Source organism: Sturnus vulgaris, chromosome 1, assembly GCF_052056855.1.
Source record: "Sturnus vulgaris isolate bStuVul1 chromosome 1, bStuVul1.hap1, whole genome shotgun sequence".
Classification (NCBI taxonomy): Eukaryota; Metazoa; Chordata; class Aves; order Passeriformes; family Sturnidae; genus Sturnus; species Sturnus vulgaris.
In genome coordinates, this window is record NC_142243.1 from 4,230,964 (window position 1) to 4,353,237 (window position 122,274).

General features: G+C 42.4%; 1 protein-coding gene and 1 long non-coding RNA gene across 4 annotated transcripts; one reads left to right on the forward strand and one right to left on the reverse strand.

Moving 5' to 3' along the window:
• Positions 1–36,891: 36,891 nt before the first annotated feature.
• On the reverse strand, positions 36,892–41,631 carry LOC148225055 (uncharacterized). The gene is made up of 2 exons (XR_015798974.1): positions 38,298–41,631; positions 36,892–37,646 (listed from the first exon to the last, which is right to left on the reverse strand). It is a non-coding gene; the product is annotated as an uncharacterized LOC148225055 (long non-coding RNA).
• A 978-nt stretch (positions 41,632–42,609) lies between these two features.
• Positions 42,610–118,645, forward strand: CTDSPL (CTD small phosphatase like). Of its 3 annotated transcripts, XM_014873666.2 has the most exons (9): positions 42,610–42,777; positions 87,891–88,045; positions 94,587–94,619; positions 98,187–98,240; positions 101,391–101,492; positions 106,483–106,539; positions 112,940–113,032; positions 114,678–114,863; positions 116,736–118,645. In XM_014873666.2, the coding sequence occupies exons 1-9, from the start codon at positions 42,702–42,704 to the stop codon at positions 116,859–116,861; spliced, it is 882 nt and encodes a 293-aa protein (XP_014729152.1). In that variant the 5' UTR covers positions 42,610–42,701; the 3' UTR covers positions 116,862–118,645. The 3 variants fall into 3 exon arrangements, with proteins under 3 accessions (XP_014729152.1, XP_014729153.1, XP_014729154.1); XM_014873667.2 differs by lacking the exon at positions 98,187–98,240; XM_014873668.2 differs by lacking the exons at positions 94,587–94,619; positions 98,187–98,240.
• The last annotated feature ends 3,629 nt before the right edge of the window (positions 118,646–122,274 follow it).

Here is a 122,274-nt window from a genome sequence, read left to right on the forward strand (position 1 = left end):
CAAAGCACAACACAAACGGGTTTCCAGCAGCACGTAGGGGCTGAGGGGCAAAGAGGAACCAAATCAGATTTTGGGAGCTTTGTTTGGTTGTGACTAAAGGTGTTTTCTAAGTGATGGCTGAGCTGTGAATTGGAAGTGTTGCCTGCATTATTTCCTGCCCACCACAGCTATTGTTTATAGCCTGAAGAGTACTTGGCTCACCTCAGTTTTGTTTGGGAGATAAATGTTGGTTAGGACATCATCCAAGTCAACCCAACACTTACATTTAATAAGATCATTCTGTGGCTGTCAAATGCTTGTTGAAGAGCCCTGCAATGTTTTGTAAGTATGATTCATAAAAACATAGAACCATGGAATGGTTTGGGCTGGAAGGGACCTTAGAGACCATCCAGTTCCACCCCCTACCATGGACAGGGACGCCTTCCACTGCCCCAGGCTGCTCCAAGCCCCATCCAGCCTGGCCTTGGACACTGCCAGGGATGGGGCTTCAACAACATCCCTCAGCAATGTGTTCCTGTGCCTCACCACCCTCACAGGGAAGAATTTCTTTCTCACATCCAATTTAAATCTACCCCCTTTCAACTTAAGGCCATTAATGAATCTCCCCATCTTACAGACAGGAGACAGTGAAAGGCAGGAGCTGCCCAAGCCCAGAGCTGGGATCAGAGCTGCAATCACAGCCCAGCACCCAGGTGCCTTTCCTGGTGATTTGTGTCAAAAACAAGGGGACAAGAAGGGTTTTAGCAAAATCTTTTGTTTTCCTGGGGAAACAGCAGGCTGCCCAGGTTACCACCAAGCCTTTTATTTTTTATTACTCCTCAGCTCAGCCAGGCTGGATGAATTGTCCTCCAGTGTAAGCACCAGTGCTGCCCGTGCTGCTGTGCTGTTGGGCAGCTGTGATTACAGCACAGCAGTTACCCAGGAGGAACCCAGTGAAGAACTCTCAGTTTCCTCTCCCATAAACAAGTTCTGCCCAGGTTTTGGCTTACACACATCCAGAGGGCCATCACTAAGTGCTCCTGCACAGCTCCCAAGCTGGGCTTGCATTGTGGATGTAAAATCCCAGCTGGGTTTGGATGGACACGTTTGCACCCTTACCTGTTGAAGGAGGGGATGGTGAATAGGGTGGTTGCCTGGACAATGTCAGGTGGTTCTCACACAGACAAACCCCTTCCCTCTCACAAATGGCCCATCACAGGAAATTGGATTGACCTCCACTTTATTTATCGTCACCATCTCTTGCTCTGCTTTGTCAGAGACTGATGACTGCTCCCAGTGTTTGCCATCCACCCAGACCTCAAGGAATACTATAAGGCTCTTTGGAGAGATGCAATCACAGAGCTGTGGGCAGTTGGCCAGATTAATTCCTGATTACAGTGTAGAATATATGGGCAGTGATTTCTCAAATCCTACGATCAGCTGTTTTAGGCAGCCATAAAATATAATACTGCTCATATAATGACTAAAATCCATCTACAACAGCAGGAGGATTTAGTCCCTTCTCCTAGGGTTGGCTCTCCATTCCTCTGACCTTCTTCACAGACCTTTGGGTTGAAATCCCCCTCCTTCTACCCAGGGGACCCAGATGCAGCATTCAGGATGAGACTTCCAAGCTCTCCATAAACATGATGGAAGCACTCTCCTGATTTTGAAAGCCAGGGTAAACCCAGGTTTTTTGGCACATTTTTCTGCTGTCTCTTGCTGACTTTGTCACACTTTGTGGGCTTGTTTAGATGAGCAATTAATTGATAGAGGCAGAACTGCCAGGGAAAATTCAAGTGAGAAATGCCTTTCATAGAACATCAAGCTGGATTTGGTATTCAAAGTCATGGGAGAAGTGCTGTCACAGGACATGTTTGCATGGTAAGCCAAAGGAAGAAAAAGTGATAAAGATGAACACTGAAATGAACTGGTTTACACTGGCCAGCTCTGGTGGTGGGAGATTCTCACCAGGACCTGAAATATCAGTGCCACCTCTGCAACCTGCTCTGTGCTGCTGAACTCCTCAAAGTCCTGAAGGAGTTAAATCCCTAAAATCTCCCTTGGTGACCTGTCCCAGGGGTGACCAGTAATGAGACCTCATGGGCAGCGTCCTCCTTGCCAAAGCAGAATCATTAATTCAGTTCTTTACCTGGTTGCTTGTCCAAAATCACTCTGGGGTAATGAAACTATGCCAGTCCCTTCCTCTGGTATGTGACAGCCAAAAGCCACACACCAGGTCACATCACCACCCCTCCTTGCACAGCTGGGGTGTCCTGTCCTGGTGACCTGTGCAGGAGCTGTTACTGCTCTGACCAGCCCATGGCTCTCTCACAGCTCTCCCCCAAGCCATGGCCACTCAAAGCCCCTCTCAGCATGCTGGCACTGCTGTGTGTCCCCACTGCAGCCGTGGTGGCACCCTGCCCACTCACAGGCACCGTGCCCGTGTCCCCAGCCCTTGCTGCCAGCCTGCTCACCAGGGCAGGGGTCCCTTTGTGGCCCCTCCAGCAGGTCTGCATTCCATGCCAGTGGCAGGAGAGGCTTTCTGAGGCCTCTCCTTCCCTCTCTGCCCCTGTCTCAGCATGCAGGATGCTCGCACAAAGGAGGAAGCATATGTGTGGAAGGAGGGAAGCAGCATGGCACCACTTTTTGACACCTCCCTCGCCCGACACCTTTCCTACCTCTCCTATCCTTTTATTCCTGTGTGTGGTGGAGAGCAAAACCTCCCTGCAAGCCTGGCTTATTTTTAGAAGGCTGCACAGCCAGAGACACCCTTTCACTGGCCAAAGTAAGAGGACACCAAATGGTCCTGACCTTTCTGTCCAAGGCCCCATGTGGGGCTCGTGCATTGAGCAGAACACAGGGTGGAAGCAGGGAAGGAAGGAAGGAATTTGTGTGTGTTTGCTTGGCCGACTGCCCTCGCCTGGGGCCTGAGTTTATATAAAGAAGATGAGGACACTGCACAGGGATGAAGGTTTGTTGGCCATCACAGGGTTTGGAAGCTCTACTGACAAGGTCATGGGCTTGAAAACGCTTTCAAAAACCTCCCCAACAGATCTCTTGTAAATGCTTCTCCTCATCTCTCCAGGTGCCAACCAGAACATGCACAGGGACTCTACCTGGAGCCTGTGATTTTTTTCCCAGTGTTCTTACAACACCCCAGTGATGCAGCAGGAGCTTGATGCAGGTCCTCATGCATCTATGCCACTATCTGAAAAATCAAAAAGCAAAATAGCAAAGGGTTGATCCCTGCTTGCAGATGGGAGTCCTGAGAGGCAGAGAAAAGGAGATTTGCTCTGCCTTGTGTAGACCCTCAGATGTCTTTCCCTTTATTTAACTCCAGTCTCATCAGGCTTGGTGCTGTGACCCTTTCCCTGGGGAGCCTGTTCAGTGCCCCACCACCCTGTGGGGGGAGAACCTTTCCCTGATATCCAACCTAAAGCTCACTCCATCCAGCTTCAGGCCATTCCCCCGGGTCCTGGTACTGGTCAGAGGAGAGATCAGTGCCTGCCCCTCCTCTTCTCCTCATGAGGAAGCTGCAGGCTGTGGTGAGGTCAGATCTGGTCTCTGCTTTTGCAATGGGTTTTGGAAATAAACCACCTGCCATCCTCTGTCCCTTGGACTCACAGCTGTGCAGTGGCACTGGTTCAGTTCAAATGATGCTTCCTGCACGTGGAGCAGGGTCCTGCAGTGCTTGCTTCTACACAAACATTAAAAAAGGGGAACTGTGGCTCAAACAAACTTGCAGGATGGTTTTAAGACAGGAGTGAGCACACAAGTGCAGATGGGCAGGGTAATGAGATGCTTGCTGAGCCTTTTTCCCTGGCTTTGTAACCTCTTCACCCATCAAAGCCCAGCAGTGAACGCACAGACCAGGGGCACAGCAAAGGGCTGAGATGTGTTCTGCAGCTTGGATAATTGATAAATACAGCACTCCCTCAGCCCCAGCCCTGGCCTGGATGTGACAGCCACGCCAAGCAGGCTTTAAACGTGCCTGGAGCTGCTGCAGACAATGGGGAGGCCAGATTCCAGGGAGGGCAGCAGGAGAAGAGGAGGAGTTGCTGCTTCATGACCCATCAGCTCTCCAGAGCATAAGGACGCCTTTGTTTGCTTCTCCTTCAGCCTCCTGTTACCCGGAGTGGGAGAGGCAGGAGACAGCAGAAACCTGGGATTTTCAAACATTTTCTGAGTCAGATGCAGTGGGAGAGGGGGAGGAAAGCATTCCCACACCCAGCCAGGCTGAAGCAAACAGGCACTGCTGGCTTGGCCCAGAGCAGACACCTTGCCTGAAAAACACCAGTGCTTGTGCAAACCCCAAGGGTTTTGGGGGTCTGCTTGGTTATTTCCCCCAAAATCCAATGGGCAGCACCTCGCCTGGAGGCAGCATCACCCATGGCCTCGTGTTAGTGGAATATTATGATGGGGGCTGGATGTTTTCCTCCTGGCAGCCAGGGATGTGCAAAACACTTGGCTTCCACTTGCCCAGGCACAGCCTTCCCCAGCCTGACCTCAGGGTGTCTCCTCATTGTGCTATTCCTTCCCCAGATGGAAATGTTTTCCAGCCCCAGGATCTGCTCTGAGAGAGAGACTCCCCAATAAGTTTACTCAGAGGTTTGTCAACTTGGGGATTTTCCAACCCCAAATTGTTTCAGAGACAAGTTTTAAATTACAGCATCTGCCCCTCCCTCCTTTTCCTCCTGTGCAAATATTGACAGGACTGGAATTACCTGAAGGTAATTCTTCATCCAAACATCAGGAGGAAGAAGGCAGAAATGCCATTCATTATCTCCAATTGATTTTATTTATCAGGTATAAAGAAGCAACTGGAAGCCAAACAGACATGTGGGTAAATATGTTCAAAAGGGCTGCTATCATTTAATGGGTGAAATGATAAGGAGCTTTAGCATGAGGTGATGCTGGCACAGAACTCCAGGGTTCTTTTCCCAGGTCAGGAGGAAAAGCTGAGGACAACTGCACTGGCTTTGGCTCAACCCAGTCAAATATTGCAATGATTGTTTTTAACTTGCAGTCAGCTTGAAGGCAGCAGAAGCAGCTCCAAACCTGAAGGAAAGGATCACATGCCTGAAATCCTGCCTGATTTTTTTCCAACTATATCATCTAGTCTAATAAAAGACAATAACTCCTCCTCCCAACCTTGCCTTGCTCTGAGCCTGAAAACACCAGAGCTCCAACAATTCTCCTGTAACAAAGGGAATGAGTCATTCATCAAAGCATGCATTTGGAGAAAAAAAAATTCTGCATATTCATTTATTCTGGAATTTAGCTAAAAAGATTTGGTTTACCTGTTGAAAATTATTTTTTTTTTAAATTACAATCAACAACCCCTCATAAAGCCTAATCAATGGCTCTTGAAATTCAAAGTCTGGGTGCAAATGGCTAAAAGATATTTTTGGGCACGAATAACAGAATTTTTCAGGCATAAGCAGAATAGTGGGAACAAAGGACTTGCCAAAGGCTTGCAGCTAGAGCAAGATCTGGGGAAATAATTTCAACAGACAGATGGATGGAAGGACACCCAAATGTCAGGAAATGGCACCCAAAACCTGAAAACATCCAGATTTCACACTGGGCAATGAGGAAGCTGCAGCCATTTCATATCACACATAGGGGTTGTCTGCATACAAAAAATAAAAGCCACATGGCTTTGAGACGTTTTCTGGAGTGACAGAGACGTGGTGACCACAAGGTGGGCACATTGTCAGCTGCAGAGTTTTAACAGCACTCCAAAACCCCTTTTAAAAATGGCCTCTAATCTGCAAGGCAAGCAGAATCTCTGGCTTCAATGGCATTTCCCTGGATCTTCAGAAAGCTTGGGTTTTTTGGTTTTTTAAGTGGGATCCCAGATGCTCCCAGGGCCAGCACAGCCTGGAGTGAAGCAGTGCAGAACATCCCTCCCCCAAGCTGAGCCTGCTGCTGTCTGAACAAGGTGTCTTTGCCCCAGCACCTGAAGAATTGTGGGGTTTTGGTAGCTTCAGTGAATCTTAATTGCACCCATCCAAAAGTAGTGACCTCAGCCCTGCTAACCATAAAACACTGCTTGCTGCTTGGGCTTAATGGTGTGTGGCCTGCCAAGGAATCTTTTTTCTCTCCCTTTCAGAGACAATCCGTGGGAATTTATTGGCTTTTTAAAGCTGTCTGATCTTTCACTGAAGGAAACTAATGGAATATCAATGACACCAGGTATTTGTCACAAGTATCATTTATGGAGGAAATATGGGCCTGGCTCAGGAGGGCTCTCCTGCACATGGTTTACCAATTCCACACACAGGTCCAGGCAGCAGCTGGGATCAAACCCAGGCTTCTGTGTGGCTGCAGGCTTATCAGCCACTACCAAACACAGAAAAGCAGAGAGCATTCCTAATTCAGTTGACTAATTCAATTTAAAACCCCGATGAGGACAAGGCAGCTTGAATTTTCATGGGAGCTTTAATTTAGGATGACACCTTTGGAAGCTGGAAGGAAGAGCCTTCATTGGTTTTAAGCACCTTTCCAAAATAACAGGTAAAAAATACTTTAAAAAATATGAAAACTTTTTTTTTCCTATTTTTTTATTGGCATCTCCATTTTTTTTGGCTCTGACTTTTCACTGAGCTACACCCTATTTGGGGAAAGGTCTGCTCTTTTTTCATCTCTTTTGCTGACAGGTTAAGACTTACCTGGAAGGAAATAATGCCTCAGAAGTGTTGTGATAGATGTGAGGCTTCAGTTTTTAACAGAAAAAAAGAGCTTTATACAAAGGCTGCATCCTTATGGGGTCATCTAACCCTTGTGAAGGACTCGAGCCTCCTGTGCTGAGGTTTCACCCCACAGGGCAGCATCAGAGCCATGATCACGTCCCCAAATCTGAGATTTGCAAACATCCCACCCTTAAACTCTGGTTTTTTTGGGACACAAACCTTCTTTCAAGTTTTCTCACCAGCCTTAAATCCAGCATGGGTTCTCAAGAGCCTGCTAAGGACTGTGCCCAGGGATGAGTTCTTTTTCTGCAACATGGTGGAAAAACTGCTCTTAATATAGAAATATGCCAGAAAGGAGCAAGCAACATGGCTCATTCCTCAATTTTTTTTGGAATGGGGTTTGAATAACAGAGGGGATGGTTGCAAAGAGAAAAAAAGGCCACTTTTGTGCTCAAAGACTGGAGAAATGTTTAAGCACCCGAAGCTTCGTGTTAAATTAGTGCAAAACATGGTGATTTGCTGCAGGGTTTGAATTTCAGCTACTGCAAACCTCTCTCAGGGGAGAAGTGAAAGGGAAAGGGTCTGAAAACAGTGAATAAATTAAGCCCAGGATCCTTTAACCCCAGGAGTGTGTCAGGAGAAGCCTCCAAAGGACAGAAGAGGGAATTTCCTGCAGAGCTTTGACAGCACAATTAGCAGCCTTGATCCAGCAGGGAATGAGAGCAGAGGCAAGGGGGTGTGAAAAACGAGATTCACTTTTTTACTAAAATTTAAAAGGTTTGATAAAAGACAATAAGAGACAAATAATAAAGCAAAAGGTTATAATGGCCAGGTGCTTGGCATTCAGCTAAGAGCACACCTGCTGTTTTGGAGATATTCTTTAAATTTATCAGTCCATTGCATATTTATAGACTTATCATACATTTTTAAACTTTTCTACAAACTATTTTTCATATTTTAAGAGCTGTTTTACATGGCTACTTTTTGAGTCTGCCTTTTTAGAGCATGCATGTTTTTTGGCTGTGGTTTTAATTTATTTTTCTTATCAGTGTTAATTTGGGCTATGGTCTTTAATTTTATGGATGGTCAGTGCTGGTAACTGGTGTATTAGTAGTAGGTGTGTTTACTGGGTGTTATTTAATTAAGCAGGTAGTTTACTTATTATAAAGACACTTTATTAGCTTATGTTACTCTTAAAGAAAACTATATCTTAAAAAAACATTTTAACACTACATATATAGTGTCTACCTTAATATTTACAAAAAGCCAATACTATAATATGTATTTATAACAGTTGGATTGTTTGTGGGCTCATGTGCCTCTGAGCTGCAGAAGTTTCTGTTGCCTATATTCTCTTAGACCTCGCTTAAACCCTGGCGCTCTGTTGAACAAATCCCACCCCTGGGCTCGCATCCTGTCCAGCATCCCACAAGGAATTGTTCCTGCCTTGCTCCATGAGCTCCAGGGGCTTTGTCCTTCTTCAGGGGAAACGGGTCAGGGATGGCTGAACCCTCGAGCCCTTCAGTGCCTCTGTTCCATCAAAGGTGCTCGGAAATGAGCCAGAGATCAGGGTGAAAAGAGGGCTCAGGATGTCATTTTCGAAAAGCGCGGTGGCCGCATTCCGTGGGTTCCATGGAGTGGTGTTTGTGGAGGGATCCCTGAATCCGAGCCCAGCACTGCTGCAGGTTTCACATCTCAGCTGTCTCTGGGTCTGCCTGCAGAACGTGCTGGCAGCTCCTGGAATGCAGAGCAAGAGAGAGGGAGGAAGAGAGAGAGCAAGAGGGAGACGTGCTGTACACCAGAACGTCACATGAACGTGTTTAGTATTTTTCCAGAGGAAAATATCATCCAAGAGGCATAATTATATCTTAGGTTCCTTTTTTTTTTTTTTTTTTTCCTGCAACGGGGCTCTTGGAGCTGTTGTTTTGTTTCATTCTTCTCCTTTTTCTATTTTCGAATTACAGCGTTTGCAGAAACAGGAGGAGGATGACAGTTAACACAAGAGAGAAGCCATGGGTGCCTGAGAGGGAGAGAGATGCTGCTGTTCCTTGTTCCTTCCCATCCCTGGAAGTGTCCAAGGCCAGGCTGGATGGGTCTGAGCAATCTGGTCTACTGGAAGGTGTCCCTGCCCATGGCAGGGGGGTTGCAATGACATGATCTTTTAGGTTCCTTCAAAGCTAAATTGTCCTAGGATTCTGTGACTCAAAAGCAGCTAAATTTAGGCCTTGTTCTGCAAGCTGACTCCTCCATGGTAACTCACAAAGGGATTCTTTCTAGATGATCTCTCAAAGGACAAGACCTTGGGAAGAGAGAACCTTTTGAGTTCTCACCATCCTAACACATCCAGAGCTCCAATTTCCCTGGGAACATCCCGAAGAACGTGATGGAAGCATCTCTGACAAGCTGGATATTTTGTACATCTCTGTCCTGTGAGGTGAGATGCTCACCCACAGTCACCATTGTTGATGCTCTTCTCTCTTCCCAGCCATCACTTGGAATCATTTTGTGCTGCTCCACTGGCTCAGGGCCACAGCTGGATGCCAGGGGAGCTGGGAACACAGCACGTTTTCACACACAGAAGTACCCAAAGGCATTCAAGATAGCAAACTCACTCCTTCTAGGCTGTCACCACAGTAACAGGGGGCTTCCCAAAAATAATCAACAATACGATTCTGAGCCGCTCACTCATCATCTTGGAATTAACAGCTACTCAACATTTTGGCAGAGAAATTAAACACCCGGCAGGAATTGGTAGTGGGTGTTTCAGAGGGGAGTTTTACATCAGGCACCTTGTCCTTGGTCACCTGTGGGGACCTGTGGCAGTGGAGGAGAGATCCTTTCTTGACACCAGGATTCTTTCTGTCCTAAAGCATCAGTACCTGTGACAGCAGAGAACCATGAGAGCTCTTAAGGGTTAAGTAATTGAGGTATAAAAACCAGTTTTTACTCTTTGAGATCCCAGCTCTAGCCATTGCTTCCTGTGGCACAGACACCTTCCAGGGAGGAATTTCTCACTGTTTACTCTCTAGGCATGGAGAGGGTGAGGTTTCCAGTGATGCTTTTATTGCTCAGCTAACAGTGTTAACCTCTTCAGTGAGGATGTGCACCCATCTAGCAATTGTCATTGACTGAAATTAGCTTTGCACTTCAGGATTTGTCAAGTTGCAATTGTACTAACTGCTTTACTGGCTGCAAAGTGACAGTTCTGACACAGCTAATGCCATGATCCTTTGGCCTCAAAGCAGTGTGAGCAGTCCCCTTGGTCCCTTTCCTCTCCTCAGGATTTTCATCTCCCGAGATGTATGTCACTATCATTTTTTACTTTTTGTTTTATCAGGATACGTCCTTTTTACATGTTCTAAGAATTTCAAGCTGTGTATGGATCATATTTTCAAAATCTCTTCCATATTTCCAAGGCTCAGAAGCCCTTTTTTATGTCTACACTTATTTACTCCACCAAGCATCAGAGCTGGGAGTGGGGAACACAGGACTGTGTATCTCAGGTCTCACAATAAAATCAGGTGAAACAGGGTGCAAATAATTTGCAGGGCTGCAGGAAGGACAAGGGACAAAGGTGTTGTCATGCTGTTCTGCAGAAGAGAAAGAGCCTAGTGAGGGCAGTGGTTTGGGTGCCAGCTGGTCCAGAAAATATTTAGTAGAATTATATCTCCTGGTCCTTCCTGCACAGGCACTTTGTACTGTCACACAGGATGGTGTTTAGTGTTTGGAGAAGCCACCAGAAAAAAAAATGCCACTGACCTTAGCTCAGAAGGTGTTTAGTGCTACTCCTAAATCCATGGCACTGTAAATTGCTGGAAGATCCCAGCCCAGATGCCCAGCAAAGAGATCCTATTTCCTTGAGTGATGGCAGCATTCTCCAAGTGGCACCTCTGGGATGTGACACTGCTGAAGCTCACCTAGCTGGTGAGCATTTGGGATGAATTAAACCCCCACTGCCCTCCTGTTTTCCCTACAGATGTCCCATTAGAATCCAAGCAACAGCCACAGTCAAGAACGCCAAGACAATTATGCACTAGAGTTTAAACAAACCATTAATTACCAAGATGCTCTGGCAGATGATGGCTCCAACAATGCTTATTACAAGAACCTTCATCAAGTTATCTGCTCTTTCATGTGAGCAGAGGTAACCATCTCCACTGAGATGGGAAAAATAATTAAAAACCATACAACAAGATGTTTTATTAATGACATGCACATCTCCATCGCTCTCAGAAAATTGGGCAATCTGTTCCTATGCCACAGCTCTCCATCAAGGGTTTATATTTACCATCACTTTAATAATGGCTGGCTAAAGTGCTATCGAGTTCCCTTGGGTTGGCTTAAAGGAGGAGAGGACAAAGGGAGGATTTCTTTATTTATGATTTATTTATGAGTGGCACCCATTGAGGTGCAGATCTAAGGCACAGAGTGGAATAGAAAAAAAGCCTTGCAAAGAGAGTCCCTGGTTAACTCATTGGATTTAAAGAAGTGGTTCAGCAATGCAATAACAAAACACAAAGTGCTTGTAAAAACTATCTTTAGGAAAAATACTTCCTCAAACTAGAAAGAACTACCTTGGTTTCCCTTTACAGATCTAGATCTGATCTCAGCTGTTCTGGTGTCAAATGTGTTCAGCGGGAGCAGGAGCAGTTCCATCAGGGGATTTGCAAGGTTTGGTGAACCTGAGTTCAGTGATGGGCCAGCAGAGCACAGCCCTGGGCCATGAAACTCCTTTTCATTGCCCTTCACAGAGCCCATGAGGTTGGCATGCCTGAAAATTGAAGCCCTCTCTCGATGTCTGACCAAAGCCCCGACAGGACAAGCTTTTCCAGCCTGCTCTGCCAGCTCAGCCTGGTGCTGCCTGAGGACTGCACCAGGAGCATCCGCTCCTCCCGCCCTGGGGCTGGCACCAAGGACATGACTCACATGGTTTCCCTCTTCCCACTGAGCTCTCATTTACTTAATCACCACAGATTAAAGCGTGTCTAATTAAGGACAGGCGTTAGATCTGATGAGGACCCGGCTCTTTCCCTGTTCACACACTATGGGGCTGGGCAAGCCCAGTGTCCCTCACCCATTTTCAGGCTTCCAAACGGAAATGTTTTGTTCCTTTCCCAATGGAAGTTCAAAGTGTACATTTCACCTGAAAGAGGAGGGTGTAGAAGAACCTATAAAAATACTTTAGATCCCAAAAATCTTTCAGAGGAAACTTTTTTCTCTGTCACAGTTATTTACATGCATGGGCTGGGTTCCAGCAAGGATGCAGAAGCTTAGACTGGGCTGAAAAAACAATAAAATATTGTTATGAGGGCTACAGAAGGAAGCTCACTGGCCACAGGCTCAGTGCCCAGCAGGACCACAGCTCTGCACGGAGACAAGACAGGACCAGGACCTTCTCTGCAAGGGCTGCTTTGCTCTGCTAACCTGCTCCTCAGTGCAGGCACAGCCTCGAGGGTTGTGGCACTGAAATCAGTCCTGCCTCATCCACATATTACTGGGTAGCCTTGAGGGAGTCACTCAGCCTCACTCAGGTGCATACTGCACAGCTAGGGAGGCATGGATACTCCTTTTTACTCCATGGACACTCCATCCATTGGCTTTGTCAGGTCTCTGTGGTGGCATCCATTGGCTACAAGGTGTGGACACATTCCTGACATTGGAATAAATAATTATAGCAGTATTTGGCTTTTCTAAGATACTTAGCACAAGCAGATCTTAAAGTGCCTTCTGAAAGGTGTACAATTTCATTATTCCTGGTTGGTAAATGGGGCCTTAGCCCAGACAGGAGTTTCTACAGACTGCCACCACTCCTTTCATTCATGTTGTCTTTGAAATTCAGTCAGCAGCTGAGTTGCCTCACAGGATCACCCACCAGTGGTTCCTGACTCTCATTCATCAGGGCACACTCGCAGACGTGTTCCTGACCTCCAGCAGAGCCATGTGCTGCTTAGGTTACAAACAGCCTTCAGAAGGCATCTGCTGGGCTGCTTCACTGCACAGGCTCAAGTTTCACTTCCCAAAATGACGAAACACTTGTTTAGCACTTTTTAAGTTGGATGGAGCCATGAGGTTATTCAACTCTGCCGAGGTTTCACCATGAGAAAAGACCACACAGTTGAGCACTAGGGCTTTTCTTTGATATTTAAATAATTCCAACAGAAGGAGCACTTTCCTGACGCTGAGATGAACCAGGGCATGGCCAGGAGTGTGCAGCACAGGGAGCACCACAGCTGCCCATCCCAACATTGTCACCTGGCCAGCGCTGCGCTGAGGACCTGCAAAGGGTCTCACGTTGTGACAGGTCACAACATGAGGTGCCAAGGGCTTCCCACGGGTCTCACAGCTCCCTCCCGGCACAGGTGGGGTTTGTAGGAGGCAGAACAACCAGCAGTGTCATCTGTCTAGCTAGAGAAGAGATGGCTGCAAGGTCAGGTTGGGAAGAGGGTGCTGTGAGCACTGTCTGTGCTGCCAATGTGACGATGCCAAAGGAGGGAGGAACGGTCTGCCAGCCAGGGACAACACGAGCCCAAGGCCAAAAGAAGGGATATCTGCCCAAGAAAAGCAGGAACTCGGTCCCCCAGCAGATCCTGCAGGCTCACAGGCCCCAACAGCTGGTGATGTGGGTGATGCACACACCTGGTGCCAGCAGTGTCCTGAGCCGTGCATGCACAGAGGTCACTATGGGTGCAGTGGGGACATTTGGGCTCACCACGGGTGCAGTGGGGACACTGGGACCTCCCCAGAGCCCATCATCCCACCCTTGCCATGGAGAGGCCCTGGATCTGTGGGTGCCTCAATGGGATGACAGGAGCTGCCAAACCTGCATCCAGTCGGAGCAGAGAAGGGAACAGCAGGGAGTACACGTCTGCATGTGACCTGAGTGACACGAGGCTGCAGGCACAAATTACACACTTTACAAGTGACATTTGCTGTCATGGGGGGAGGTTACAACGAAGCTGTTTAAAATTCAACTAAACTCTGCCTGGAAACAGGGCAGTACGTGGTCGTTTTTTCTTTTCCACCCTCCAGGGTAACACTGTGATGTTTCCAGCAAGGAAGTCCCTCTCCTGCTCACAGATTTGGCAGTGGGTTTTGCCCCAGTGGTGGGATTCATGTTGCATAAGAATGTCTGGCTGCTCTGCAAGCTGCAGGCCAGAATCCCTGTCAGTAAGTACCACAGGAATGGATTTACCCCATCAGAGGTCTGAGTCAGACCAGGTAGACCCCCACAGCTGAGGAGATGCTCAGTAGCATCCTACAGCTCCACTGTGCAGATGGAGAAACTGAGGCACAGCAACTCCATGTTCCACCAGGAGAAGTTATGGTAGGATCAAAACCTCTGCAGAGCAATCCTGTCCTTTTTCTTCCTCTAGAAATGATGAAAAAGAACTGAAGGTTGTTTCCGAACTCACAGCTCCAATCCATTTTCCAGATAACTCAAGACATGAAAGTAAAATGAATTATTGCTCCCCTTCTCTCCATGTTCTCAGCTAATCCTAACAGCATTCCGATGACTCTATCCATTAGATATTCTCCCTCCATTTTTCTGGTCCTTCTGACTCTCTTTGGACCCCACTTCCATATACTGTCAAACTCTCCCATCCACGAGTTGCTTGCACGTAGCTTTGCTTTGATTTGTCATAGATGGCTGTACCATGATGATGCTATTAAGGCAGTTATCTCATAATAAGGAATTACTTAATAATTTGCTCCATTTGTCCTCATTGACGGAAACAATGTGCTCAACCATATCTTATCTCAGTTCTCAAGGATTTTAAGCAATCTGTCAAAGCCTTGAGCAGCTCCAGCTCTTCATTTTATCAATGGGAAGATCAGAATATGTAACTCACTGCAGTGCTGAAGGATCCTTCAATCTGCAGAAGAGAAGCAGAACATAAACTGAGCCGGGCAGATTCAGATGAGACAATTACCAGTCACAGAGAATATCAATCAAAGGAATTGGTGGACTGTCTATGTCCTGAAGATGCAATTCTTCTGATTAATGCCCGTATCCACAGGGAAAAGCCAACACTAACTCTGTCTTGATGTGCACATTTAGACTCTGGAGAGTTCTAGTCAATGTGCCCAGGAGAACCAAGGGGCTATTCTTATATCTCTAGAGGACGCTTTTAAAACTAGGCAGGTGAATCGTGCCCTTGGAGTGCACATTTCATACCACCTATGGTCAAAGGAGCTGGGAGAGGCCATGTTAGATATAACTATATTATAAATGTCTAATTAGCAGAGATGAACTCCACTTTTGATGCTCAGCTCCATTTCCAAACTGAGTGCCCAGGGCTCTGTGGATGTATTGTGTATCTGCACACTTACCTGCCAGCTGACATGATAAATGAACTATGGAGACCTTCATCTCTCTGGAATTTGATATCATCCAGACTTGGGCCTCCTTTAAGTCCTTTGCCATGTCTGCCACTGCAGATTCCAGAGGAATCTGTGGCATGTGCTGGCTGGGACAGGCTGGAGCATCTCACAAATTAAAAGATGCCAGTCCCCAGAGAGCTGAGTCCCTCCTAATGCAGCCAACAGCACTGTTCTTCTGGCCAAAGGAATCACTCCCTGGGGTCCATGGACAGGATGGACAGGCACCCACTGCTCACTGGACACCATCCTGCAGACACTGGAATTCAGCTGTGTCTCCATCTCTGAACTCTGCCCTTCACACCATGCAGGGAGCTCAGCTCTGCTGACAGCACATCTCTTTCTCACACCCCTGGAAGGTCTTGGGGCTATCTCACCCAGCTTTCAGCAGCTGCTCCAGGAGGGAGGGAGCCTGTAGGCCTGCATCACTTCCTGCCAGATTTGTGTGGATGCCTCAGATTCTCACAGCATCCCAAAAAAACCCCTACATCTCCATTTAGACAAGTGAACTGTGCCCTGTGTGTTTTCCAGGAACACACCCATTACTCAAGAATGCATTGCTGGATACATTGCACAAATACGGGGGTGAATTTTTGTGGTGTGTGCACACAAATGTTCAGACTTTTGTTTCTGGCCATAAAATTTCCAAATGATCCTTACCTATCATCCAGGATGTTTGCTTTGCTCAGTTCATTAGTGCAGGCAAGACACTTTTCCTGTGCTTTATCACAGGATCTCAAAGGGTAAACGATTTATATGAATACCAATGTTTATTCTATCAACGGGAACACTCTGTGAAGTCAAAATACAGTCAAACAAGATGCACTAGGACAGAAAACCACAAGCTGCGTTTCATACATGGCCATAAACAAGCTCGGCTTATCAGAAAAACAGGTCCAAATGTGTCAGGAGCCAGAGAAAGCTCTTGATTACACAGCGCTGAGCCCGTGGCCAATGTGGCTGTTGGCCTCTTTTCAGAGGAGCGAGTTATAATCCATGTTGGCATGTGTGAAATAAGGAATTGGCGGCACTCATTAAGAAAGAAAAGAAACGGAAAACCGTGAAAAGGAAAGTAGCTTTACCAGCATTTCCAGTGGTGAATCATTGGCATTCAGGGCTGTGGCCTGGTTAGGGCAAGAAGGCTTCTAATTTGGGTGCCCAACACTGACAAATCCTGCTAGGGAAAGATGCTAACCCTCTTCCCCTGGAAGCAGAGAGGGAGGAGGGTTAGAACTCTGCTGTTGCTGCAAGGGATTCTTCTTCTCCACTCTGCCCCTCCAAGCTCCTCACTCCAGCACTCTGTTCCCAGCCCCACAGGTTGTTTTCAGCCCTGTCTACAAAGCCTGCTCTAAAGATGTCTAACCCTTCCTTTCCCCAAGAGAGAGGGAAAATCCTGGTTTCTTGAAAACCAATGTCAATATTCTCATAGACTGCAGGGAAAAATCAAGAGGGCTTTAATGTTTTCACCATCTTTCTGAGTCCGAGCTCTACTGATGCAGACTGGAAGCAACTTCTGGTCCCTCTCACCAATAGTGTTTTCCCTATAAAAATAGGAGTTTCCAACAGAACAAGTTTTCCCTAATTGTTGCTGGCAGGCGTTTCACCATCAGCCTCTCCGTGGGCAAACCTGCTACTGATCCCTCCACTAAAACCACAGCAAACAAGGTCTGGGGAACAAAACTCAAGATGACAGGGAGAGCTTAAATAAAAAGGAAGGAAGACAAAACCTGCAGCAGGCACATAATCAAGTGAACCAAAGGGCTTGTCCAAGCTACCAACAGCTGGGTGACAAATCTGCCTGTCTGGGAAGTAAGAGCAGAGAAAGTGGCTCAGCAAACCATGAAACCATGAAAGTCAGCACCCTACAATGAGTCACTGGGGCCAGGACTTGAATTTTGGGTGTCTGGGAGTGAAGAGAACAGCCCAGTGCTGCCTGGAGCACTGAGTTCTCCAGGGAGATGCCTGTCTCCCAGCTGGCCCAGCACTAGAGGGTAACAGTGAGTCAGGCTGCTGTTGTTAGGATAGGTTGTGATGATGGTGATGGAGAGGTTGGAGCTGGTGATTCCAGGGAGGTCACAGCAGGCAGGAGCAAACAAAGGGGCTGGTTGCACTCTCCTCATTGTCCTTGTTATGGGGCACCTGTGGGGCTGGGCTGCCCCAAGGACAGAACTGTGGGGTGCTGGGAGGGGGTCTCTGTGCACTGGTGGGAGGAGAAATGAGGTGATATCAGAAATGGGTTGCTGAGCATTGAGGGAGCCCAGGGCCATGGGGTGGGAGGTCAGGGAAGGGGTTGAGGAGCCTGGTGGAAGGTGCTCTCTGCCCTCACAGAATGACTTTAAGCCAGGAGCCAACTCACTGCTCTGTTTCTGCACTCAGAGCAGGAGATGCACCCACTGGACTCCATGTTTTACTCTCAAAGCCCTGGTTGCTCATCTTTAACAGCTAAAATGCTTTTGAACACATAGTACACCCAAAGCCCAGCATGAGGTGTAGACACACAGCTTGCTGCTGCTTCAGTTCAGGACCTCATCTTCTGAACATGGACAAGTAGAGCCCTGGCAGCCACCTGAGCTGCCTGAGGTGGCAGGAGCCAGACCTGTACGTGTGTCTGTTGGCATCAAGCCTGGGACCTCATGTGTATGCAGAGCATGGAGTGGAGCAGCTCTTCTTACACAGTGTCTGTATTCCCAGAGGGGCTGTGCCCAGTCACACATCACTTAGTAAAGTTGTAATGAATTATTTTTTCCTCTAAAGCTTCAATATTTTTTGAATCTTTAATCAAAATTGTAAAGTCAGAGATCAGGTTCTCTAGCAATTGAAGTTAGGTATCTAGTGGTTAGACAAAATCAGCAGTCAGGACTCCTGGGTCCCATTCTCCCATTGACTCTTTGAGTGACCTTGAAGAAGTCAATTAATTTCTGTGTCATTTTCCAGACAGGTAAAAATGAGGAAATAATTCTTCCCCAGTTCACTGGGGGATTTTGAGTGTTAATTGTTTGCAGGGCGCTTTTCTCTCCCCAGATGAGAAGTGAAGTCTGCAGGGAGGCTGAAGGTAAGCCATGAACACTTCAGGAGCACAGTGCAGTGCTCAGAGGGCACATCTGTCTTTGCTGCAAGGAGGGGGTATCACTTGACCCTACATCCCATGCCCTATGGATATAGTTTCCAGCACTTTACCTGGGGTACAGCTCTTCCCACCAGCTGCCCCAAGGCTGCCCAAGCAGCTCTGGAGGCTGATGTCTTCTTGCAGTCGTGTTATGGAGGCAGAGGCAGTGAGAAGGAACCAGCTGTCTCCATCCAGAGCCTCTCACACGTGTCCATCTCTCATCCCCCCAGGCTCCCAGCCTTGGCACGTTTGCTGATCCTCACCAATAACATGCTGGTACCTCACCAACAGGGATGCATCACCAGCTGGCAGGCTCTCAGCAACCAACCACAGCTATGAATTCCCATCTGGGCTATCAGCTACTTTGTAGAACCTACCAAAAATCCCTTGGGGACTTGGCTTTGTTCTAAAATGGAATATTTTCACATCTAGAATGAGGTGATCTTTTTCCTGGGGTGCTCTGTTGAGGCCAGCAGAGCTGTGTCAGGCCACACCAGCCTGCCCTGGGCTGGGAATGACTCCTGTAGGGAAGGATCTCTGAGTTCATAAACGTGCAAGTTTATTTTTGCCTTGAAGGGAGCCTTGTCACTGCCCTGTCTGCAGAGCTGATCACTGCACAGGTTTCCCCAGGCAGGAGAGAGGATGAGGAGCTGCCACCTGGGAACCCCATCCAAATTAACCTACTTACCAGGCTGCTCTGCTGGCTGCTCCAGGACAGGGCTGTTTGTTTGCTTTAGGCCATCTCTGTGCAAGCAGTAACCAGAGATGAGCAAAATTTGGAAAAATTTCCACTCCCATGGGAAATTTCAGCCTTTCAGAGGTGGTTTGCATCCCAAATCAGGCCAGTTCAGCAAAATGAAATTCTGGTTCAACTCACTTGGAGCAGTCAAGATTCTCCCTGGTGAAAAAGTACAATCTGGAGAAAGAAGGAAGGGGAGAAATGGGGGAGATTTACTTACAGGAAACTTCCCTTTGTGAAAAATTGTATTTTTTTCACTTGTTCCAGTCCCAAACTGCTCCAGAACTAATGCCAGGAATTCCCTCATCTATTTATAATGTTTTGCTGTCTGGGTCTTATTGTACCTGGCATTTGCTGTGACATATGACTGCGTTGCAAATAATAGCAGGAACATTTACCTTGTGGAAGCATCGTGGAGGGAAGGCATCCAAGGGCCCTTTGTCAGCCTGCTGTCAAAAACCTGCAGGGATCACCCCCGGGCCCCCAGCCCTGCCAGCAAGGGTCCAAAGCCCTGTGGGTTTTAGAGCACGGCAGCTGCAACAGCGTGGGCGTGTTTTGGGCGGGATAAATGCTTTTTCTGGTGAAAGAGAGCAGCAACACTGTGAATTTCTGTCAGTTTTGCCAAGTGAATTCATTTAGAGTTAAAAACATAAGTTGTTTGAGATGGATTTCACTATGAAATGTGTCTTTGTTCAGAGATTTCCTTTCACTCTGTTTTTCTTCTTAATGTGAAAAATCCTTGAAGAGTGAACTGTTTTCTCTGGGATGGAGTGAAACTTTTTATTAGATCAGGAACAATATAGACGTGTGCAATTATCTTTCAGCATCACCATCAAACCAAAACATCTCTTACTCACCTCGTTGTAATTGAAAGCATCGTGGGACACCCTGTGAAAACTGAAGCTGCTCGCAATTGGCTTGAGTCCAAACAAATAACTCTTAACTGAAACTCTTGTTTTTACAAAAGGAGCCATGAAAACATTACCATAGTGAAGATCTGTCAGAGCTTACTTTGGGGGACAACTGCCAAGTGGCAGTTCTGTATCTAATCTCATCAACACTGCTGTAATTACAAGCAAAATCAGGTCCGTGGATTGCTGTTTTCTTGGTATTAAGTTAATGTCAGCGTGAGACAGACCAGATCTGGGATGGAGTTTGGCTGATTGTGCATAAATGTCTAAATTTGAGTTCCCTTCACAGCCACAGAAGTCTGGTTATGACAGCCCGTGGTGTTTAGGGAACAGCTCACTAAAGTAGGTGTCTAAAACAGTTTGGCTAAGCCCCACCTTGAAAGAACTTATGTCCCTGCTGCAAAATCAGCCCAGCTCTGATGGAGACAGAGGGTGTAGATGTGCAGGAAGGAAGACAGGTGCCTAAATACAGGCATTTCAAGCTCTTTGGGATGCCCTGAACTATCTCACCTCACTTCTGGTTGCCTGTAGAAGGACATGGGTCTCACACAGCTCCCATGTCCTACCTGCCAGCCTCATGTCCCTGCTAACATGGGGCAGCCAAAGCAGCACTTGGTCACTGATTCATTCCCCTGAATTTACATGAGGTGAAAATCATTCCCAAAGTCCCCAGGTCAGCAGGACCTGGAAATTCACCATTTGGAAGCACTCCTGGTGGGGCTCTATTTCCAAAGATGGATCGTGTAGCAGCAGCCTGCAGCGAGACAGCCTTGCCCAGAATTTCGGGAGGTTGCCCAGCTGAGCGAGTCAGTCTCTCGTTGTTTTACACAGGACAGGTGGCGAGAGGAGGAATTGCTGTGGACACTGCATGAGGCTTTCTTGGAAAAGCCTGCATTAACTTCCAACCTTTTATCACCTCCTGCAGAAGCACTTCCACGATTTTCCTGCTGACAAGTCACACCTCTTGCTTTGTGGGGGGCAGCGCCATGCCAAACTGCCCCCAAACTTTGCAGAGGCAGAGCTTGCTTGCATCACACCAGGAAGCAGGAGATTTACACCAGTGGGATTGCACAATCACCCCAGATAAGGGGAATGTAACATGTCAGCAGTGTCCATGTCTTTATCTCTGTAGGAAAGACATACAGGAACACTCAGATCTCTGTGGCATTGATAGAAAAAATATCCTTCCCCTGCATTTCGTCTGAACATGAGCAATGAAGAGTGAGCAGCACTGTTGACCAACAGCCCCAGTGCTGCTTATCTGCTGCTAAACCAGAGCTGGCACTGCTTTAAATCACACATTTCCCTTTCCCTGACATTTATAATCAATGGAGATAGTTTATGTTTATGCAGCTTCTTTCATCCTAAGGATCCCTCAGTGTGTTATGAGGCATGATCCAGATGCTGCCCTCCTGTTCTGCAAGTACATTCGCTCATGAGGACATCCCAGAATCACGGAATGGTTTGAGTAGTAAGGGACCTTAAAGATGATCTCATTCCACTCCCCTGCCTTGTGTAGGGACACCTTCATTATCCCAGGCTGCTCTGAGCCCCATCCAACCTGGCCTTGGACACTTCCAGGGACATCCACAGCTTCTCTGGGCACCCTATGCCAGGGCCTCCCCATCTTCACAGGGAAGAATTTCTTCCTAATACCTCATCTAAACTTGACCCCTACCCATTCAGGCTTATTCCCTCTTGTCCTAACACTACATGCCCTGGTCAAAAGTCCCTCTTACAGGGTGCCTTTAGGGACTGTGGAAGTCCACCTGGGCTTTCTGCCCTGGTGGCTTCTCTGTTCATGCATGTACTGGTCAGTGGTGGTGTCCCAAGCAATGATGGAAAGAAGCACATTTATCCCATTTATATTCCTCTGTTAAAAATACATCCTAGAGGATGGTTGGAAAGACAGGTGTGCCCCAGGGCAAGAAACCTGTGAAAGCAAGACTTCTGCAAAGGGCCAGTATGTGCAGACTTTTACAGACTGAGTTCACATAATATCTTTGAAAGAGGGCAAATTCATCTCCAAAGGTGGCTTAATGAAGGGAAAAGAGACTGAACACAGGCTTGTTTTAAAATCTGAGATCCAGTAAAAAATAGACTCTGAACCTGAGGCTCTCTAATCAAATGTGAATGCCTGAGCTGTAGATGTCTGTCTCTGAGCTTATTGGCTAGACCCCATTAGAGTCCAAGAAAACAACCAGGGGTTTTTAGGGCATAACCCAAAAGAGCAAGTGTTACAAATGTCTACTTTAGGATGAGGTACCTTGCTGGACTGTAAAGGGAGTCCAGGATGACTATTCAGAAGTAAATGTCCGTGTTGGAAACGTCTGAAGTTAGTAGAGATGAATGTCACCATGCAGCAGCACCTGCAGAGCCCAAAACTAAACAAGGGATCCAACCAGACAGCAGGAGTCCTTCTTTCATCTTGGCCAACACCTTTGTGTTCTCTGTCCTACACCTTTCTGAGAAATGGAGAAGAGGTGGCAAACAGCACTGGGCTCTTTGTTGCTTTGGATGCAGGTGAAAAGGCAGTGAAACAGGCCGTGCCAGAAAATCCTCTAAAAGTAGCCAAAAGTTTGCTTAGTTTAATTACCAAGGCGGAGGGGAGGTATAGAAATCAGCAAGGGCAGATCCAGGGATTCACACCCAAAAATAACCTTGATATTTAGTCCACTGAAATAAACAGAGTAGGCTGGAGATGTGATGAGAAACAATAATCTTTGAAACACAACCCATTTTAATGTTTCTTTGGAGATCATAATGAGAGAACTGTGAAATTACAGGATGAGATTAAAGTTTCCTATTTAGCAAATTAAAGAGAGGTTTTGAGGCTTTCCAAGAGCTTCACCCAGCTTCAAAACAGAGTGGACCAAAACTAAGCATCACCAGACTAACCACAGCTCTGGTCAGAAGAACAGATCTGAGAATATTCTCTCTGAGCACCTGAGTCACAGTTGACGGCAGTATTTCCACGGACTTCCCTGGGTTTTGGGCACACGTGGAGCTTTTCCCCCTTAGACAGACGATCTTAGACCCCTGCCTAAAGCTGCAAATAGAGGCAGTGTTTGCCTGTCTGCATTCCAGAGCTGATGCACATTCCAGCCCCTGCGCAGGACTTTGCCTCACCTGCCATGCACAAGGTCACCTCACCTTTGATCCTGTGCCTTGGTGTCAGGCTACCCGAGGAGGGCTGGGCAGTGACTCAGAAGCTCACAGCCCGCTCTGCTTCTCCCTTTAACCGGATTTTTTGCTCCGGTGGAGCTGTTCCCAGCCTGGCTGAAGCTCACATGCCCGATCTTGAAGTGAGTGAGAGCACAATTATCCAGCAGGTGTAAAGGCAGCTCAGGCCAGCACAGCAGGGCTCGGGCGTGCGTCAGGCACGGTGAGGCGGCAAATAAAATCATCGCTGGCGTTGCCACGGGGATAACAACACAGGAGAAGAGCATCAGGTAACAACAAACTGTCACATGTCACCTTCACCTGCTCCACCTCAGCAGGGGGAAGGGATAGTGAGCTGGGAACACTGGGGACTTTTGGGACAAGTTGGATGAGTCCCATTTGTGTTGCCAAACACCAGCAGTGACTGGTTCTCCTGAGCTCATGAGACGTGTAGCAGAAACTTAAGATGGGAAAAAGCCACAAGATAAGCGAGCAGTGGAATGACAGATTGAGGGGAGGGCTTGAGATGATGCCTGGAGGAGCTGGAAGAGAGGCTACACAAAGTTAAGGCAAATAAAATGGATATTTATTGAGAGGCCTTCAAAGGCCACACCCTGGCAGTACCAGTGCCACAGCTGTGGCCCAGCCTGGATGGCTCCAAGATGGAAGCAAAAGACAGCTTGGTCATGAGAGCTCACATTTTTATAGGTTTTAGTCCATTTGCATGCAGGAGTCAACTGTCCAATTAATAGTTTCAAATAATGAAATTTCATCCTCCTTGCCTGCTTCCTTGCTTGCTTGCCCACCCTCCTCTTTTCACGTTGTTTATGCTTAGGGCCTGAAGTTTGAAGAGATTGTCCTTGAGTCCCCAGCTGGAATAGGAACTGTTTTGTCTTCACCACCCAAATACAATAGAAAAGCACACCCAAGCAGAACAGAAAAACTTAAAACTTAAGGCATCAGAGAAGTAGCACATAGACCAGGTTTGTCAACTGCTGCCCAGCTGCCCAGTGCCCCTTGTGGGAAGGTGTCTGGCCATCTGGTTTAGAATCACAAATTGGTTTGGGCTAGAAGGGACCTTAAAGACCATCATCCAACATCCTGCTATGGGCAGGGACAACTTCCATTAGGCCAGATTGCTCAAAGCCCAGTTCAACCTGGCCTGAAACACTTCCTGGGATGGGGAATTCACAATTTCTCTGTGCCAGTACCTCACCACCCTCACAGTGAAGAATTTCTTCCTAACACCTTACTTAAATCTCTCCTGTTCTGATTTAAAACAGGTATGGGTCAACACACAACATGACAGTCCATGACAGTGATTTTAGGAGGAATCTTGCCTGGAGTCTTGCCTAGTTTTGCTTCACTCCACATCACTGGCCTCTCACAATCACAACTCACAAAGTCCCACTGATCACTGCCCCACATCCCACCACATCACACAGCTCAATCCAAAGCCCTTTAGGACCTGGCTCTGAAGATACCACAAGTACCCCCAATACACTTGCTGCTGAAATTCTCCCTGAATTTCAGCCATCATTTATGTACACTAATTAGTACTGTTTGGAACCCTTGAGAAAAGCATGGATAAATACTAAGAAACTACTTAATGCCCCAAAGCCTAAAACATCTTGGCTTTAGCTAGTTTATGCTGTATCATAGTATCCAACTTTCAGCAAAGGGCACAAAAATAGCTTCCAATGGTATTACCACTTTGTTCTAATGGGCTAAATTCAGCCCTGAGGAGCTGTAGAAATTAACAGGGTTTGGCCCAACATGTAGTTAATGAGGATGATCTATTTCAAACCCATAAGGTACCACATTCTGCCACTACAGATTGGCTGGGAATAACTCACCTCTTTAGAGACACTGTATTCACTTGCAGCCCTGGCTATGTTTGCTCTAAATAGAGGCAGCAAAAATAGACATCAAAAACAAAAACATTTCTTTCAGACTCCAAATGCCTCTGGCTCTGATTTTGATCTTGCATGCAGTAGAAGCTCAAGTGAGTGGAGAGGTTTATTTCTCATTTGTGTCAGTAAAAAATGAAATGGGCCCACTATGTTTAACACTGTTTTAGGATGCAGAACATTTAAGACAGTATCTAACAACTTAGAAATTGTTAATCTTGGCTCAAAAAGGCGAACCTGCATTTCTTCCAACATCTTCCTATGGATAATCTCTTTGCATCTTTGATTTCTGGACCCACTTAGTTTCTAACTTCCCCTGCCTATACAGCCAGATTCACCTTGGCAGAAGACCCTTCTCAGGAGGTTCAGAATCAAACTCATCCAGCATCAGATTTTCTGGTTCTGCACAGCCCTGTCCTCATCTCTACAGAGCTTGTTCATCTAGCCAGACCAATATGTGTTTACCTGTTAGAAGAGGTGCATAAGCATGTTTTCTTGGAGACTGCACTGCTGCTCCCTCCTTCTGCATCTCAGTCTGAGCCCCCAGCTTGAACTTGACCTTTAAGCTTTTGCTGCTGTTTGTTTGTTTTGAAACAGGGAACAACCACAGAGGCTCAAAATAGACCATCAATTTCTGTATCCCAGCTCTCCATCATGCTTTGTATTTTCCACAAACACTCTAAAAAAAAAGAAGAATGCTCTAGAATGTACTAAACTTCAACTCAAGTGGTGTCAGGCCTTCCAAACAATTTTGTCATTTTTAATGTGGATGATTTGTGTTAGAAATCTCCCACCTTCCCTCTCCCTCTTACATCCTATCCCAACTGTTCTTGGCTGAAGAGGGAACAAGAAGGATCTCCCCTGAATGTCTATTTTGGCTTCGTCTTGGAGTGGACTAAATTCAACCAGGGGTCATTTTATGGTCCAGAAGCCAACAGGCACAGTTCAGCTGTGACAGAGTCTTCCAGCCTCTAGTAAAGGGTGACTCTGTCCAGACTGCCTATGGGGAAAGATCCCTCAATCATGTGAACTTCCAAACACCAGCTGGAGACTGTTTGGCACAGCTCTTGGTGGCCTGGGCCAAAAGTTGTGGTGGGGATAATTCTAACAATAGAAAGCAAATTCTAGGGGCTCAAAACTATTTCACTATTGTAGATTTATACATTAAAACCTTCCCACCAGTATATAATGGAAAACCATACTGGATCTCTTTTTTTTCTGGGATTACTTACTTTTATCTTATGAGTTGTTCTCCTTTCCCCAGAAAGAAAGAGAAGTGTTTACTGCTGATGAAGGCTGTGCTGAAGAGGAGCACGTCCACCTCTTTCCTCTGGGATCAGCTTCTGATTTCATTCTTACAGCTTGTAAACTCCCCAAACTTGCTGACTTTCAGCAAGACAGACAAGGGTGGGACTTGGGACTGTGAGTGAGGGCTCACGTAGACACAGCTTTGGAGATGAGGACTTTCCAAGCAGGAGAAAGAGCTCAGTGCCCACCTCCCTTCCAGCCCAAAGGCTCTACCTGGTTCTTCCCTGATACAGAGAGCACCTCCCAACACCACTCCACATTCCAGCAAAGATGAATGGGATGATAACCAAACACAGTCCATTAATTACTTGGATCACAGAAAAGAAAGAGCTGATTTGAGATTCTCGTCTACTCAGTAATTTGTTAACTTCTGATAAAACTGAGCTTTGTCTTCTTATCTCTCTTTGCCAAACACAGAGGCCAAGGCCAGCAAGTGAACCTCATCTTTCACACTACCCTCCTGATTCAATCAGTCACATATTGTAGTTGATCATTACATTTTTTAGATAACTACTTGTCCTCTACTCTAGGATGTAAAAAATGTTTGGTGCACTAACAAGCTAATGGGAAGGAGGAGGAAATGCAAAGCTCTACTGATATCACATCTTTGTTATCAATTTATTTAGTGTAAAACTGGCAGTAATTTCACAATTTATTTGGTCCCTAACCAGATGGAATAGCTTATCTCTCTGGAAAGAAAACAGTCTTTATCCTCAATATACATCCATTACACCTCATTCCCCAGGGACCATTCTAATACAAAAGTTTCTCAATAAACAGATGTCACCATCTTATCTTTTATCATTATGATTTCTGAATCCTCTAAGCTGGTCTTTCTTCAGGGAGTTGTGACACCACATACTACATCTCCCAACTCAGATTTAAGGCCTAGCCTTTATTCGTGGATGTTCTGTGTTTCTTGGGCACTTTCTCTCAAATACAAACATCATCAGGTCCATTTTTCTGGCTAATGCATCTACTCACATCTGTCAGGCCTCTCATTCGGAGGATATTGGGACTTGGAAAAAAGGTGACATCTCTAGCCTACACACTTTGAAGTTTAATTTGTCACCACATCTAAGGGAAAATGGAAATCTGGAAAATTTTGAAAATCAACTTTAGAAACTTCACCATCAATTCTGAAAAACCCAGCTTTGCCCTAATGGTGGAAAGACCTGACTTCATTTGGTGGCAGTTAAAATTTTGCTCTCATTTCGAACAGCATAATTTTGCAGCAGGTTTATTTATTCCCTGCAAACATTTCCTTTGGCTGAGGGTAGATTTACACGTGTGCAACAGATCATGACCTTTCTCCCACCTACCCCACAGCTTTGGCACCACGTGTGTTTATGGCATGGTGCACACAGCAAGCAATCACCCTGCAAGACAGGAAGGCAACTGCAGAGAGTGAGTTGTTGCCAACAGCAAAGAACTGGTTGGTTAAAAGGGTGGTTAATGTTCTGACATACTGAGTGGTTAACAACACGTCAAGTGGCTGCAGAGAGAATGCTCATATTTACTCAGAGGTCAATTATTCACTCATAAATTTATTGGCTTAATTTCCTTGTAGTCTATTTCCTCTATTACATATTCATAATCATCTTCTCATAAGTTCTCCTCCTACAGCTACTAATTATTCTCTATGTTCACCACACACCCTTTTGTGCCATATAGATGGGGAATATTAATTTCTGTAGAGCAGAGATCTTTTTCTTAATTAAAGCAATGTTCTTTAGAAATAAATGCAACAACCATCAATTACATTCAACAAATAAGGAAAAGTCATTACACAAAAATGCCAATCAAGATGCTGAGCTGAAATTCAAATGACATCAATCACACTTCTGTTGTTCCAAAACGCTGATTTAATCAATGCAAAGTCCACAGGGCTTCAGTGAGGGAACCATTCTCAGACATTACTTTTTATTCCTCTGGAAGATGCAGTTACCAGCTCTGTACCTGGAGCAATCAAACATCATCTCAGCTGCTCTGGGAAAAGGTGTGCAAAAGGTCTGCTTAATGCTCTGGGTGTCTGAGAAATCAACATAGGACACATCTCAGACTCTGCCTGTTGTCTTCACTCCTCCATGTAAACAAGAGCAGGTAAAAATAACTGAAGTATTTGAAATATTTCACTGAAAATAAGGGCTCACGTTCTCTGGGGACTCAGAACTATTTACTTCTCTGGGAGACAACAGGGTGTCACTCCTTTTTTAATGAGGATCTTCCAAGATGTTTGAGCCTTTTAAGGTCTGCAAGAGAGTGTTTCTGCACCAACACTTCTCTCTTGTGTTTAACCAACGTAGTCAAGAGGGAAGAATATGATCACCAGGAAACTAGAACTAGATTAAGAAAAGTAGTCTGGTGGATCTTAAAAAAATTAAGGGAATAGGGTGAGAAACCTGCAGCTCTGGTTATCATGGAGTATTTATTGAATACAGATACATGTTACATAGGATGGGGCAGTTTCACATGGTCATTCATACTGCAGTTACACAGAACAACTAAAAAAACCCACAACACGGGTCTTGCCAATTGTGTTTGGCCCCCAGCTAGAGAAACTTCTGCAGTAGAGGAGCCTCTTGGTCCAGAGGCTGGATTGTGTCCTGGAGCTATCTCATAGATCTGTTTTCCAGAACTGCAGCCAGACTCACACAACTTCCATTAAAGTAATTGATTGCTCTGTGAGCTTAATACTTCAATATCCCGGGATCTATAGATTACAGCACAACGCGCTGCGCTGTAATATATGGCAAATTGCACTGAACTCAGCTGGCACTGGCTAAGCAAAGACCAAAGGGAAGATGGATATCAGAGTCCAGGAAGAGGCACGAGGGATGTGTTAGAAGCCAGTAGCCAGCTGTGCAGAGTTTAACCTGTCTATGATATTTCTGTGAGGGCTGCAAGCAGAAAATCCCATCCCATTATCTCCAGAGAGCGAAAAGGGATCGTGAAGAGAGAAGGGTGAATTATTAAAGGATAGGCCAAGTATGACTGAGAGCTTATTAAAAAGGGAGGAGGATGGGCAAGCAGAGAAACAGCTTGCTAGGCTGGTTCTATTAAAATCTAAGGCCAGATCCTCTGTGTAAATTAGCATAGCTCCATTGACTCGGGTCGACTGGTTGACTTCTCTGGCTTTATGGCAGTTTACCAGCTGACATTTTAGCCCATTAACTTGAAGCATTGCATGTTTTCATGGGAGCTTGGTCTTTGTTCTGTCCCCCACTCTTTTTTTTTTCTGCCAGAACTGACAAAATTCTTCAGCTGAAACATCTGAGGAACGACATCTCATCAAAGATGGACGTTTCCATGGAAATATCTGTTTTGGATGAAATTTTTTGAGTCTTTCACAGATAAAATATAAATAACTGGTTGGACAAGTTTTCAATAAATCAAAATAGAAACTTTGCTGGAGAAACTGAAATGTTGTTTGGGTTGCATTTTTCCTCTGTTTTCTCAAATAAAGAACATACAATGCCTGGGAAAAAGACATGGCCAAAATGAAAATTTGCTGAAAAACTTCCAAAAGGAGACAAAACCCTGTATTGGGTTATTCCCCTACAGATGCCTATGTTTATACCCCTGAGGGCAGAAAGAGATGATGAAGAGCTGACAGCAGTGAATGCAAGGCAGAGGAGGGAGAGGGAGAGATAAGCGCTCCTGGTTTTTCTCTGGATGAGAGCCTTTTCTTTTTTCTCCCTCTTTTCCCTGCTCCTTCCCTTCCCACTCCTTGCAGCTAGTGCATCAAAATGTAATCTGGTGGAAAAAAAAAACAAAACCCAGAGCAAGCTCTGCCTCCCCTGCACTAGAAGTCGCTGATAGAGAGATCCTCTGACATGGATCCTGAGGGTTTTTTCTTCCTCATTTTGAACCCTGATTCACCCACACAAAGGGACCAACATTTAATCATGTGGGGAAATACATTCCAGGGGTGAAACTGCCGGGGCTGTTTCCCAAAATATGATCCTAAGGAAGAAGAACTGGTTATGGAAGATTATGCCCCGAAAACCATTTTAAAAATGAGTATGTAAAATAAAATAAAGAGCTCTGTTCAAACACATAGCAGAGTCTGACCACAATGGAAGTTGGTAACTACATCCCTGAGAGTCTCGTGAGGAGTTTCATTCCAAGAATATTAGAGGAGTAGGAATGCATTGAGGGTCCTGGACACATCATTACACATCCACATCTGCTGGCAGTCCCATATCCCAAAACAGCACTGGGGAACCATTCCTGGGTGTCTAACCTGATAGGAGCAGTGACGGCTAGGCTGTGATTTTATAATTCATAATAATTTATAATGCCAGGAGATTATTGGAGATACAAGACTCAGTTGAATATTTCCATGGCTTTACCTTACATCAACTTCCCAGAATGCTCTCCATTAATAAAATCATAGAGTTATACAACCATGAAATGGTTTGGATGGGAAGGGATCTTAAAGACCATCCAGCTCCAACCTCCTGCCATGGGCAGGGACACCTTCCACAAGACCTGGCCTCAAATACTCCCTGGGATGGGGAGTCCACAACTTCTCTGGGCAATCTGTGCCAGGGCCTCACCATCCTCACAGGGAAGAATTTCTTCCTAATATTTAATTTAAACTTGTTCTCTTTGAGTTTAAAACCATTTCCCCTTGCCCCATCACTATCTGCCCATGTAAAAAATGTTCCAACTTCATCAATCCCTGGTTCTGGAAATGAAGTACCAGCTTCCTTGGCACAGTTCAAAATACCAAAAAAATTAAGATGCCTCCTACAACTGGGGAAGAGAGTTTGAGCTACCAGCTGCTTTGAACATTTGTAGAGGAATACTTGGGGACTGGGATACACTGCTATATTCCACTTTCCAGCTGCCTGAAGTGTGTTTGGCAATATACAAGAGAGAAATGCTGTTGGTGTGAAAGACCAACCAGAACAGGGCCTAATCCTAAAGAGGGATGAGTATGGCCATGCCATTTTACTGCTGTGCATGAAGTCCCATAAAGAATATGTCACTTGATTTACTTTCCCCACATAAAGAATAAAAGATATGTTTAAATGAGTACTTAGATTTAGGCAGTGCTTCGCTGCTGACCAGTGTGGAAATCCAATCTGGAAAAGACTTGCAGATTCTTCATCACTGCCAAAGTGGTGTTCTACAGCAAGTGCTAATGCAAAATGAGACAAGAACTACTTATTTTGGTGCAGGCAAACTTCAGCTTTTTCCATGAGCCTGTTGGGTGAGGTCAGCCAGATTGAAAAAAAAAAAAAGTTTGCTAAACTATAAATACAATTAAAACCAAAGAGAGTGCACTAGGGGTAGGTGTTATTCAGAGTGTTTGAGGGGGTGCCAGAATCTGGGTCTGAATAGTTTTGATTAACAAACCTGGGTCTGAATTGCTGGAGAACTGTTCATTTCGTTAAGCCATTATTCATGGCTTGTGACTGGTCATAAGTAATGTTCTGCATCCTGATGAGAGGATTGAAGCTTATGCTGGCATGATGAATGCCTGACAGCAGATAATGAATAGTGTACTTCCCTCACAATTCACAAGTGCTCCAGGGTTTCTGAATTGTAAACTACCAGGCCAACTCACTGAACAAGTACATTGAAATAACATTCCCAAAAGCAGCAGGATTTCAGCTCTTTCTCTATGGGGTAGAGCCTAATTTCCTTAAATCAAAGTAGTACAGGTCAAGCAGGTGTCCTAAGAGCTGCTTGTTGGTTTTGTTTCAGGCCCAGGCACCCTGCAAATACAACCTAACCCCTGAGCCACAAATCCCTTCTCAGGGAGAGAGCCCGGAGTTCCCCACCAGGTCAAAACCCAACTCTCCCAAAAAGTACCATCCCTCCATAGCTCCATCAGTCCAGCTTGTAGCTGGAGCTGTTTAAATACTTGCAAACAACAACCCACTTGGTCACATAAATAGCAGCCAATGGAAGCCCAAGTAATTCATTTATCAGTACATTGGCCAGCAGATTGTCTTAATTATTTAACTATTCTGGTAAAAGCTAATGCATAAAGAACCTAAACAGTGCATGGATCTTGCACAGGGCCTTCAGCCAAGGGGAAAATTCAGGCTGTTCAAAGCCTCCCCTGCATGCAAATAGGATGGAGAATGTTCCTGCTGAGTGGAGCTACGGGATGAGTGGCCAGGGGCAAAGCATTGCAAGGGATGCTTGGACCAACACACTGCCATACTGTTTTCCAGCTTTATCCCAGTCTCTAAATACCAGTTGGACTTGTACCCAGTCATAAATATATACCCAACTGAACATAACACAAGTATGCAAGGAAAATATTTCGTTTACTGACCCAAGGGAAAGTGAAATGTAGGACAGCTGTCCTGTGAAACCTGGAGAAAATCACCTGGGAACATCAAAATGCAGGTGCTGCAGCTGAACACTTGACAGACAGCCATGTCTGTAGAACATGTTACCCATAGCAGACTAGGAAAAAATTGTTTGGCTTGAGATATTTGTACTTCACAGGCTGATCTCTCAACCAAGCCGAAGAAGCAATTAATTGAATTAACAGGGCATATCAGTCTCTGGAGCACTCAACACTGTTGCTGTGACAGGCCTGCTGCCCACACATCTTCATCTGAGAGCGCTGCACCTCTTTGCTTCCACTCCAGCCACGTCTTTGCTGTGCATGACAGCCCTGGCACTCGTTAAGTTGGTGGCTTGGGACAGGCTTTAGGTTGGGAATGGCTTCTGTGAGAATCCCAGTTCAGCGCGATCCTGCTGGGATGGCGAATCCAAAAATAAACAAGCAGAGGCTTCCCACTGACCCAGTGACCCAGCATGGGTTGTGTTTTCACTCTTGGCACCTTTCTAACAAACGATGGCTCTGTGGCTGCATGAGGCCATCGTGCACGCTCCGTGAGCCCTTTGTGTCTGCTCACAGCGCTGAGCTCCCGCATCCCACTGATCCACACCGGCCTTCTCTTCCCCATGGCTGGGGGAGAGCACCAGCAATTACGGACACTGCCTGTCTTCCAGGAGGGGTATCCAACTTAGCACACCACAGCCCTTCCTGTGCCTTTACCAGGTTGATTTTCGAGCTCTTAAAGGGTAGCTTCAGCCTCAGACAGGAGAGGGAGCAGCCTGGGTAGTCCCAACCCTGCCAGAAATTGCCAGTGTAATTGCAGTTGAATTATTCTTTCTATGTTTCAGTTTTCCACAGGTAATTGTATTTCCTTTGACACTTAAAACTGTAGTTCTTCATGCTGTGGGTCACTTCCTACTCTTTTTTATACAGAGCCCAGCACAACGAGACTAGTTTTGACAGGATTACTGAATTATCTTGATCTCACAATCAAATATTTTTATTAAGCTCAATTTCATCCTGGTCGTCCTACATAAGTGCTCCTTCCTGATGCTTAGACACTTCTGCTATTTGTAGATATTTATCAGGGAACATTTTTCATGGCCTTTTTACTGGAATACAAATTCTACAGTGAAAAGTAGAGGATATTGCTCCAAACTACTGGTGGGTGGCCAGTGCCTCTGGCTTTGGGAATCACCAGAAACCAGTCAAGCAGCAGTACCTGTGTGGCTTTACATATTCAGGAAAGCAAGGTTATATGGAGCCCCTGGTGCATTCACAACTGGATTCCTCTTTATTACAGAGGCAGCAAAAGAGAGTTGGTGAAGACAAAAATATTATTTCCAAGGACAGCCACAGAACTCCTTTAAATTATCTCTGCTTTTCCAAAATCTAAAGATCCTTTCCCCAACAAATGTCACCAGGTTTCTTTGCAGTTCTCCAGCTGAAGACCACCTTACATTTGAAATTCTGAGGGGAAAGACACTAGGATTGAAATATCAAGAGTTGTTAGGAGCTTTTCATCAAGGATTTCCTATTTCCTTCTCTTTTTGTAGTCAATTTTCGTTTCCTCCCCGCTACCATTCCTCCATCTACTTTCCTCTCATAGCTTCTGTGCAGAATTCACAGATGCCTTTCATAAATCTGTCCTATTTCCTTCACTCAAAACTCCCCACTTTGACTCTGATTTTTCCACTTCCAGCCACACAGACCACACCACATCATGGAAAATGCTCTTTCACATTCCTGACACTCTCAGGTTCCACTAGCAGCCACGTGAATGAAATTTCAATTGGACAAATGGTGCAAGTGGAAGCGTCACAGCTCCAAAGGCTTCAAAGAGCACCTGTGGTTTCCATGCCAGCATTTTTTGTGGTAGTCACTCACTGCTAGTAGGGTTTAGTACCAGCCTTAACCAACCAAGCCACTTCACTTTCCACAGCCAGCTCATAATTAAAAAAGGCCAATGGACTCTCGATGATGATGCAATGATGTGTTCTCAGGTGCTTCTCTAGGCATGAGGCCAAAAGCTAAGTTACCCTTTATGCAATCTGAAATGAAAGGCACAGAATTAGGCAGTGACTAGAACTTCTCATTGCAATTCTAATCGTTTTGTCTATATTTTTCCAACAGTCAGCAGGTTTTTCCTGTGAGAAGTCCTTTAAAAAATAAATTAGATGGCTACTTACCATGACTATCAGTTGACTCAGACGACAGGACATTGCACTTACAAGACCTTTCGTGTTCCTCACTCTTCCTTTTCTGTTTCTCAATTAGGCCAGATTCGACTGCCTTTATTCATACTATTGCTTTATTCCATAGCTCACACTAATGATTTCAGCAGTGACTCCTGGAATAAATTACTGCTCCAGTGTGCCAAAATGACCTGAAGTCCTTGCCGAGGGCTGTTTCAGGCCTTTGTCATGACTTTCTTATCCCGATTCATCCTCCACAAAGCCAGAATTTTCTCACAGCTCATCAGCTGGTTCCCCCAGAATCAGTAGACAAATACCTTCCCATGTTTGCTGCGCCTCACGGGAAACCACAACTGTGTCACTAACATGGCATGTATCGACCATGGCTCTTATTAACTCAGTAATCCCATCATGTAGCTATCAGTGAGAAGGTGTTTGTTGTCCTGGTTTTTATGTGACAATGGTCAATGCCTCACTGAATCAGGTATTACATGAACATTTCCCACATTTGGGGGATAAAACACACACTTTAAAAAATGGGTACCAGCAGCTGGAATGACAATGCTGAACATTTATAAGAACTTAAAAATATGAACCTCTAAGACTTATCAAAGCATCATGGACCCACCCTATTTTCCTCCAGTGACAGTCCAGCCAACTCTCTTTTAAGTGCTATGAAATCCTCACTGGAGCTGGTGCACAAGGTAGAGCTTAATGATGGAGCCTCTTGCAAATCAGTTGGAATCTTTGTAAGCATAAATCATAGAGCAAAATCAATTGCTTCCGAATCATGTCTCAGAAAGAATTACCTACAGCATGCACGAAGTCAAATCCCCAAAAGATAGAGAAAGCCAGAGTTAAGATGATCATGACCTAGTCTGGAAAGGACAAGCTGCTACACTTGATGCTACGTAGCCTCAGGGGAATGTGCAGTAACTGGTTACCCCAGTGCCTTATAAAATCCACTCTCAGGCTTTTCAAGGTTGCTATTAATAGAAGTTATAAACAGACATGGAACCATAACATGAGATTAGCTGTTGTTGTATCTGTTTCAGAGATAAACTCTCTGACAAGCAGTGAAACTGAAATGGAAACCAAGCCTCTACAGCTGTATTGGCAGGAATGCTGCAGCAGGATACTGGAGAACAGAGTGCTCACAATGGGTAACCAGATAAGGGCAAAGCCACCTTTTATCCTGTTCCACTCTTGTGCTCAAGTGAAACAGCACAACAATCAAAAGTGAAGCCCTGCTACTGTTGACATGTCCCATCTCTCATCGCTCACCAACATCAAAAGGTTGTAGCACCATGGAATGGTTTGAGCTGGAAGAGACCTTTAAAAGTCACCTAGTCCAACCCTTCTGCCATGGACAGGAGCATCTTCAACCCGATCAGATTGCTCAGAGCCCCATCCAACCTGACCTTGAATGTTTCCAGGGATGGGGCATCCACCACCTCTCTGTAGCATGAATATTGTCTAAGGCTGTAGATAAACAAGTAGCTGCAGTGCTTGAAGCTGCTGTTGCCTCCTAAATGGTTGGATTTTGGCCCTGTGCTATTGCTTCTGGAGTTTGAAAGATTCAGAGTAAGCCCTGATCTGGTCTAGGACAAATTATTTGGGCTAAGAAACTTAACCTGTTTCCTTCAGTCACCTGAGTTTGACTGAGAGCAAATGTTTCTGCCAGATGATTCCTGGTGGCAAATCCCCTCCAGCTCTAAGAAGTTGAGGAGCACCTTAAAATTTGGTTGCTTGCCAAAAAAAAAAGAAAAAGAGCAGGCTGCCTTGCAGAGGTGTAGCATTTGCAGTTAGGTAGAACTGGATATGTCACTTGTAGGTCACCTGGTGATGAGCCCTCAGAGCCTTCCAGCCGTGGGTCACTAACTGAATTCAACCCAGAACCGAAATTACAGCCAGGCATTTTAATTATATGTTTGCTTCCCTCTGGGTCAAACACTTTACAGGCATCATTTCTCCTGGGGGTGTCTGACATCTGGCACAGTCAGGCTTCATCTTAGTTGGGTTCCTTGGATTAGGAGTCTACAGAAATTTAGGATTAAACATATATTGCTAATGTTAGTAGAAAACCCATCCACCTTGTCTTCAGCACTAATTTAGCCCAAGGTAAGGAACGACATTTTCTATCGTGTGCATAGTAAAAATCCCAGGAGAATAACAAACTCACAAGAACTCATAATTTCCAATGTTACTTTTTCCCTAAAAATCTTTATTAGGGAGAAAGAAGAGAGACAATTTCTGTTACAGTACTTGAAAGCCAGTTTCATGACTCTTTCTCAGATTGACAGTAATACTGATTCCACCCAAACAACTCAGCCTGAAACAGACAACTCATAATGTTAAAGTTCAGGACAGTTACAGTTGACTGAAAAAGGGACTCAGAATGGAAATTGTTGTACAACTGCTAGATTATGAACTTGCTGCCAGATCTGGAGATAAAACTAAAAGCAGCCATTTCTTCTGATTGATTTGGTTCTCTCTTATCCTTCTGTGGAATGACAATAGTAACATCTAAATGATAGCACTGCTTGGAGTTCTTTCTTTTTTTTTTTTTTTTCCACAGGAGTAAATGCATTGTATTCAAAGGCACAAAATCCTCGGAATTCACAGCACTCAGTGAAACCAAAAGTGATCAAACAAGCACTAGTTTAATAAATTCTGATATGCACATATATTCCAACAGGGAATATGCTATGTTTTACTTGGGTAAAAGCAGAGTCCCAGCATACTTAATGCTCAACTGTTTTCTCATCAGAATCTCTTCTGTCATAACAAATAGGTCACTGTGTGGAAATCACAGCCACATTTTGAGTAGATTGAGTTAACTTTATGAATGCATTGTAAAATGGGAACTTCATAACTTCCTATTGACACTGTTTTACTGTTGCAATTTACCATCCTAATGGCACTATTTAGGAAACAATGACTGAGCTGCAATGAGATAATTAAGGAATAATGTCCATTACTTCAAAGTATACAAAGCAGTAAACAGCTGCCAAAAGTGATTAATAGCTGAGGTGAAGTTAAGACATTTAATCAATCTAATAAAGCATTTATTGCAAGAATATAGCCGCTTACACTAAGTATGAGACATTTATCTTATTGATACAAACTGCAGTATTTTCCTTTCTTTAGGATGTAGTATCAGGAGACCTTGATTGCTCTCCCATTAAAGTCAAGGATAAAACTCCCACTGTGAGCCCAGGGTCAAGACTTCACAGAGCTGATACCAATGAAAATAAATGCTTCCTTTTAATGTAGAACAGTTCTGCTAAAAACATCCCCCTTCCTCCCCCCATTATAAAACATCCTGTGGCATTGAGAGAGGGACACATTTTAGTAGCAAGGACAAATGTCAGAAGTCATGATGAAAACCTGGATCTCCTATTAGCTGGTGCTGCAATTCCCTGCTAAGTATTGTTTTGCCTGTACTTCCACCTCTGATCTGTGACAGGGAGATGAAACCATTCCCTTGTTCCATGGGATTATTCAGGATTTAGCTCATGTAGAACACAAAGAAACATAGACAGAAGATACTGTACACACTTCAGAGCGTTCCTAAAGTAAAACCGGAAAAGATACAACACGGATTGCTCTTGATTCTGTAACATCTATCTCATTACTGGCACAGGAATGGGAGTGGTGGGGATGGAAGAGGCTGATCCCATGCCCAGGGGAAGGGACCTGTTTCCGAGGTTACAGCTGTGCCGCCACGACAAGAACAGCTGTGCTTTCTCAGCTTCCATCCTGCTTCCCGCAGCCCTGCAAGAACATGGACTTTCTACAGCTCCTCCTGTGCTGTCAATATCCTGCTTTTTTGCTCTCCACCTTAGGCTGAAGGGGTGAGGGAACACGGGGAGAGACAGCCCCTCCTGGCACATCTTCTCACCCTACTTCCCCCTTAAATACCACCACAAACAGCAGTTCCCCCTCTAAACTGAAGCAAATACCAAATTCCTGGCGAAGATGAGCACACGGTGAGCTGTTGGGCTGGAGTTTTACCACATGAGTTGCAGAAACAATCTTACCAGCATTAAAATCACACCGACCACATTGGCTCGAGGTGAACACTGTATTTGTCAAGCCTTGCAAAACGTGCTTTCCATCAGACAAGATGTTTCTGTCTCCTCATCCCTGCATAGAAAAGAGGCATTGGAACGCATGTTCTCCCACCACACACTACAATTTCTCTTTCCCTGCAAAGAAGTGGAATGTGTTCTTAGTGCTGGCTGACTCCTGAACTTGCTCTGAAGCAATTCTTTTGTCTTAATGGTAGCAGGAAGCTTCTTTGGTTTTACCCAAATATAAATATTGATACAGAAACTCATACCAGATAATAACAGAGGTATGAATTTATTGTTTCAGCAAAAGCTCCTATGCAAATTAACCCTCAGATAATTAAAAATGCCTGCAGAGCCTGGGCGGGTAAAAGATCAAGCAGGGTTACAACATAACCAGCGCTGTGATAAAACTGCATAATAGCTCAGGAGCAGCAGCTCCCAGCCTTCACAGGCATCAGGGCTAATTCCACCAGCCAACATGTACCAACTCCTGCTCCTCTGAGCCCGATCCAGCCTGCGAGGGATTGTTTGCAAATGCAAGACTCTTGTCTGGAGCAGCCAAAGCCAAGGAGCAGGTTGGAACTTGCACCGTTGGATGCAATGCAAGCAGTGGCATCGCCTTCACTCCCCGTGCAAGTGTTTGTCATAAGAGTAGGACAGGAAAACCTAAAATACGAGTCCCAGAAACCTGCAATACAGGTATCTCTGCCTGTACTGCTCTGTAGGGAGTGTTAGTTTTGGAGAGAGAAAGCACAGGTAGATTTGGAATGACTTTTCCTACATTGAAAAAAAACGCAGTGATTTGAAGGCTCACAGCAAAATGTTTAAATCTGTTAACTGCAGGAATGAAACAAGGCCCCCAAGCTGTTAAGTCATTTTCTCCAGAAACTGGACATGGCACTGCTGCAGAGCAGAAATTCCTCAAGGCTGGGTCCATAGCCTTCTTTCACAGTGAGGAAGAGCTGCAACAGAAACAGCTGCTTAAATTGCTGGAATCAAGCACAAAAATTTCTGTAACCCATCTTGGCAGCTGAAAGGAATCACAGAATCCCAGAATGGCTGGTGTAGGAAGGGACCTTGAAGGTTCCAACCCCCTGCCACGGGCAGGGACACTTTCCACTATCCCAGGTTACTCCAAGTCCCATTCAACCTGGCCTTGGACACTGCCAGGGATGGGGAGTCAATGCCATGGTTTTGTTGCTGTTAGGTAAAACCATTCATAAATAAATTTATAGATATTTTGTTAATGCACATGGTCAGTGGTTTCTGTTTTTAGTGCAAAAAGAAGATAGCTGTAACCATTATTACTAAAATTCATGTTGCCTGGGTCTATGCTGGCTACAGAAGGCTTTTCCTCATTTATTTAATTAATTATAAAATTATACCTATCTTTAGTGTAGTAGGGTTACAACAGAGGCTTGAATATACATTATATTTTTTTTTCTAGGAGGCAAAGAAGGTTATAATTCCTTATTTATGTTAAATACACCACCATTCTTTTTAAAAGGTTTTCTCCTGGTTTTACACTCTGGCAGCTCCAAAGAAGAGCCATTATTTGGGGTGGGTTTCCCCACGTACTTTCCCCACCATCAGTCCCAAGGTCCTGGGTAATGCAGGTACCGAGGAGGGTGGGAGCCGGACAGGTGCACCACAGTTTATATCCTCATGCACCAGCAAACAGCAGCGTTGGGAATTCCTGGAGAGCCAGACATGCCTTTTAGGAAAAAGACAGAAGGTATTTGCCGTGAGAGAAGCAGCCAAGGCTGCCATCAGTACCTTCGCTGACCAAGAGGGACACGGAGCTCCTGAGGTGGGTCCAGCAGAGCCTACAAGGAGAATTAACAGACTGGGGCATCTCTCCTATGAGGAAGAGCGGAGGGAGCTGGGGCTGCTCAGCCTTGAGAGGATTCACAAAGAAGGAACCTCACCAATGTGAGCATCTGCAGGGAGGGCTCAGAGCACGGACCAGGCTCTGCTCTGTGGGGCCCAGCTATGGCACCAGAGGAACGGACAGGATCTGACCCCAAGAAGATCCCCTGGACATGAGGCAGAACTTCTCCTGCAGTGACCGAGCCCTGAACAGATTGTCCAGAGAGGGTGTGGAGTCTCCCTGCCTGGGGATATTCAGAACCAGACACCATCCTGTGCCATGTGCTCTGGATGGCTCTGCTGGAGCAGGAACGTGGGACCAGATGACCACCGTGGTCACTTCCAAATGGAGCCATTCTGTGATTTGAGCTACACACTTGCTTCTGAAAAATACACCTTAAAAAGACCTGTAAAGACACTTTACTCCACACATCTTCTAATGGGACGGTTTATACCTGTTCATGAATGCATTAACACTCAGGTCCAGAAGAGGGAACAGAGCTGGGGAAGGCTCTGGAGCCCCAGGTGAGGCTGAAGGAGTTGGAAAGGGGCTCAGCCTGGAGAAAAGGAGGCTCAGGGGGGACCTTGTGGCTCTGCACAACTCCCTGACAGGAGGGGACAGCCGGGGGTGTCTGGGCTCTGCTCCCAGGGAACAGGGACAGGAGGAGAGAGAACGGCCTCGCATTGTGCCAGCGAGGTTCAGGTGGGACATTAGGAAAGATTCCTTCACAGAAAAGTTGATTAGACACTGGAGATTAGAAATAGGACGCCCCGGTGAGGTGGTGGAATCACAGTCTCTAGAGGTGTATAAGGAAAGCCCGCACGGGGCACTCAGTAGCTGACAGAGCGGCGGTGGCCCACAGGTCGAACTCGCTGATCGCACAGCTCTGTCCCCACCCAAACAATCCCGACTCCGTGATTTATTTTTTCCCGCGCAGCCCGAGACGGGAAATGGCGGCCGGGCCCCCTGGCGCCCTCACGGCTCCCCGGCCCCGCCCTCCGCCTTAAGCCACGCCCCCTCCCCGCCCATGCCACGCCCCCGCTGTGCTGTACTGCGCGCGGAGCCCGCGCCCCGCCCTTCCCCGCCCTCCGCCTTAAGCCGCGCCCCCTCCCTCCTCCGCCGCGCCCCCGCTGTGCTCGGAGCCCGCGCCCCGCCCCGCCCCGCCCCGCCCCGCCCCGCCCCGCCCCGCCCCGCCCCGCCCCGTTGTTTACCGCGCACCGCCGGGCGCTGCCGCTCCCGCCCCTCGCTCCGGACCCGGCGCGGGGCGGGCCGGGCGCGCTCACGGGCTCGGGGCGCGGCGGCGGTAGCGGCGGCGGCAGCGGCGGGCGGGTTGTGGCGCAGCGCGGGGAGCGGCTCGGCCCCTTTCCCCTCCCTTCCTCCCCTCGCGCCGCGCTTCCCTCCGCGACCCGGGAACGGGGGGGAGGAGGAGGTGGAGGGGGCGGCCCGGCGTCGCTCCGCCGAGCGCTGCCCGCGGGAGGAAGGGGGCGCGGGGATGAGATAAGCGCGGGGGCGGGCGGCGGGGGGGGGTATGTAGGGGCGGCTCAGGTGGATGCGGGGGGCGGCGTGAGGCCGCGGGGGGAGGCGCGGAGCGGAGGGACGGGGGCTCTTCCCCCGCCTCGGGAGGCGGCGGGGGCTCGGGGGGAAGCGCTCGGCGGGCTTCCCGGAAGGGTGAATTGGATTAATTCTCTTTTTTTTTTTTTTTTTTTTTTTTTAAGGGGGGGGGTTCGCGCTCCTTTCCCCCCCCCGCCCCCTCCGCCGTGCAGAATTGGCGCCGGTAGGAGGCCGCGGTGGCATCGCGCTTGAGGTCCTTCTCACCCCTTCCCCTCGGGTTTCGCTCCCGGAGGTGTTGCTTGTTGAGGTTTTGGTTGTTTTTGTTTTTTTTTCAATAGTTTTTATTTTTTTCTTCAAATACAAACCCGAGTCTTGATTTTTTTTTTTTTTTTGAAAAACAAACAAACAAACCCGCTCCCCCCCCCTTCCCCCCCACCACCCCCCTCCCGCACACAAGCCTGCCTCTGAGAGGGAAATAGCCAGGTGGAATCTCACTCTGTTTCCATGGACAACCCGTCCATTATCACCCAGGTGACTAACCCCAAAGAGGAGGAGATCCTGTCCTGCACTCAGGATAAAGGTGAGCTGCTTTCTATCTTTCTCCATGATTTTTTTTTTCCCCCCCCCCCTTCTGTTTAAAAATGCACGTAGTAACAACTCGCATTCTTCAGTGACCGTATAATCCTCTCTAGGCTGCTGGGAATAGAGGAGGGTTTGTTGGGTTTGGGCTGATTTTTTTTTTGTTGTTTTTGTGTGTTTTTTTTGTTTTGTTTTGTTTTGATTTTTTTTGTTGGATCAAGGTATTTGCATGACGGGTCTCTGCAACTGCTTGCTGAATACAGCTGAGAACTTGTTCAAAGTGTTTAAATACCGAATTTCATCGGTCATTAAAAAATAATACTCTTGTTCCCCGAGGTTTGAGGAGGTAACTTTATAAGGTGGTCACTGTGCAGTTAGTGCCCTGCTCCAGGGAAGGGATACCTGTGCTGGGTGTGTTGGAAGGTTTTGAAATATCCGCTGTACAGATTTTAAATTCTTTTACCCCTCTCTTTTTTATTCATTTATTTTTAAACCAGGTTTCTTTCCTGTATTCCTCCCCGCCTCCCATTTCAGAATCTGTGCAGCTTTCAGGTTTGTTGGAGGTCACTTGTGCTTCTCAGAAAGAGACAGGCTACTTGTAAAAGCAGGCTCTATTTAACTCCTTAGATAAAATAGTTGTTGCTTGTGTAAGGCATCACACTTGGATTGGGTTTTACTCCCAAATGAGATGAATCCAGCCTGGCCAAAGGAGCTGCATCCCTCAAAAGTCTGGATGTTGATGAGTGCCCTTAGCCTTGTTTGCTTTCGGAAGCTTGGAGCAGTCTTGGGGCTGTAAGTGGTTGTGTTCTTGTGTCTGATGGGTGAGCAGGAGGGTTCAAGTTGTGGGGGCTTGTTCACAGCTTTGGGAAGTGATTTGGACATCACTTTTATGCCTCGTTACAGGCAGTGCTGGTAAATAGGGGAGAAAGGGCAGAAATTAGAAATACAGAGTTACGTCTGTGTTTCTTGGTCTGTACGGTTAGATCTCTGAGCAGTTGTCTAAAATGGTAGATGGATAGATCTCCCCCTGGAATGGATGGATTTAGTGCCCAAAAAGCTTGCATTTTTGTGTGGTTCATCTTGGAAGTAGTGAGGGCTCCTGTGTTGTTGGAGAAGTTGCTCCCAGTTACTTTTGACTGTAAGGCCATATGTGAAATGTCTTCTTGTTTCACTGATGCTGACTGCAGAACTATGGAGGTAGAGTTAAAGAAAAAAAAGCCATCAGGTTTGGGGGGTATTTGAAGAAAAAATTACTTATTTTCGTCATAGGAGTGTTTATGTAACTCTTTAATTCCTTTTGCTCATGAGGTGGTACTTCCACCACAAGACCTGGTTTGGCTCAAGAGATTCCTGATGCTTTCCTCTGTTTTGGCAATGTGGAGCGTGGGGTATATACAGTAAATAAGGTGCTGTGCTCTGCCTGCTATGTCTCCTAAGACCTGATTTGGGGTAGACATATGTGATCCTGTGCTCAGATGTTGTGGTTTTAATGGCCTATATTATTGTATGTAATGGAAGGGCTTTGTTAATATCCGTAGCAGCTGCTTGAAATTTTAGTGTAAAAAAGCCAGTTGAGACAAGCAGAGGAAGATTTGACAGCTCGGAATAAAAGCATGCATCCACATCAAACAAGTGGCTTTGGAGTCCTCGGCAGAGCGAGTGAAAATATGCATCTAACTTGCATAACTCTGCAGTAACTTGCATAATGTGCATTGTGTTCTTGCTATTGGTTTGTCTTTGGCAGAAAATCATGATGGTCTTCGTTGCAGAGAAGGAGCTTTTCAGGCTTCGTGTTGGCTGGGCTGGGCTGGGGGAGAGGGGAAGGAGGGGAGCTGGAGTTGGAGATGAGGAAACTCCAGCGTCATCTTCAAGCAGGAGGTGAATTATCTGGGTTTTTTTTTTTTTTTTCGGCTTTTTGGGTGTGTTTTTTAAAAATGTGGTTACAGTGCATGCGTTGGATTGACGATGAGCTCTGGGCTAAGACTTCCAAATCACTTCAGAGCAACTTTTGCAGCAGGAGAACTGCGTGCCTGTCCGTCCTGGGCTCTGGAAGGAGAGTGCTGCTTGCTCCAACCTCTTCCACTACAGGTTTTCCCAGTGCTCGAGGTATGGAGCTTGTGGGAACCCCTTGCTCTACCTGCTTCCCTGGCGTGGCTGCACATCGTGTCACCCCATTTTTCTCTCCGATTTCTGAGCGGTTTTAGCAGAGCTTTTAGGTCTGAGAGAGAGGGAGAGAAAAGGAATCCAGATAAGGCTCTCCTAAGCAGGGAGGCTGGTGCTGAGTGAGTCTTTGCTGCTAATTCAGGTTGAGCTCGGTGTATTGGTACAAAATGGCTCACAAATACGTTAAGGCATAATGAATTAACTCTCTGTTTCGTGAAATCCAGAATCAGCTGAGCCAGAATTCTGGAATTTCGTGATACGGTGAAATACAGCAGCACTGTGCTGTGTGAGCCAAGGCTGTCCAGTTTAATGAAAAGCTGGGGTTTTTTTCCTCCGAGTTTAGCATTTGGCTGCAGAAGTAAATTCCAGGGTACTAAGTGGCATGTGGTGGCTTTGGGAATCGGGGTTTTCTTAGGGTTGTTGAGACCTTGTGTTGGTGTTTGTTGTGGAAAAGAAAAATAATTTATTTTCTTCTTGTTAAGCTGGAGAGAGGCAGTTCCAGAGTAACTGAGCAGCTGCTAAATAATGCATGTGTATACCTTTAAGGTTTTGATTTTTTTCCCAAGATTTTTTTAAAGCTTTTAATCAGATGTGAGACCAGCATTTAGCTTGATTTATTTTTTTAAAATGTATTTATGCTTTAAAAGGAATTCGATGTGCAGTATAGGCTTTTGCCAGATCTCTCCTGTGCGAGGGAGGCAAGAAACAGAGCTGGTTCTCTGGTCCTGGGGCAGTTATGTTTTTAGGTAAATACCGTGTTTTACAAATTAAAATGCTTAAGTATTTTCTTGCTATTCCAGGTGTATTAAAAAATAGCTTTTGAGACAAGTGAAGCTGTGGCATCTTGTTAAGGGAGAGCTTACAAACAGTAAGAAGGATTTGTTAATGTTTATTTTTTTAAGAAATAGCAAAAAATTTTGAAGGTGGAAAAAAACAGGTCTTGGTATGCGAACCATTCCCTAATATGTTGCCACATGGTGGTGCACTGGATTTAGTTGTCTGTCAAAATGAAAGCTGAGCATGGAAGGTTTGCTACAATCATATTTTATTATCATTATTATTATTATTCTAATGTTCTCAAATGCCTGTGATGTTGCTGCTGCTGGAGGATTTTGGTCCCTATCTATGTTGTTAAATTAGTTCTGGGAAATAGAAACTTAGGTTCTCCCAACTGGAAGTGATACGTAGGTGCCTGGAAATAATTGGAATACTAAATTCACGAAGAATTCAATTCCCTGTTAGTTTTTTAAGTAACAGAAATAGTAGTTCTTTGCAAAAATATTTTATGTTGTGGTCATCTGGCACTTGTGGAAATTTGGAACATTTACAAACTTGAAGCTAAAATGGAGACCTAAGTATGTGAAAAGAGGTTTGTTTTATCAGGGGTAAATGCAAGCAACTAAAAAAATATAAATAAAAAGTACGAAGAAAAGCTGAAAGTCTGGATCTCTGTAAATCAGTACAGATAAAATGTACCAGTTATTTTGTTTTTAATTTTTATTAATTCATGTTACTCACAGACCTCTAGTGTAAAATCTATATGGCTGAATGTGTAGAAAACTGAGCAGTGCTGACAGAGCTGCTCTGAGTGTCACGTTGAGAGCGTGGTCACGGATGGGCAACAGGCATTCAGTCCAAAGAAATTACTTTCCCGTTTTTACCTGCCTGCATTAATTTGATCCTCATAAATGATGCAAATTCCTGGCTGTTTCCAAGTGCCAAGTTAAATAGTGGTGAAAAACAGTCCAGTCCTTCAGGTACCTCCTTCAGGCTGTGGTGTTTTGTTTTCTGTCTTTGGATACATCTTTCCTGACTTCTGTAAAATTTGCCTGTCAGCTGAGTGTCTGTTTTCAGTTATTTAGAGTAACAGAATGTTTTAGTGTCCCTACAGATGTGAATTGTCCTCTGCAATAAATTGCACGAAAAAGGTTTGCAGTGGTACCTGAACCATTCGAGTTTTTTTTTTAAATCACAGGGCGAGTCCCTGAGGATGTTTTCACAAACTTTTTTGCCTTCTTTTCTTTCAAACAGAGTTGGAAAAAACAGCAATGAGAGCGATACTCATTATAATTTTAAATAAGGAGTTCTGAAGATCTCAAGTTAAAAGCCAAAATAAGTGCCTTTAATTCTGTCTTCAATAAAAAAAATGTTTTGAATATAGCTGAAAATACTTTGAATGTACTTTTTTTGCCATTACATCACCAGGATTCAGAGTACTCAAACACTTGAACATATGTTAATGATCCTGAGACATTGTCTCAACAGATTTTTATAATATTGACTACAGAATTTTAACGCATTTAAAGGGAGGGGGGGAAAAAAAGTGTGTGGAAACCACTCTAGCAGTCCACTGGAATGTGAGTTGCTCACAGAGGGTAAAATTTTAAATCATTAACTAATGACATAGTTGTTATATGAAACCAGAGTAACCATACAGTAGGTTTTATGTTCCAGGGAGACTGTAGTAACCTGTAGTAACCCAAGATTTGATTTAGGGTCGCAGTTAACAGGCAGAAGTGCACTGGCAGATGGGGATGATAATTTGCCTGAATATCATATATTGAGTCATTCTGTAACCTGCAGTGTGATCATTTCTTCACTGGGCTTGTTCTCACTTTGAATTCATACTGGTTTTAATGCAGTGATTTAACTAAAGTGTTCAGAAGTTTAACGTGCCTTTAAAAAAAAAAAAAAAAAAAGAGAAACCCAACAAAGTTGACCTACATTTTGTTAATTCAGTATTCAGAAATGCAAATAGCATTTTCTGACATAATCAGTAAAATGCGGCGTGATCGATGCCACGCTTCAGCTTTCAGAGTTTAAGCTGAACGTTCCAAATAAGCCTCTGGATAACGGGTCCGTTTTTGTTTCTTTAAAGGGATAAAAACTGAAATGATGAGAAGGCAAAAGGCCAAGGGAAATGAAACTCCCTGATTTGGTCACTGTTGTGAAGGATTTTCCTGTTGCCCTCATAGATAGGTTTGACTGTGGGAAGCTTGTTTTCCCATCATGAAACGCATGATTTATGAGTTTGACTGTCATGTAAAAGTTACTGTTCTGACATGAAAATGGTTGCAAATTAGATCTATCCCACAGTTTTTATACGTGTGTCAAATCTTAGTTATTCCCTCTGTAAGCAACTGCACTTTTGTTATCTACTGAATTTTGAGTTGTTTGCAATGACCACCGTTGGTCAGGATTACATTTTCAATTAAAAATCCAGTTTCAGGCAATCCTGGATATGGAAAAGATAACTTAGGGGTTTAATTTGTCCATTACTCATGCCCAGCCAACAGAGATTTAGACAATAGTATTATCTCTTGTGGACAGAAAAACTTCAAATACTTTCTTTAAAAGAAAAAGGAATAGAGAAAGCAAGGACAGGTCTAATTATCTACATTCTTCCACAGGTTTTGCTCACTGTGTGAATCTATAAGGGAAAATGTGGCTCATCCCTCTTTCTCCTCCCTGCCTGGGGGATATATCTGCCAGGGAGAGCAGCGAGGAATGTGGGTATATGTAGGACTAGGAAGGAGCAGAGTAATAAATCCTGCCTTTTGAAGCTGGTGATAGAACAGGGAATAATTTTGGTGTTTAGGATGGGCTCCCAACCTGCCCTGACCACTCCTGGGCAGAGGGTGCTCCCCTGATGAAATCCGAAGGTCTCTGCCCACCCATTTGGATGGTTTTGTGTTGTCCCCTTGTCCCTGCTCAGGATTATTTCCAGAAAGGGATGGAATCTTCCAAGCTGAAACAGGAGAAGGGCTGATAAAACCGTAACGGGCCGAGCCTGTTCAGATGTTTATAAAGACCACATCTGGATTGCTGGTGAGGATTGTAAACCACCCCTTGCCTCTCAGTAGTGGAAACCTGGCTGGAAAAACCTCCCAGAAACATTCAGCAGCATCTCCTGAGTCTCCATGAGTCGGTTCTAGAGGATGATCCTGCTCTGAGCTGCATTTCCAGTGCTCAGCTCAAACAGGGTGACATCTCACTGGGCTTGAATTATTTGCTGAACTCCCAGAGCTGTAGGCAGGCACAGAGGGGGGGAAAAAAAAAGCCTTTTGTGCTTTAATGTCATCACAGACACTTTCAGGAGTTTCACATTGGAAATGTTAATCTTCTATAAATTCTGCTTTTGCTGGAGTTTGGGGGGAGCTTGTTTTATTTTTGCTTTGAGAGGTTGAGGCATAAAATGGACATGGATGGGATGAATATGGAAAGCATAAGTAGCATCTAAATAGATCTGAGTGAAAATATGTTCCACGTGATCTGCTGTGGTATAATTTTGGCCTTTTTTTGTATTTCTGGAATGTTTGCTGTAAGACAAGAAAAAAATTCCAAGAGTCTTATACAGTCCAGTCCTTTCAGTGCCAGCTGCTGCTGTGTAACACAGACACTAGCAGTAAAAATATCAACTTTAACCAAATGAGCAGAGAAAGTCCTGCTCTGAAGCTTGTAGGCTTTTTTCAGCTGTTATCAAAATGATCACTTGCAAAGTGCCACTTCTTGTTTTCTTTGTGTAAGATAATAAAGTATGATTTGTAAAAAAAAGAACCCAATTATTAGAAGTGATTGGCTGCACTAGAAGCGAGAATTCTATTATCTAGAAAATTTATGGCTAGTTAAAGCTGAATAAATACATGATAGACTTGGATTTCTAAGGGTGTCAGGGGGTTTGAAATGGGATTTTTTTTCTTTATTTGTTTTTTCAAGAAACTGTTAGTCTCTTCTGAATGTTTATTGATATATTTAAAGCCTGACAGATGGATAAATAAGATTCTTCAGGACCTATTTTGTACAGAGGAGCAGCCTCAGATAATGCATCCGTTATTTGATGCATCTGATCTGTCAAAATCTAATGTGTATGTAACTTTTAAAATGTTTCTAAAATATCAGGACAGGTTTGTAATGGGCAAATATTTCATGAATCTCAGCCTGCAGTTACAGTTTGCATATTGGTGATATTGTTTAAAGTCAAGTCCTCTCTGCTGAGTGGCTGGCCAGTTGTTTGCTGCCACTGTTGCAAACCTTATTTTCCTGGTAGCAAGTGAAGTATTGATTTTTATTCACTGCCATGCTCTCCCCCACCCCCCAGCTCTCTGCTTCCTGACTTGTCCTCCAGGATTCCCAGTGGAATTGGCAGTAAAACGAATCTTGCTGTTTCCTGGCCTGCTGTAATCAGCAGTAAAATTTGAAACTTTCTTGTTTATTTGATGATTTGCAAAGCTTGGCCGTTCCCTTGGTGTGTGGGACTTCTCCCCTGGCCTCCAGGAGCCAGAGGGAGGGATGTGCTTCCACCTCTTGAGGATGAGTTCCTGCCCTTGGGAGCACTTTGGGGTAGATAAATCAGTTTCCATCCTCGTAATCACCATAAAGAAATTCTGCCACAAAGGTGCTGTTGCAGTGGACATGTGTAGAAGAATCCAGGTGTGGTTTTTTGAAGCAATGGTAGTAAAGAGGTTTTTTCTAAAGATACAAATTTTAAACAAAGTCATTCTGAGCATGCATTTAACAATTGGCAGGCAGTGCTGCTTTATTTCTGTCTACAAAAGCTGTCTTGTATTTTCATGCCTGAGTATTTACATACTTGCATTCGTTCCCCATGAGTGCACGTACATGTGGTTACCAGGGATCTGCTCACAGGGAAGCTTTCACAGGATCACACAATGCTTTGGGTTGGAAGGAGCCTTAAAGCCCATCCAGTTCTCCCCCTGCCATGGGCAGGGACACCTTCCACTATCCCAGGTTACTCCAAGCCCTGTCCTTGGACATTTCCAGGGATCCAGGGGTAGCCACAGCTTGTCTGGGAAACTTGTGCCAGGTTCCCACTCTAACAGGGAGCAATTTCTTCTAATACTCCATCTAACCCTGCCCTCTGTTTTAAGCTGTTCTCCCTCATCCTGTCCCTCCATCCTTTATCCCCAATCCCTCTCCAGCTCTCCTGGAGCCCCTTTAGGCACTGGAAGGGGCTCTGAAGTCTTCCAGAGCCTTGTCTTCTCCAGGCTAACACCCCCAACCCTTTCTTTGTCTCCATGCCAGAGGTTCTCCAGCTCTCAGAGCTTTTTCGTGGCCTCCTGGTGTTTCTGCAGCAGGTCCACCTCAGTAAAGCTCAGAGTGGTGGGTGTAGATTTTGAAGTTGGTTTGCAGTGCGAGGTTTGCCAGTTTTTCTTAGTGATAGTCAGATAGAGGCATTCTGCAAAGGAGAGGTCAATAGTGACACATTCCTAGAAAATATTTAATCATTTATATACTTGCTTCAGCCAAGCACAAAGAAAGGTCTAACATTTACCACCTGGAGAGAAAGGTACAATTATAAAGTATCTCATTACACGTTCACAAAACCCTTAATTTTTTTTAAAAATGGGTTTATGGGACTTCTTTTAACTAAAATTGGTTAAAGATACACATTAACAATTTGATGAATGCAGTGTAAAGTGAAGCATGTCAGGGAAAACACTTCAAATATATATTTGACAGGGATTTTTGATATTAATCTTTGACCTTTTGGGGTTTTTAAAAATTCTCTCCTTTGCCTTGTTTTGCTTTCTTGCCTTTCTGTCTTCTCATCAGAAGATGTGGAGTGCAAGAGCTGCCTCTTTGTGCTCTGATGCTATAGAAGCTCAAGGGGCTGACGTGTTTGGTGGCTGTGAACAGGGATAATTCTGGTGTGTCAGTGCTGGGTAAATGGTTGCTCTCCATCTCAGACCTTTTCCAAGCTTTGTGGTTCTGTGAGACGCTGTAGTGGATGTTTGGGGCTGAGGTGGTGCAGGGAGGAGCAACCCTGGACAATACTGTAGGGACAGATTGTCCCCTGGGAAGTTGGCCAGAGTGTGGTGTAGGAGCTGTCTTATAAGGAGAGATGTTCTATGTGTTGAAATTTAGGAAGATAAAGGTCTTTTATCACCTCCAGTGGATGTTGTGCTGTATTTAAAGGGAGGAGAGGCATGAAAAATAACCAGAATAATAGAGTAAGTACTCCAGGGCTCTTCTCAGGGTGCATCATGGCTTCAGAATGTCCCATTTGGGTTAAAGGATATGCTTGCTCCTGCATCACACCTGTGAAGAAATGGTTTCTAAAAGTGTTTGTCCTAAACAGGATTAACTGGCAGCAATTTGCATTTGTTACAACTGGTGCAACCTTATGAAGGAACTGAAAAGCTGTTGTAAAGGTACTGATTGTGTTTCAGCATATGAATTGTGTGCCATCAGTCATAGAATGGTTTGGATTGTATGAGATATTAAAATCATCCAGTTCCACACCCCTGCCGTGGGCAGGGACACCTTCCACTAAACCAGGTTGCTCCAAGCCCCATCCAGCCCAGCCTTGAACATTTCCAGGGATGGGGCAGTAGAGGAAGGAAGGGTAAAATTTCATTACACAGTGACCAGCTGAGCACATCAAGTGTTTGTGCTTGGATTTATCCTGAACTCACCAACAATTTTCCTGTACTGGGTTATGGATGCTGGAATATAATTACCTTTGCCAAGTCATTTGTTGGCCAGCTGCCAGTTCTCATTACATTTTATGATGAGAAGCTGATTTTTTTAAGAATCCACAAGTGGAAAATGTTTTTGAGAGTTGTGGAAGTGGAGAAGGTGGGAAGGTTATGTTAGTTGGGGAATTAAGGAAAGAAAAGGGAAAGAATACTGAATGCAATCTGCAGAGCAATTCATTTGCTAATTACACATTGACATAAATTGGAAAGTCCCAGAAGGAGGGGGTTTACAGCATAACTGGAAAACAATTTGCATCTGTGTAGAGGTCTGTGCTTATCCACAAAGGAATGAGATTTTAACTGGATTTGTTTAATCGGGTTTATCATGAGTGCATAGTTATGGGCTTCCTTTTTCCTCACATTGCAGGATCTCCTGTCTTTCTGGAAGATTCCCTCTTGTGTTGAGATTAAATATGTCAAAGAAGGATGTATGGTGAAGTTTAATGGAGATTGAAAGTGAAACCTAAGAAAAACCAGGAAGTGTCCTTCTGAATTTTAGAGTGGATTGAATACATGAATGTTTCTGACACCAGATTACCATGATAAAACTGACAGCTTAATGCAAACTTGGCCCTGAAATTCAAATGCTGTTCTGTTTTTTTTTCCCCTGCCCTCTAAGAAATGTGAAACACTCCAGCAAATTTTTGCTGTCTGTTCTGGGAAGGTTGCTAATAATTAATTGTACATACTGATTACATACTAACTAGTACTGCTACAAAGAGTATTCAGTGTTGGTATTATGATAGTTTGGGGGTTTTTCCCTATAAATCTTTCATACTTGTTGGTGCCCAGCATGTTACCCTGCAGTTGCCTCCACTTTCCTTTTGGGAAGACAAAAATTTGAACAAAACTGGAAATCAAACTTGACAGTTTTGAAATAGGAGTCGGTTTGGGTCTCATGCCTTTATTTACTTGTGCTCTTGCTGCTGCACATCATTATAAATTACCTGTTTAACATCGTTCTGGCAGGCAGGGGAGCTCTGAGAGCAGAATGTTTTAAAAAATGCCACTTGTGGCAGTGATGGATTCTTTTCAGTACCTTTAAATCAATCAGTTGTTTATCTTAAACATAAGAGCTAAATAGTGTTACTGTCTCATGATACAAAACTGTAATAATATTAAAAGGAGAAAAATGAGCTTTCAGACCAAACCTGCCCCAGATGCAGGAAACAAGCTCAGCAGATTCCTAAGGATCAGGTGTCCCTGGATCCCTCAGTCAGATCTGAAATCTGCCATTTCCATGGGATGCAGTGTAGCATTTAGTAAATAAAGAGATCAGAAGGAAGCTTTGCTTTATAATTTTTCAAGGTGTCCTTTCAGGAAAAGTCCTAAATATGTTGAAACTCTGCCATTTCATTTTGTGTAATATGCTGGATTAAGCCCTGAAGTACTAAACTTTATGTTGACCTTGTGCAGTTGTGGTTCTGTTCAAATACAGTTTCCACAGTGGTGAATTTCTGATGCCCCAGATAGTTCTGGTTCTTTCCTTCATCACCCAAAAATATTTGTTTCACCAAACTCTCCTCAAATAGCACTTGCAATCTTCTTAAATTGTACATCTGAAAATACTAATTATGGCTTTGCAACATAAAAAATAATTTTATTATTTTATCTGTGCTCCTAAATCCAAGAAAACAAGAAACCGAAACAAACCCCACTCATAAACAAAGTCAAGCAAACCAAAATAAAGCACAGAAAGAATTCCCAGTAATATTAGCAGGGCTGTAAGCTGTGAGCATGAAACTGCTCTTGGAAATGTCGAAGGTGACCTTGGGTGGTGACCAGAAGGGACAGAGCAGTACAATTTTTAGCAAGGTGACCTGGCACTCAGCCTGTGCCACTCTCCAGCCCCTTGAGAAAGGGGGATGCTGGTGTACAAGGCTGTGCATTTGTCTTAGTAATGTTTGTACTAAAACACAGAAGTAACTCTGGTTTTATTTTGGAAATGCCTTCAATGAGCACTAAAAGACAGATAAGAGTAAAATAAGTCTGGGCTGACTCATGGCAGAATGTGCTGAGATAATCCTGAATTCCTGTTAAGGTTAATATCTGTTTAGTTTAGGCTTTTTTTATCCTTGTGCTGTGGATAGGGGGTGTTGGAATTCACTCGAAATAATTTTCGAAATTCATAAGTAAAAATTCATTATTTTTTCAGCAAACAGTGCACATAGTAACTAAAAAAAACAAAAACCAAAAACCCCTCGATTTTATTTTTCTATTGCTGATGGTGAAGGGCTGAAGTAAAATGTTTTCATTGGCCACTTAAAATACCAGGTGGAGTCAGATGGGAAAACAAAACTTTATGGTGATGTTTTTAAACTATTTTCCAGTAGTTGCCAGTCCAATACATGCTGCTCTTTAAAAAAAAAAAAAAAAGAAACAACTCTGCAATTTTTATTACAAAGATGATTCCTTACATCCCACCGTAGGTGGTCTTTGTATGAAAGCCTTCAAATAACAAATGGCTTTATCTTCTCTTCTGCTAATAAGGTCAGTAAAGGTTTGTCTTTTGGATAATAATAACAAGTTTCAAAGGCATCAGAATCCTGAGTGGAAAACACGTTCAGAGTTATCAGGTGATTGGCAGCTGCTGCTGCTGCTAGGAAGTGTTTTACAGGAATAAACTGGTTTTCTTGCTTTAATTAGGACCATATGTGTACAGCAACTGTGATTGTCTGGGAAGCTGCATCCTGTATTTTCAAATAGCTGATAAAAATGTTGCAGTTGTGGAAATGACTACCGAGTCCAGTGGTCTTTGAACACTCTTTTGGTTTTGCTTTCTATTTATTTATTCAAAGCAATCAAACTTTGTCTGCAGTTTGAAGGTCTTGTGCTGTAACAAAATAAATACTGAGTATTTTCCTTAGGTGATAAAGTAACCATTTGGACTCAATATCCAAAAACACCTTTAAAAAACCCACCAAATTTCAAGCTTACTAAACAGCTAAAACACCTGTTAATTGCTGTTTTCTTTGCAAAGTCTGCATGGATTAACTTCTCTGTAATCAGTTGTGTTGCATGATAAATAATAGCAAAAATATATTGACCAAGAGAAATTAATAAGAACACGTTAAATTCTTGATTTGTATTCTAGTAAAAGGGACCATCAAGTATTTGCTAAAGAAGTCACTTTTTAATTCTTCTAGAAACAAATTAACACCTGTCAGCTGAAGGGAGGGCTTGGGTGCTGGAGCTAAAGATATTTCTTCGGGTAAAAGTGACCACTAACACCCTTCCATCTATTTACAGCACTTCCCAGAGGATAAATGCAGCCCTTGGAACAGTCACAGGAAATGATACCAGTGTGCTTCTAGAGCATGAGCTGCCTTTTGGTCCAAGTGGCCAAATATGCCACTTTTCTTGGTTTCTGGGGTGACCACATCTCATTATTCCTGCCCTGTGTGGAGCCAGGAGGTGTCAGGAGATGTCCCAGGGCACTCCCTGCCCATCACTAAATCCTCTCTCTGCTGGCTGGGGTTTTTTGTTGGTTTGGGAGTTTTTTTGTGTTTGTTCACAAACACCACTGTGTATCCGTTTCAGCCTTTTTCAGGAGAAGCTGAGCCAGATGTTCTGTTGTCCCTCAGCTGTGGATGTGTGACTGAAAGAGGCAGTGTCCTGCTCATCTCTGATCCTCCTAATTTGGCAATAATTGTCTTCCAGACAAGGCTTTCTGCCATCATTGGTATTTTCAATTCAGTCATTTGGCTTTCTTGGAGGGGTCCTTAATAATGCAGTACTTAAAAATCTGGAAGGACGTTTTCAGTCAAGTATTCAAACTGTTGCTGGAGCCATTTCTGTATTTGAAAAGAGGAAATATTGCTGTGCCTGTTCCTTACCAGGTGCTCAGGAACAGAATTTCCCTTTTCTTGGTTGATAAAGTTTGAGGCGAGGGCATCTTCCACTTTGTTCCGTGTGTTTGAAGAGTTTTTTGGTTTGGTGGGGTTTTTTGATAAACTAATACTTGATGATGAAGAATTTAGGTGTAGGCTTTGTCCCGTGTGTGTGTAAATAAAGTGGGTTTGTCTTAAAAGTTGGTGGAGGAAATGCAGGTGGTGTAGGATGCAGCTGATCCCACTGTTGCAGTTCTCTGCTTCAGGATGACACCAAATCTTGGGGACTCCATTAACAGAGAAGAAGCTCTTCAGATTTTCACTGACTTCTGTGCAAAGATAAGTTAAATGGAGTTCAAAAATCCTAATTTGACAGCTTTGTCACCAGCTTTGTCGCACTGTGTGTCAGCACTGGGGTTTGGCTCCATCGCGGTGTAACCAGGGATACGGACTTGCAGAGTGCCACCATTTAGCTCCTCTTCACAGGAGGAGAAGGAGAAGAAGAGGGGAAAACTTGGCAGAAGAAATTCAGTGGTTGGTGTTCTGCCTCTCTAAGTTTAGCAGCCTTGGGGGTGGATGTTAAAATGAGCTCTCCAGATTTTGGAAGCCCGTGTTGGGAGCAGCGTTAGGTAATGTGGCGCTTCAGAGTGCTGCAAGTCCATCAGTGCTGCCAAACCCCCAACACCTGGGTGAATTTAATCAGTAATTCAGTAAAAATGGGAAGGATTTAAAAGCTCTCCCCGTTGCAGGCAAGAACTGTGTCATTTGCTCACGGATGAGCTCGAGGCAGAGTGTTTAAATTGTGGTTTGTGGACGTTTCATGTCACACCAAAGTGCCATCGCTCCACTCCATAGAAGCAAACCTGATCTCAGCATCAGCAGGGACTCGTTGTTTTGCCACTGTAGAGAAATTTCTTGTGTCTGTTACACGGCCAGGAGAACAATATAGAGGCTTATGGAAAGGCTGCATTATTCCAGGGGCCTTTTGGATGCCTTTCACGGTTTCTATAGGATGGTAGCAAATCGCCCATTGCAAAAAGCTGCAAGTGAATTCGATTAAATATCACCTCTCCTAATTCTTTGTCCGATGGATTTTGTCAGCTGCCTTCCTGAGTGAGTACCAGCAACTTTTTTTTTGTATTTATCCTTCAGCATCACCACAAAATCTTGTCTTGATTGCCTGTTTCTGAATTAAATTATTTTTTCAAGATGGGGTATTTAGTACGATTTCTCAAGAAAAGTCTTTGTAAGAAATTTTTCATTTCCTGTTCTTTTGAAGGAAGAGCATTTCCTGCTCTGTTTCCCATGCATCTGAGGGAAATCAATACTCAGTTCTGAAAAGGGAGGGGGATTCATGTGAGATAATAGGAAGTAGGATGCTGTTGGGAAGTGAGGGAAGAGATCACATGAACACTCGATTCTGTCTGAGTTTATCGTCTATAACTTTTGATAGTCCAGGGAACTGCTAATGGAAAAAAAAGCCCAAAGCCTGCATCCCACTGGAAGAATTCTATACTGCCCTATTCTGTGCTGTATTTCTCTTTTCATGTATTCAGGAAGAATAAATTTGCTGCACTCACAGTAAAATGAAATTTTCGTAGCTGTTTAGAACTAAGACTTTATATTGGTTTTTAATGAATTGCATTGGACTTTGAGTGATTTTGCTCTTCAAGGTGCTCTTGTCAGTGGTGAGAAAGGTGCAGAACTGGGGAAGCCTTGGCAGAGCTGTTCCCATGGCTTCTGTCTGCCACATACCCATCTTTCTCCTCTTGTGAACTTAGAGCTGTGATATTTTGGAATCTTGTCTCATCCTGCAGGTATTTGTGCCTTGGCCCCTGTACAGGACTTTGTGTGAGTTCAAGGGGAGGCATTAACACAGGTATTTGTGTTTTGGGTTGGGGGGGGGGTTGAATTTACAGCCAACTTCAAGCTCCTGCCCTGAAATTCTCCCTTAGGACCAGATTAAATCATTGTGCAGGCTCAGCTGTGAGCTCAGTGGTGTGATTTTAGTGGGGCTGCTCTGTGGCACTAAGGATAAAATTCAGCTCACTGCTGGAGCTTGGCAGGATAAGATTCATGACCAAAGTTTGCAATTTAGGAAATATTTACGGGGCATTTAGTGAGACTCTAACACTGTTCACCCTTTTTCTGTGATCAGTGATTAGCAAGGTGGTATTTTATTTCCACTGGCATCTATGAGATTGCTTGCTCCACTGTTAATGTCCCAGGAAGTAATTTAAGGGAATGAGGATGCCTGAATAGTTAGGATCTAGAAAAAGAAGATGGGCCAGTATTTCTACAGTAAATAGAAAACTGAGAAAAAGGAGAGCAAGGTAACTAACAGAAAACTGGAGGAAACATGGAGGAAAGCTTTTAAGGAATTCAATGTGATGTAAATGTCAGTTGAAAAAAAAAATCACCTTTCAGGTGTCACACAATCCCCTTTTAGGTTTTATTCCTTGGCAGTATAGGTTTTCAAGATAAAAATACTAAGCTTTAATTTTCTACTGCAGAAAAGAATTTAAAATAAAAGGCTTATTGTTCATACAAGACTGGCAGGCTAATGTTAGAGAGGGATTTTTTTTTTTAAGGCTGTGGGGTTTTTTAACCCATTAGTGTTCAGCCATTGTAAACACTTGTGTATTATTCTTTAATTAGTTAATTTGTGCTCTTGTACAACTGTAGGTAACATCTGTTGCTTACTTTTGGGTTAGTTACTGTGGGAGGAGGTTTCAGGTTCATGGCACTCTCCAGGAATTCAGGCTGGAAGGGACTTCTGGAGGTCCTTGTTCCAAGCAGGGCTGAGGATGCTCTGAGCATTGTCCAGTTAAATTTGTGGTATCTCCAAGGATGGAGATACTCACATCGTGTCTGGAGCCCTATTTGACTGTTTGACCATAATAATTTCTAATGTTTAGGAGGAATTTATCCTGCTGCAACTTGGATCCATTGCCTCTTCTACTGCTTCTGTGTCTGCACCTCCACAAATCTCAGTCCATGTTCTCTGTAACCTCCTCAGTAGCTGTGTCTGCTTAAAATGTTAACTTTAAAATGTGCAAAGGAGTAATAAAATGCTTGTTTGTCCAGTGTTTCCCTCTTAGTCAGGCAGTTCTGTGTGGACTTAAATATAATTCATCTGCAAAGATCCTTCTCTTCACAATGTTTGTGGTGACTTTCAGTTTAAAGCTTCATTCTATCCTCACACTTACCTTGGGTATATTTATTTTTTGAAGATACTGTGGCTTTAGATTCCTCCTTAAAAATATCAATTTTGTCATGCTCTCATCTAAGCCATTTTTTTTAGTATAACCATCTATTGGAAGTAACTGCCCTATTGTGCATGCAGGGATTTTAAGGTTTTCTAGAGTAAATAAAAATGTCACTTTCAGCTAAGCCACGTCAAAACCCCCTCAGAATTGTTCAGTCACTTCCTTTGAAAGGGATGTTCCTCTTTTCCACTTAAAGATTTAACATGCTGGTTCTTGAGACACTCTACCCAAGTTACTGAGAGTTTCAGAAAAATACAAACTGCTCAACTATCAACTTTTTATTTGCCCAAGGGAGTATCCAGAAAAATGATTTGAGGATGAACAGTGTATATTCATCCTCAGTCTTGAATTCAGCTGAAGTTTGGATTCAAAATTTAGATGACATTCTTTACCTCTGAAATTCTACTTTCTCTGCTTTAAAATTCAGCGGTTCTTAATATCCCAATTTTGCATGGCACTTTGGTATATTTTCTGTAAAACACATAGAATGTGAGTCTTTATAATTTCAGTAAGTATGAGAATAGTTCTTCTATAGTGCAGAGTGAATATGAGGAAGCTTTGGGAAAAAGTGTTCCTGCTCTACAGAAAATTAGAATGAGGACTTTTAATGGCACAAGGTGATAATGGGCTCCTCCAGAAATGAGATGGTGATCCATAAACAGCTCAGTGTTCCTGAGCAAGGAGCTTAAATGATTGGTTACTTCTAAATAAATTTACATATGACAACTTTCTCCATTTTTTAATGGTTTGGGTTTTTTTTCCTAAATGTATAACAATTTAAAATTGAATTTGAGGTTATGCTGTAAGGTGGCTTCATGTAGAGAAGGTTGGGTTTTGAGGGAATGGCAGCATAGAAGACCTTGGTGCTTTGGATTTGGGGGGCATTTTCAACCCTTCTCTTATTTGCTGAAGCTGCCAGTCTCATCTTCCTGCTGAGGTTACAGAAAATAACTGTTGAGACTAAGTAGGGGCTCTTTGTACTTTATTTTTTTTTTTTTTTTAAGCTTTTGTGGGTAAGGTAATTTTCCTGCTGACTTTCCGAGGACATGTAGGACAATAATATTCTAGGTACTACTTTTCACCTATAAGACCCTGTGGTCTGATTTTACCACAGGACCTGCAGAGGTAAAATAACTTGATGCTTCATGCAGCCTGCTGTTCTCTCAAGAAGAATTTTAATAATAATAATTACTATTATTGTCTTGGAATTTAATCAGAATACCATGAACATTATTTTTCAATGCAAAAGATTGAGAAAAATTAGAAGCTAGAGTCTTTTCCCTTAGAAAATCTGTACCTCACTTTACAAATCCCTGTGAATCCTGTCTTCAAAGAAGAAAAAATATATAAAATTCCCTTTGTATCTTCCAGTAAAATTCTGACATCTCCTTTTTTTAAGCTTCAGCTTTACATTTTGCAGTGCCTTTTGTTCTATTGCTGTAACACCAGCTAGTCCATAAGAAGCCAAGTCCAAACTGCATCATGATGGCAGGTTGCTTAAATTCTGTTAATTCTCTCAAATAAAACAATTTGTGTTAATTACTGCTTGGGTTTCTTGCATTATTTGGGCAAACAGCTCTATTACACTCAGTAGCACGTTTTCTGATTGTTTGTTTGTTTGGGGAGATTATTAGTGTTTCCTGTCGGTGTTTTGCTTTAAGATTAACATATCATTAAGCTGCATAATAAGACAGAGTCTTTATTCTTGTGCAGTGAAATGGTAGGGGAAGGCAGGGCAGAGTCTTGCAGTTTAGTCAAGAGAAGTAAAAAAAAAAAACAACAAACAAAACAAAAAAAGTCTCTGAAAGTGGATTAGTCAGTGATTTGGGCTCTCTGTTATGGGATAGCAGGGCCCAAACTGAAGTATCTACAGTAAAACTCGTGTTTGTGGAGGTGGATTATTTGTCCTTTTTTGCCAAATATTTCAAAACGTGGACTTTTACCAAATTAATCCATGCAGCCAGGTTTTGCGTAACTCGGGGAAAAGTATTTTTCTGATTTATCAGCACTATTTGGTGTGTTTTATAATAGATTGTGCTCTGTGTCTCTGGTATGGATTAATGAAGTCTCTCTAATAACTGCAGTTTGGCAGAGTAGCAGTTAAAAGAATCTGCTTTTGGAGGCAAGAAGTTAATCTTTGACAGTGCATTTTTGTCATGTTACTGGAAATCATTCTGTGCACTCGCTCTCTGCTATTTCCAGCATTTGTTGTGGGGCTCATTTCAGCAAAACTGCTGTCAGTGAGTGCCTCATGGAGCAAAAAAACCCAGCAGTTAATCCATGTTGTATCCATGTGTTGTATCCATGGACTTAAGCACTTAAATGGAACAGAGAATTGCACATACAAAAAATGGCATATACCCTTTTTAGTGGGATGCTGCACCTCAAATCCTGTATTCAGGTTTGGGTCCCTGGGTAGAAGAAAGAGTTTGAGGGGCTGGAGTGTGTCCAGAAAAGGGAATGGAGCTGGGAATGGGTCTGGAGCAGCTGGGGGGGGCTCAGCCTGGAGAAAAGGAGGCTCAGAGGGTGACCACCTTCTCTGTGAGTACCTGAAAAGAATGGATAACAAGGTGGGCTCAACCTGTTCTCTCAGGGATCAAGTGACAAGACCAAAACAAATTACCTCAAGTTGCACCAGGGAAGGTTTAAATCGGATATTTGGAAAAATTTCTTCACTGAAAGGGTTATCAGGAGTTGGAACAGGCTCCCAGGGCAGTGGTAGAGTCACCCCTGGAGGGATTTAAAAGTGTAAATGTGGCCCTTTTGGGGACAGGGTTTAGTGGTGGGCTTGGCAGTGCTGGGTTAATGGTTGGACTCATTGATCGTGGAGCTCCTTTCCAACCTAAACAATTCTGCAATTCAGTGATTCTGTGATGTGACAACCTGCTGCAGCCTCATCTGCTCCTTCATGAGTTTGGCTCCCTTAATAACCTGAGTTTAAACAGGACTTGTGTTGGGCAGAAGAAAGACAAACTTGAATCACACAACCTTTCTTTTTTTCTTTATGCTTCATAGGAACTTTTCCTTTAAAACACGATTTCACATGGAACATGTGGTGGTTGTTGCTCTTCTGACTTTTCATCAGTGGTATATTCTCAAATTCTGGTTGAGTTCCTGTATTGACTAGTACCAAAAAATGTAGGAGACTGGGCTGTCTGCTAGCAGTGCTAGACACGTAAATTTCAGTGAATAAAAGCATTTGGAAATCCAGTGCTCTGAAGTGTTTCAGTGCTTCAGAAGTTCTTGAAACATGTGGGGTTCTTTTTTCAGCATGGAGCCTTGTGTTGCAGTCCTGGTAGTTGTCCATCCTTGTCTGCCACTGATAGTTTGTGGCTTCTCATTTCCTAAAACAAATGGTGTGTTTGGAGTGTAATTAATATTTATTTTTACACTACTGTCCACAAAAAAATGGGTTCTTAATGTGCACTTAATTACATATTCCTTAAAAGGGGTTAAAGCCCTATTGCTTAACAAAGGGATCATGAGGCTGGAAGTTTCTCAAGTCTGACCTGTTCCCATCACCTTCACAAGTGCCACTGGTTTTCCTTAGGATTCATCCTTTTCTCCCCACTCTCTTTTTGACTTCATGACCTGCTTATAGAGACAGATGTGCCAAGCAGGCTGTTACTTGTCATGGCTGCTTTAGCTGGGGTCTGCAGTGAGACATCTCATGATGGAAAGGTGGTTGCTTATGTTGAGACCCTGATAGATGAACATGTCACCAGCGACACAGAACACGACAAATGTGCCTCCAGTCATTTCATTCATCACTGCAAATGTGACTCTCTTCATCTGCTTGGCATGAATATATATGCAGAGCAGATTTGAGCATTCCTGTGTCAAGTGATAGTGTAGATAGAGTGTGGTGGTAAAAACATTTGTTGTTACAAGAACCTCTTAAGTTTGGGGACCTCCTCTGTCAGCTCTGCTATGTGGTGACAGTAGTTATTGCTTGAGATGTGATGGGAACCCACTGGTGTCCCTCTGAGTTGTCATCATTGGCCTGGAACATTCTGTTTCTTTTTTTTTTTTTTTTTTCACTCCTTGAACTCTTCAGGTCTTAATTTTTTAATGTTATAAACAGTTGAACATACAAAGTAATGTTCAGAAGTAGTATGTTTTTTAAAAAAAATCAGCCTAGGACAACCACAAAATAATTATTATCTTTTCTTTAATACTGATTAAAGTGTTGGTGGCCAGTTTATTTCCTACCTGTAAGGAAATCATAGATGTTTCCAGACCTGTGTATTTTGCCAATGCACCACATTGTCCTCAAAAGTTCATTTAAAAATACTACAAAATTGCACAAAGGTTGGTTGGTTATTGTTTTTAATCCTCTCTCACAGGCATTTAACTTAAGAATTAAATTTTTAAATGCTTAAGGAAAAAAAATAAAAAAACCACCCACCAAACAAAAATGCTTGGATTTGGTGTGGTTAATTCCAGAAGGGGAGCCTTGGTCACAGTGACAGCTTTCTTAAAAGCAGCTGGGCAGAACTGGCCCATGTTGGATCAGAGGGGAAATGTATCCTGTCAAGAGGTGCTTTTATGGGGGCCTGAGCTGAATTCCAGATCACTTTTGTGTGCTACTCTGCCTCTCTGGCAATTCTTAAACTCTGAAAAATACAACCTAAAATTGTCTTGGTAGGAAAGTAAGATTCATCCCCTAAGGAATTAATATGCCCCTCTCAGAATGACTTTCATATTTCATCTGGACATGAAGATTTGTTACAGCACTTGTGTTTTCAAATATTTGTTTTGCATTGGTGAGAAGGGACCATTGTGAGCCACGTGCTGTGGCACATGTGGTTGGTAAAAGCTGTGGTTGTGGAAGGAAGGGATCTGCCATGGGCAGGAAAATGCAGGGTCTGTCAGAGGAGGGGATTTTGGTGTGGGCAGTCCTTACCTGTGACAGGTGACACCTCTTTAATGACAGATTCACAGAATGCTTTGGGTTGGAAAGGACCTTGCAGCCCATCCAGTTCCCCCCCCTGCCATAGGCAGGGACATCTTCCTCTATCCCAGGCTGCTCCAAGCCCTGTCCAGCCTGGCCTGGGACACTTCCAGGGATCCAGGGGCAGCCACAGCTTCTCTGGGCACCTGTGCCAGGGTCTGACCACCCTCACAGAGAAGAATTTCTTCCCAATTCCCATCTAACCTTGCCCTCTGGCAGTGAAGCCATTCCCTGTGTCCTGTCCCTCCATCCCTTGTCCCCAGTCCCTCTCCAGCTCTCCTGGAGCCCCTTTAGGCCCTGGAAGGGGCTCTGAGCTCTCCCTGGAGCCTTCTCCTCTCCAGGTGAGCATCCCCAGCTCTCCCAGCCTGGCTCCAGAGCAGAGGGGCTCCAGCCCTTGGAGCATCTTCAAGGTTCTTTCCAGCAGGGCCTTGCCCTTATTTTATTGTGGCTGTTGTTTAAGCCACGTGAGAACTTTGGAGATGGTGGAAGGGACTGTCCATGGTTTGTGTCCAGACTCATGCACGTGTTGAAGTGTGGACTAAGATGTGCTTGGCATAAAGAAAAACAGTAATGAAGATCCAGGGCACATGATTGACATTTGCATTTGCTGTTTGAAGGCTGCTGCCCTGTACTGTGGGACATCATAACAATGTACCCAAATTCTGTCCTTGCTCACCTTCAGGATCATGCTCTTGTTGAGTGGTGAGGCACCTGTCAAGGGTCTCTGACACAGTAATTAATATTTGAGTTTCATTTATGGGGTTATCAGGAAAGGAAGACTGAGATGAAATGTTAGAAATAGCAAAACTGACAAATAAATGGTAGCAGCAGAAAGCTGCAGCAGTGGGCAAGTTTCATTAAAGCTTGTGTGTCCCAGCAGAGCAGGCTGTAAAATGAGCACTGCTGGTGTCAGTACAGTCACATTGCAGTGGAGAGTTTTCTTTGGAAAACCTTACAAACCCTCACTGTGCACTCAAGTACCTGCCCTCACCGTGTGCCCTGTGCTGGGTGAGTGCTGCAGAGATTCCAGCCACAAAGGGTGCTGGTGAAGTGATTTTTTTTATTTTTTTTTTTTTTTTTTTTTTTTTTTTTTTTTGTGATAGACACTTGGGGATGGAGTACAGCAGGGCATGAAGTACAAGCACATCCTTCTCATATTCCAGCAGGCTTTGATGCAGGAAAGGCAGATGAGAGAGATTCCTAAAGGCATCACAGGTCAGGATGCACCACAGGACAAAAGTGGGAGGTGGCTGAGAAAAGGTGGCTGAAATGGTGACATTTATCAGAGGTTCAGGGAGAGAAAGGGCAAAAACATTAAAATCAGTGAGCTGCAGGGTGGCAAACTTCAGCAAGCTCTGAGAAGCTGGAGACATGACTCAGATGCAAACCTGAAAGAAAAACAGGATTTAAGATGATGTAGCAGTTTAACAGAGGTTTTTATTGTGGAGATGGGCACAGGCTGTGCCAGTTCAAATGAAGCATAGAAAATATAGTAGTTCACTAACTTGATAAATTTTTCCAGCACAAGAGGAAGGAAGGAAGCCTGCAAAAAGTCTGCCCTAGTTTCCAATAGGGATGGTTTGAGCAAGAATATTTTTGCTTCCTTGATATTTTTGGATGTTGTTTTAAATTTTTTCTTAATTAATTTTTTATGTTCTCTGCCTTGTGCTTGCCAGAACATGCACCTGTGGCTGTGGAGAAGGCAAAGGATTGGCAAAGTATCATAGTAATGAAAGGAAGACAAAGGATTTGGTTTGTTGCTCAGCAGGAAAGGGAAGTCACCAACTTCTGACACTAAAATATTGTATTAAATTGGGGGGAGGGAAGCTTGTATCAGTCTTTGGCTAAGACTTTAATTGGGAGCAGATGGTAAATTAAATCACTGGATGCCTGGTGGCTGGTGTGAAACTGTACAACTTCAGAACTGTGAGCTGTTACCTTTGACACCTTGGGAAGAGTAAATAAGCTGCTAAAAAAAAACCCACGAGAGCTAAAATAGTGCTTAGGCTGCCTTATTCATAAAATCCAATTTCAGTTTTCAGAAAGAAACATGAAAAGTTGAGAAACATTGCAAGAAACCAAGGAAGCCAATAATACCCAGCAGATTTGTCTTTTCAAAAATAAACCACGCCACAGAGACTGAACTTAATGCTGTAATGTAGTAACATGGGGAGGAAAAATGAGGAGATTGCTACAGGCTGAAAAGAAGCTTTTTAAGAATAAACTAGAAAAATGTTGGTCTGTATATAAGCTGCTATAAAATGGGTTCAGAAATTTTTGCTGCTGGATGAACAGCCCAGGGCCTTTAGAGAGGATGTGGCAGGTGGGAGTTTCCAGGTCTGGTCGGTCACTGATGCCCTGGGTGATGCAGTGGAGCAGACTGTGAATCTGCAGGTACTCAAATTGGAGCCATAGTGTTTTTAGTGTTTCCACTAAAAATAGAAAGGGACTGGATGAGCAAAACACGAATCGTGTGTTTTTCATATTACTTAATCAGATTGTTTCAAGTTTTTGTGCAATAAATCGCTGCAAAAACTGAGGACAAGAAGACAGCTGGTAGTGTTGCTCGACCTTAGAAAATCCTGAGGTATTTGTAGTAGTCTGATCCGACACGTAGCAGTAAGAAAAAGAAGAGATATATGTCTGTTTACACATTCCAACGTGACAGCTGATTTGCAGGAATGGTGAAGTCGTCCTGCTGTACCCTGTTTTGGAAAGACTTCTCCTTCTCTGAGCTGCTGTGTAAAGCTTTGTCCTCTGGATTTGGAGTTGAAAGCTTTCCAAGGAGCTGGGAGAAAGAAGAGTAGAAAATCTGACCTGCAGTAAAAGGTTGAACAAAGTGAGAATTTCTTCTTTTTATCCTGGGAAGGGGTATCCTGATTTTTATTTATTTATTTGCCTATCTGCCCCTGTTTTCTGTGACTGATGTGACCACAGCATTTCACCAGTGAGTTTGCCAGTGGAAATCACAATAGTACTGGTACTGGCATACAAGTTTTCATATAGAGAAGGTGTGTTGGTTTGGTTAACTCTGCATATAGTTAATCCAGGTGTATTCACTTCTTTTCCTTTCTTCCCATCTCTTCTTGCTGTTCCATTATTAGCCATTACATCTGTAGTTGAGCACAAAATAAAGAGTGAGGGTTTAAAAGCACCAGGTTCATTCATACCATGGGAAGCCCCTTGAATCAGCAGTTCAGACAGCCTGAAATAAATCCAGCTGGTGCTTTAAGCAGTGCCTGTTCTTCCCTCTCTTTTCAGAAAGCACCTTTTCTCTTAGTCGTATTAAATGCTTTTGCAGAATACCTCGATTTTAAGGAGGGTGTTTTAAGGCACCCTTGGTTTGTGGTGCCCTTTGCACATCCCCTGGTATTTTCATGAGTAGCTGCTGCTCCTCAGCCAACCACAGGCATTTAAAGAGGCATCAGCTCCTTCAGGTGAGACTCTGGACACAACAGTAAACAGCAATTTGCTGCTGTACATCTTAAATGTTGTAAAATTATTTAGTGTAAACCCTGTGAAAGTTGTGTGGTGATCCAGGTGAAGGAATGGTGAGTCTGGGATCCAGGCAATCCTGCCCTTCCAAAGTCCCATGGATGCATTTAGGCAAATTGCACATGTCTTTATGTGTGGTGTAGGAGTTTTACCCACAGTCAGTAATTGAGGAAGCACCAGAATAATTGGAAAGGATGACAGGAAGGCTTTTTTACTCTATTTTAGGCTATGAGGTTCAGGAAGGAATTGAGGAAGCTGCTGGGAGGGGACACACACACAAATAACATTACAAAACGCTGTGTTTCAATATATGATGATTAGTTAGTTGTTTTTTTTTTTTCCCTGGAGCATACTGGGGTGAGCTTGGCAATGTTGTAATGGCCAAGAGACAGGAGAAGGTTCACCCTTTTAGGTTGAGAAGGAAACTGTTTTGAGGATGGAAGGGGCTGATGGTGGAGTCCAGAGGCTGGCATGGAGCAACTCAACAGCTTTCAGAGAAAAAGGACATGAATTAAAGTTGTAGATGAGTCCTTCCTCGTTTTGCTCCCTTGATCTGATGCTCTGGGTTCCCAGACTGCTGTGGCCAGGCTCAGTCTCCTTTCAACCACATCCTCTCCATCTTCCTCCCCATCTCCCACAAGTGCTGTTGCTGCTGCTTCCCCAACCCCACAGGAGTGAAAGTGCCTGATGAGTGACACTGAAACCCGTGAATAAAAATGTTAGGACATTCCAGATTTTCTGGCCATAGCAGTGGTTGCAAAGTTTGTTTGTACCTTTTAGATTTGGATTATCTGCTCTCTGCCTTGATGAATAACTTTCAGTGTGTTTGTTCAGCTGCGGGAATTTGTTAATCTTTCCTTCAGTTTTCTCCCAGAAAAAAAAAAAATTAAGGAAAAAAAGAGAAATAATCTCACCGTGGAGAAGTTTAGCAAAGATTGAATTGCGAGAGCTTTCCATGCGCGTTTTTTTTTTGTTGTTTTTTTTTTTTCTGGGTGAGTACATTTGTAGTGGTAGCTGGAAGAGCAGAGAACTGAATGTGCAGGATTAAGTTTGAGGCCCCAGCTTCCTGTATAAGGGGGAGAGGAGCTCACGAAGCAGAGGCAGCAGCCAAAAGGAAAAGGGTAATGGACAAACATAGGCTGTGTGGATCAGGGCTCTGCTTGCCAGCTGCTCCTGGGGGGACTTCCTGCTCTGGGACACCAGGGACCTTGGGGACAGTCACTGTCAGTGCAAAGCTGAGCTCAGAACCCAGCTCAGGGAACTCCTCGTGGGTTTAACAGCTCAGAAGGCAATAGGAGTTTATTTCTGTGAGGGTTTAGGTGCAAGAGCTCCTTAGGGATTTTGTATTTAAGATGACGGCAGAGAAGAGGGGAAAAAAGAAGTTTGTGGTGGGAGAAGTAACACAAGAAATTCTTTAATGGAAGGGGCACAGGTTTGTAGGAGCTTTTCTCATGGACACTGCAAAAACAAGCAACTTGACAATGCTGAGTCCAAATCTTGCTTGGAATTCACTTCCCTTTGAAAACTGGGTTAGAAATGTGCTTGTGACAGGGTTTGCAGCTCATTTCCACAATCTGTGATCTGGGAACAGCTCAGCAAACTGTGTTTGGAGACAAATCTCTGCAGAAGAGGCATGAGGGAATCTCTGATTCCCATGTCTTGCACCTTAAATCTGTTTTTCTTTGGGGAATGTCAAGAGCCCTCCTAGAAGTCTAACCCACAGTGAAATCTCTTGAATGCCAATAACTTAATGATAATTTTTAAAAATTGTAATAAACTAGGTGAAGAAGAAAACTTTATTTCCTACTGTTTTGCTGCAGTAATGAGCAGAGTATGCCAGCTTACATAGAACACTTGAGTTAAAGAGAAATTAGGATTATTCCAGAGAAATTAGAAGTTATTTTGAAAGGGTTTTGGGGAAGGTGATGGTTGGCTGAAATTTGTAGTTGCAGCCCTATAGTCAACATTTCTTTCAGTAACATTAATAAAAATAACTCTTTTGCCATTTCTCCTCTCCCATTTGGCTCATCCTTCCACCAGGCAATGCATGGAAATCCTAGAGTCATTTAGGCTGGAAAAAACCTTTAAGCCCGTTGAATCCAGCCATTAGTCCCACTCTATGCTGAGGCTGCACTGGTGGCCCAGCCCTAAAGAGTGAAAGCAAAGTTTGTGCTGGTTCTGTTTGTCCTTTGTGCTGCAGATTGTAGTGTGTGCGTGCTCTTGCTCAGAGGACACCTTGTCCAGTTCCTCAGAGTGTCATGAACTTGCTGCTGCCTTCCTGCAGAAGATGTTTGAAGCCTCCAGGGAGCTGAGCCCCGGCGGTGCTAGATGCAAACACTTAAAAATATTTCTGTAGCAGCACAACTGGATTCTTGCTCTCTGATTCCTGAAACATCTGGGTTCATGCTGCACAGTTTATTTCTGTAGGAGCCCGAGGCTGTGGCAGAGCCCTCAGCCTGCAGTCAGGGCTGGAAGAGGTGGCACAGGATGGATGTGGCTGCTGTTCTTAGAAGGACTCTCCTCTTCCTAGAAGTTCTCATCCTTTCACCAGGCACTTGTTTCCCTCCCTCTCCTCCCTTACATCATTTTTGGAGCTGTTTTTTTCTTGTGGGTTTGAGTTTTATTTACATCAGCCGTTAGTAGCGTGGAAATGTCGATGCCTCCTTGAAATCAGGATTCTCCTCCGTGTAAAAAAACCCAAAAACCTGGGTTTTGTGAATGGCTGAAAAAAAAAAATCTGCTCCGCTTCAGATTGTAACACTGAGTTACGGAACAAAATGTCTTACACTCCTTTTTGTGGATACGGTAAGGGATTGTCTGTTTTAATGACAGTTAAAAAGCTTTACAGAATTGTTTCAGAACTGGGCTGATAAATGGTGGAATATTTTGTTGCAACTTAATTATGGAGAACAGGAGCTTATGGTTTACCCTTATTTAAATATGTACATGAATCTTTTCAAAGTAATAGGGCAAATGTAGTACTGTTTCTGGAGGCTTAAAAAGAAGATTTGTGCTCTAATATTAAATTTTTAATGTATTATTCATGAGAAAAGCCAAGCTGAAAGCTTTTTTTCTTCCCCTCGGTGGAAATGAGCTTGAAGAATACATTATCTGTATAGAAAAAAGAAAAAATGTAAAGGATTCTAGTTCTTGCTGATATTGGTGTGGTGCATGCATGTACTGCTGGAATTTCCTCAGGGAAAAGAAAACAGAATTTGGTTGAAAATAAGCTGATACAATCATTGAATAATTCGTACAACATTACTGGAATTCAATTCCTAAAATAAGTCGGGGTAATTTCAGTTAGAACGTGCTTTTTAGAATGATTGAGTGATTGTTTATTGAAGCAGCTCTAAACTCCATGTCTAAGAATTATTGCCTCTGGTTTGGATCAGGGCTGGGCTGCATATTTTTGTTACTCGTGCCACTTTGGAGCTGGCTTTTGCAGATATGTGTGTATGTGCACACCATGTATTCCTGCAGATCTGTGTGTACTTTTGGGTTGTTATGGCAGGAAAAACGTGTGTGAGCTTTGGAATTTGGAGAAGCTATATAATATTATGTAATACATTGCGTCTTTTCAATATGGAATATTTTATACCCGGTGCAAACTGATGTTTGTAATTATATTTCCTGCTCTGGTGTAACTATAAACAAGAAGTATAAGCCAAGTGACATAATTTTTGGTGTTATTTTCCCTTTGTACTTTCTCATTCCTAGATCATGCTTGCTTTAGTTGCCTGAGATCACTCCAGGGAAAAAAAAAACAAAACCAAAAAACAAATTACATGTTTAAGCAGCTCTAGAGATATATTTTTCCATTGCCTTCCTAGAATCTTACACAACAATTTATGGATAAGAAAAACATCAGTAATTAGTAATATCCAAACACCACAATTATAGCTTATGGAAGGCATAACTTAAATTCTTACTTAAATACTAAGACCTCATCTAGTAGGATTTCCTAGATATGGTTAATGTCATTTCTAGACTTTGGATAAAGCAGGAATATTTGCTCTGTGTGATAAGGGAATAAAGTTAGGATGTAACAAGCTAAATGCTCCTCTAGAACCTATTAAATTATATGAGCACCTCTCAATTTTTAATATATATTCAGCCCTAAGGTCCTGCCGAAAGGCTGTAAGAATGAAACTGAAGCAGAAAATGTTCTGCAGTTGGTTTTTACACCGGGTTTTAAAAATTATGGACAATGAACTGTTGCACGAAAACTTGGAAGCTGCTTGTCCAAAAAATGGAAATTTGGAGTGGAGCAGAAGAGTGGATCAGATTCTCTTTATGCTTGAACTGGTTTTCATGGGTGGGGCTGACCTTATTCCCTGTGCTTTGCAGGACGTACACCCTCTTAAGGAGTACAATGCAGTGTTGTCTTTTTGCCACTTGATCCAGGGTTTAGGAAGCCTCGATTCTATTGCCCCAGCAGTTTATTTATTTATTTAGAGCAGTTTATACCTTCTGGCATTACCTGGAACTCTTGAATTGTCTTTCCTTTTGATGGGAGGGTCCAAAACTTGGGGTTGCAAGAGAAAATACCTGTTTGATTCCTACTTGGAGCCACTTCCTTAATATTTACTGTGAAACTTTCAGTGGTGTAAATTACAAGCTGATACAGGAGTACCATAAGCAAAAGAACTGAAGGAATGTCTGAGATTGATAGAAATTACCATTTTTTCATGTTAACCCTGAATACAATAATCTTTGGGATTGAAGAGAAGATACAAGGTAATGGTGGGAAACTTAAAACCTGTGGCCAGAGAGCAGGTACAGACATCCCAGGAGTGTTGTCATCTCCCGGTGGTGTTATCAGGTGGTGGTGGAAGCGTGTTTTGACATGTGGCTTGTCACATGTGTTTGGAAACTGCACATCCTTCATTAAAGGCTGGGCTCAAACAGCCTCCTGTGCTTGGGCTCAGCTGTAGGTGTGCCCAAGCTGATTAAATAAGGCCTTTGAACAATTGAATTTCCTAAAACGAGAGAGGAAAAAAAAAAAAACCCCTCAAGTTTTGGGGATAATGTGTTTTGCTTAAGTGCTCAGTGGCCAAGGCATCCTCTGCCTGAGAAAACTTTCCACTTTCACCTCTGGGCGAAAGGAGGAAGGAAGAGTGTTAAAAAAAAACTGCTGTGAAAGCCCATCCAGAAGCTTTCCCTGTTTGTGTAAGCTCTTTCCCTTGGGAATTGTGTCTTTCAGCTGGTATACAAAATGCTTGGAGCAAACAATCTTCCATTAAACGTTCTGCCATCGGAATTTTCTGTATGGTGGCATTTTTCTCGCAGCACCTGATGGAGAACTCGCAGGATTCCTCAGGAATCCTGGAAGCAGCACCTGAGACGTGCAGGGAGCTGTGCTGTGTGTGCAGAATTCCAGTTCAGCCTTGCTGAGGATCCTCGTGTTAAGCTCTAATCCTGTGTTTTATTTTCCTTACAGACAACGTTTTCCATTTGTGTTTTGGATATGCAGAGCAGTAGTGTGGAGTGGTCAGGAAATAGTAGCACAGGACACAGAAGGATTAAATGAAGGGGTTGTTTTGCAGCATTTTTAGGATAAGCAAGTTTTGCTGGACTGTTCCTGGTCTTGGCCAACTCCAGTGACTTACAGGAAGGACCAAAGCAATGGTGTGGGGGATGGTGATCTTTCCCTTAACTGTAAATGTTTGCAGTATAAACAGCTGAGCTGTTCATCAGGGGTTCCCAGGGGAGAGAAGAAAAGCAATATTGGCATTTTTAGGGTGGTTCTGGTGTAAACAAATCAGATGCATTGTGCCCTACAAGTGCTTATCAGCTTGGCTTTGTGAGCTCTGCTGTGGTCAGCTGGGCTGGTGGCTGAGCTGCCTGGAGGGTGAGGAGAATATTCACAGAAACTACTTGGGACCTATAATGCTGTAGTTAAAACAAGAAAATAAACCAATTTTTTTTTTTTTTTTTTTTAATGTTGAGACCAGTTACCACCCAGAGACTTCCCCCCCACCAGCTGGCTGGGTCTTGGCAGGAGGTTTTTGGCAGTGAATGTCTCAAACACACTGGACCTTACTTTGTTTATTTTGTAGGGCTGGAATTTCTTGTGTGTGTGGGGACTCGTGGGAGGGGACTCGGGCCTTGGTTTCTGCTCACGTGTCACTTCAGTACAATTCTTCAGCAGAAAGGAGAATGTCCCTGCAGCACTGCAAGAGATTTGTACTCTTTGTTGGATTTTGGTACGGGAAGATCCTGTTGGGTTATGGATTTCACAGAATCCCAGAATGATTTGAGTTGGAAGGGACATGAAAGATCATCCAGTTCCACCTCCCATGCCATGCAGGGACACCTTCCACTAGACCAGCTTGTTCCAGGCTCCATCCAACACTTCCAGGGATGGGGCATTCACTGCTTCCTTGGGCAACCTTCTCCAGTGTCTCCCCTGTCATGTTTTTATGTTACCAGGAGAAATAAGATCTAAGACAGGCCCTAATAAAGCCAATAATGCAGTTATTTGTCCTCGATTTGGTTATGTAGGAGCAGGAGAGGTGCCAGATATTTATCTTGCTCTGCAGCAGGCGTGCCAGTGCATACAGAGCTTTCCTGCTGCAGCTCTGTAGAGCTTTGGGAGAGCAATTCAAATGCAGAGTCTGTTTAGATTTGAGTAATTCATTGAATGTGCTAGGGCTGGGCAGAAGGAGCCAAGTGGGCTCTGCCCAAACTGATAGCGCTCAGCCAGTAGCCAGAAAAAAGCCTTTCAAATTGCTTGTGCCATGCTATGGTACAGAACATAATACTTGCTGTTTGTGCCAAAAAGGATTTTTAAAGCTATCAGGATAAACAACACACCCAGCTGTGCAGGTGTGACTGTTTTAAGCCCGGCTTTTCTCAGTGCAGCTTTGCTGCACACAGCTGGGGGGCTCCTGGAGGCACCAGGAGGGTTTTTCAGTTAGAAATTGTTGTTTTTGTACCCATCTTTCCCTCAGTCTGAGTTACAACCCACATGGCAGGGGGTTGTTGTGTGAACACCTGTGTGTGGGGCCAGTGCAGACACCTGAAGGGCAGAGGGGCTCAGGCTGAGGTGCTGAGAGCAGCACAGGGAGCGAGGGGCGATGCTGGATGTCAGCCCTGGCTGGGGCTCCCTCCGCTTGGAGCTTGGTAAGTGCTGGGAGAGGAGGAGGAGCAGGAACTCAGGATGGCTCTCTCAGTGCTGGGGTCTGTCTGTAACTATAGACTCCATGTGATCTAGCATTTATGGCTCCTCATGCCTGGGGTTTCCCGTCTGAGCTAAGTGCAGTAAATGTGCTGCATCCATCATATGTGCTCAGGGCTCCTGCCTGAGCCAAAATGGGATCTCTGGAAATGCTGGTGGTAAGGCAAGGCTCCTGCCTCCCTAGGACATGAAATGTGCTCTGCAAAACCTGGCTTCCTTTACCTCTGAGAACAACAGGGCTGTAAGGTCTCTCACCTCATCCCTGGAAGTGTCCAAGGCCAGTTGGATGGGGCTTGGAGCAGCCTGGGATAATGGGAGGTGTCCCTGCCCATGGCGAGGAGTAAAATCAGCTGATCTTTAAGGTCCCTTCCAAGCAAACCACTCTAGGCTTCTATGATCTGTTTAATGTAAATGGTGCAAATCTGCCTCTTTCATGCCAAGAAAGAGAAGGATGCAAAGCAGTGGGGATAGTATTGCAGTATTGCATCATTATGTACTAAATACACAGCTCACCCTTGCCTCTCCATCAGTGCTGGAGGAAGACAGCAGGGTTTTTTGCCAGATTGGGCAGAGACCAGCTGATCTGAAGTGTTCTGTATAAACAGCTTGGGCAGGAATGTAGGCTAAGAGAGGCTGGGGCTTGGGCAAGATGCAGAATTAGAATGATTTCTCTTGCCTCATGCCTGGATTCTCTCTTAAAATTAGCACAAAGGCACATGCTGAAGAAGTAAGCTAGGGAAGAGCTTCAGCCTTATTAATGGGGTCAGGTGCAATTTTTTTTACCTCCTTTTAGTCAACCTTTGATAAGGTTAATATGTGGCCTTTGGGGATAAAAGGAGTGGGGTTTGTAGCATGAATCCACATAGTAAAATTATCGTAATTTTTCGTCCAGTAAGCAGCAAAAAATTACTGTACTGATTTTCTTGGGGTTTTTTTCCTCTAATATAATTAAGGAAACAGTTTATTTTTAATGTTTCTAAACTTGTAGTCCTGAAGACGCTGGTTATTTAATATCCTCAGTCACACAGCACTCAGTTATTCATACTTTCTCGTGCCTCCTCTGTGAAATAGCAACTGAGCAGCTCTCAGTGCTACACGATTGTCAGGGGTTGAAGCATGGGCATTAAATCTTGTGCATTCCTTTAGCACAACAAGTACAAAGTTTAGGATATTTCAAATAGGTCAGAAGTACTCGGCGTTGTGGGTATTTGGAGAGGCAATTAAACATGTCTGCAGCTGTTCCAACCTGCAGCTCAATTGTCAGCATGGTGGAGGCATCTGAGTGCTTGTTTAAGACACCAAAATGCTTCTTAAAAAATCCCCTCCTCTTATCTTTTTTTTTTTTTTTTTTTTTAAATAATTTTTCTTATTAGATGAATTTCTCAACAGGCAGTAAACTGTGGCTTTGTTCTAGAAAGGAATTGCTGGAAGTTCAGCAAGTTTCACTGCTTTTATTTTTTGTCAAAACTGTAGTCACTTTATCATACAAAGCTTGCAGTTTCCTGTATCTTTTGTTTCATTCTTAATCTAGTTTTAGCTTTCTAAATATCATATTTCCAGGTGGGAATGTGCTGCTTTTAATGGTCTGGGAATGCTGAATGGATAAAATACTCATGACTCCAAAGTACAAGGTCAGAAAAGCTAGGATTGAATATTTTCCAGCTTATTTCTTTGGATCTGTTGAAAACACAGTTAATATTAAAAAAAAAAAAAAAAAAAGGGAGTTTGAAGGAGAGAGGCAGCACCAAGGCAATGTGAGATATTTTAGCAAATTATTAATGAGACTTTGCAATGTGCTTCTGTGGGGTTTTTTCCTTTCTTCTTTACTTAGTGTGTAACAATAGATGCTCTGTTACAGCTTCAATTTTTGTCAGAGATACCTGGCAGAGGTGCTGTTCTGCAGGTGACACTTCAATTGAACTGAAAACCCACAGTGGTTGATATTGTAATTACTTGAGATCTAAAATAGTTACAGAATATGTGTAGGTTTTACTGAAAACGTAAATTGATCAAAATTCTTTCCAGCTTAACTGGTGAGGGTGGATTCAACAGCTTGAAGAAGGCAGCAAATAAAATTACATTTTCTATCTGTAATAGGCATTTGTATTACATGTCTATAAATATTGTAATTCTCTTTAAAAAAGAATTTATGAAGAGTAATCCAAGATAGGGTAAAATCTGCTTCATGAAAGCTAAAGCTGGAGAAGAAATTACCTTGGCAACAATTTCTCCAAGTGAGATTCCATCTCAGCAGATACACTCCAGTGTAACCCAGACCTCTTCTTGAGAAATCCCTGCCACAAATAAGTTCATAATCAAAATCTGATGTTTTTATTTTGTTCCCAGAAGGGCTGGATTCGAGTAACCTGCTAAGTGATACTTGCTGTATGATGCCTGAAATCGATTTTAAGAGGAGTTTTAGTTGTTAGAAACAGCTGTTACTTCCAGATTCTATTAATGACTGAAGCACAGATAATAGAGTGATTCAGAGAAAGTTTCCTCTTCCAAATGAGTGAGATTCCTCTTTATTCCTTTGTATCTGGGTTTCATAATGTAGAAAAATTTGAAGAGGGGTATGGAGGAATGGGGATAAAGAGTAATCACACACCAAATAAATCTACATCTCTGTTGAAGTCAGTGTCTTTTTGAAGCTAAGCCACCTCTATTTTTCTTCCCAAGAAACAAGATGAATATTTCATACATGGTCACACATTGTTCCCTGCTCCATTAAGAATCTTTTCCAGAGTTTACATGGTGTAAATGGCTTTGGTTCTGTAGAACATGTCACCAGAAGCAGCATCATTTTAGATGTGTATTTTCTCACAGGGTGAATGTTTTATGAGATCTGCACTCAATATCCACAAAATACCAGTGAGTTGGAAGAAATAAATGGGGTTTAGAAAGAGAAGTCAAAGGAACTGCAGAAAAGATGTCCCAGTTTGATTTTTTGTTATTAAGGATATATCTTTTGGGGAGCAAACTTTGGATGAATGCATTTCCCTGGCAGGAATTAGACTTGTAGCCTGTCCCAAAAATATCCCCAGGGAGGGAATGAAAAATTCATAAGGCGAAATGGAGAAACAAAACTTTTCTTTGCAGAGGAGCACCCTTTAACATATTTTTGCAAGATGAATTTGTTAGAGAAGAGCTGTTCCTAGGAAAGAGAGAAGAAAGCTTGCAAAAATAGACTAATGCTTTGGATTTGATGTCTTGCTGCAAAAAAGTACCATAGAGAAAGTTGCTGTCTCTATGGGAACATCTTTGGGCTATATTTAGGAAAATTAAATTAAGCTTATTCTCCTCAGATCAGCAAGGTTTTGATAAGGCTTTGGTTGGGGGTGTAGTGGTATTTTGGGGGGAAAAAAGTAGAGGAATTTCTTCTACCTCTGTGTTTGGTGAACCGCTTGTCTTACACTTTTCAAGTCAAAAAAAAAAAGAACTAAAACTGTCACTTAAATTTGAGTCAACCTGTGTGTGGCAGGAAGAAACTCTGCTTAATTTCACAACCCCAGGCTCTGTATTTGGTCACTGGGGGGAAAGAAAAGCCTATTAAAACCCTTATAAAGATCAGTTTATTAAAGTGAACCGATTTGATGAGGAAACTAGCTGATTATAGGTACATCCAGGAATATTCTTTAGGTTTGGATCTCTCTTCGTCTTAAAAAATCAATGATTGGGTAAAAACTGTGTAGCAAGGTGGGTGACTTGGTGTTCTACACACTGTGTGGTGCACAGAAAAAGAGGTTTTTACAGCTCTTCAGTAATTCATACTAATTTCATGACAAAAATTCTTCTGGGGCTGTGTCTGTGCCAAGTGTGAGTGTCCGTCCTTCTGTCTGTTCATACCCTGTGCAATAAGAAAATGCTGTCCTAAAGGGCTTTGCTTTGGCTTGGTTATCCCTCTTTCTTGTTCAATCAGCATTGGTCCAAGACTGTAAAAAGCATTATTATTGATATTATTATTGTTATTATTACTGTGGTGGCAGCTGTGAGTTCAGTGAATGTGTAGAGCAGCAGTTACCGCCTGGGCTGTGTGACGGCTCCAGGTGCTGTCCATTGCTCGCCTGTTCCTGCTTTTTCCCTGAGCTGGGGCTGCTGGGGATGGAGCAAATTGTTCTTCCCTGCCTTTCCCACCATGTCCCACGTCAGCAGAAGCCGGGGCCGAGCGGATGCTGTACATATTTCTGCTCTATAAACACGTGCTTGTTTACATTCGCCTCCCGGCCGTTCCGACGCGGATCCTCTCCCGATGCCAGAGGGGATCAGCCCTGACTGACAAATGCCGTGACCCCCTGTTCCCATTTCTTTGTTTCTCCTTTGTCTTCCTTCCCAAGTATTTAACAAATCATCATTAAATATTTTCCAGAATTTTTTTTTTCAAAGAGGCCAACTTTGGAGCGATGCAAAATTTGAGTTGAGAGACACAAACATCTGATCTGGTTGCTGTGTGTTACTGATGGTGGAAAACCAACTTAAGCGCTGAGTAAAATGGAAATACAACAATCCTTTTTATTGTAAGCTTGTGATTTATTGTAAGTATTGTAATTTATTTGGCAAACCCTCCTCGAGAGAAACCCTCTGTGGGTGCAGCAGCTCACAGAACCTCAGCACTGCAGGTTTTGCAGCTTTAAACCTCCAGGTCTTTGCTGATCCAGCTTCACCAAACCGTGACGTTACACCGACATTGCAAATACATCGAATTCTTTTTATCAGCAGAAAAGGCTGGGTTGGATTCACAGGCCACATCTGCTGGTGAACTTTGTGCAGTGTATTTTTTTATTTTTTTTTCCTCTCTCTCTCTTTTACTAGAAGAAAGGTTTGTTTGTTGGCGGCTGCTCGGGGCGGGACAGGAATGTAATGCATGCACAGACTGCGCAGTATTTCCTGTTCAACTGCCGCTCCAAACCTCGGCGCTGGGAAAATATCCAGATCCAGCAGCTCCAACCTTGCTCAAACAGCAAAGAAACGCTGCAGAGTCCGAAATGCTGGGTTTTTCACAGAAAATACAATTTTTAAAGTGAATCGTCACGCTGTGCCGGTGCTGTAAATGTATCAGTCTCTGGCTGTTGCTCTGTAATATTTATAGGTTTATTGGGCTGAGACAAAACACTTGAAGTGCTACAGGGACAGGGAGATGGCTCCGTAATGGCACTGCAGAAAGCTGTGTTTATTTGGTATCATAATACAGCTCCATAGCATTGCTTGCATTCTTCAGTTAGCTTGGTTTACCACCCAGTTACAAACCATGGCAATCTTGTGGCACTGCTGCTACTTTCTCATTATTTGTTGTGTTTTACTTTGTCCTTAAACTGGTTTGAAGCATTGCTTTTGCATTGCATGAGTTTCTCTCCAGGAGTGAAAAATTTCAAGGCAGAAAGCTTGGAGCTGAATCCCTTTTGCCAGCTAGCACTGAACTCCAGTGCTGCAAACCTGGCCTTGAGTGTAGTGTGAAATGAGAGTAATGTCAGATGAGTGCGTTATTTCTTTTAATTTTTCATCTTTTTTTTTTTTTTTTCCCTTAAGTGGTTCTGGTCCTTTGTACATGTTGCAGACTATCAGCTGATGGAAGAGTGATTGTAGGGCGTGGCTACTTATTTATTTCATTTACTTATTAAGCAGATGTATAATTTGAGCATGTGTTCATAGGCTGCTCTGGAGCCTATGAAGTGCTATCCATCTTCTCAAAAAAAAAAAAAAGCACATACTAGGAGAAGATTTTACTGTGAACTATGTATATGTGCATTAAAAAATGCTGTATATCCTTGTAGCACCTTTTTTAGTGTGTTCAGTTTCAAGTGTGTGAAAAGGAAGTGTGCACAGGTAATCCTTGAAGATTGGGGCACATCCATGCTGGTTGCTCCAAGGAGAGCACAGGCAAGGCTGGTTGGGCGCATTCAGCTCCTTTTTAAGAACTGCCCAGGTATTTATGGCAAAGGCAAAGGTACAGGAGCTCCCTGGCTCTTGCTTGGGGGAGTTACTGGAGGTGAGCATCTCCTAACTTCTCCTTTATATTCTCATCCACCTTCTGTCCCAGTGGCAGTTTCAGTGGCAAGCAATACAGGCACAAGAATGAAAGTGCTGCTTGTTAATTAGTTCCTTCCTGGATTACAGGAGCCCTACTTTTCAGCCCTTTGGAGATACAGATCTACACGTGCTGCTTCTTGGAATTGGAAGTGGTCTCAGTGTAGCCCTGTCAGCTTGTCAGGCACTGGAGCAGGGGAGGAGGCAGCCAAAATCTGCACTGTTTAATTTGAGCTTGAAGGTATTTCACTGAGAACATGGTTCAGCAGGTTAATTGGGTTCTTAAAGCAGTATTTAACTTCTCAGCTTTGCTCTGAAATGTGGATGCCCCTGAAGCTGTGGATCTGCCTTCAGTCTTAGGGCTGAATAAATGCCAGAGTTGGGCTCTGACAGATGAATTTATTTTTCCATGATCTTGCCTAGTAGCAGCTCTCCTCGCTTGTGGAATACTACAAAAGATGTTTAAATCATGGCTTACATGAGAAGCTGACACACATATGAAGGTTATACCGTCATATATATGTGTGTCCAGCCAAACCACAGTGTGAAGGCTGAAGTGCAGCAACAGCTTTAAGGTTTTGGAATTTGCCTTGAGATCCATCAGGTTCTTGTGCTGTTTTGAGCCTTTTCATGGTTTCTTATCCCTCCTTGTCATTTAAGAGGCTTCTGTGTGCAGTTGGCGTTTTTAACATTTACTGGCTACATTTCATGAAGCATCACAGCCCTTACAGAGACAGCAGTGCTGAGTTCTCAGTCGTGTCTTTTAAAAGCGACTTTGGAATTTCACTACCTTTGATCCTTAAAATATGAGCATCCAATAACCAACAGCAGATATTTAATTTACCTAGATTTGAGGACTGTAATAAATAATTTACATAGGGTGAAGTAATAGGGATTTTTTAGCTTTAAGCTGCTGCAACAGAAACATTTCCAAAGCTTTGTTTGGTTAGGTAGAGTTCTTTTTTCTTCATACAACGTTAGCTGAATTGATGGATGAATTAACATCCATCCTGATGGTTTTTGTCCTAGGTACTATGAGAAATTGTATTTTTAGAGGACTTTGGGAGGTATAGAAGTGAAACTGTAATGTTCTGTTATCCACTGGATAGTTTCTGTTAGAATAAGTAGAAGGATAAGTTTTAGGAAAAGCAGTTCTTGTGTAGCTGTTTCATCCTAGCATACAAGTGCAACTCATAAGCTTGTTTTCCAGAACATCATGGAATCATTTACTAAGAGTAATATTCAGTTTTTTCCTAAAATTCCCTAAAAGCATCTAAATCATGTTGACTTTTTTTTCAGATCCAAGTGCACTGACCTAAAGAAATTAACTTAAAAATAAAAAAAAAGTTATTCAGTTATTTTTCTGTAATGTCCCCACCTGCCTTATGTATTCAAGCTTTTTTCCTTGCCCATAACTATTTAACCAACTCCATCCAGAGCAAACTACTAATGGAATGCCTGGGAAACAGACTGGTGGAGAGGGAGAGGCAAATGTTTTGGAAAGATTTTTATTTCACTAAACTAGTCTGGGATCCCTCCCTTCAAAGTAATAATTTCAGTGGAAAACCCAAAACCTTACTTTTACTTAATTGTGCTGCTAGGGGAGAAGGATTGCCAGGTTCAGTTGAAATTAAGGTAATTCTGGAGTATAACATGCTGAATTTAGGCAGAGCAATTGGCTTAGGCTATAAATGCTTGAAGGTTGAACCAGTTGTGGGTGGTTGTTTCAGGTATGGGACAGTGCTTTTATTGCTCTGTTTGCTGCAGAGTTTACACGGGCAATGAAACCTTTCAATGATAAACTGCAAATGGCATTTTAAAACCAAAGTTACGAGAGCATCACATGCAGATTTGGCACCAAGTGTTATAAAACAATTTCTGTCCTGGTCACATCACCAAGAGAGAAGCTGTGTCAGCAAGTTGATGATTTTCTACTTAACTGTTTCTATCTTGAGGCGTGTGGGATATAGAATTTCATTTTTCTGAGAAGATCAGATACAGTCTCTTAAGAAGTTGGAGAAGCTGGCATTTCTAATCGTGTATAGATTTTAAAACTGCTTCCTGTGAAGAAAGGCTTTGTTTAATATCACTTAATTCTGACTCGCCTTTTTCCATCCTGTGTTATAAACAAACCCATGGTGAGAGCTCAGCATACCCAGATGTTCATTTTATTGCATTTAGCGAGTTCATCTGTAAGCAGAGAAGTCTCCTCATTACCCAGTTTATATTATTTGGGAGAACTGGATATTGCACTCATTTAATTAGGAAAAACTCAGCGGTAATTAGCTGTCTCCTGGCTGCAGAGGGGTGGGCTTGGAGCCTTCCAGTCATCCCGAGGTGGTTCCTGCAGCAGAGAGGGGTTTGTGGTACTGTGGCTGCACAAGAATCTGCTTCTGTAATTTCACACCACTACAGCAAAATCTGATGGGGAAAGCCCTTAACTAAACTTCTTTAGAGTACAGTGCATGAGAGGAAAAATCTTTTTCTTGGCTGTGGAAGTTGTGGTGCTGCTGGAAGTGTCCTGGTGGGAGAGCAGCACAACCCTTCTGCCTCCAGAGGATGCTTTGTGTGAAAGGACCTTGGAGAAGATGTTGTACATTACTTCTATTAGCACCTCTTGTATTAATTTCTGTTATAACATTGGAGTTATTACACCTGTGTGTGTTAATAATTGGGGTTTGTTATGGCTTTTTTCTCCCTGTTCTCTTGTAAACCACCCAGTATGGCTCCATACTCTCATTTAAGCTTATGTGATTACAGTGATCTGTTTTAGACCTTGCCTTTACCTTTCCTTGAGCCCCTCCCCAGCCATAGCAGCACTGTGGGTTTATTAAGGCTTGCCAGAAGACTTCCATGAGCACAGTTGTGGGACTGTCTTTGGATTCCTGACAATTCAGGGATGAACATACCCTCAAACAATGGGTCATGGGCAGTGAGGCTTGTCCTTAGAAATGGCATCTGGAAATTATAGGTGAGACCCTAAATTAGGGGCAGTCTGCACCAGAGTTACTTCTCTTGTAGACAGGAAGAGCTGTGCCCCTGTTTCTGATCCTGGTTGCAAAAATAATATTTTACAAATTCAGTTAATTTCACCAAGAGCTTCACTGAAGGCTCTTGCAGACATCCAGGAGATCCCTGGTGAAGCAGTGTGGGATCTGTGCACTCTGCTCTTCAGTGTGGCTTTAAACCATATGGAAAAGGAAATAAAGTGATCAAAATTAGTGAGGGAAAAGGTTATGTCTTGGTGCATGTAAATAGATGTGTGTGTTTATATGTGCATCTGTATATAGGTTTAAAACTTAACTGTGAAAAGTTGTAGGAAGGCAGCATGACTTTGAATGACTGGCCTTTAAAATACAAGATGGAATTAAGGGTAGATGCATGTGATATTTTCTGTATGGAAAGATAAAAGAATTCTTGATTTGTATTTGCAGCGATGCTTGAAATCCCCTCTAATGAAGAGATCTTGGTGTTATAATCAGATCAGAAGAATCACATTAGCCCAATGCTGACTTGCTGTAAACCACAAGTAAGATATTAGGAATGATTAGAAAAGCAAGAGAACAAAGCATTGCGTGGGTGTATAAATTCATGGTGGAATTTCTTCCTTTCATCCTGGATATTGTGTGTGGATTTTCTCTTCCTGTTCAAAAATACAGATTAGGGACTGCAGAAAGGTAAGAAACAAGGATGCTCAGAGTTCTGAAGCAGCTGAACTCTTGGCTGAGCTGTGGGCTTTCCTGCCATATGGGCTCTAAAAGTTGGTGTAGGTTCAAAAAGTGATGGGGCAAAGGCATGACAAGAGGAATTTGTTGAGGATTTTTACACACACACACATTTGGTGTGTTCAGGTGAGGAGTTAAACTGCCCTTGGGGAGACCCTGGGGTGCTGGGAGGGGAAAGCATCTCTCCAGCTCACCCTGATCCTTTCTTCAACCCTCCTGCAGACACCTGCTGCTCTCAGTCTTCTCTGCTTTCACAGATAACATATTTTCATGTTGTGGGGTTGTTCTGCCTGGGCTTTTTTGGGACACGGTGTTGACATGTTCCATGTGCAGGGTTTGAGCTGTAAAACGTCACTGAAGTGTCCTCAGCCTTCAGTGTGGTGGGGTAAGGATGGTTCAGTGTGTCTGGGGAGGGTGTAGGAAATCACCTCCAGAAATCGAGGTTGTATCTTCTAACAGATGGAGGGGGGAGAGAAAAAAATGTATTTATTTTTTTTTATTCATATGCTGGATGCTGCTCAGACTTGTAGTTTGGATAATTCAGTTTACTCTTCCATTATTGTTAGTACCTAGTCTCACCTGTGAGCTTTTAAGGAATGCCAGGTTTTGTCCTCAGCAGTTTTTTCTCTTTAAAATTTGCTGTCATCCAGAATGCCTAAATTTGTGTTGGTAATTCAACACCAATGCTTCTTTGCACCTTTATAGTTGTTATATTTGTGCTGTCACTGCTTCAAGGAAAGCAAATCCAGCAAAGAGCACACGGATTGCAGGTGGTTCAGGGTAACTAAGGAAGGAGGAACTATTTTCCATGATGCACAACACTGTCAGAGTTGCTAAAAATGAGATATGGGTGCAAACATTTCCTGTGTATGCAGTATTTGTGTTTTAATGTAGCACAGCACATAGCACATAAAGCCACCTGAAAACTTCTGTTCCTTACTGCATCCAAAATTATCATTTATTAAGTCACTGTAAAGCCTCTATAATAGCTTATTGAAGAGAATCCCTTTAAAATAACATCTAAATTAGTTGAAAGATCTGTTTGAAAGAGCACTGTGTTATGAATGGCAGAATTGTCAAGACTAAAAACCAACATGAAGGATTATTTTTCCTACTGAAGTGTTTCTGTAAGTGAAAGGGAGTGGCCAGATTTGAAATGTATGGTGGGATCCAAGTGTTCTTAGAAGGTTTGGACCAATCAGTGTTTTTTGTCTAGAGATTTTTGAATGTTTATTTAGACAATTTACTGTCTCTTTCTATAATAAGTAGAGACCATAGCAGCATTAGTTCTGGAGTGGCTTTGGTGTTCCCATTGATCTGTTGTGCAGCTGAGGCTGTGAGTTTGGAATTTAAGCACCCTGCTGCAATTGATACCTGCATTCAAATGAGTTAATTTGCCCTCATTTTTTTTAAGTAGAGGATGAAAACAAACCAGAAATTATTAGCAAGGTTTCTGTGGCAGTAGCTGTAGGCAGCAGGACACAGAGCATTGTTCCTCCTGTTCTAATTTCAGCATATTTCAATTTTTAATGTCGGAAAGGAGTTCTCCTTGCCAGGATTATATTGCACCTAACTTGCTTGTGCTTGCAATACCATTCTTTTTCTGAGTGCTTTGAAAATGTCCTTCTCAATTGCCCAGATATCCTTTGGGGATTTCTAAAACTGTGTTGTTGCAAACAGAATATGACATTTTGAGAATTAGTCTTTTACTGTAACTTGTAGCAGTGGTGGCTGGAGTTCTTCGTGTGTTTTTTGTTTAACTGGAGTATTGATAAGTGGTGCTGGATTGGTTTCAGTTCACAAATGTCTTTTAAAGTAATGAAACACTTCCTTAAGCACACAAATCTCTGCACAGTTCTGACTTTATCCTGTTATTGGAGCACTTTTTAAATTGGTGAAAGTCTATAGAACCTGTTTAGTTTTTGATACTGGTACACTTGGCTCTTAAGAGCAATTAATAACTGAACCTGGGCAGTGCTCTCTGCATTCAAATGGAAAAGTATTTTGGTAAATATGGAAATGATGGGACTTACTAACAATTTCACTTACCCTCTAACTTTAGAATGGGGGAGGGTTTGACTTCTTATCCAAAGCAGGAAAGAAACACTTCTAAATAAAAATTATCTACAAGTATGTTAATAGATCATTAAAATATTTGGTGAATAAATCAAGTATTACTTAAAACATTCTAAAACTCTTCTCCAACTCTTTTATTTTTTTATTTTGATGTTTTTTCAGGAGTTTTTTCTTAGGGGAATCCCTAGATGTCTTACATGCTTTGCTTTTCTCCAAGCTATTGCTTTTAACTACAGTTTTCATTCTTCAGAAATGCTTCACTTGTTTTCATTTAGCTGTATGTAATTTTTTTATCACTATAGGGTTATTTTTATCCTGGCAGACCAATAAGCAAGTTGAAAATCAAGGCCAGGGCTCCTGTTTCTTTAGTTCCACCCTGGTTCCTGCAGCCTCTGTGCTGTGTCTTGTGTCCTCCAGTAGAGCTGTCACACAGTGACAGAGGAAACTCAGAAACATCTCAGAGCTTTTCCTGGCCCTTGCAGGACTTCTAAATGTTCCACTTGTGGCTGTGTGGTTGTGTAGAAACACTACAGCAAGCATTTAGTGCATTTCTGGTTTTTAGATCTCTTTGCTTCCTCTGTCCAGAGAGGAATTTTAGCAGAGTTATTTTGTGTCCTTTCAGTATCCTCCTTGGATGTCACTGGGAAAACTCTCTGTGTTGTCTCAGTGTGATCATGCAGAGTTCCAGGATGTCACTGTACGAGTCTGGCAAAGGAAAAAAAATCTTAAAAAAGAAGAAAAGGAATCTCAATGTGCTGGAAAATCTCAGTAATCTTAAGACTTGATAAAGATTTCTGGGTATAAAGACCTTACATCTTCAATTCACTTGTTAAAATCTGGAAAACCAGGTCTGTACCACATGAATTTATTTTTCTGCTGTGTGTTTTTTTTTCCCCCAGTGTCCCAATGTAATATCAGCTTGAAGAAGCAGAGGAGTCGAAGTATCTTTAGCACCTTATTCTGCTGCTTTCGTGACTACAATGTCGAGCCACCATCTACCAACAGCACCAGTGCTCTGCCTCCTTTGGTGGAGGAGAATGGAGGACTTCAGAAGGTCAGGATTTTGTCTTATTTTGCTGTCATGTGGGTGTTTTTTAAGCAAGGCTTACTTCAGCTTCCAAAGGTTTGTCCTAACAAATTTCCCTCGTGGGGAACAACTGTGAGTTACAGGGCAAAAAAAAAATTACTGGTTTGATGGTGGATTGCTAATACTGCCTATTCATCTGTAATATAAAAGTAATATTTCTGCTGTGGGTCTTGGCACTCGACATTTTATAAGCAATCAACATTTAAAACTTGATTAAGACACTAAAAGAAATGGTGACTCCTCATAAAATTTCAGCTGCTGAGTTTTCCCAAGCTTTGGTTCCCCTTCCTGGTTACAGGAAGATTAAATTGTGTCACACTGGAGCATAGTGGAACCTTCTAAACATCACTTTAAAGGGTTTTCAGTGACATAAAAACAAATCAAAAGAACCATTATTGTTTAGACCTTTTTTTCTAAGCAGTTCACTTTTATTCAATACATGCTGAGTCCAGGGATAGCAGCTTTGGGACATTTTTCCTGGCTATTAAGTTTTGTTTGATGAGTCAAATGAATGGATGGAGATTTTAGATGTAAATACAGATAGAATACAAAGAGTGCAACACAAATTTATATGTTCTTTATAAATCTGATAACACTGAGACCATTTGTGTTCTGAACTGAAGAATTTCAATTCAGTATGGCAAACACAGGAATGCCAAGTTTTCCAAACAGTTTCCAGGACTTTGAGATTGCAAATGCAGGTGAGAATAATGAGAAATTTCTCCATGGTGCAGAATAATGGCAGACATGGAGATGTCTCTGTGAGTTTTTTACCCTTCTGCTTTTCACACAGTTTTTCATGTCTAATGCAGCTGATTCCTTACTTCCCTTGTCCAGTTCCTTTTATTCTGGTTCGAATTTTTGCTGGTTTTGTTTGAATTCTGAATAGCTCAGGAGAAAGAACAAGGAACTGTTTGGTGGCAGAGAGGGAAGGAGAGCAGATGAAAGTGATGGAGATTTCGAGTACTTGTGGAGGTAAAGTCTGAACTGTAACAGTTCCTGCTGAAATTGCTCTCACAGAGGTAAAATGCACTGAAATTCCTGCCAAGAGAAGGGATTGTACATGTATTTTTAGACTTCTTCTGCTAGCCAAGGTACATTTTGAGTGAAAGGAGGGAAATCTAGCCTGGATGTGCTGAAGGGAAAGCTGAGGAGTGTGTAGCATGTATGCACACATTCATCTGAGGGGAAAAAAAGGGATGGGAAGCTACTAAAATTTCCTTTCCACTATGCTGGGGAATGGGAAGGAGGCAGAAGTGAGGCTACTGGCAAAACTACAGCTGAGAGAAAATGGAGCTTCAGTAGAAACTAAAACATAAAACCAAGTTTGGTTTTTTTTTCTGTAGAAAAATGTGAGTTAAAATGGTCTGGAGTCAGTAGTGTCCAGATTGCATTTTGCAAAACAATTATTTTCTAAATATATCTTATGCCTTGAGAGATTGCATGTGTGTCCACACAAGTTTTCATCCTCACTCGGTGCTGCCTCAGTGAGCAGTTCTGGAGTTGTGCAATACTTGCCCATGAGACCAGGACACAAATCACAGCATTCCTAAAACTAGATCAAAAACTTAAAAAACACATCAAAACTTAAAAGATTTCAAAAAAATTCAAAGAATATATTGAGGAGAATTTAATTAAAGAGAGTTTTCTTCAGCTGAATGAAAGGCACTCAGATACTCCTGTCTTTTTAGAAGAAATCAATATAGCTAAACTTTTTTGAGGTGGTTTTTGAGGTCAAATAAGTCTGTGACACTGCTATTTTAAATGCAGTGTTAAAGATTAATAAGCTCTGTATGTGTTTATACTGTTTTATTTTGAGTGCTAACATGGTATAAGTCGGAATATCTTCTAAGGAAATAAAAAGCATTGAAGAGTTGAATATGTTGGAATATTGTTACACTGTCAGACTGGTGATTTTTACAAGGAGAGCTGTTTCAGAGCTGTGCAGGCTGCTTGAATTTGGTGGAGTTACAGTGAGCATCTTGTCTAGATTCAGAAATAAGTAAGGTGGGGGAAGCAACAGTGGGCCTTGGATTCTAAATTGGTGAAATGAAATGTCCAGGAATGACAAAATTGCCTCTCAGTAAAGAAAATAAAACCTGACAACCCACTGCTTAAATTCCTCTGCTTTTTCATTAAAGTTCTTTTTTTGCATTAGTTTCACTGCCAGATAGGAATTGCTTGAGTTCTGTTAAGCTGCTGTTCAGATGGTCACTTAGTTAAATCTGCTTTCTCTTTTATGTTTTAATAATTATTTATCACATGATGCACTTCTGGCTGGGCCCAGTCAGTTCATGTGTTGTGACCCTTTCCTTAAAAAATGAACGAGGAAAATTGCAGTTAGCACTGGAAATGAGTATAAAATGGTTTGGATGTACTTCCCTTATGTCTTTGCTGTTCAGTGGAGTTGGTACATGAAAACTGGTGATAAAGACTTGAGAGGAAGGCAAGGGATGGAAGCTTCAGCTGGTTTCACTGGAATTCAGTGTTCTGTGTTGCTTCTGGCACATTCTGAAGCTGATGTGATAAGCCAACTTCCTTCTAATCAGGAATCTTGATTTCTCTAAATGCTGACCTGTTCAGAAGGAGGGAAAGCGGGGGAGGATGTTTTATGAAGTAGTTGAAAACACAGCACTGAAATTTTGTTCACAGTAATTGTGATGTGTGAGACAATTCTTCTTCTTATTTGGCTCTAGTAGAAAAAATTAAATTAGTGCTTCAGATTAATCAGTGCGTCACGATGTGACTTGATGGTGCTTGACACATCAAGTGTTCTGTCATTTCTTCATGGGATTGGAAGAAACACCAAACTGAGCATGGTTTTGATTAACCAATTACTTTCAGTGCTGAATTCTATTCTGTAAGTGGTGGGGGGGAAAAGCCCAAAAACTTCTTTAAAGTATTGAGTTCACTTTTGAATCTTCTACTCACAGAGCAGCTGCTTGTCCAAGTGTGACTCTAATACTGGTAATGAATGGTCCATTCTGTCTCTAAAGTTTCAATACAACATTTTTTTCAATAATAACTTGTATTTACTGAAACTGGCATATTTGTTTTCCTTCAAATGCAGCAGCTATTCAGCACAGCAGAAGATGCACTGTAAGATGTGGTATCTGTGACAATGGGTATATCAGCCTGCCTGCAGCTCGGATGCTGAGCCAGATGTGTCACTGGGAGCACAAAATATTCAGCCTCATGAACTCCTTTATAATTTTTGCCTGCCTCTTCAGCAGCAGGCAGCTCCCCCAACACCCTCCAGCCACTTTTTTTTTTTTTCTTTAGAGTGTTGGGAGAGAGAATTGTGTTTTGTTTTTTTCATGATAAATTCAAATCTCCATTTCTGTTCTCCAGTTAGCAACTTGACTCAATTTTTTTGAGAAAAAAACCCAAGTTTTTTCTTCTGTGTAAGTTTGTTACCTGACTTCTGAAGTGTTTGTGGATACAGCATTTATTCATTCAGGCTTGAAGTGGGTGTCCAGATAGAGAAAGGTGAGAAAAGCAAGATACAAACTCTTTTTTCCCTTTGCTCTCAGTCGTGGTGGGTGAGGGAGCCCTGACAAGTCTATGGGCACTTTGCCATTTCTCTCCCAGCCCACTTCCACTGGAGTCATCCTTGCTTTTGTTTCACAGTGAGATCCAGATCAGGCAGATGGCTCCAGTTAATGAGATGAAGCATGAACGAGGAAAGGGATATTTATACTTGCTGGGTTAGAGAAGTTCTTGCTCCACACTCAACAGGGAAGAAGACAGAATTAGGAGGAGGATTTTTCTGGGGGCAGCAGCTGCTCCCTCTGCTTTTCTTGTCACTGAATTCCCACCTCACTCCAAAACTTGGGGTTCCTGCTCCCCACTGCATGGTGCCATCATCTCCCAGGTGATGCTGGAAAGCTGTGTAGATGCCCTGTGGTCATGTCTCCAACACTCTTCTCTGCTTCAGGGATCTCTATTTATAACACAGGACAGGGAAAAGGATTTTCTCTCTGTCCCACGTGAATATAGCCCAGCAAAAGGAGGAGAACAGCTGGTAGGGAGCCCGTTCTTGAGGTCAAAGTAGCATCTGCTTGGTGCTGGAGACCTGGAGGAGCAGCAGGACTGTGGACTCTGTGATGAGGACATCATTAGTGACAGGCTTTGTGAGCACATGTGGAAGGAAGATAGTTGGGATGGATGAAAATCCTTGTACCTCTTCTCCTGCTTGACCTTCGCCGATTGGAGCAAGAAAATTCCACGTTGGAATTTTGGTGTTGGTCACCATCAGGATGTGGTGTGGAAGGTGTGTTCAGAAAACAAGATTTCCTCTCCATACCTATGTTTGGTTCCTCTCTTTGCCCACTCATTCTGACCTTCTTTGCCTCCCAAAGGTCTTCTTTATGGAGAGACAGCTTGAGAGTCTGTCAGATCACTCAAGTGCCAAATAATAGCTGTACTGCTGTTTTTAAAGAGCCTGTCATGGTCTAGAACAAGCTTTGTGTGAAAGAAACTAATAGGATAAATCCGTTATTTTGGTCAGCTTCTTCTCTAAAGTGAAATAGCTCCTTATCTTTTAATACAGACTGTTCTGAAAAAAAAGGAAAATAGTGTGGCCTGTCACTTAGTGCTCATTGAGGCCACACATGACCATAGGCAGTGTTAGTGAGGAGCACAGTGCTGGAAATCTTTATTTCAAACTACAAATCACGCTGCTGAAGTAAAAGATAGGATTTATCAATCCATCTGTATATAGCATGGAAAAAAATAAAACCCATGGGAAAAAAAAAAACCAACCTGATTTCAATGGCTGGGGACAAATCAGTTCCTGGGTTGTCCTAGGGATACAATAGGGAAATTTTGGCATTCTAGGAACAGCTTTGTTCTGTTACCAACATCAGGAGCCCGTGGAAAGCCTTCAACAAATGCAGTCATTTGTCATCTCTTTCAAACGATGCTGTTGTGACCCGTTTCCCTTCCTGTTCCAAGGCATTAGGAAATGAGGCAGGACACTTGGAAGACGTTTCCCAGAGCAGGCTTGTTTTCTAAGAGGTGTTCTCCTGTTCATGAACACTTTTGCTTTCCCAGCAGACTCTTGCACTTCTTTCTGCTTGTTTTTGCTGTTCTCGTCGCTCTTACTGCTTGTCCTGATTTTTGTATAGATATTTCCGGGGTTCCTCTTCAGAAATTTGCTTGCTTCCCCTTTTTTTTTTTTGTAAATTTAATTTAAGAAATTCTATGAGAAAAATTAGGCAAACAGTAATGCAAGTCCTTTAGCAACTTTGGTTTTGGGTTCCCATGAAATTCAGTTCCACTAACAGGACGTTAATGTACTGAATTATATTTTTTCCTATTCTTATTGCTATTACCCTGAGGAAAACTTGGATTCTTACCAGCTTTTGTGTGTGTGTTTTTCTAGAAATCAGGTACTTTTTACTAGTGCCAAGTTTTTGATAGTTCCTTGTAGTTGCTCTCTAGTTGGCTCCTTCAGCTTCTCAGGATTTTGGGCAAACTTCAGTAAAAATTTCTGCTGAGCAGCAGTAAAAAGGAGCACTTTAAAAATAATACGGAATTATTTCTGTTTGTCAGTGATGTGTCAACACTGGTAGACTTGAAAACAAATAAGCAGGAGGTTTTTTCAGCTGGAAGAGGCAGTTTTTGTACTGAAAACAGTCCTTTCAATAGTTCCTCTGCTGGAGATCTGAGCCTGTGTTGTCCAAATATTAAAGAATAAAATCATCTACCCAAGCAACGTCTATGCTAGAAGGATCAACTTCCTTTTTTTTTTATGTGCTGTGCCCACCAGAAAACAAAGTTGGTTTTGAAGGATTAGAGAGATGAGAAAATAGAGTTTCTGTTAGACATTTGAGTGAGAGTTTGAGTTGAGTGAGGGTTACACATTTGAGCCAGGCTTTGTCCATTTTGGAGCTGTCCTTATTTCTGCATGTCCGAGGATGAGAAGGAAAGGTTGAGAAGGTTGGCCAAGAATTTCCAAGTGTAGTGCAAGAGTGAGACCATGGGAACAGCACTGCTACTGCTGGATGAAGAAAACGAGATTTCTTGGATTAACATCATCATCATGTCCTTCTCAGACATTTTGCTGTTGCCTAAGTGAAAATGCTGTTTTTTTGTCTCAAATGAGGTTGAGTTCAAGGAGTGGGGTTCTGCCCTGCTGCCAGGCTCTGGCTCAGCCTCTTGCTGCTGCAGTGAAAATTGACAAATATACCCATTAGTAGATCTTAAAGCTGAAAAAGTTCCAGTAAATACAGGTACTTTCTTATTGCCATCCCTTATTAATCATAGCATGGGTTTTATCAGTCCAGTCTCCTAAAAATCATAAATGCCAGTATACTAACAGATCATTTCAGCAACTAAAATGCAAAATCCTGTTTTTATTTTTTTTTTTTTTTACTCTGGTTTCTTGAATACTTTGAACTTTTGGTTTAAAATGTTTGAGTGCTACATTTACTGCTCCAGACCTTTGTTCTACCCTTTAAAAGCCATTACCCTTACCGTGATTTTTTTTTTTCTTTTTCCCCAGGGTGACCAGATGCAGGTCATGCCTATACCAAGTGTATGTATTTTTATCCCTTTTTCTTTTAATAATTTTCATGGCTTTTGCTTTGATTCATTTTATGTTGCAGTCTAACAGGTCTGTTTTGTGTTGCATGTTAACAAAAGGATTTTATGTTCTGTCTGTAATGTTGTATCCCCAGAGGTGGATTGAACTGCTTGTCTTCTGCAGGGACCGAAAGAAGAGTTTGGGTTTTATCTGGGTTCCATCTGAATTTCTGGCATTTTGAAAACACATGAAGTAGTCTGAAAGTTATTTATTTTAATAGAGGCAAAAGGTGACTCATCATCACTATGTGAGACACAATTACAAAAACCTTTTCCTCTCATTTTCCCCTATGTTCCAGTTGAAAAGAAGAGTTGGAAACTGCATAATTTATTTGAAATAAGTCACGTTAAGAAAACAGAGCACACTATTGCTCATTACTGCACTTGTTTGAGATGATGTTCTTGGTATCAGCTGCTGCTTTATGGGCAGCATATTTCTGTTTATCTTCCCTGGATTAAACTTGGAATGCTGTTTGGCATCTGAATTATTTTTCAAAGCTAAATAAAAGGAAGAAAAAAACCAAGTCCTTCAAACTGAAGCTTTTAATTTAATTAGTTTTAACCTTTTTTGGTCAAAAATCTGTTGGTTTTTTTTTGTTGTTTTTTTTTTCAAGGATGAAGGCTTAGGCTTTATAAAGCTGAAAATACTTTTTTTTTTAGCTCCTTTGCTGTTTACAATACTTAATCATTGCAGAGTTTCTCAGAAAATAGCAGTGCTGATGTGTGGAGATAATGACCCAGCCCTCTTGTTTGAGATATTTGGTAGCCTTTAAAGACCTGGATATTCCCCAAGATGCCATTCCTTTTCTTCTTCCCCTTCCTTCTCACGTAGCCCAGCGTTCCAAAACCTGCTGTAAGAAGCCCCCTGTGTGTGCTGCAGTGCCAGGAGATCCCTGTGACTGCACATCTTCCCTCTTCCAACAGTTTTTCCTGCATTTCTGAACTGTTGGAAATTCCTCTTTTATTGCTTACCTGTTACTTCTGATATGGCTCATGCATGGTGTGTGTGCAGACAGGCATGGACATGCATGTGATTTGTATTCCTGCAAGTCTAGGGATAGAAAACCTCAAGTGTAAATCAGAAAATTCTGATTTCCAAACTACTTTTCTTTTTTACATACCTGCCAAATTCTGTTAGGTGACTGTAGTTGTTCCACTAGGAATTACTTGAACATGAAACATGTTCTGGCTGTGCTCTGACCTGGAATAAAAACCTTTCCCCAGAGTGACTGTAGGTACTAATAGAATAAGAATTCAAACAGAGCAAAATTTTGGAAGGATAATTGAGTAGAGCTTTGACAAGTACAGAAATTAAATCAGATGCTTTGTTAGAACACAGTCTTCACAGTGTTAAAGCAGTGCTCTGTTAGATTTGGGCAGTGGTAGGAAAAGGAATGATTCAAGAAGGGATATATCTTTTTTCCTCCTTTTTTTTTTTTTTTTTTTTTTTTTTAAAGCTCAGCTGTAATTTTGCAGCCATATATTCCCAGCACTAACAAGGCAGTAAAATTAACTTATCCCTGCAGTCATGACATGGAGTTCTGAGGCAGCAGGTGACTTGAAACACTCCTTCCCCTTCCCCAGTGCCATCTGATGCTTCTTCTTGCAGCAGGGCAGGGAATGTTGTCAGGCAACCATGGCCCTTGGGCACTGGGGTGACATTTACTCCCCAGTCTCAAAGTGCTGCTGGCTCTGTGTCACCATCTAAATAAAGCCACAAGGGAGCTGCACATGGAGGAAGTGCTAGGAAGGAAGATGCAGGCTTATGTTGGGAGAGACACCTAAAATTAAAGTGTTGCTCTAGGAGGGGGGTGTTGGTCCTGAGTGCTGGAGCCCAAAGGTTTGCTCCAAGACAGCTCTAATTTTGTGTTCCAGACCCATTAAGGCAGAAATTCTCGATTCTCTGCTACCCAGGGATGAGAACTGGGCTGTGTTGAGCTGCAATGTGTTTTACAAACCAGGAGAAAAATCTTCTGAACAGACACAGAGCTTGGTCACGATTGAGGGGACATTTCCATTTTTACAAGGCTCGTTGCAAATGTCATCAGTTCAAATGTTTAGAGATTTCCTGAGTGACTCTAAAATGAGCTCTGCCCACTCCCCACTTTAAAATTGAAGCCTCCAGTCAAAATATGAGGATTTCTGGAGCTTTATTGTGCTTTTTATCGTGTATTAAACCTGGCAGTGTGGTGAGGTCACCTGTTTGAAAGCTTCCATTGCTTTATGTGCGTTTTGCATTGCTTTTATTTGCATTTATGTGTGCAGTTCAGTGAAATGGATCTTCTGCTCAATCAGATTTGTCCTGTATTAATTGCACTGAATTTAAAAGCTTGATTTAATATGAATTTTTGCTTGGTTATTGATGAAGATGATGGCTAAACAAGAAATAGTCCAGATTCAAGTTAGGTTCTTCAGAAAACAGAAACAGCATTACTTTGGGGTTTTTTAAATATGAACTTTTACCGTGTTTGTAGCTCATACTTGGAAACTGTTTCCAGATAAGGCATAGGTTAAACAGCAGCATAATTGATAATTTTCCTAATACTGCAAAATTAATTATTTTTGGGGTTGAAATAAACACACAGTTTTAAAAAAGACAAACCCAAAACATTCCCAGCTGACACATTATGATTTACCTGATTAAAAATCTATTGAATGTAGCTCAGGATGCCTGTGTTTTCATGGATTTTATTCAGCTTTGTTTGGAAAGGATTATGGTAGAGAAATCAAAAAATCATACAATGGTTTGTTTGGGTTGGAAGGAACTTTAAAAGATTATCTCATTCCAACCCTCAAATCAAAGTAGACCCATAGCAGCTTCACTATTTCATATTCTTTTGAATGAAGAGGTAGATGGAAATAAAAAGCCACTCTCATGCAACATCTTAAATGAGATGTTGTCAAACTTCTCTTAAACAGCTCTTAAATGAGTTGGAGTGTCCACTTTTGTTCAGCTTAAAATTCCACTGTTAACGAGTGGTATCAAAATTATCCCTCAGAATCCCTGTAGAAGTTAAATTGTAGCACAGGGATATTGGGGGTTTTTTTTTCCACTTGTCCTCACCTACATTAGAGAAATCCTTACTATAACTTTTCCTAGAAGAAATTTTGAAAACTGCCTGTTTCCATAAGAGGAGCTGGCATCTTCTGGCAGCTGTGTTTTAAGAACACAGGAATAATTTTTCTTCTGTAAGGGTATTTCTGCACATAAGTGCTGGGAGAAGCTTTTAGCCCTGCAGAGTGCAGCCCCAGAGTGTGAGCTGAGGAGGACACGAACAGTAAATTAATGTGCTGCACTTAGACTTGACAACACTGCCAGTACAGAGAGAGGAAAAAAAAAAAATCTTATTAATTCTGATATCTGTCTCTGTAGGAAATACAGGCCTACAGGGAGGAAAGCTGATGATTGTTCTATACAGTGAATTTCTGCAAGATTTGTGTTGACCAGCTGTTTATGCTTCAACCAAAAGTCCTGTTCTCTTGCCGCCACCATCCCCTTTTTTTTTTGTTTTTTTCTTAGGGAATATACTATTTCCACGGGACTGAAGCAGTGCAGCAGTCGTTTCACTACAAGGTCTGTTGAGCTGATCAGCCACGAGACCTGGCTGGAATGCATAAATCCCAAACAGTGACTAGTTTAACTTGTATACAGTTTGTGTCTTGTTGGAATTGAAGAGCAAACCAGTGAGATACCACGTGTCATTTTTTTTTTCTGCCGAGTTCTCTGGAAGTCTGCAGCCTTTCGGGGAGTGTTGCATAGTAAATATGAGTTGCTGTTAGCCACAATTACTTATTCTTAATCATCTCAGATGTCTTTAAACTGATGTGTGTAAAAAAAATAAAAGACATTATCAAATTTCCATAACTATTCACTGTTAAGTGTGATGGAAATCTGGTATTCAGAACTCTTCTTGGGTATGTCTCCATTAGTGAGAAAATTAAAACACAGTGTTGAGTAATGCTTGTTTCTGCCTAAAAGCTTTGCTGCCCTTGACAGGTGGAAATTGCTTTAGATCAGAAAGCTTGAACAGCAAAACAAATGGGCTGATATTTTGCACATAAATGCTTTCAAGTTCCTAAAAGCCTCAAAAATGCCACCCTTGCTCCCAAGTCCTACACCAGCTATGTAGCAGCCTCCCAACTTGTAGTGACTTCAGCTTCAGACTAATTTCCTTATCCCTGTTATCAGAGTGAATGTTTTCACAGTTGAGGGCAACAGAATTGCAGTTTGTGAAATGGAAAATCTATTTCTTCAAATAAATCTATTTCTTCAAATAGATCTTCAAACGTGAACTTAAGGAAACAAGATCAGGTTGAACTCAAGATGCCAAAGTATGTTGGAGAGTTGTTTGTGCCTTTGTTAGATCAAGTTAGATCAGTAATTGCACATGATCTCCTAAAGCAGTGCTGAAAAGGGAGAGGATCTCTAGCAGTAACCACAGTCTCTGTGTGGGTTCCACAGGTAAATTATGCCTCTCCCAGCCACTGCTTTTGAGAAAGCAGAAGTGCAGGTGGGTGAAAAAAGAGTCACAGGTCACCTCACTGTGCATTCAGGGAATTTGGGCTCTCAGAGATGGAAGTTCTTGCATTTTGTAGTCCTTGGTGTGTGTCCATCCTTCTCTTAATGACAAATGCAACAGTTTCCAGCTAAAAAAAAAGAAAGATATGTGTGGTAAGACAGTGCTTGATACTTCATATGTGCATTTTTATATGGAAGAATATGTATTTCAATGTATTTTCCATAGACATAAATATTTTCAGTTCAATAAGGAATTCACATAGAAGGAATTTTTGGCTTTGAACTGCTTGTGCAGATTAATGCAGTCAAAAACTCAAAGGAGATAAGAGTTCTGAGTACAACAATAAACTTAATATTTTTTAAAGTATGTTTAAGGTTTCTTGGGATCTTTCTACCTTTTTTTCATCTTCAAAGACAAGAAGTATTGGAACACAGGTTCTGAAGATTATTGTTTGTAGATGGATTGGATTTTTCTTTCAATAAGATTTGAGTTTATTTAGGTTGCAAGTTTGGATCCTTAATATGAAAAACTGAAGTGGGGTGCTGAACATGTTTTAGGCTTTGAATAGGAGGGAGAAACCAGAATTCTTTAGGTTTGGTTCTGGCTGCCAAGAAGCAGAGGTGGAACTAAAGCAGCTGTGGGACTGTCCATAACCTGGGCAGGGTGTTGTAGGAATTTCAGCCTGGTTAGGTGGCTGTGATGGGTGGAGCCTTTGCAGGCTTTAGGCAGAAGCTGCTTTAATTTGAAGGTGGTTTTCAGATGTGTGCTGAGAGGAAATGCACTGAGACAAGTGATTGTAGGCTGGGCAGCTCCCAGTTTGGTGGCTGAGGGAACTCTTGTTGATGTTAATTATAAGGAATTAAGTCAATGTTAATTATAAGGAATTAAATCAATTCCAGTGAATGCTCCTAAAAAATCCCCCAAGAACTCCTGCTTCAGCTAAAAACACTCAATTTAAGTCCAGAATCTGATTTGTTAGGTCCCTCATTTAAAGAGCTTATTAGGCATTATTGGCCAGTATCTGTCAAGGTGACACTTGAGTTCAACCATTCAGATATTTGAATATCAGTGGTTGATAATCTGTCCTGGCTGCTGGAGGCTGTCCAGGGGTGCTGCCTCACCTGTGTGACACCCCTCACCTGTGTCACCCCTGCCTGCACAGGGGTGGCCTCAGATCTCTGGCAGCACCTCTGCAAAGGGCCACAGAAAAGAACAAACCCATGATAAATGAAAAATCCTTACCAGAGCGACAGATACAAACATAGGAAAAGAATGGAGTTAGAGTTGTGGATCCAAGTCTAAATTAATTCCTCTCAGTCTTAAGCTTCTCCCTGTTGATGCTTTTCTATAAAGCTAATCCTTTTCCTTCATAAAAAAAACCCCAAGTGGCAGCAGTGTTTCAGCTCCAAATGGAATTGTTCTCTCTCATTTCTGTGATCTCAGAAAGTGTCCAGTACCAAAATATAAAGCAACACATTTTTATTGCAAACTAGGGTGTTGAAGTGGGAAATGGTCCAAAGAACATGAGACTGTGTCTGTATTGCTTTCAGAAAAACTGTCAATTCGTGGGATTGGTACCATTTTTAGTACGGGCAGTGTGCTGTAGAAGAGCCCAGTTTTAATACCTTGACTGGGAGCATAATTCACATGGAAGTTGATCAGCACCCTTATAAGTAGTAAAAAAAGAGTGAAGACATGTCCTGGAAGATAAAATTAGTAATGCTGTCTTCCATCAGGATGGATTCCTCGATTTCAGCATTTTTCATGGCAAACAGAAATAATGATTTGTGTAAATGTCCATCAGGCTGATACGGCTGCAAATGGCATTGACTGGAAATAGGTTAACCACAGCAACCAAAACCAGGCATTGGGAAAAGAGCCACTGGAAAAAAATCTATCAAATATCCTGGTTTTATGATTTTTTTTTTATAGTGCTGGTGTTTTACCATTTTAATTTGCAGTGCTTTGGAGGTCATTCTAAACAAGTCTCTAATTCAAAAAAGAAAAGTCTGTATGGGTATTGCAATTGCATGAGCCAATAATATCCATACATGAACTTGGGATGAGCCCAAAAAAGCACTTGATTTCAATTCATGTATTCTAGCTCCCAGTAATTACTAGAACAGCAATGTTGACAGAAGGGTGCCCCTTCCATAGAGGTTTTACTTTTTTTTGTTGTCTTCCTCTTTTCTTTTTATTTATAGCCACCAGCTAAATACCTCCTGCCAGAACTGACAGCATCAGACTATGGGAAGAAGTGTGTGGTCATTGATTTAGATGAAACTTTAGTGCACAGTTCATTTAAGGTAAGTAAATTCAAAAGGGTTCTCTTGCAGCTTGAATCTGTCAGTGAATGCTGCAGGAACTGTTAAGCCTCTTAACACTTGAACTCTCCTCTTACATCCTCTACCTGGGAGTCCTCATTGCCTCTCCTGTGATCATTCATCCTAATTTAGCTCTCAGGGGAGTAACAACAGAGATTGCTTTTTTCAATTTTTTTTTTTTTTTTTTTTTTTTTTTTTTTTTTTTTTTTTTTTTTTTTTTTTTTTTTTTTTGAGAAAATCACACTGACTGCAACAAGGCCTGGAATAGGTATTGACTTTATGGCTTTTAAGTATTCCACCAAAGACCTGTGTTTTGGACAGGTCCAAAATTTGTTGCTTTGAAGATAGGGTTTTGTTTTTGCAGTTCAAATGATGCCATGGTTAGTGTAGGAGAATGGAGGATCAGCACAGCTTTATGGTGGCTTAGATGTTCCTTAAACCAGGAGATTTTGGGCACCAGTGGTGGCTTTTCTCTCTTGCTGGAGGATGTTGTTTTCCAGGTGAGGCTTCTGTCCTGATCACAGTAATTGTTTCTAGGTATTTAGTTTTCAGAGCAGGAAGGCAAATATCATTTATGTGTTGCTGGTGAGTCAGTCATCTTCAAGAAGCAACTTCTGTAACCCTTCAGAGTTCAGCATGTGGTGAAGGTACTGCTGGTTTTTCTGTCGAGTACAGCTGAAATTAGGAGACTTCAGAAATACTAAGAGTCTAAATTGGCTTAGAGTACTGATAGCATTTCTGATTAGTTCATCTAATTCTGATAAAGCATCTGCTGGTTTTATACATTGATTGGAGAATTTGTAAGAATTAATAATGTTACCTGACTACTACCAAACCAGATTAACCACTCTTACAGTCTTCCAGGTGCTTGCACTCCATTTTTCACTGCAAGCATCAACTCCACTTTTTAATCCTTCACTTGTTAGTTGCCACTGTTCAAAATGCAAACTTGTAATTCATGTTGTGGTTAGAATTTGGCAGCAGCCTCCCTTTGTTGACTTAAAAAGACCCTTATATGGAAATACTAGAACAAATATTCTTGTGCCTCAAACTGAAATAAAGAATTTTTTTCTCTGTCTTTATTGTGCCTGATGGTATAGAACAATTTATGGTGATGTGCAGGAACCTCGCAGCCTCAGTGCCAGATTTCTGTACCCAGACTGAGCTTGCTCTAGAAAACTTTTCAGAGAGATAAAAACCACAGCTGGATTGGGAAGGGATGAGCCATGCTTTCCTATTTAAACAAGAGTCAAAAACAAGAAGGGAAAGGTGAATTTAAAAGTCTAATTGTGTATAATAAAAATGAAGCATTCGGCTTTTTGTTACCTGAGAGGTAAAAATACAGGTTTGCTTTTGGAGTGCTGTGGGTAATTTTACACTGATTTTTTTTTCTGTTTTTGAAACAAAATGAGATTTTGTTTAGGTGGTTATTAATTATTTTTTAACCATTTTAAAGAAATGCATGTTTAATGGTTGACACAGTTGCAAACCTCTGTTGTAGGACTGAGGTTTACAGAGTGTTTCTTAACAGGCTCCTTTTAATCCTCCCATTCATTCAAATAATATTTAATGGGTATTTAAATGATGTTGAGTAGATATTTAAGAAAAACCAAAAGATTTTTCTTCTTGATGATAAACACTGAATAATGGTTTTGTGAGGGAAAGAAAACTGGTCCTTTTTTGTGTGAAGTCAGTAGAGTTGGGCAGATTTTGGAGTTTCTGGTGAATTTGAGTCTTAGGGCTACAATGGTGTTATTTCAATATGAAGCACTGTGACTGGGGGTGTGTAAGAGAAAACCAAGTGCTGGAGGAAATGAATTTATTTGTTTAGTGGCTGACACTGTCCAGCAGTGCTGTTTGGGTTTTGTTTCGTGAAGGGAAATTCTTCATCTGAATTAAGACCATTAATTGTCCTCAGAAATAATGATAACATTCCAGCAGAGCAGGGGTTTGAACACCTGTGTGCACCCTGCTCTGCCTGGATAGTCAAGTTAGTTTTGTAGTTTGTAGGGGTTAGGGGATATTTTGTGGCTTTTTCTTCCATTAAAACATGTCTGCTCTAACCAGGTTGGTCCCCACTTAAAAGCTGCAAAAGCATACATAAATTTGAGAGTTTTAGTAGAAAAGGCTTTATTTAAAACACCTGATACTTCAGAATTCGTAATTCTGTTATGAAATAGGCTTCATATTTCAAATGCAGATTACATGTTTTTTTGACACAACCAGAGAGGCAGAATATTTAAAGTGCTCTTTATGAAAGCAGCAACATCTGAGGGAGGGTAATTCTCATCTTTTTATGCCCCTGCATATTTGTGAAGCTTTAAGGAGGTACTAGTCTTTCATGTTAGGTGCATATTAAAGGAATAAAGTTTGGGGTTCTTTGGCAAGAGTAAAAAAGGGATAGGCAGGATAGTTATCATTCCCATCATAAAACAATAATAGAAGCAAATAATAATAAAATATTAAATCAAGGAGATGTAAACATGGTTTTGTATAAAATTTATTAAACCACATGCAAGCCTGGAATGTAATCCTATTCAAAACTGGTAGTGAAACACCTTTAGAGCATTTAAAATGCTGAAAGGTTTTGGGTATGTTTTTTTTTTTAAAAAAGAAACAGTTCTAACTGGGCTGGAGATTTTCAGTGGAAATGCATTGCCTTTTTCCAGGCTCTGTCTCTGTGGTTCCCACTGGAGGCATGGAGGTGCTTCATGTGCACAGTGCCACAAACCTTTACCCAAAAATTGCTGCAGACTTTTCTCCTCTTTTCCCTCCCCGAGGAGCACAGAACTCCAGTCCATGCTCCTTTCCTTATCACCAGTGCCAACAAGAAAGCAACATAATACCTGAAGTATAAATGGGGGAAGCAAATGTGTGTTTGGAAGTAGTTTGGTTACAAAGTCTGAAGGTGAGTTTTATTTGTTAGAAAAAGCCAAAGTTGCTCACAGCAAATGTGGATTTCTCTGGCATCTGGTTGATGTTATTCCTGTTAGGATTAAATTCTGTAAAAGCTGTAGTTTTATCAGTGGGTTTCAAAACCTCAGCAGCTTGCAGTGACCTATTCCTTTGCTGTTGCTGCTGCAGAGTATTTCTCTTGCTGAAGGGAGTCATGCATATAAAAATCCTTCAAGTGTGTGCAAGCCTCTTCAAAGTCTGCAGGGAGCTGGCACCCACTGGAAAACTGGTGGCTGAGGCTTCCTGACAATTCATTTGGGTTTCTTTTTAAGGTGAAGCATCAGAACTTTTGTGTAGCTGTTCTGTGGCTCTTAGAGCTGCAGAATATCTTCTCTATCTGAGGGGCTTCATGCAGGGAACAGATGGGGAAAGATTTCCCCTCTTTTTCAGAGCAGAAAGGAGAAATTGTTCAGTGTCAGATAAGAAAAATGTACATTGATCTGTGTGGATTTGAGGAATTCTTCAGATCACACCAGCACGGGGGTCAGCAAGAGGATGGAGTTCTCCATCAGCAGCTGCTCTGGAGGTCTGGTTGCCAATTCTGGCTGGTCTGGATGAGAGGATTCCATGTAGCCTCTCCTGTGGCCTCAGACCCAGCCCTTGCAGGTGTCAGATCAAACCCTCTTCTTTAATTCTTTGCTCCTGAGAAAGGGAGTTTCCCTCCACGTAAATTCTTGTGGTCGTTTTCCTCTCCCAGCAGGAAGGTTGTTTGACAGTGGAATTAGCATCTGGTTTATCCAGGGAGTGGGATCAAAGTGCTGCTGGCAGGTTAATACTGCAGGATCCTCTTTTCCCACCAGTTTTTTTACAGAGCACCTGTTTAGACTCCCCAGTTTGTGATCTGCTTCTCAAGTCACTTTACCTCGGCTGCTTCTCTGCTTTCTTGGCACACCTTTGCCCCCCTGAATGAGTTTAAAGTGTGTTTCCAGTCCCACAGATACTTCAGGGGCATCTCCTTGGTGGTTCCTGAGATCAGCCTGTTGACTAATCCAAAAACCAGATGGGAACATCTGTACAAATCTCACAGAGCTGAGTAAAGATGTTTTCCAGATGTTTTCTTGGTAATACCAGTTACAGACTGGGCAGTATCCATGAAAGATACTGGCTGTTAATCTGTCACGTTAAAGCTGTATTTGGCAGTTCTGTCTCAGCCATTTCCAGGCTGCAGGTGATGGAATGAGCTCCAGGTTTCAGCCAGGCATGTTTACATGACTGTTTTTATGGAATGGACATAGTGCATGTGCTGTACCTGAGTGTGGTGTCCCCTTGAACCAGTAAACATTGGCAGCAGCCTGTTCCCAACTACCCCTGCTGTCTAGCCAAGATTAGATTATGTACTCCTGAACTGTCTGCAAGGCCACTCTCCTGCTTTCCAAGGCAATTTTACTTCCCCAGCAGTTTTTCACAGTAAGTCTTGAGAATTGAGTTGTGTTCGACAGGCTGGAAAAACAGATTCAAGGACTTGGGCAGAGTGTGCCTGCTCTTCCCTTTGGAATTAAAGCACAATTTTACATGATTAGGTTGATTGGTATTGGCATATTTAACATCCTTTAGCTATCTAACTTAAGTCTTGTTGCAGCTGCTAATTCAAATATGACCACTGGGTATTACTTTTACCACTGTCTTTAATTTAATCACCAGTTGATGACCTCGAGTAGAATGTGTGCAGTACACAGTTGATTTTCTTGATGGTCATTTATCCACCAAGACTGGATGGAGGAATTTATCCAAGGAGATGTTTTCCTGGTGGATACACTCAGTGGTAGTGGGGGTTATTCAAGCAGTGTAGCATGCTAGATTTTATGAAGCTTAAAAACAGGAGAGAAGAGGGAAGTGCAGCATCTGGAATTAAAACTGTGAGTTTCTGCCTTGTGTAAGAGCAGACTGGATATGTGTAGTCAGTATTGATTATGAAAGTGTTCCTCAGAAATTGGTATTCTTCCATTTTATGATCCTGAAAATTTCCCTCTAATTATATTACTTTTAATGCTGATTATTTCCTTGTCATTCCTTCTAGCCAATTAGCAATGCTGATTTCATTGTTCCTGTTGAAATTGATGGAACCATACATCAGGTAAGTGCTGTTTTTTCCTTCAGCATTGTGTCCTGAGTCCCAGAACGTTCTCTTCCTGCATTTGCTGCTTTTTATCTGATAACTTCTCCTTTTGCAAAGCCTGCAAGCTGTGTATTCTGGAATGCAGACAGGTCAGGTGGAGGCTCTCTCTCAGGACTTCAATACTCGACTCTGTCAATTTTAAAACATTTTTAAACAGGAAATGATATAAGGATGGAGTTTCAAACATTGCTGGGCCCAGAAAAAGCTGCTTGAACACTGCATTTTTCATTCCCTCCAACACAAGTAGGACATAGGTTGGCCTTAATATATGTTGGTAGGTCATGTGCTAAAGGCCATTTATATTTTATAAAAGTATAAAGAAGAATAGACATTTATTCAGTTTTTGTGGCACTCCGTGTTCAATTTCTGTCCTGTTTTATTCCTGTAAGTAATTCAAGTTCCTCTGATAGGAGTTATTAAATACTTCAGCATATTTGAAAGGCCTGGACAAAATCATGAGGAGACTGATTTCTGTGTCTTATTCTTTAAGAACTTCACTTAAGGCTCTAAGAAATGGTTTTGCAGAACGCCCATAATTTGAAAATTAGTCCCCTCCGTGTATCTTGGATTGGTGTCTTTAATCAGTAATCATTTCTGAAGGGTTGAATAAAATAAATTACAGTGCTGTTACTTTCCCTCTTCAGGCAGACATTAAAGTTCTTGCTGGAGATGAATTAAGCAGGTTAATGTGAAGTTGAGCCTTTCTGATACAGGAACTCTGTAAATTGTTTGAAACATCTTCTGTTGGGTGGTGGATGTTACAGTTACTGAGGAGCAAAGCTTCCCTAGATCTGATTTAACAGAAATTTTAAGTACTTTAAATTCTGAAATGTTGTTTATATATTATCTTGATGGTTTTTTTTCTGTTTGGACAAAGAGGTTTGTATATTTTAACCTTGTGCTAATTGGTGGATCATAAAGTTAGTTCATCATTTCATCTGATTTCCTGTGATGGAAAATCTCCATGTTTTTGTCACTCTTAAAATGGTTACTGAATATCAGTCAGTGGACTGAAACATGCTTTAATAGTTGTTTTGACAGTTTTTACATTGTACCTGTTTTAGGTAGGAAAAAGCAATATCTAGGGTACTTCCACCTGTGATGTTCACCAGAGCTGATGCTTACAACATTTAAGTGATGTTTTGGGAGATCTGTGATTTTCAGTTCTGGTTTGATGTGGGCTTTAGCTGTGTTTGTGTGCTGTGGAACAGACAAATTCTCACTCCTAAAACTTTACAGAATGCTTTTAAAAGTGAATTTTTGAATAGCTTAGAGTTGTGATCACTTAGCTTGTCAGGATGACATATTTGCATTTGGAAACAAATCCCAATAAAAGGCTTGGGCTTTATAGTCAAACATTTCAAAGGTCTTTGTTGCTTTTCCATTCCCTGCTGCAAACTCTTAGATTCTTCACCAAAAATTCTGCAGTTTGGCACGTGAGATGACTCCATGTGGGGGAAAACAGCAACCAAAAAAAAACCCCTACAAACAAAAAAAACCCACAACTGGATGCAAAGGGAGGGGGTTTGTGCATCTCCTTTGGCAGAGGTGGTTAAGTGAAATTGGTCTCTGTGCTTTGCTGGAAACTCCCTGCATGATTTTCAAGGAAATTGCTTCACTCTTTGCATTTCAAGTTCTTAACCTGTAAAATAGGTAAATACCTCAGGCCCATTTGTGTGGTAAAAATGAAGGTGATTGTAAGGAATTTGTGATTCTTGAAATAAAGGTAATTTATGTGGCACACAGCATAGGCAAAGCCTGTGTGTGTGTGATACCTCTTGTAATACTGCTGACATTCAGGGATCTTTTCTTTTTTGTTTTACACTGTGATAAAGGGCAAAAATGGATATTCTGGCTCAGTCTGCTGTGCAGGCTGTAGAGCTCTGACAACCTGTTCCCACTTCAAAGCTGTAATTCTGTAGTCACTTAGAGCATAAGTGAACTGATCTGAGCAATTCCTGTCATTTATCAGGATTTGTCATCTCTGCAATGCATGTCCATTTTCTTAAGCAGTTTACAAACTCCCAAGATTAATCACTGACATTGAGAAATATTTCCACCTGTGCAAAATATCCCAGGATATGGGAAATGTTGTGGAACCACACTGTCCATAGTGTAGCAGAACCCCAGTGGAAGCAAACTGAGAAAAAACTTTTTAGAGGTGCCCATTCATAGGGAAACTTGAAATTATATGAGATTGTTCATAATCTCATATACCAAAAAGTACAAGTTGTGGCAAATTGAATTGCTGTACTCCTGAAAACTTTGGAGATTGACTTATCTAACAAGTTTTTTCATGGTAAATGCTGGTGGTTTTTGTTTTGGGGGTTTTTTTTTGCAGTTCAACAGAGGTCTTAAAAAAATAATGTCTTCAGTTTGGGGAATTTGTTTTCCCTTATATAATTTATAATCCAAAGGTTAGAAAGACTCTTGGGTTTTTTTATAGGGAGGACAATTCATCATCTTAAAGGGTGCTTGGGTAAACGAGCTTCCCTAGATTAAAAAACAGCTTTTCTTAACATCCCTTCTCCCTTTCCCATCCTTCTTTCTCCAGCCTAAATTACCTTATCTTTCAAAAGGATTTGTCATTTTATTTCAAGAAGGAAATAAATCAAGTGTGACAGAACCTCCCTTTCTTTCTGCTGTGGATAGCTCAAGTTTTTTTAAGTGTTTTTGGGGGTGAGGGCAGAGTTAATTCAATTAATTGCTTATTTTTAATTGTTGAAGGCTGAAGGAACTTTTGGCATGTATACTTTGAACATAATATGCAAAATTTTTTTTTCTATATCTGATATATATATCTATGATATATCTACATATAATAAATATATGATAAATGATAAATTTCCTTCCTGTAAAGCACGGAATTAATGGATTTTCTTGCAGAAGGCTGTGGCCTGGTTCAAGTAATCCAGGATAGGCTGTATCCATTCTAACTGGCCTATTCTTGGTTACTTGCACTGGGACAGAGCCACAGCTGTGTGACCCAGGACCACGAGGGACAAATGGAATTTTCTGCTCTCTGCTCAGAAGAGACACGAAACAGGAGATTACAGGAGTTGGAGTTGTCCTGGGCAGATTTTTTGGTCATTACTTGCAGATTTCCTCATTGTAAAGCTGGTTTTGAAAGGCAGTTCTTTGTGTCCTGTTAAATTGATTGAAAATGAGCTGGGTTTGTCTTTGGGTTTCACAAATACTGAGTCTCTGTAGGCTGAGGGTGCTTTGAGGTACAGAAAATTCATGTGGAAGTATGAAATGCTTGAAAACAATTAAAGATAATTGCTTGTGTTCTGCCATTAGCAGCTGTAAGAATCCTGTGGAAACATGCCTAGTGCCTGATTTGTGCTTAAAATGTTGAGTAGAGTTCATTCTAAATAATAAAATAAAAAAGACTATTACTGTAAATTCTTGCTGTGATAAGGAAAAAATTGGTGAGAATACAACAACAACAAAAAAAAGGATGGATTTTTTTTTTTTTAATGCCCTGAAGACAGTATATAAATCTCAGAAAAATGCCAGGAGCCAGTTAGTCTAGAGATTTCAACTGAAGCCATCAGGCAATGGAGGAAAAAGCCAAGCCACAAATAACCATGCAGCATTGAGATTCAAGTCCAGCCACTAACAAAGTAAAGGGGAAAAAATTCCAAATGAGAAGGAAGAAGGGAAAAGAGCTGCACTGTCAGCTAGCTGAAGAAAGCTTTTTATGTGAAGTAAACCAAAGAGATTTTGTAGCCCAGGATACCAAAACATTTTGGAGTTGCTTCCAGGGTCTAAGTAGGACTTCTCAAAGAAAACTTCAAGGAGAATAACTACCCAGAGTATTAAGATATGTTGTTCTGCCAAAAAAAAAAAAAAATTGTTAAAAGGCAGAAGAATTGGGGCTTTTTACAGAAAGAAAAATTTGGTGAGACTTCATCTTAAGAAATGACATTTATTATTAATTAGGTATTTAACATGAAAAGCAAATCTGTTGGCCAGATCCCAGTAGGGAAAGATTTAAGGCTAAGCAGCAGGAGAAACTCCAGTAGAGCAGACTGTGAGTACTTTGTGGTAAATCAGGAGCCCTAAACTGCAGAAGGGAGACCAACTAAAAATGCTGAATCCTGAATTAGGTGCAGAATTAGGAGCCCTGAAAACAGCCAAGAGTGTTTATTGCAAAGATTGGCAAATGCAGGCCGGGCTGTGGCTCAGAGCTCTGGGGTTGATTTACTGAGTGCTCCTGATGGAGGAGCTGGGTTGTGTTGCAAGCAGCAAAGTTCAGATCCTTGGCAGGGAGTTTGTAATTACATTCCAAGTGGAAATACTTCACTGACAGGGGCAGAGATAGGGATGGACAGCAAAGAGGAGACTTCTGCTGAGGCTGGAAGCACTGGGCTTTAAAAGGGAAATTCATATTCAATTCCAGCACTTACTCTCCATGATGTTAAGTTGATGTTAAGACTCTGGGGTGCCCTTTTGTGCCCTTAAAAATAAGTGTAGGATTAAAACTTAAGGCTAAAGAATCGAGAACTTAAAATTAACTTGGAACCTGCTGTCTTTCCTCTCACATCTGGGAAGTTGGATGCTCTCTGGATACCCAAATGCAGAGGGACTGCAGCTGTCTTTCTGTCTTTAAAAAAAATTCAGAGGTAGAATTTGGAGAGGAAATACTACAGCCCAACTTTGTGTAGAAAAAATTAAGTGAAAAATTAATTGCGTTGTTATGGGAGAGGAAATTACTTATTTTATGCCTGGTGAAATACAGGAAACATTGCTGTAATTAGCTGGAAAGAGAGTGGTGTTGAAGTACATCTGTTAACTGTCTTTAATCCATAAAATGTCACAATTATTTGATGGGTTAGGTGCTGTTGTGGTTGTTAAAAATCTGGGTTATAAATTGTTATCTCTATCAAAGTTTGAATGTAATGCTTATTGGGCCAGAAATAGTTCAGATAAATTTAATAGAAATAACTTAAAAGAGATAAAGACTTCATGGTATGATCTGTATGCTGCATAAAGGGAAAAATTAACATTTCTGCTTTTAGTCATTAAGGTGCAGCTCCATCGTATATGTTTTAAAAAATACTTTGCTTTCAAATGTAGGTTTTCAATTTCAATTACACAATTTCATTTCTTTCTTCTTTTGCTGAAGGCTTTAATTGTTATACTCGAGTTCAAGCTGCTGTTTCCATATTTTTCTCCTTCAGGCTTTTTCTCTGGGTACCTTGTTTTTTGGGGTTTTTTTTTACCTCTTATTAATAGGAATCTAGTAAAATACATACAATTAATCTAGTTTTACATATCAAAGAATGAAATTCCTGAAATAGCATCAGTCTTGTAATTCCTCCTGAGTTCAGCTCTATGCCAAACTTCTCCACTTGAAATTTCCAGCATTAGCGATTATTTGCCAAACAAAAGAAGATAAAATGCTGCCAATGTTTTCTCTCAAACTTTTAATCTAACTGCAAACAAGACAGATAAATATTTTTCAAGCTGACTCCCCTCTTCAGCTTCCCAGTGTATTGTGAGCTGTTTCCAAGCTTTCTGAGCATTAGATTCCTTGTTTTGGTATCTCCTGTGAGCACAGAATCATCCTGTGTGCTCTGACAGGAGAGGCAGGGAGGTTTTAATATCTGCTAATCAGCTTGGTGACAGCAGGCAGCCAAGGCAGTGCTAAAAGGCAGCAGAGCACTGCTGAAGGCAGGATGCTGAAGAGGAGAGAAATCCTGGGAATTTGCCATCTTTTGGCAAAGTCCTCTTTAGAAGATGCTGTAGACTTTGTCAGATTTCAAACCCAGCATTTTTAGACGTTCTGCATGGTGCTGTGAAGATTTTTTGGTGAAAAATATTCTCTGTAGAGCTGGAGGGCTTGATCACTCTCCATGGTGAGTTATGGTACTTAGCACCTGGAATTTCAGAAATGAAGGAATCAGCCACAGAATGAAAACAGGTCCCTGTTGTGCAATTCCTGCTGTTACAGAGGCTTCATCAGATTTATTCCTTCTGTGGAGCTCTTCAGCTTTCCAGCACCAGAATGGCTTTGGTGGAGAGGTCCAAATCCTCACTTCATGAGAAGCCCTCCTGTTTCCCTTGGCCTTTAATGAGATTTTTCGAGGAGCTCCACTGCTGCTGATGCTCAGTGTTTGCAGTTGCATAATCAGCAGGGGCTTGGCAGCCTGTGTGTGCCAGTCTCTCATTATTGAATCTCTACTTCTATCTTGCATGCTTTCCTTTTTCCCCAGCATTTCATTTGAACTGCTTCCCTGTTAACTTTTGTTTCAAGTGCTGGGATTGCAGAAGTGATTTTGTTTGGTTTTTTTGTTGTTGTTGTTGTTGTTTCCTTGAGCACCATCTGACCTAAATGCCATTACCATTCCAGGTTTATGTATTGAAACGACCACACGTAGACGAGTTTCTTCAGAGGATGGGAGAGCTCTTTGAATGTGTACTCTTCACAGCCAGTCTAGCCAAGGTTTGTTCCTCTCTTCATCTCTTTAACCCTCACAGTGCTGGTCAGTGGACTTTTGGTTGGGTTTTTCTATGGATAATTATTTCCACAGTTGGTACTATCTTAATTTTTCCCCTTCTTTTCTGCTTCTTTGTCTGACAGTGTGTACTTTGTCTGCTAGTGTGTGGGTAAGTGTTTCCATGGTAACACCATCACATATGGGCTTGTCTCATAATGTAGCCTCCATGCATTGCTCATGATGCCAATATGAAAGGCTCACAAGTTACCATGGTTATAGTGAGAAATTAGAACAAATAGCGTGCGAGTGAAGCAGCATTAAAGCTGGGCATGAAATAAAACACCGAATTAAACCCTGTCTGCACCATCAACCAGTGACTCAGAAACTCACTGGAAATTGGGAACCACAATTCTTGCTCTGGTGAGGTGCAATTGCAACCTGGAGTTAGAAAATGAGGCCTCTTTGCAAAGCTTGAAACGTCCCCAGGAATATTTTGTGCCCTCTGGTTCTGCAGTAGCAGTAGTGGCTCATAGGTAGTTTTTGTGGTAGATGTTACAGTAGTAGACTGATCTGGAATTCTTCACTTCCTCCAGTGTATTGTATTTGTGGTGTCTTGTTTGTAAAGTTATGCTGGTTATTTCTAAATAGTGTTCTAGCATGGCAAGCTTTTGCTCCAGCCTAGTGTAGAGGTGGTGGAAGGGGACAGGACCTTGATCTTCTGTAAAGCTTTTTCCCCCTGCATTCTCTTTACCACATACTGTTCAGTCATGTTGAAAAAATCCTTAATGCTTCCCCAATTTCATACTGAAATTATGTGCCTTATTTCATGATCAAAAGATGATTGATTTCAGCATCAGTTTTTTTTTTCTTGGTTTAAAATATAGGAAAATGGTAACTCCTGTTGTGCAGTAATAAGACACAACTACCATTTTCAAGTGTGTAGTTATTCATGTTTGAGTTTATTTGGATATTTCTTCTTGGTCAGTTTATATACACTGTTGAATTCTAAGCTGTGCCTCACTTTAAGTATCATCTTACGTATAAAATGAGAATTTCCCTGGTATTGTACATGAATATTTTTATTAATAACATCTTTGGCTGATCTCTTTTGGCCTTATTATGCAATTTGGTAATCTTAAGAGTCTTGCTGACCCAGTTGCTCCAAGGGTATCATTTGGCAGAGCCACATCAAGGCTCAGATTTGTTCACTGCAGTTTCTCTTCAGAGGCACATGGAAATAAATCAGCTGGGGAAAAGCTTCATATTGATTTTCTATTAGCATTGGCTGGTTTTATAGTAATGGTAGGTGAGATCTCTGGATCCATCTGCCTCTAGAAAACTCTCAGGGTAACTCTAAGTTGGCCCTGAGAATAAAACCTAATCAATAAATCACAGAAAACATTTAGAGTGCAAGTTAGCCTTCTCTAGAAAGATAATTGTCCTACTTCTGCTTTATCTCTTTATTAATCACTTCAGGTTTGCAGGCGAGTGAGTTAATTACAAGAAGCAGGGAAGAAAATGGAGAAAAAGGGGATTTTATCTGAAATTATTTTGTGTCCTTTCTTTGTCTGGCTCTGTGAATAAGCTTTATCTGCACATTGATGCAGACTTGATGTTTCTAACTTGATGTTTCTGACTTCTATTTTTAAGTATGCAGACCCAGTAGCCGACTTACTGGATCGCTGGGGTGTGTTCAGGGCAAGGCTCTTTAGAGAATCCTGTGTTTTCCACCGAGGGAATTATGTGAAGGATCTGAGTCGACTGGGCCGTGAGCTGAGTAAAGTTATTATAGTAGATAATTCTCCTGCATCTTACATCTTCCATCCTGAAAATGCAGTAAGTATTCAGAGTACTGGAGCGTAACTTCATCTCTCTGGCCCTTGCCCAGATTTTGTGATTCAGAAAATAGACTTTTCAGAGCACTGGCTGGTGTCAGGTTCTCTTGTTTTCTTAGGCTGCAGGTGGGTTCTGGGGTTCACTGCCAAATGGTGAAGGACATGGGCAAACTGATCTTGACAGATGTCACAGCCATGACTGCTCCTGTGCTCTGAGCTTTGGCTGTTGGTTTGAGGTCCAGCAGTTTTGAGAAATACCAAGTGGTGTGGAACCTGAAAAACCAACCTAGCTCTAAGAAGCAAAGCTCCCCTGCAGCACAGATTTTGTTCTTTGGAGTAGTGATTACAGAAAGAATGGTTTGCTTGAATTTCTTTAGGTACTCCCATCTTTTTCATTGTGTGAATAATGTTTTATTAGGCAAGGTAATTTATGCTTAGCTGGTTACTGCTGCTGAGATCTGCATTTGTGGGTAAGGGAAAGGAAAAAGTCAAGATCCTGTTTTGTAGTTGCATTCCTCTGTCAATTATTTTTGTCGTAACTCCATAATTAGAACTGTTAGTCAACAAGTTCATCAAGGTTTGGGAATCAGGATAAAGGGCAGGCAGCAGTTCTGTAGGGGAGAACAATGAGGAGCAATGTGCATTTTCACTGTGTGTTTGTATCAGCCCCAGGAGCTCTGATGGAGAGGTCTGGGGTGCTCCATCCAGGGCTGCAGCCAGTGCAGCTGCTCACATCTGCTTTACTGCCAGGGGACAAGCTGGAGCTCTTAGATCTGCTGACTTTTACACAACCAGGCTGTGCACTGTTTGCTTTGATGTTTTTAGGCTGCCTTCTTTGTGAACTGTTAAAAATCAGTGTAGGAAATCTTTTATGAAGAACACTGCTTTGTACAGTCCTGCCTTTCCAGAATAGCTTTTTTTTTTCTTTTTTTTTTGTAACATGAGCTATTTATCTTTCAGCAGTCAGCTTTCAAGTTCAGATCCTAATATTGTGATGCCCTAAGTGATGTGGTGAAAACATTTTTCTGGTTGATGCCACACGTGGTTTAACGCTGCCATTTGTAATAACCAGGACCTGTAGCTCTAATTTATGTTCTTGGTTAAAATTAAAAACCTGATCCAAGATCATCATTTGGTATTTCGGAAATCAGTGCCAAGAAAATAATGAGCTGTAGAAATTTGGGAGATGAAATTAAGGGCCTTGTCAGAGTGGTTTAATCATGTATAGAAAAGTGCTGCTGGCTGACTGATACTTGAGTCTGCAGAAACCAGAGCTTGTAACAAGATCCAAGATAGTCTTGCAAAGACCTCAGTGTGCTCCCATAGTGAAGATGCACAGAACACCTTCCCCAAGTCCAGCCTGCATATTTAAGAGGGGTTATTATATGTGTTCTTTTCTGAACCCACCCACAAGATCTAACATTTTAACCTTAGCAGTGTTCTGCCCTTGCAGTTAAACATTTCCTCCAAACCTCATGCCAGAAGGGGTTGTTGCTGCCTGCCTGTGCCTGGTGACTCACTCTGATAATTCTTAGAGGGAGAAAAAAAAAAAAGAAGATTTGCCTGTAAATGAAGTCAGTGCAGCTTCATAACCTGTGTCTGCCTTCCAGTCTGTTCTGGATACCAATGAGGCACAGCAAGCAGAGCTGCCCAGTGTGGGGTCATGTGGGTCACCTGGGCATGCAGGGGAAGCTCAGCTGTCCTGGTTGGGCTTGGGTTTGAACCTGCTGCTCCACCTGAATGGCAATGAGCAGCTAATTGCCATGATTATTACAGCGTGATGATGGTGGTTACAGAACACCTACACAGACAAAACTCACGTGGCTTTTACATCATGAAACCCTCTCAGTGCTTGTTGGTTGCTTTGTTTCAGGTGCCTGTGCAGTCCTGGTTTGATGACATGACAGACACAGAGCTGCTAGATCTTATTCCTTTCTTTGAAGGACTAAGCAAAGAGGAAGAAGTTTACAGTATGCTTCATAAACTCTGCAACAGGTAGCCCTTAACTCTGACTGACTCCTGCTCCTAGATTGCAGTTGCTAGAGGCTGTCTCCATCTCTTTCAGCTCTTTCAAATGTAAGCTTTGGGGAGGTCACCCCTGTCAGAAGTGCTACTCTTGATCTTCCTGTTACATTGGACACGAAGGACAATCATGAGTGATGCTATTAAGCCTTCAGAAGCCTGACTCCTAAGGTCATGTGTTCAGACTACTTTTTTAAAGGAAAAAAAAAAAAGAAGCTATTTTAAATGGGACTCTTTTAATTAATTTCATAAATGGACATCTTTTACTGGATCAGCTTTTCTTAAAACATGCCAAAAAAAGAAGCTTGTATTTCAGCAGTTGAATTTCTCTCCCTTTCTTCCCCTCCCACTATGCAGACAATTTTACCCCCCTGCTTAGAGCAGTTGACCTGACTCTGAATTTTTTCTTACAGAATGAAGTGCCTTTTTGAATGTTATTTTAAGATAAAAATTCATTTTTGTATAAGACGTATTTCCAGACATCTTTTAGTCTTGTATTGTCTAAATGCTTTAAAAGGAAAAAGGAAAAAAAAATTTATAGAGCACTGTAATATATAACAAAGGAAGAAATTGAAACCAAGATGCTGGGTTCCTGTCTCCACGATGACATTAAGTTGTGTTACACTTTGTCATGCTCAGAAGGTTCAGGCGTTCGTGGGAGGGGTGAATTGGGGTCATTGACATGGTTGTTTCACCGATGAGGATTTTGGGCACAGTTTTAAAACATATCTGCAGTTGTTGGAGTATTTAGGGAGTGATGGAGTTGAGGAAACGAGGTTGCTGATAGACCTAAAGCACCTTTAATTCCAGACAGATGAAGTTCTGCTGGCTCTGCTTACGCACAACTGCCATGCCTCCTCTTTTTTGGAAAACCATTATCTCGGGAGAACGGCGAGCAGATCTATTTATTAGTTTAAGATTCTTTTCTCAAAACAACCCATCTGGGTAAGCTGGATCTACATTGAGCTGTTTGGAGTACTTTTTTCTTTTCATTGCTGCTACTGTATACTCACCAAATGGAGTTGACCATCGGCTGTTATACTGTTTTTGCCACTGTGCCTGTGCTATGAGACATTTTCTGTAAGCTGCAAACTTGGGCAATAAACAAAATGCAGGCTTCATAACCCACCCCCACGGATTAATCCATTGGTATCTGATATACCAGAGAACCCAGTTAAAGGTGACCTGTAAAGGATTTTTTTTTTAATTTTTTTTTCAATTAAGATGAAGCCCTCTCCTTTCTTTGATACGTGAAAATGCAGGAAGTATTTTACCCACACCTTTGATTTGTATTTCTTCTTCCCCAAGGTGTAAGGTACAGATTAGGAGCTGTATCAAGTCTTGCTGGAAGGGCAGAAGTTACTAGCCTAGACTAAAATTGGTCCTCTGGCTTTGGAGTTGAGTTAGACTCATCTCTGAATCTGAAAGCCTGCTTAACATCTTCTGCAGTGCCATAGGTACCTTTTCAGATGAATGAGTTTTAAATATTTTACGCCTTTGAAGAACAAGGCACACCTTTAATTTCCCCCCCTCCCTTTCCAGTGTCACCTTTCAGTTATTGTCCACAGCAGAAATCTGCAAACATAAAAACTGCAGCTGCATTTGGCTGTCACCAGAGAAGACTAAATGGATTATTTGGTGCTTCTAATTAGCCTCGTGCTAAATTCTGAATTGTAGACCCCCTTTGCCTTTTCTCTTTTCCTTGAAAAGTCCCGGTGGCTTGGAAAAAAAAAAAAAAAAAACCAACAAAAAAAAACAAAACCAAATTTCTTTGCAATGGACTTTGGGGCTTGTGATCCTTGTCTCAAAAAAATTGGTGAAGCAGCTTAACAAATCCATCTGAGAGGGACAGGCCAGTCTACACAGGCAGCGAGTGGGTTGTGGTGGGTGCAGTATCAAACTGAGCCCCCCTTGCAGTGCAGCTGTGCTCCAGCTGTGGCTGGGCCCAGGGGTGCTGGAGGCAGTCCTGTCACACCCCTGAGTCTGTAGGGCATCACCCTTTTGTTTCTTAACCAGCTGGCATCACCTTAGTACTGTATGAATCTGTGCCACAACAAAAAGACAAACTGTCGAGTTTAAAAATTAAAAAAAAAAAGAAAAGCCTACTTTGTTTAAAAATATAACAAAAAAAAAAATATAAAGGACATGTGGATTCTGGTTAGTCCATTAACGTTTACTTTGAGTTTAAGATGGTTTAATTTTGTATTTGACTCCAGAGTAATGAAACTGTAAGCTGCCAAAAAAAAAAAATTAAAAGTTGTTCTCTGAGCAGTATTTTTAACTGTGCCTGTGGCTCCTGGGCCCCAGTGCAATTTGCAGGGAAGCATTCAGGTTGTAGTTAGTCGTGCAGGTATGAGAGGAATGGCTGAAGAAACTCAAAGACTTGTTCTTGTTAGCATCAGACCAAACAATCAGACAATGAGTAAATCACCCACGAGCCAGGGCCGTGTGACAGTTGTGACCTGAGGGACGTGAGACAAACCATGTCACCCGTTTGCATCTCTGGAAGCAGCGATTTCATGAACCAGTTGCCTTAAGTCTGTGAATGAATGTCGATTATATTATTAAAGTGTCTTGTATTGTTTTCAAATCCACATAGAATGGGCAACTGAACTTCTGCACCAGCCTCTGGAGGGATGGTTCTGATGATGTTCTGTACAACCATACTTGTACCTGTATTATTTTGGCTCTTTAAGCCCCCAAATTTTAAAAAACTCAACTTACTGTAACTTAGTACAGCATTACAATGACACTTGGTGACAATACAAAGACAAGAAACTTAGCACAGCTTTGATTTCTGCTAGTATTAAAGAGTATTTTCTGTAAGTTCTGATCAGTTCTATTTTTTTTTAACTCACTCAACTCATATGGAAATAAAACTCAGAGTGCTCTGCAATCAGGTTTGGACTCCCCTGGGTATTGAGATTTGGCCAAAGGGATCAAACTGTCGCAGTTGTTTATTTTGACACTATCATCATACTTGAAATTTCAAGTGTTGAGTTTGTGTGGATATACATACGCTATATATTTAGAGTTTCTAGATTCTAAAAAAAGCAATAGAGTTCTGTCCATAAAGTCAGACAACGAGTGGAATGTTTGTAAAATTTGCAATACGGGTATTTGATTGTATTTTAAATACAAGATTTTAAGAAAAAATCAAATAGGAAAAAGAAAACAACAACTTGTTTCCTAAATCTCTTGCATATTTTGAAGTGCAGTTACTGCATGCAGGTCACCAGGGCTGTTATAAACCCTGGGTTTCAATTCTATTTCTGGATATTATAGAAATATTAAAAAGTCTTTTCCCAGTTGGTCATTCTAAAGAAATGCTGCCTGGCCTGAAGTTCTGTTGTCCTTTTTATGTTGGGTTAAAAAACGGTTTTTTGCCTGTATGGGTATTTTTAAATTAAGCTGTAAGGCAGAATGCCTTAGACCCTTGAAATCCAACGGGAGTGTTAACAATGAAATTGCCATTTGTAACCTTAGGGCTGTGCACAGAATCCTTGCTCACACCAGGAAGGGTGGCAGGCTGGGGATGGGGAGATGGTGGCAAATGTACAATATTGCTGTGTTCATTTAGGTAGCTTTGGAAGAATGATTTGTCTCTTTGTTTCGCCCTTTTGATCTTTATTAAAACAGCAAAAGTTATACGTGGAAGAAACTCAACACCTGGAGACGTTTTGGTTGTCAGTGTACACAATCACTTTTCTTACAGCATGATTTTGATTAGACTGGTTGGGGACAATAAAGTATCTAAATGGACACTGGTGTGTGCTGATGTTGCAGCTTTTGAAATTTCAGTGTATTAAAAAAAAAACAAACAAACAAGAAAAAGAATCTGTAGCTGTGTGACTTCCGAAGGCGTAACCCTCTGTTGGACAGATTGTTTTTAACCTAATAAACCACAGTTCTGCACAGCCCTATTTGTAAAACAAAAACAAGTTTGTGCCTCTGATTCCAAGGTGCTGTGATGTTTTTTTGCCTTTGTGGGGCGAGGAGGGGCAGGTGAGACTGGTGTGGGGCAATTGCTTCAAAATCTCTGGGCTAACTATGCAAAACCAGCTGTCAGTTTTCTGTTTCACATGATGTAAAGTCCCAGCTGACTCGCTCTTATTTCTTGTTAAAGATCTATTGGGAGCTCCTCAACAGAGGAGTAAACAATGGAAATGTTTCTTTCTTTCTTTTTTTCCTTTTTTTTTCCTTATGATGGAGCTGTTTACACTTTGATGCAATGAACAATCCAGCAATACTTGAGAAACACTACAGATAACCATATGAGTGTTTGCAGGAGAGAGGAGTGTTGTCAATCAGGTATTGAATGGTTTCTTTACTGTCACAAATAAAAAATTTTAACAATATAGTTACTTGTGCATGTAATACTTCTCTGGGAAAAAGCATTTCTGCACTTCTTCAGTAACAGGCACTGCCCTGCTGATGCCCATCCGTGTTAGAGGGTAAAATCAGCCATCTCTGTCCCACCCTCCTCCCCCTCTCCTCTTTCTCAGTCATGTGCAGGACTCCTCAGTGGCTGCCCTGGCACCTGCTTGTGCAAACAGAGCTGATGAACTACTGATGAACTCTGCTAAATAAATTGGTGGCGACTCTTGCAGATGTTCCAGCTATTTAGATCTCTTGGATGAGATCATACAATAATTTGTTCAAGTCTCAAAGCTGTGTGACTTCTTTTGAAGGGCTTACTTCAGCTACTTGAATAGCTGTTCTTAACATCACTGCCATATCCACATGAATATCTGAATAAAACACTATTTGGTTGGAAAAATCTATTTTGGGACTTTTTATCTGACACAGTAAGACTTAGGCAGAGCCTTCCTTTCTAGGAAAAGGCACATATTATTGATGCTTTATGAGCAGAAAACCTCAGGCCTGTTGAATTAGCAGCTGGCTCAAGATAGCACATTAGTTGCAATTAAAAATGTTTTTTAGTTAGTCCTGTGATAGGTTGGAATGACCTGGCCTGCCTTTACTTTGTACTGATTGGTCAGGTTTTTTATTTTTTCAGGTTTGGTTTGTTTTGGTTTGGTTTTTGTTTTTAATTTTGCCAATCTCCTTAGCTGCTACTAAGGATAAAGATGCCATTCTTTTTTTTCTTTTTTTTTTTTTTCACTTGGTAAAACAAGTGTTTCAAAATTCATAAAACAGCTCATTTATAGTGGTGAGAAAGATCCTGTTGTTCTGTGCTGACAGAAACCAAGTGTGTGCAGAACTGAATACACAATAGTCTATACACCTATGGGCTTTCCAGTGGTTTCTTCCACCCTTTTTCTTGTCTTTTGACTCAGAAGGAAAGCCGGCTGAAGGGAAGTTTCCTGCAGGATGGGATAGAGCTCTTCCAGGTGGGATGCAGCCTCCAGCACTTTTCTTGGCAAGTG

Bases quoted from the DNA above. Each gene is read 5' to 3' on its own strand.
- CTDSPL (XM_014873666.2), top strand. From the start codon at position 42,702: ATGGACAACCCGTCCATTATCACCCAGGTGACTAACCCCAAAGAGGAG. The intron at 42,778-87,890 runs GTGAGCTGCTTT...TTTTTCCCCCAG, and splicing joins GTCCTGCACTCAGGATAAAG to TGTCCCAATGTAATATCAGC. The intron at 101,493-106,482 runs GTAAGTAAATTC...CATTCCTTCTAG, and splicing joins TAGTGCACAGTTCATTTAAG to CCAATTAGCAATGCTGATTT.